The sequence below is a fragment of the Pelophylax lessonae genome, assembly GCF_965119305.1.
Source record: "Pelophylax lessonae genome assembly, chromosome: 2".
Taxonomy (NCBI): Eukaryota; Metazoa; Chordata; class Amphibia; order Anura; family Ranidae; genus Pelophylax; species Pelophylax lessonae.
This window is the reverse complement of record NC_138769.1, coordinates 581,302,376-581,446,554: the sequence shown is the minus strand read 5'-3', so window position 1 is coordinate 581,446,554 and position 144,179 is coordinate 581,302,376. Positions and strand designations below refer to the sequence as shown.

At 42.1% G+C, this 144,179-nt stretch overlaps 1 protein-coding gene across 2 annotated transcripts; it reads left to right on the top strand.

Annotated features, from left to right (window-relative positions):
* The first annotated feature begins 44,766 nt into the window (after positions 1-44,766).
* Positions 44,767-135,271, top strand: AVIL (advillin). Of its 2 annotated transcripts, none has more exons than XM_082246594.1 (20): positions 44,767-44,853; positions 85,675-85,774; positions 88,778-88,852; positions 89,214-89,410; positions 93,543-93,651; positions 96,824-96,934; positions 97,020-97,225; positions 99,464-99,542; positions 99,666-99,764; positions 101,273-101,426; positions 102,774-102,874; positions 103,376-103,513; positions 104,908-105,066; positions 106,275-106,454; positions 109,753-109,898; positions 119,440-119,584; positions 119,903-120,091; positions 123,685-123,753; positions 124,496-124,627; positions 134,621-135,271. In XM_082246594.1, exons 2-20 carry the CDS (start codon positions 85,709-85,711, stop codon positions 134,732-134,734), a joined length of 2,469 nt encoding a protein of 822 aa, XP_082102720.1. In that variant the 5' UTR covers positions 44,767-44,853; positions 85,675-85,708; the 3' UTR covers positions 134,735-135,271. The 2 variants fall into 2 exon arrangements, with proteins under 2 accessions (XP_082102720.1, XP_082102719.1); XM_082246593.1 differs by lacking the exon at positions 44,767-44,853 and adding an exon at positions 69,514-69,620.
* Positions 135,272-144,179: the final 8,908 nt, after the last annotated feature.

Here is a 144,179-nt window from a genome sequence, read left to right as displayed (position 1 = left end):
TTTAATGGTACCCTAGGCATAAACAAGTGTTTAACTCTTGTAGTGTGGGGGGAGCCCTACTGCCAGGGTAGTTTTTTTCTTATCTCCTCTGGAGTTTACCTTTAAAGTAGTTGTAAAGGCTAAATGCATTCAACATTTTAGGCTTGGTTCACATATATGCACTTTTGTGGGCCGCTTTTGCTCGGGCACAGTAGCCCATTCATTTGAATAGGGTGCTGGGCCTGCTTTTCTACAGAAAAATGTGCATGCGCCTTTTTCAAATTGCAGCCTGCAGGGAAATCGCATGGTCATTTTGACCATGTGATTTCCCTGCAGTTCCGACATCCGCAAGTGTGCTGCATTTTTAAATTAGTGGGGGGGACATTTAGATTTGAATGGCAGCCCTGCACTTCTCACAGCAGCCTGTTTTCATTGCAGGTGGTTGCGGGTGCAGGAATCACTGCAATAGTAATCAGTGTTTAACATGTGGTCTCATCCCCTACTGCATAGTGCAGGCCACTGATCAGTCTGTAGCTCCCCTCCAGCTGTGTCTGCTTGTCCCATATTTGCACTATAGCTTCATTAAAGTATGCTACAAGGAAGTACGTTTTGCATTTTGCACAGCAGAGAAGGGACTGGCCAGAGAGAGATCACTTCAGAGGTGTAGCTTGAAGCTTGTGGGCCCCGATGCAAAAGTTGACCTGGCCCACCCCACTACCACCCGCTACTTTCACTCCATGCCAAGATAATCCCACTGTGTGCCAAGATACTCTAAGCTAAAGAGTTAAGCAGCTGACAGATGATATAATTTTCTTTCCTTCTGGTAGAAGGAAAGAAAATTGCTCAATTTCTCCATCAACGCAGTTAGTGTTGATGGGGGAATCCCTCCTGCAGTGCTATTGTATTCTTCCTCCTGATGGGGAGCCTTCCCAGCTGGCAGAACACAAGGCTCACTGCTGGTGGCTATGGTCACTGGCAGTGATTGCATGTAAGAAAAACATCCAACAGGCTGGTTATACCAAAGTCAATCGATAGATCGATTACATAAAACTCTTCCTGTATGCCCTGCTCCCTCCTGTGCACATTACCCTCCCACCTACCCATCCTGTATGCACTGCCCTCTCCTGCGAACATCACCCCCCTCTCTGTACACAATGCTCCCTCCTGTACATAATATCCCCTCCCTGTACACTCTGCCTCCTGTACACATCACCCCCCTTCCTGTACACAATACCCCCTCTTGTACTGTCTGCCCTCTCTTTAACACATTACCCCCTCCCTGTACACAGTGCACCCTCCTGTACATATTACCCCCTCCCTGTACACAGTGCACCCTCCTGTACATATTACCCCCTCCCTGTACACAGTGCCCCCTCCTGTACATATTACCTCCTCCCTGTAAATATTACCCCCTGCCTGTTCATATTTCCCCCCTTCCCTATACACAATGTCTCCTCCTGTACATATTATCCCCTCCCTGTACATAGTGCCCCCTCCTGCACATATTATTCTCTCCTGTACATATTTCCCCCCTACCCTATACACAGTGTGCTTTCCTGTACCTATTACCCCCCTCCCTGTACACAATGCACCCTCCTGCACATATTATCCCCCCTTCCCTAAACACAATGTCTCCTCCTGTACATATTACCTCCTCCCTGTACATATTACCCCCTGCCTGTACATATTTCCCCCTTCCCTATACACAATGTCTCCTCCTGTAGATATTACCCCCTGCCTGTATGTATTACCCCCTGCTTGAATATAATACTCCCTCCTGTACATATGTCCCCCCTTCCCTATACACAATGTCCCCTCCTGTACATATTACCCCGTTCCTGTACATATTAATCCCTACCTGTATATATTACCGCCTGCCTGTACATATATCCTCCCTTCCCTATACACAGTGTCCCCTCCTGTACATATTACCCCCTGCCTGTACATATTTCCTCCGTTCCCTATACACAGTGTCCCCTCCTATACATATTACCCCCTGCCTGTACATATTACCCCCCCTCCCTGTACATATTACCCCCTGCCTATACATAATACCCCCTGCCTGTACATTTTACCCCCTGCCTGTACATAATACCCCCTTCTGTACATATTACCCCCCTTCCCTATACACAGTGTCCCCTCCTGTAAATATTACCCCCTGCCTGTACATATTACCCCCCCTCCCTGTACATATTACCCCCTGCCTATACATAATACCCCCTCCTGTACATTTTACCCCCTGCCTGTACATAATACCCCCTTCTGTACATATCACCCCCCTTCCCTATACACAGTGTCCCCTCCTGTAAATATTACCCCCTGCCTGTACATAATACACCCTCCTGTACAAATTCCAACCCCTTCCCTATACACAGTGTCGCCTACTGTACATATTACCCCCTCCCTGTACACAATTCCCCCTCCTGTACATATTACCCCATACCTGTATATACAATAATACCCCTTCCTGTACATATTACCCCTCCCTGTACAGGGAGGGGTAATATGTATTACCCCCTCCCTCTACATATTACCCCTCTCCCTGTTACCCCTCTCCATGATTCCCCCTTTTGCCCACATTTACCCTCACTGTACACATTACCCCCCCCCCCCCCATGCATTGGCCACTCCATATACACATTGGCCCCCATCCCCTACACATTGCCTTCTTGCACTTGCCCCCTGTCCTCAAAAATATGGCTGAGCTGTTGCACTACTTACTGCTCAGCCTGGCAAGGGTAAAGCTGGTGCTGTCTCACTGAGCTGCAGTCAGGCTCTCTGATCACATTCCTGAGATCCTGGACTAAGCTGTCGACCTGTCAGCTCCCTGGAGTACACAGCAGAGACGGCAGAGCAGTAGCAATGTTACCTAGTCCTATAAAAAGCCCTGACAGAGTAGTAGAAAGTGTCAATTGTAGGCTTCCCAGAAAGACATCTGCTGCTAACCAGGGGGGAGTCACAGCGCAAGGAATCCAAGTTTATATTACACAAAGCAACTGCAAAGTTCAGTGTAGAATCACTGTACTAGACCTGCAGCCGCCAACCGGGCCACTGGGAGCAAGGACGGGTTCGCAGGTGTGACCCCTGATGCTACGCCTGTGGACTTTTTGATGTAGTTGGCCAGCTTGAACATTGCAACATATGGAAACCAAGATAACTTCCCTATTTCTATGAAAAAGTTTGCTAGAGATATGTTAGTGTGTATAACAGTGTGCAGAGGGTTAATTCAGAAGTTTAAGTGGCATCGGGTTCTGAAGAGTCCAGTGCCCATCAGCATCAAGAACCAGTGCTGTTGGAGGTGTAAAAAAAGGGAAATTACAGTGCTCTGTGCTACAGTGTTGATTTTTGGCATATTTAATTTAACCACTTCAGCTCTTGCACCTGTATACCTCATATGGACCTGAGCAATTTTTACTTTTATGTTTTGGGTGTGTTTTTAGTGGTTTCTTTGCCTTTGATAAAGCAATATACTGTATACTGTATTTTTTTTTTTTTACAAACTTCTTTTTATTTTCTACACAATCTACGTAAACTAAAAAAAAAATTAACTTTTTATTTCTTTGATCAATGTTACTGTAGATAAAAAGTTAAAATGTTATGCTATAGTCTGTGTGGGGGACACTGTTTTTTCAATGTTGCCCATTTTTATGCAACACAACAAAATGAACAAACAAAACAAAAAAAAAAAAATGAAATTTTTAAGCATTAAAAGGTTAAAAATGTTTTCTTTTCCATCTTCAGATAAATGATAAGTGATACATATAAATACTTTATATTTAACAACTACTTCCTTTTCAGCATACGTATATATACGTCCTAGTTCCCCAGTTATACCAGATCAGAGCTGCAGCTGCGCTCGCAATCCTGGTATCAATAGATGAATGGCGATACTATCAGTTGAAACATTTTGTGACATTATTACCAAAACCGTTAAGAGCAGAGGATGAGATGCTCCCATTTGAGCAAATGTGTGCCTCTGAAAAATATAAGAACAATATCTCAAATATATATATAAAATACTGGGCATCGGTAGTACCGCCCTTCATAGAAAAATGGGAAAGGGAATTGGGAACACAAAATATAGATTATCAAATAGGGAAAAGTTTAAGATTAATACGCAGCTCTACAGTAGATGTAAACACAACGGAAATGAACTACAAATGCATTGCCAGATGGTACAATACACCAGATAAAGCCCATAACTATCAGAAGGAAAAATCAAAATACTGTTGGAGGGGATGTCTAGAAGTTGGTACAATGGCTCATCTATGGTGGGTTTGCCCAAAAATAAAAGCATATTGGAAGGAGGTCCTAGCCCAGATTAAAAAAAATCACAAAAATTGAGATACCAGAAGATCCCTGGTATTAGGGATGCACCGATCCGATATTCGGATCGGAAATCGGCCCCGATCCAGACAAAATAGCTGGATCGTAGATCGGTAAAGTTCAGCCGTCCCACGGGCCGATACGGTTTTTGCAGAGTAACGGCTCAGCCATCCCTTACTAGGTGCAGTAGTAGTATGGGATGGGATCCGCTACTTCCTGTATAGGTTCGGCTCACAGGCGGAGTGATATCAGATGCACTCCGCCTGTGAATGGAGGAGCCACACACACACATGAAGCAGCGGCTTTGCAGCCACTTGCTTTGTGTGTAGCTCCGGATCGGTTCCGTATTGGTATCGGCGATTTCACCTCGCCAGATATCAGTATCGGTATCAGCTCCAAAAAAGCCGGATCGGTGCATCCCTACCTGGTATTGCCTATTCCATGGTACAAAGAGTTCAATAAAACAATATAGAGCATCACTGATCCCCCATTTAATGAAAGCTGCAAAAGGTTCGATCCCGTTATTTTGGCAGAAAGAGGAAGCACCGACAATAGGAGATTGGGTTAATAGAGTTGAGAAAATAAGAACTTTAGAATACTTAAGAGAATGGGAGGAAGACGAAACATTTATTAACTGGGACTCTGGGAGGATTGGAAGGAGTTTAAGAAAACAAGGGAATATACTAAATGGAGTGGGGAAAAAGGAAAAGGTGAAAGTTAATCAGTTAGAGGGGATGGGGGGGGGGGGGGTAGGGGTAGATAAAGGGTAATGGGGAGAAAATTACAAATGTAAGGAAAAATGTTATGATGAAAGTAGTTTCTTGTCTTTTTTGTATTAACGATTTTTTTGATTACAATAAATAAATATATATATATTAAAAAAAAAAAAAAAAAGGTTAAAAATGTTTTCTTTTTCATCTTCAGAAAAACAATAGATAGGTGTTAAAAAAAGGGGGGGGGGGTAATTATGGCTGATAAGTGATAAGTGATACATATAAATACTTTATATTTAACAACTACTTCCCATCCAGCATACGTATATATATATATACGTCCTAGTTCCCCAGTTATACCAGATCAGAGCTGCAGCTGCGCTCGCAATCCTGGTATAAATTTTTACAGCCGCCGATTGACTTTAAGGTAACTTCACAACAGTCCGATCAGTTTTACAGGGCTCGTCATCCTCCTGCCGCCATCCTCCATTCTACCGAGAAGCCTGGGACTGCTGGAAGCAGTCAAGTCGGCTGCCTATAGAGGAGATGGAGGAACATCCAATCCTCCATCTCCTCTGGGATGAATGAAGCAGAAAGCAACGAGGATGGTGATTTATGGCATATTTTCCAAATGGTCTAGCAGTTGCGAGCGAATCTGTTCCAAGGCTCTGTCTGTGGACCAATTCTGTTTAGCTTGTTCATAAGCCATATAGAGGATGGCATAAATAGTAGTTCAATCTCAGTATTTGCTGATAATACAAAGACAAGTAGGGAAATAACAACTCTACAAGACATACTGTATATACATTAGGAGTGGGCAGCTATATGGCGAATAAGGTTTATTATTGAAAAAATGTAAAGTAAAATGTAAAGTAAATTTACAATTGGTATGCAAGTTACTCATTAGGGTAGAGCCTCTGGGGGAAAAGGATCTGGGGGTCCTAGTAGATGATAGACTCAGCAATAGCATGCAATGACAAGCTGCAGCAAGTAAGACAAAACTATAATCCTACCACTTTACAAAACTCTAGTTTGGCCACATCTTGAGCCACCAGTCCCCAAAAAGGATGTACTTGAACGGGAGAGAGTCCAGAGAAGGGTAACAAAGCTAATAAGGGGGCTGGAGGACCTCGGTTATGAGGAATGACTACAAACATTAAACTTATTCTTCCTGCAGAAGAGGGGTTTAGGTGGGGATATAATTATAATATGCCCATCTTTAAATGGAGACTACCATTCGGAGGAAACTTTTTTAATTTTAGGTCTCTAAAGAAGCCGCCATACAATGAAGTTGAATGAGAAGTGGTTCAATCTTAAACTCCATAAGGATGTGGAACTTCCTTTAGTTGGTGGTGTCAGCGGGGAGTGTAGATAAATTCAAAACACTTCTAGATGTGTTTCACAATGTACAGGAAGATTGAAAATGGTAGTGACATACAGTAAACACACACAAACACAGGTTGAACTGGATGGACTGGTGTCTTTATTGAACCTTACTGACTATGTAACTATACAGTATGTGTAACTTAGAGCAGGCTCTCGGTCCCTTCCTGTCTTGCATTGTAATAGTAGAAAGGGGAGGATTGGGGACCCACCTATGAGATGCTTTCTCTAGGCCCGCTAAAATAATTTATATAGAGAATAGAGGGCTTATGTGAAATAAATGCTGGAATTCAAGTGGTAGGTGTTTGTTTCTGCCAGGTTGTCTTCTGTGTTAAGAATCCAGGGAAAGTCAGTTTGGCTTTGCAAGGGAGTTTTTTGCCTTTTAAGGTGAGAATTTCCAGACCTGACCATAGATTTAGGTGGCCTGGTTAGGCTTAATGAGATTTCCGTTGTAGCTGGTCTTTAGTGTCCTCACAATAAGTCTCTCAATCCTTGGGAGGAGAACTAGGTTGTGTAAGCCTGCAGAGAGATTGTGATACAATCTCCAAATTACAAGCTCCAAATCAAGCTCCAAATCACTTTCAGAGAGAAACACCATAAATGCACTAAAGCTGGTTTCAGCCAGCTTTAAACCTGAGATGCTGTGTGGACTTTCACTACCTCCACTACTCCCCCTGTCCTGTTATACCTGTCTACTCTGTAAGACAGCAAAATCAGGGATGCTACCTTTAGGCCCCTATCACACGGGCACCTCCATGTAACGCAATCCGCTTGCTCAGCGGGTTGTTGCTCCACTGATCCCTGCTAAGCAGGCAAATAACAGGTTCATCTCCACTCACTGTGCAGAGTGGAGACAGACACAGTCCCACTTAGATGGCTGCATTGGGTTTGGGCTCCCGCGGGACCCAATGCAAATCTTGTGGGAGCGGGCCGTTTTACCTCTGCTGCGGGAGGGAGTGGGCGGTCCAAAAATTTTTTGTGGAGACCGGCGGGTACCCCGCGGGGAATGGTGCAATTTGGTGTAACGTATTTTCGAGCGTATAAGACGACTTTTTTATAATAAAAAAGATACCCCAAAAATCGGGGGTCGTCTTATATGTCAGGTACTGTAGCTTCAGCTAGCTACAGAACATCCCTATAAAAAATGTTAGCCCGCTGGATGTGTATACAGTACCTTTGGCAACTTACAGAACGTCCCTGTGCTGTAATACTCTATGTACCGTGCTGAGTCAACCACGGCAAGCGGTGTATTCTATTAATGCATACAAAGCCTGCTCGGAATGGCTGAGTTAAGAGAGACGGGCTTATAAAACCTTTGCAAATCCGAGCAGGCTCTGTCAAACCCCCTCTCTGTCTCTCTGTAACCCCCCTCTTTCTTGTTGTTCACACCTGACACAATGTTTGCCCACTAGAGAGCTCTACACTGGGCCAACAAGGGACACCTCAGAAACTTTCAATTCCCTTTTATACATTTTTTTATGGGACAGGGAGGATTAGGAAACAAAATATAATGCTACATATGTTTCTTTAGCTTCCCTTTACATGGTGGAGAACTTAGATGAAAACATCACCTTCAAAAATGTAGAAAATTATTGAAATTGATCTAAACAAGAAAAAAAAAAACACTTTTCATGGGGGGGGGGGTGTGCGATACAGACCCTCGCCAAGGGCGCTGGAGACCCTAGGTACGCCTCTGGCTAAAACCTAATAAGTATATAATTAGGTAATAGCCAGGCCAGGCTATTCTGCTAAACACCTTTTCAGCATCTAGGCCAAAATGGACATTTTGGCTGTTGAGTACAGACTGTTCTACTGTTGATTTGATTCTAATTGTGATTTGTGTATAGACAAATTCTAAGTAGCCGTGTTTTAGGAATGAAGAATTACTTTTTTGTCTTCTTTCTGCAATTGTTTTAGCAAATCGTGTAATCCAGATAAAGTAACAGGGTCATATAAGGCCAGATCATCATATTTTTTTTTTTTTAAAGTAGTGATATTCACAAATATGCATAGAGAGACTTCCCCAAAACCATGTCTCCTGGGAGTAGCGGAAGATTAAAGCGTTTGCTACCCCAACATTTCATATTCCTGATATGTGCCTTCTATACCATGTACTTGTATGAAGACGTATCCTGTTCTCTTTGTATTGCATCCTTTATGTGAAATCCCTGGTGTTCCTACCAGTCCCTTTGCTTCTCTATTAAAAACTGACCATACTAAGCAGGATAGCACACCATGCTCAGTTCTCTAGCTATGCTGGAAACTCAGTGTACTCTCCAATGATCAGATTTGTCTTGACACGTCCCCCACTTCACAGCCATTTACTGGGAAGCTCAGTGTACTGCTGCTTCTCCTCCCTCCAGCTCTTATGCAGCTTAGAACAGAGGGAATGGGATCGCTTTTAAAAAAGGGAAAAAGAGGTATTTATAATGTTTTTTTATATCCATACAAAAATGTTTTGCCTTTCACTTCTATTTGAAACTGAATGGGTTGCTTTACAAGGTTATTGTTTAAAATCACTTTAAGCTCTTCTTTTACCTTAAAAGAACACCCAACTGCCTATTCCTTTACTACACAAGGCCATAAGCCATTAGATGGAAACAGCAGACATCAGAGACATGTCCGCTGACATCTGATCCGATCCTGTCCATCAAATCTGGCGGATCGGATGAGAACGGACAGGCGGGGATCTGACACCTCTGTCTCCGCACATAGTGCGGACAGGGCAGATCCTGGGCGGGTGCACTGTACTCAGGCACCTCCAAACTGATGGAAAGGGTGGGCGCCGGCCGAAGCTGCCTCCATAGTGATTGGCAGCAGCCAGTGTGGCTCCTTCATTCAGCCTGTGGCTGTGTGTGTGTGTTTCATTCTACAGTGAGCAGCTCCCCCCCTCCAGGAATGGGAGAGGCTGCATCTGCTCTGCCTTCTCCCGCCCCTCTCTCTCTCCCTGTGCCCGCCCACACTCTCAGTGCAGCCTGTGCCCCTGTCACCCCTCTCTCTCCCTCTCACCCCCTTTGCCTCTCTCCGTGTCAGCCCCCTCTCTCTCTGTGTCACCCCCCTCTCTCTCCCTGTCACCCCCTTCCCTCTCTCCCTGTCACCACCTCTCTCTGTCAACCCCCCCTTGTCTCTCTCTGTCAAAACCCTTCTCTCTCTTTCGAACCCCCTCTCTCTCTCTCGGGGTGGGGGCGCCGATACAGCTTCTCGCCAAGGGCGCTTGAGACCCTAGGTACGCCTCTTCACCCCCACCCCCTCCAGCACCGCGCCGTTTAAAGCTTGAAGAGAGAAAGTGGCGCCTCAAGTTCAAGCTCAGCCTCGGCCTCAGCCACCCTCAGTGACACGACACCACAGAGCTGCCTGCCTGCCACCACAGCGCCTTGCCTGCCTGCCTGCCTACCTGTCACCACAGCAGCCTGCCTGCCTGCCACCACAGTGCCCTGCCTGCCACCACAGCGCCCTGCCTGCCTGCCTGCCACCAAAACGCCCAGCCTGCCTGCCACCAAAACGCCCTGCCTGCCTGCCACCACAGCGCCCTGCCTGCCACCACAGCTGCACAGCACATTATAGGTGAGTCTAAGTTAGCCATATATGATATGTATTTGGTCATAGGTAGCTAGGCATCCATACATTTTTTTTTTATGTGGTACTGGTAAAATGGTGCCTGCTAGAGATGGATGAACATCGGCTGGGGCGGTTTGCGAACGACTTTTCTCAAAAGTCATCGAACCGCAAGTTTGCGGCAGGCCCCATTGACTTTAATGGGAGGCGAACTTTAAAAACCTTTAGGTCATATTTGCAGCCACAAAAGACGTACTAGCTGTGCACAAATAGTCCCAGCACATGGACAATGTCATAACAGAAGTATTGCAATTGGAAAAGTTGCCCTAATCTTTTTTTTTTTTACAGCAAAAAAAAATTTTTTTTTTTTCAGAAATCAGCCAGAACTGACAGCAGCCGGTAAATACATGTCTAATACATATAGGGTCCATTCACACATCTGTAAAATGGGGCCGCATCCATTCCACAATTTGGTGGAACCTTTACAGACCCATTGATTTTCAATTCCAGTCTGAAAAATTAGGCATTCACAGGATAAAGAAGTAATTGTCGGCCATTCCAGGCCCCAAAAATTAGCCAACATGCATTTACCTGACAGCTAAGAATGTAGTATTCTGTGGCTGAAGGTACATTAGGCATTCACAGGATACCGAAGTAAGTGTCGGCCAGTATTAGCCCCAAAAATTAGCCCACAGGGGTTTACCTGACAGCTAAGAACGTAGAATTCTGTGGCTGAAGGTACATTAGGCATTCACAGGATACAGAAGTAAGTGTCGGCCATAAAAGGCCCCAAAAATTAGCTCACATGGGTTTAACTTACCGTAATGAACGTAGTATTTGATGGCTAGAGGTACATTAGGCTTTTACACAGGATACAGAAGTAAGTGTCGGCCTGTATAGGCTCCAAAAATTGGCTCACATGGGTTTAACTGACAGCAAAGAACGTAGTATTTGATGGCCAGAGGTACATTAGGCATTCACAGGATACAGAAGTAAGTGTTGGCCTGTAAAGGGTGCAAAAATTAGCTAACATGGGTTTAACTGACAAGTAAAAAAGGTAGTATTCTATGGCTGAAGGTACATTAGGCATTCACAGTATACAGAAGTAAGTGTCGGCCTGTATAGGCCCCAAAAATTAGCCCACATGGGTTTAACTGACAGCAAATAACGTAGTATTTGATGGCTAGAGGTACATTAGGCATTCACACAGGATACAGAAGTAAGTGTTGGCCTGTATAGGCTCCAAAAATTAGCTCACATGGGTTTAACTGACAGCAAAGAACGTAGTGTATTTGATGGCTAGATGTACATTAGGCATTCAAAGGATACAGAAGTAAGTGTCGGCCTGTATAGGCCCCAAAAATTAGCTCACATGGGTTTAACTGACAGCAAAGAACGTAGTATTTGATGGCTAGAGGAACATTAGGCATTCACACAGGATACAGAAGTAAGTGTCGGCCTGTATAGGCTCCAAAAATTGGCTCACATGGGTTTAACTGACAGCAAATAACGTAGTATTTGATGGCTAGAGGTACATTAGGCATTCACACAGGATACAGAAGTAAGTGTCGGCCTTTATAGGCTCCAAAAATTAGCTCACATGGGTTTAACTGACAGCAAAGAACGTAGTATTTGATGGCTAGAGGTACATTAGGCATTCACAGTATACAAAAGTAAGTGTCGGCCTGTATAGGCTCCAAAAATTAGCTCACATGGGTTTAACTGACAGCAAAGAACGTAGTGTATTTGATGGCTAGAGGTACATTAGGCAATCACACAGTATACAGAAGTAAGTGTCGGCCTGTATAGGCTCCAAAAATTAGCTCACATGGGTTTAACTGACAGCAAAGAACATAGTATTTGATGTCTAGAGGTACATTAGGCATTCACAGTATACAGAAGTAAGTGTCGGCCTGTATAGGCTCCAAAAATTGGCTCACATGGGTTTAACTGACAGCAAAGAACGTAGTATTCGATGGCTAGAGGTACATTAGGCATTCACAGTATACAGAAGTAAGTGTCGGCATGTATAGGCTCCAAAAATTAGCTCTCATAGGTTTAACTGACAGCAAAGAACGTAGTGTATTTGATGGCTAGAGGTACATTAGGCATTCACACAGGATACAGAAGTAAGTGTCGACATGTCTAGGCTGCAAAAATTAGCCATTCAATGGACATGAAATGCCTTTTATGCCACTGTATTTTGCGAAAACAAGGACCAGGAATTGTTGTGGGTGGATGGCGGTCTGGCAGATATTTGTGGCCTGTCATGAGGAATTTCAATGAAACATGGTCTACTGGTCACATTTGTTGAATTCCTCAGAGATCCATGCCTCATTCATTTTTATAAATGTGAGGTTGTCTACACTGTCATGAGCTAGGTGAGTGCGCTTATCGTTCATGATCCCCCCTGCTGCGCTGAACGTCCTTTCGGACAGGACACTGGACGGGGGGCAAGCCAACAGTTGCATTGCAAATTGTGCAAGCTCTGGCCAGAGGTCAAGCCTGCCCACCCAGTAGTCCAGGAGTTCATCACTCCTCAGAGCGTCCACATCGGCCGTTAACCCAATGTAGTTGGACACCTTTTTTTATGCTCCAACATTTGAGCCACAGAAGCCTGCCTTTTTCCAGAACAATGTGACGACGGCATCATGGAAGGTGGAGTGTTGGACAACTGTGAGGAGACAGGAGAAGGAGAAGAGGCTGGACGGTGAGAGCCTGGAATCTGGCTTTGTGGGTTCTGATGGTGTTGCTCCCACTGGACTCGGTGATGGGATTTCAGGTGCCTTCTTAAGGCGGTGTCCCTAGGTGAGTGTTGGGCTTATGGCGACGTATGCGTTGACTGCAAAGGCTGCAGATTGCAACACTGTTGTCTGCAACGGACACATTAAAAAAAGCCCACACTGCGGAGCCATGTGACGGCGTCCTGGGAGCGCCAGATGTGACTGTACATGGTTGATGGCTCGCTCCTGATACATTTGCAGTCTGCTTTGTACCTCTTGTGCAATACAAGTTCTACCTGCCTCTCCTCCCTATCTGCCGGTCCGTCAGTTCGCCAGATCTACAAATAATTGGCCAGTAACTGTTGTCACTGTGTATAGCACAGTTAACACAGCAAAAGAGGCCAAATTTTTGCGGGACTAAAATACAATCTAAGAAAAGTATACTGTTAAATATCACCTCACTTCAATCTGTGGTATTGAGGGGCCACAGGTTTATCACACCAGTTCTACAAATAATTGTCCAGTAACTGTTGTCACTGTGTGTAGCACAGTTAACACAGCAAAAGAGGCCACATTTTTTCAGGACTAAAATACAATCTTAGAAAATTATACTGTTAACTAACACCCCACTTCAATATGTGGTATTGGGGGGCCACTGGTCTATCACACCAGTTGTTCAAAAAATTGGCCAGTGAGTTTGGCACTGTGTGTACCAGACTTAACTCAGCAAATGAGGCAATATTGTTGCAGGACACAAATACACTTGTAAAAGTTTACTCAGATAACACCCCACTTAAATATGTGGTATTGGGGGGCCATTGGTGTATCACACCAGTTCAAAAAATTGGCCAGTGAGTTTGGCACTGTGTGTATCAGACTTAACTGAGCAAAAGAGGCAATATTGTTGCAGGACACAAATACACTTGTAACAGTTTACTCAGATAACACCCCACTTCAATATATGGTATTGGGGGGCCATTGGTGTATCACACCAGTGCAAAAAATTGGCCAGTGAGTTTGCCACTGTGTGTACCAGACTTAACTCAGCAAAAGAGTCAATATTATTGCAGGACACAAATATACTTGTAAAAGTTTACTCAGATAACACCCCACTTCAATATGTGGTATTGGGGACCACAGGTTTATTACAACAGTTCTACAAATAATTGGCCAGTAACTGTTGGCACTGTTTGTAGCACAGTTTACACAGCAAGAGGCCAAATTTTTGCAGGACTAAAATACACTCTTAGAAAATTATACTGTTAAATAACACCCCACTTCAATATGTGGTATTGGGGGGCCATTGGTGTATCACACCAGTTCAAAAAATTGGCCAGTGAGTTTGGCACTATGGTACCAGACTTAACTCAGCAAATGAGACAATATTGTTGCAGGACACAAATACACTTGTAAAGGTTTACTCATATAACACCCCACTTCAATATGTGGTATTGGGGGGCCATTGGTGTATCACACCAGTTCAAAAAATTGGCCAGGGAGTTTGGCACTGTGTGTACCAGACTTAAATCAGCAAATGAGGCAATATTGTTGCAGGACACAAATACACTTGTAACAGTTTACTCAGATAACACCCCACTTCAACATGTGGTATTGGGGGGCCATTGGTGTATCACACCAGTTCAAAAAATTGGCCAGTGAGTTTGGCACTGTGTGTACCAGACTTAACTCAGCAAATGAGGCAATATTGTTGCAGGACACAAATACACTTGCAAAAGTTTACTCAGATAACACCCCACTTCAATATGTGGTATTGGGGGGCCACAGGTTTATTACAACAGTTCTACAAATAATTGGCCAGTAACTGTTGTCACTGTTTGTAGCACAGTTTACACAGCAAGAGGCCAAATTTTTTCAGGACTAAAATACACTCTTAGAAAATTATACTGTTAAATAACACCTCACTTCAATATGTGGTATTGGGGGGCCATTGGTGTATCACACCGGTTCAAAAAAAATGGCCAGTGAGTTTGGCACTGTGTGTACCAGACTTAACTCAGCAAATGAGGCAATATTGTTGCAGGACACAAATACACTTGTAAAAGTTTACTCAGATAACACCCCACTTCAATATGTGGTATTGGGGGGGGCCACATGTTTATTACAACAGTTCTACAAATAATTGGCCAGTAAATGTTGTCACTGTTTGTAGTACAGTTTACACAGCAAGAGGCCAAATTTTTGCAGGACTAAAATACACTCTTAGAAAATTATACTGTTAAATAACACCCCACTTAAATATGTGGTATTGGGAGGCAACTGGTCTATCACAGCAGTTCCAAAAAATTGGCCAGTGAGTTTGGCGCTGTGTGTATCAGACTTAACTCAGCAAATGAGACAATATTGTTGCAGGACACAAATACACTTGTAAAGGTTTACTCATATAACACCCCACTTCAATGTGTGGTATTGGGGGGCCATTGGTGTATCACACCAGTTCAAAAATTGGCCAGGGAGTTTGGCACTGTGTGTATCAGACTTAACTCAGCAAAAGAGGCAATATTGTTGCAGGACACAAATAAACATGTAAAAGTATACTCAGATAACACCCCACTTCAATAGGTGGATCGATCCCCGCTGAGAAAAACGGAGTCCGTCGGCGGAGCGGACACGTGTGAAAGGGGCCTAAGCCTTCTGGGACACTTCACAGGTCCCAGAAGACTGTGGCCCATTCACAAAGTATAGTGTACTTTACACATGTGCAGTAGGGATCCGGCTGTGAAGCGGCAAGGCTTCACTGCCGGTTTACCTTAGTCAAGATGGCAGCGCCAGCACCCACTAGCCAATTATAGAATCCGCTCAGGTGAGGATACCGCTGGATGCCTGGACAGGTAAGTGCCCTAATATTAAAGCAGTAGTAAAGCCCACTTTGTTATTTTTACCTACAGGTGAGCCTATAAAAAGCTTACCTGTAGGTAAAATTAATATCTCCTAAATGTGCACCATTTAGGAGATATTCACCCTGCATGCATCCGCTGAGGTCACCAGTGCATGCGTTCTGAAGGTCCCGCATACCCTGCCGGACCTTCAGAGCCTCTTTCCTGGAGAAGAGCACCAGAGCCCACAAACTCAGAAGAAAGGCGGGGGGGGGGGGGAATGTCAGCCCTCTCAGCGGTGACAGGGTGCCACTGGAAAGGCTTAGTTCTAAGGTAAGTATTTCATAATGTGCTAGTATGCAATGCGTACTAGCACATGGCATTGTCTTACAGGTGTTTTTTTTTTCCTGCAGAGGTTTACTATCAATTTAAAAGTCAGCAGCTACAGTCTTTGTAGCTGCTGACATTTTGTTTTTTCTGAAGGATCCTAGGGCTTCTCTTTAAATGATTTGCATAGAGATATTGTTTGCATTTCATAATGTACTTTTGTTGTAATGGGAACACATTTTCCCTGTTTAGGGTGATGTCATGCAAAGTCATAGCATGTCTACCTCCTATTAAACTGCATCAACTTCTGCATTAAACCTTGGGTTTAAATGGGATTCTGATATAAATTAGATATGTGATCCACTCCCAGAATTCCAACACTCCAAAAACTCCCTACATTTTTTTTTTCCTCGTTCTTTTGAATTTTACCCATTTTTCCCAGGTGGTATTAAACCTCTCTAATTGACCTTCTTCACAGTTACTTAAAAATACCATTTCGTAAATATACTAAATTCTTTTAAACTATTCCTATATCATATTCCTCTCTGGGTCTCCCCATTTTTTTGGTATTGCCCCCGTTGCTGCATTCATTAAATGGGGCAATACCGTACTCCTATATTACTTTATTGGACTGTTTGTTTTATGAAATAGGCATACCCATGGGTCATCTTTATTCTCTATAGCCATGATCTCGTTTAAATACTGCCGCACTCTTTGCCAATGATCCCATATCTTTGGGCACTCCCACCATATATGCGCCATTGTGCCCCTCTGATCACACCCTCTCCAGCACAGTGGGGATTTTTCTAATTGGTATTTGTTTGCTTCCACAGGCATAATATACCACCTACCCAAAGATTTATAGTTCATCTCTATCGAGTTTATATCTATCGCCGTATTATGAACAGCTCTAACGAATTTACTTAATTGGTGCTCCTCCAAATGTGATCCCAATTCTTTTTCCCACTTTTCAATAAATGGCGGTATTTCCGGCTCCGCTATCTCTATACGTTTTACAGCCACATCACCCTGAACACGCCCGATCTCGTCTGAACCTGTGTACAATTTTAGGCTGGGAGCTGGGTTGAATATTGAAAGTGGTCCCAGAATACAAGGGGAATATACCTTTTCTCATCTGCAATATATACTGTAGTAGTCTTGTGGCTTCTATCCTGGTGAAACTTGTAGGAGGAGTTTTCATACTACACTGAGCTATGCTATCAAGATTCAGGACCCCAGACCCTCTGTCTGGACAGTGCTGATTGGCACTGTGCTGATCACATGCACAAAACAACTCTCTAGCAATACACATCAAACTGAGCATGTTCAACCTGACTGCAAAGGCTTTGTCTTATCAGGACGTGTTATGGGGACAATGCAAGAAAAGGAGGATCTGTGTATACAGGATCAAACAGCCTTTTTACATAAGGATTAACCCCTTAGGGTCCACAGTGAGTATTACAAGCATGCTTTACTGTATATACAAACTGATTTTACTGTTGTGGGTTTAGTAACACTTTAAAAGAGATGTATGGGTTGCTTTGTTTTTTTTTATAGATTTATACTTACCTAGGTGGATGCAGCTTTGGACCGATGCAGCATCTGTCCCCCGGTGCCTCTACACTGAGATCTGTGTGATCGAAAACCGCTGATCGCTCGGTTCTGACAGCACCGTGAGCAGAGAGCTGCTGACTATCAGTCACCAGCTCTGTGCTTTGTCCTCTCCTCGATCATTAGAGCACTGGACTGTGGAGGGGGGCGGAGTGGTCAGATTAGGCTCTCAGCGGCTTGCTGAGAGGCTGAGCCGGGTATCAGTCCAGGCACCTGGCAGATTCTGACTTCCTTTGTCGCAATGACCCTGTTCCTGGACTGACTTCTGTGATGTCAGCAGAGAGTGGACTTCAGCTTGCTCTCTGCTGAAAATGGGTCAGTTTGTTCTGCACTCCTGTGATCCATAGGAGATGTACTGCCAAAGGAGCTTTGGCTGTACATCTCCTTTAATGTACAACGTATTATCAGCATAAAGCAAAATATATTCTTCCTATGAATTAAAATTTTAAATATTGGAGAAGTTCCTTAAAGTAGATTTAAATTTCTCAAAAAAAATGAAAGGGTAAGCTAACATCCCACACCCTCCCCACCACCCCCCACCTGCTGCCCTTACCTCCATGGGTGATACAGTTTTCACCATCCATGCAGCCTGAAGCAGCGGTCCTGAACATGTGAGGACGTGTGCCTGCAGAGCTCCGTGAGACCTGTTCTCTTTCCAGCATCCACAGCAGCTGTCCTGGGGGACCTTGCTCCACAGTTATGCCTCCTCAAGCAGCGGATGTTCCCGCAGCCATGACGGACCCCACAGAGCCACTCTGAATCCCTGGATGTGTACTTTACAGAAACCTGCCAATGCCCTCCAGGATCATCTAAGAACATCCTTGTGTTGCACGTGCGGCATCTCCGATTCCCTCTCCACAAATCCCTCTGCCATCGCTTGCTCCCCCCCACCTCACCCTCTTGCTCAGACAGCCAGGACAGACAATCTGATGTGGGAGAATTCCTGGAAGATACGGACCTGCAATCTCACATACCATCCCTCCCCACTAAGGCTGATCTGGAGCTGTTTGCCCACACAGTGGAGAAGGCCCTGAGACAGGATATAGAAGCCCTTCAAGCAGACACAGTGCATATTGGTGGTAGAGTTGAGGCCCCGGAAACATAGTGGGAGGATGCCTCACCCACCCTGCAAGCCCTCACTGAAAGATGTAAAATGCAAGACCACCTTCTTAACTCCTTATTAGACCAGATAGATGATTTGGAGAACAGGAGCCGCAGAGTTAATATCCGCATTAGAAGCCTAACATTGGCCACAGCACCCCGGGACATTGTCCCCACCTTGTAAGAAGTCTTTAAACAGATTCTGGGTTGTGAGGCTCCTAACCATATTGAAATTCACAGAGCACTTTGCCCTCAGAGGACCCTGAGAAACTGAGAGATATAATTTGCAAACTCCACAAATACTCTGTGAAGGAGCGGATCATATTCCATGTCAGTGGTGTTTGTCATGTGGACTTTGATGGTGAAAAACTGTCCTTCTTCCCAGAACTCTCCAGACACACTCTGATGAAACGCTGAGCCCTCAAACCGCTGCTTGAAGCCTTACTTCCAAACTGGTATACAAGTGGGGGTTCCCTTTTCACCTGTCAGTGACCAAAGAGGGCCAGCAATGCATCTTATGGAATAAGGATGATCTGCCCCAGGTTCTGAAACCTCCTAACCTGCCTGCAATGGACATTCCAGATTGGAGGTCCTCCTCTGAGATTGTGCTTCCATCTCGTGCTCAGCCATGTCAACCCACTCGATGCAGGAGCCGAAACAGAAACAGAAGGGACTCCTCTTGTACGGCATCACAACCTACGCATTCCTCACCTATCAAGTGAGGGCCCAGAGAAACTATCCAGAACTCCCATAATTGATCTTTGAAGACTTATACCTCTTGTGTACTGCTGTGGTAATATGTTCTACACACTGAGGTTGTAGACTTACACCTGCTCAACAGCGGGTCTTCTGCTGAGCCTGCACCTGGTGTCGCATCACCTACCCCCAATAGGCCAACTCCTTGGAGTTATGTCCCCTAATTGGGACCTCACCCTGATCACTGACCCCCATTCTTCTTTTGACCAGAGGGCTGGATGGAGGCCACCAATTAGAGGAGATTGGATACTTTCTCAGAGCTTTGTCTTTCCTTTATGTTCTCGAGGGTTTTTTTTTTGTTTTCCTGGTTTTTATATATGTTTTCTGTTTTCTCAGCACTTAAAGCCCTATGGATCGGTCTGTTGCAGGTCTCTCTCAGCTCATGCTGGTGGTCAACATGGTCTTCCACACTCTCCCCCGCCATGGCTTCCCTGAAGGTTGTATCATACAACGTCCACAGTTTGAGAAAAGGTAAATGCAGTAAGTTGTGGCTTGAGACAAGGCATCTGGGGACACTTTCACACTGACTCGGTCCCTCGACTACCCCATCACCTCTATAATCAATGGTTTCTTAGTAACTCCCCATGCCTTAAATCTGGAGATGTGCCTATAGCCATACATAAGCAATGCCCTTTTGTTATGAAAAAAGAAAAAAACGGCAGTTTTCTTTTTTTTAAAAGGCACCATTTTAGAACGTAAATTTACATTTTCAGCCATGTACGTGCCAAATAGTCAGCAGCTCGCCTTTTTGCATTTCGTCTTAGAGATACTCTCTACTTTTCGAGAAGGCCAGCTGATTTTGGGGAGCGACTTCAACGTAAGTCCTGATCCTCAACTAGACACTTCTTTGGGATTTTCCGCACATTCCTTTGCTTTCCTCAAACATTTCAGGAAGTCCCTACACTCCTATCAACTGCTTGACTGCTGGAGAGTACTCCATCCTACTAACAAGGATTTTAGCTACTACTCGGCCACTCATGCTGTTTACACCTGAATAGACCTACTGCTGATGAATCAATATTTCTTGCCGCCTCTCTCCGATGTGTCAAATATCTCAGTCAACTTATCTGACCATGCACCGGTCTCCATTTCCTTACACCCATTGTCTTCTCACAGAGGGCGTGGACTTGGCGACTGAACGAGAACATTTTAGATGATGCAGTGGCACTAAAGACGGTATTGGATTCGATATCTTTGTATTTTAAGGAAAATTCCACAGATGATGTCGGATTGGCTGACATCTGGGAAGGTCATAAGGCGGTGGTTAGGGCTGAACTCATTTCCCAGGGCTCCAGACTTAAAAAGGCACGCCAATGGGAACTGCAAACTTTACTGACAAAAATCAGATCTGCTGAGCTTAGACGCAACACTACCCCAGAATTGGCTGCAGAACTCCAGTCCTTTCGGTCTGGAACTAGCCAATTTGTTGGACGCTCAGATTTTTTTTTTTTTTAATTCAAACCTTTTATTGTTTTTTCAATACATTACATATTAGTTACATAAAATAAACAAGACATTCAATACTCTCCCGGCCTCCCCTCCCATACCCCCCTCAGGTGCAAAACAAAACAAAAATAACCCAAAAGGAAAAAAAAAAAAAAAAACAACCCACCCCCCATCCCCATCTTCAGTGACATACTTAAAATTCCACAGCATAACATTCCCCTACACAACCCTCATTTCAAAAAAACTCGTCTATAGTTACAAAACCTTCTCCCCACTTCATGCCTCTTTCCAAAATTGCAGTGCAAACAACACAAAAAAAAAAAAAAAAAACCCCCGAGAGTGAATTTGACTTTGTGAACCATTCCTCTACGATCCTCAATATACAAGGAAAATTAAACATGCACCGTGCTCACTTATACATACTATAGCAATCTAGCCCCCCCATCCTCCCCCACCCCACAATGTAGAAATCTTATTAAAATACTACCCACAATCCCTCGACCTATCTCGAGTCCTCCACCATCTTGGTGCAAAAAAAAAAAGAGGGAGGGAAGAACCCCACCTCCCCCGCACCCAAGCAGGTGGGAAGAGAAGCCGTTCTTCACTCACAACACAAATCACATCATTCCCCAAACATTCCATGGATATTACCCAGCCTGACTTAAACGTCAGGCCTCCTATAGATCCTTCCACTGGCACTCCGCGCGGGGGGGGGGGGGGGGGGGTCGTGAGCCGGGGGGAAAAAGAAAAAAAAAAAAAGGGGGGGGCATGGGGAACCCCCCCAAAAAAAAAATACTTCAGCTCTCTCGCACCCCCACATTGTCCCCTTCCTGCTCCCCTGTCCGGCCTCCACCGTTCCACGTCCTCTAGGCTTCATATTTTCATATTTAGCTTAGCAATCGTAAATATTCCTCTGAGCACGTGAATTGTGACCATGCTTGCCATCTTAGCCTACAACGCTCTTCCGTACACGTACGCGCCGCTGTTAACGTTTCCATCCTATGAATTTCCCTAATTTTGGCCAACCATAACCGCAGTGTAGGCGGCTGTGGTTGTCTCCATAGTGCTGGTATGCAGGCTTTTGCCGCATTCAATAAATGCAGCAATAAAGAGTTCCTGTATTTTTTGACCGAACTCCTCGTGCCATGTAGTAAACATAGCACGGGGTCTTCCCGCACCTTAGTCGAGGTTAGGTTCTCTGTTATACGGGCCATCTCTTCCCAGAAACCCCTTATATAATATGCGCCATAGTTCCACCCTCCTCTCCACACCTCCAGCACCTATCTTGATGTTTACTATCTATTCTATGTAATGTCGCTGGGACGCGATACCACCTGGATAGAACCTTATAGCTGATCTCTTGGTACCTACTTGCTATCGATGCCTTATGCGTCAATCTTAAGATTTTGTTTATTTGTTGCTGGTTAAAGGAGATTCCTAATTCTCTTTCCCATTTTTTTAGGAATTTGAGAGGTTCCAGATCTTGCGCTGACCCCATGAGTGCATATATATGTGATAGTGCATGTGGTATTCTATCCTCTCCTCTACACAGAGTCTCAAAATGGAGTTAAGGGGCGTGGAATATAACCCATCTTCTGCATTTGTTTTAAATAGTGTCTAATCTGGTACACGCTGAACGTGTCTAGCTTCCCTTCGGGCCATGCTAGCATTTCCGTCATCGTTGGTGGTTCCCCATGGGTCCATATGTCACATAATCGTGCTCTACCCCCATTAATTAACCCTATGATTTTAGCATTGGTACTCCCTGGGGGAAAGTTTATGTTACCTGCCAAGGGGGTCATTGGTGATATTGTTGGTGCCACCGAGCTATTTTTTTGTGCTTTAGTTGCTTCACTTAATGTTGCCCCAATTGTCAGATGTAGATGTATTTCATCATCTTTTGATATAGGGGTCCATGGGGCTAGGGTAACTGATGTATTCATGGTCTCCCTTTCCAATTGTACCCACTGTTTGTAAGTCCCACTACAATGCCATTCCATCACTCGCGTCAAATGTGCTGCTCTAAAATACCGCAACAGATCTGGCAACCCTACTCCTCCTCTCAGCTTCGGGCGGGTTAAGATCTGCATCCCTATTCGTGGAGATTTTCTAGCCCACACAAAAGTTCTGAACACTGCCCTAACTTGTGTAAAAAATGTCGCTGGTATTGCTATCGGGACAGCCTGAATAGCATACAACAATCATGGTAATGCGTTAATTTTCAATGCACTGCATCTCCCGAACCATGTCAAAATGAGTGTCTGCCATTTTTGTAAATCTGCTTTGATTGATTTTAGAAGTGGAACAAAATTTGCCTCAAACAGGTCCTTCGGGTCTGCTGTAATGTTAATCCCGAGATATACCAACGATTTATTGCTCCACTGAAAAGGAAAGGAAGATCTCATATGATTCCATCTAGTCCCTGAAATAGACACATTCAATGCCTCCGACTTCGACACGTTTATTTTAAAATACGAAACCTCTCCATACTCTCTGAGGGCCTCTAATATTAATGGAATTGATCGGTCAGGATTTGTTACATAGAATAGCAGATCATCTGCGTAGGCTGAAACTTTATGTTGTCCCCTACCAATTTGTGCACCATCTATTTCTGAATTTTGACGAATTTTACACAATAGAGGTTCCAGAGCCAAGACAAAGATCAGCGGCGATAGAGGGCAACCTTGTCTGGTTCTGTTTTTTATTTGAAAAAAACTCGAACACCAGCCATTTACCCTGACTGCCGCCGTGGGGCCAGAGTACAATGACAGAATACACGTCGTCATCCATTCGCCTAGGCCTATGTGTGACAGGGTGGCCCGGATAAAATTCCAGGCCACCCTGTCAAACGCCTTTTCCGCATCGACTGAGAGAAGCATCATCGGGACTCTCCGTGCTCGCATATCATTTATTAGGTCAATTGTTCGGATAGAATTATCCCTTGCTTCTCTTGTGGGGACAAAGCCGACCTGATCGAAGTGGATTAATTGTAAAATATATGGAAGGAGTCGATTTGCCAATATTTTAGAGAATAACTTGGTGTCTACGTTCAATAAAGAGATTGGGCGGTAGCTCCCAGCCGCAGGATCCTTCCCCTCTTTATGAATCAATGTAATATAGGCTCTCAAAGAGTCTATCGGCATATTCCCACCCTCCCCAATGTAATTTAGATGATCTAAAAAGGGGGTCTTTGGACGCTCAGATTTGAGCTTGTCATTTGAGTCATTTTTCCCACAAATTCTATGAATATGGGAATAAATGTGGGAAGTTGCAAGCTAGAGCTCTTAGGCAACAGCGAACATCAGGACACGTTCATAAAGTCCACACGGCGACAGTCTCCCCAGTCGTTCACTCTTCTAAGATAGTGCCAGCTTTTCAAGACTACTATGCCCAACTTTACCATCTCCCCAGTACACTCTAACACTTAACAACTGGCTGAACATATACAACAGTACTTGGAAGAGGCTCACTTCCCTCAGCTCTCAGACCAGGTTAGCACTCAACTAGACACACCAATTACCTTGACAGAATTAGCGGTGGTTATTAAGGACCTACAAAAAGGGAAAAGCCTGGGGCCCGATGGCTTCACAAATGTTTACTACTGTACATTCCATTCACTTCTGGCTAACCCGATGTGTGCCAATTTAATGCTTTAGAGTCAGGAGCCAACTAACTACTACTGTCTCACAGTGATCACCCATTGAGTTGCTCATAACCAGAGACACCCCCATTAGATTACACACTAAGCAGGCCTTGGGACATTCCCTGGTCACTCCCTGATAGGAAAAACTGTTTTGCTGTTCCCTATTATTCTTGACGCTTTTCTTTGGTGATGTGATTTCTGCTCGATTTAATCTTGTGGTATTATGGTTAATGGTAAACCACTATAACTCAATACTAATTCATTTAGATAATAAAACCTTTTCTTTCAATAGCCCACATTTTTGCACAGTTATGTATTCCTAACTTGTGACAATATACTTTACTTGCAGCCAGTTTAGTGTCAATTCCCTGTACCTTTTTTATAGTTATGTGCCTGATATTTATATTTGTGCATAAATAGGTGTTTGCACCAATTTTCTACCCATCCTGGTTTGTCAGAAGGCACAAAGCTGTATTTGTGGTGCCAGAACAGAGAACCAGATACACTATATTACCAAAAGTATTGGGACGCCTGCCTTTAAACGCACATGACTTTAATGGCATCCCAGTTAGTCTGTAGGGTTCAATATTGAGTTGGCCCACCCTTTGCAGCTATAACAGCTTCAACGCTTCTGGAAAGGCTTTCCACAAGGTTTAGGAGTGTGTCTATGGGAATCTTTGACCATTCTTCCAGACGTGCATTTGTGAGGTCAGGCACTGATGTGGACGAGCAGGCATGTCTCGCAGTCTCCGCTCAAATTCATCCCAAAGGTGTTCTATCAGGTTGACGTCAGGACTCTCAAGTTTCTTCACCCCAAAGTTGCTCATGCATGTCTTTATTGACCTTGCTTAATTTATGCTTGTTGCTTACCTGTAAAAAAACTCCCCTGTGCAGACATCCAAAAGCCCTAAGATGGCTGCTGGGTGCTGCCATTTTGTATACAATATCAGCAGCCCCAGCAGACACAGAGCTGTCACTCAAATGACACTCTATAGCAGCCTTTCTCAAAGTTTTTACCTTGGAGGAAACTGAAATCATTCTTAGATCTTGGGGAAACTCTGCTATAGACAATTTCTTGGAGGTAATTGGAAAACATGCCCATTGTTTTGGTGTACTGTAGGAAGAATGCACCCCTTACAGTTGTGATCAGAATGCCACCCTTACAAGCAGTTAAAAGGATAATTGATGTAATGCTGCTAGCTATGCCAAGTGGCTGTTCTTTAGTATTCCCCTTTGCTTCTCCCCTGTCAGATGCATAAAAAATTAATGTAGGGAGGTGAGAGAAGGGCAGGAGGAGCTAGAACAGCACAGACATTAATAAGGCACACCCAGAAGATGAGGGGGTTGTGATAGGGAATTGATATGTCTGAAGAAGTTATATTTGCTAGCAAGGTCAAAGGCAGAATTCAATTGAATACAAAATAATTTATGGACAGGAAAAATGCTGCATGTAACCATTGAAAATGCTTGATTTTCTGTGCTTTTACCTGAAACTTTTAAAGTTGGTGACAGGGTCTTTTTTAATTCTAGAATGAGCATGAGCATCTTGCTGGTAAATGAAGCATTGCAACTTCCATCTGAGGCCTTTTACACAGGTATTTTTCTTTGTTCATGTCCTCTAAAATGTTGAGTGTTAGACTTGTACTGCTGCAAAGTCTCACTTTCTTTTACCAACATGACAAATGCAGAAAGCTATTCCAAAAAAAATGTCCCCCAAAACTTGTATCAATGGGATCAGCATGTGAAAAGGCTGGTGCAAGACAGACAGAACTGGCTTGCCAGGCTCCAGTAGACTTCAACAAAATGGTGGACGACTGCACACAGACATGCAGTTGGTCAGCTTAAACATGTATTGCAATATATGTGAACTAAATATCCCTGTTTTTCATTGCATAGTTTGCTGGAAAGGGTGTAGCAGTGTGCAGAGGGTCCATTCAGAATTTGTAGTGCACACAGACACTGACTCCCTGTTGCACAAATATAAATGAGATGGGTAAAGGTAAAGGAGGCCTTCACAATTAAGCCCCAAAAAGGGCGAAACGCATCTTAGGAGTTCTCTACAGGTGGAGAACAGGAGCTGATGCCATCTTTTACCCATCTCATTCATATTTATACAACAGGGAGTTTGTGTCTGGGTTTTTTTTTTCCAAACTGTAAAGGTTTCTCTACAAATATGCCTGTAAACACCCAAATGTGCATGGACACATAGGCTAACACAGAGTTGCTTCTACAGGCTGAAAGCAAAAACACCAAATGCTTGTACAAGAAGCGTTTTTATGCCATAAGGCCAAAAATAAAAGTGAATACCATGACTTTTTTTTATTATCAAAGCATTGGATTAACAATTCCTATATCTGCCATGTAATGCAAAAAAACACAGAACTTGAGAACGGATCAATAATTCATGTACGTCAACCTTCATGACAGCTACACACTATACACTTTAGTCAGAATTATAAAAGCAATAGTCAGTCCCACAACATTTCATCTTTCGATGGACTTCTAATATCTGTAGGTTCTAGGACACCAGCTAATTTACAAATTCATTACAAAGAAACAGCACGCTGCTGAGAGATTTGAATGATGCAAATATATGCAAAGCATAAAATATCGATCAAAGCTTTCTTTCACATCTTTACGAGGGTTAGTCTTTCATGTGAAAACAGCTGAAACTTGAATTAGTATACATGTGTATATTCCAGCAAGCACATTCATATGAGTCACAGGTTTACAGTCTAATGTCCCTACAGAAAATATCCCTCCTGACTTTCAGAGATGAGAAGGACACACCTTTCAACACAAAGCATATACAAACCTCCACCATGGCTTCCAGTTATCCATAAATAAAGAATTCATTCTGATAGATTGATCTGCATGCTACAAGTGCTTTTTTAACCACAACTTTGGGCTAACTCTACTGCTTTGTTTTTTTTTTTTTTAATTTGTGAAAATTGTGTTTGAAAAACCGCTGCGCAAATACCGTGTAATATAAAAAATTGCAACACTCATCATTTTATTCTATAGGGTCTGGGCTAAAAAAATAAATATATAATGTTTAGGGGTTGTAAGTAATTTTCTAGCAAAAAAAAATAGGGATATATATATCGGAATCGGCCCCTGAGGTTACCGATATTGCCGATATTTCGGGAAAGTGCTGTACGAAAGTGATACCTGCACCTAGAGGCATCACCCCGGTACCGGCGTCCATAGCCGACGGTCAGCTGTCTTGAAATGACAACCGATGCGGCTGAGAAGCCGCTCGGCTTTCATCACAAGGAGCGGGAGGGGACGCCCCCCCCCCCTCCCACCGCCTTCCGCGGCTCTCCCGGGTCTCCCGTCCCACCGGGAGACCCAGGCAACCAGCCTGCATGGCCATCGAAGAGAAGACCTGATCAAAGCCACATTCGGCTCTGATCGGGTCTCCAAGTAAAAACCCGGAAGTGATGTCATGACATCACTTCCGGGTACTCTGCGCCAAATTCAAAAAAAGGACAGCATTCAAAACAGCCAAACTTGGCTTTTTGAATGCTTTTAGTGCAGAGGAGGGGTTTGGGATCTGTTAGACCCCCAGATCTCTCCACAAGAGTACCTGTAAAAAAAAAAAAATAATAATATATTTTTTTTTAATGTACGAAAATACCGATATGCGATGACCATAATATCGGTATCGGCAATAAAAAAACAATATCGGTCGATCACTAAAAAAAAGTAGATTTTTACATGTAGGAGCGAAGTGCCAGAATAGGCTTGGTTCATTTAAAAAAATATTTTTTACAACATATTTGCTTTTCTATGCCCACCCGGGTCCCATAGCAGCTGCTTGGGCAGTTATACTTTTTATTTAGTACTAAGCAATGCAGGAAATGTTTATTTAATTTTACTCACTTAGAAGAGATTACCTTCTGACTGACAGATACCTGAATTAGTCAGGCCCCTTTCACGCGAGCAGACCAATCAGGTTCGCCTGTCAGTTTTTCAGGCGGACCCAATCATACCCTCCATTCTCCTTTGAGGGGGCAGGGGTGTGGATAAACAGACATGTGTCTGCCTACATCCAATCTGATCTGCTAAAAACAGACGGATGAGGATCCATTCCCCGTCTGTCGGATTTGATGGAAGTTGGGTGTAAACGGGCAGACAGGCAGTCAGTTTACATCCGGCCACCCATAGAGGAGAGCGGGCTGTGTCTGTGTCCATTCTTCATAGGTAGAGCGGACACGGACCAGCCATCCGCCTGCTCAGAGAGGATCAGCTGAGCGAGTGAACTCCTGGAAGAGTCCGTCCCATATGGAAGGGGACTAAGGCAGTCAAACATGCCAAGCACAATAATCTGTAAGAAAGAATAAGGTTTTTGTTTATTGTTGTAAGATCAATAGTTTATTGCTAATGACGTGTTGTAAGTAGCTGCCCTATGCAAAACTAGTTTGTGCTATTTTCCTAAACACGATAAGGTTACCAGATTTTTTAAATAAAATTCAGAGACACCCTACCGACCATAGACACTTTTAAACCACACCCACAAAATCACAACCCCATTTGTAACCACGCCCACAAAATCATGATCTCATTTTAACACGCTCTGAAAGAATTGGTCACACATTTTTGGAATAAGAGGCAGACACCATAATGAGGAGTGCAGGAATCAGGAGTAAGTAACATGCGGAGTGCAGAGTTCAGGCTTTGTAAAGGATCACCTTGTAAAACAACCCATTCAGTTTAACCACCTCTGGACCGGAAGATTTCACCCCTTAATGACCAGGCCATTTTTTGCGATTCGGCACTGCGTTACTTTCACAGACAATTGCGCGGTCGTGCGACGCTGTACCCAAATAAAATTGATGTCTTTTTTCACTACAAATAGAGCTTTCTTTTGGTGGTATTTGATCACCTGTGCAATTTTTTTTTTTTTGCGCTATAAACAAAAAAAGAGCGACAAATTTCACTTTCTGCTATATAACATTCCTAATAAAAAAGATGTAAAAATCTAATTTGCCAATTTGTATTCTGCTACATATTTTTGGTAAAAAAATCCCAATAAGCATATTTTCATTGGTTTGCGCTAAAGTTATCGCATATAAACTAGGGGAAAGATTTATGTTATTTCTATTTATAATTTTTTTTTTCACTAGTAATGACGGTACTTTTTATTGTTTTTTTTTTTTTTTTACTAGTAGGCGGCGATCTGTGATTTTTAGCGGGACTGCGACATTGCGGTGGACAGATCGGACCCTAAACTGACATTTTTTACACTTTTGGGGGGAACCAGTGACATTACTACAGTGCTAAAAATATGCACTGTTACTGTAATAATGACACTGGCAGGGAAGGGGCTAACCCAGGGGCGATCAAAGGGTTAAATGTATGCCTAGGTAGTGTTTTCTAACTGTGGGGGAGATGAGCTTGTGGAATCAACACAGAGACCTGTGATCCTAAATAGGAGGAACACAGGCGGTCTGTATTGATTCCAGGGAGAACAACGGTCTGCTGTGTTTACAACAGCAGACCGCCGTTCTCTCTTTGCAGGGAGCGATCGCAGGTAATCGGCAGCAATCGCGGCCGCCAGCCCCGTGAACCAGCTTCCCTGGTGGATAATGGGGGCGCGGCGCACGCTCACCCCAAGGATCGCGCCCGCCGAGCCAGCCTGCTGCAGTATATATGTTGCGGGCCGTCAGCAAGTGGTTAAAATAGAAATAAAAGGCAAATCATCTGTGTACAGATTTAAAAAAATATATATAAGCACCTTTTTTTCCCTTTTGTATAAGTGATCACACTTCCTCTGTTCTCAGCTACATAAGAGCTGCAGGAGATGCAATTGTACCCTGAGCTTCCTAGTGAAAGGCTGTGGAGGTGGGGGGTGGGGGGTGTCAAGGTGTCAGGACAATGCTGATTATTGGAGTAGAGCAGGCTAGAGAAGGGAATAGCTAGAGAACTGACTACGCTCTTCTCTCATGCTTAGTGTGGTCAGTTTTTAACAGGAAAGCAGAGGGACTGGCAGGATCACTAGGGATTTCACACAAAGGAAGCAATACAAAGAGAACAGGATACTTTCTTATATAAGTACATTGTACAATAGCCACCTATCAGGAATATGAAATGCTGGGGTAACAAACACTTTAAGTACTGCACGGGGTGCAGAGGTCAGGTCAGGAGCCAGTAACACACAGGTTGCAGTGCGGCTGAAGTGTATTTACAATATGTTATATCTTGTCCTTTGTCTTGGGGGCACACTGCTTGCTCCTGAAGGGATTGTGAAGAATAGTTTAGTTATATGCTACAAAACAATCACCTTTTGTTTCCTGAATTTCATTAACAAAAAAACACGGTAATACAGTATTATATATCTGCAGATTCCTCGATTAGGAAACCCATCACCTTTGCAGTACATTTGTCACGTACTGCCATATAATCTGATTTGCATACTTGCAAACTATATGTAAAAAGTTTATGTCGCTATAATAATGTATTTACTTTCTGTTTACAATATTACTGTGAACAAACTAAGACAAATCATATTTTAGGAAAATAGAGTTTTATATCCTGCTAGCACATGATGCCCAAAATAAGTATGTGGCTACATTCACTCCAAATATATAATCTAAGCACACTAAGCCATTTATGGGAATAACACTAGACGTAATATGAAGCTGTGACTAGATGCAAATTGTATGTGTGATGTGCTTTTCCAGTAATGTATTGCTTAATGTACTATGCTTGTCCATATATGGCCACAGTTTAAAGTAAACCTATGCGTTGCCCATGTAGGGGCAGACATCAGGTTCAGTTTAACCTCTTAAGCCCCGGAGGATTTGGCTGCTCAAAGACCAAGCCCTATTTTGCGATTCGGCACTGCGTGACTTTAACGGACAATTGCACAGTCGTGCAACGCTGTACCCAAATGAAATTGACATCCTTTTTTTCCCACAAACAGAGCTTTCTTTTGGTGGTATTTTATAACCTGTGCAATTTTTATTTTTTATAAACAAAAAAAGAGCGACAATTTTGAAAAAATAACAATATTTTTCACATTTTTTTATATGAAATTCTCAAAAAAAAAAATGTAAAAATCAAAATTTTTTAACATTTTAGGGCAATTTGTTTTCTGCTACATATTTTTGGTAAAAAAAATTGCAATAAGCGTATTTTAATTGGTTTGCACAAAAGTTACTGCATTTACTAACCACGGGAAAGATTTATGTCATTTTTATTATGTTTTTTTTTAACTAGTAATGGCGGCGATCTTCGATTTTTTTTGCGGGACTGCGACATTGTGGCGGACAGATCGGACCCCTGACTGACATTTTGGACACTTTTGGGGGGACCACCCACATGGAAGAAAAATATATTTAAAATATATTTTTTAAAAAAAAATTTTTTTTTTCCCAAATATATTAGAAATATATTTTAAATGCTACAATTTTGGCCATATTCAATATATTTCTAATTTTTTTTCCCTAAATATATTAGAAATATATTTGAAATGCTAAAATTTTGGCCATATTCAATATATTTCTAAAAAATTTTCCCTAAATATATTGGAAATATATTTTTCTCCCATATGGGCAGTGACATTACTACAGTAATCAGTGCTGTAAATATGCATTGTTACTGTAAAAATGATACTGGCAGGGAAGGGGTTAACTTCATTGGTGATCAAGGGGTTAAGTGTGTCCCTAGGGGCGTGATTCTAACTGTTAGGGGGTCTTGCTAGTGATGTAATCATACAGACATGCGATCCTACATAGCAGGATCGCATTGCCTCTGTCATTACGTCAGGGAGAATGACAGACGGCTGTGTTTACATCAGCCGTCTGTCTTTCTTCTCTCCTACGGGAGATTGCGAGTGGCTGGCGGACATCAGAGCCACCGGTCACACGCGCTGGCTAGGCAGGAAACGAGCGGGGGCAGGAGCGCGCCGGCGGCGGTGCGCGCTCGCCCCCTACAGGCTCCTGGGCGAGTGACGTAGTACTACGTCACTTTGCCCAGAAGAGGCTGACTGCCGCAGTAAATAGTCGTGCGGCAGTCAGCAAGTGGTTTTAATGGTGTCAGAGGGGCGTGCCCGATGGGCTGGGATCTGAACTGAAGCCTGTTTTTCATTTACCTTATATTTGTTTCTTTAGACCTCATGCACACTGGATGTTATCAAAATGTCAGTAGAAAGCTGTAGCTGTAGAAGGGGGTTTTCAACTTTTTTGCAGTAGCGTTTTTCAGCGTTTTTTTTAGCTTCTTTCAGCTTTAGCGTTTTTTAGCTTTTTCTTTAGCAAAACTATATTCCCACAAAAGCTTATGGATCAAAAATATTTTGATAAAATAGCCGTGTTTTTCAGCGTTTTTAAACTTTTATCAGAGTTAGAGTGTTTTTTCAGCTGAAAAACGCCTCCTAAAACCCTCTAGTTCTGGGGTTTTTTTTTTTTTCAAGCCAGAAAACGCTCCGCCTGCCAAAAACTGCTGGTAAAAGCCTATGTGTGCATGGACACCTAGGATAACAAGCTGGGGAGTTTACTGGCTATAGAAAAACACGTCTGACCCCAAAAACAGCAGCTGTAAAAATGTCCGGTGTGCACGAGGCCTTTTATCATAATATATTTTGGAGTGAGACTTGCTCTATCCCTGCCAGCACCTGAATACAAAGTGTAAACCTGGAAGACTAACACTGCAGACTTGGAGTGGCGCCAGTCTGTTTACCACTTTACGACTGACCACGGCACATATACTGTAGCTGGACGGCCGCTCTGTTCCAGTTTACGTACCTAGTACGTGAACCGAGTGCCGGGGTAGTAAGCGCGCTCGCGTGCTCCTGCTGCCCCGGCTGCACAGCGATTGGCTGCGGCACGAACCAATCAGAGGGGTACCGGCCGCTGATTGGTCGCTGGCACCTGATGATCGGCTTTGGAGATTACTGAAGAGAGCCCTGTGTAGGTAAACAAACACAGGGCTCTCTTCTGACAGCAGCAATGTGCTGTTTTATTCTCCCTGCAAAGCATGAAGTAAAAAACAGCACATTGCTTAGTAAAAACAGCACACACGGTACACACAGTTACTCATGTTGGGCACACGTTTAACCCTTTGAGCACCCTAGATGTTAACCCCTTCCTAGCTAGTGTCATTAGTGCATATTTTTTAACACTGGTCACTGTATTTGTGTCACTGGTTCCCAAAAAAGTGTAAAAAAGTGTAAGGTAGTGTCTGATTTTCCGCTGCAATATCGCAATCCCCCTATAAGTCGCTGATCGCCAGCATTACTAGTATAAAAAATAAATAAATAAATAAAAATATCCCCTAGTTTGTAGGCGCTGTAACGTTTAGGCAAACCAATCAGTATACGCTTATTGGGATTTTTTTACCAAAAATATGTAGCAGAATACAAATTGGCCTAAAATGATGAAGAAATTAGAATTACATTTTTTTATTTGAAAATGTTTTATAGCAGAAAGTAAAAAATATTTTTTGTTTTTATTCTGAATTGTCACTCTTTTTTCGTTTATTTCGCAAAAAATAAAAAACTCAGTGGTGATCAGATACCACCAAAAGGAAGCTCTATTTGTGGGGAAAAAAGAACATAAGCTTTTTTTGAGTACAGTGTCGCACGACTGCGCAATTGTCAAAGTAACGCAGTGCCGTATCGCAAAAGATGGCCTGGTTATGAAGGGGGGGTAAATCTTCAGAAGCTGAAGTGGTTAATGGTGGCCACACTCCTGCTGTTCTGTTCAGCCTCAATCAATGAAGTCAGGAAGCTATATTTAAAGGAAATTTAATCCAAGAACAAAAATTCATGATATTACACCTTACAGTCCTTAGATGTGGTGGCTGCCCCTGTTTTCTTTTTTCAAAGTAAGACAATTTTTTAGCAAATACAGAAAATTTATGCTGTCTCTGCTACAAAAGCAGTGTCCTTGGTGCTTCCTGTGAGCTGCATCAAAGAATATTTTTCTTCATAGCTAACTTCAGTAAACTACCAAATGTCCTGCCCCCATGTAATGGAGATGAAGTGATAAGCACATGTTTGTAGTTCATATCAGCAGAGCAGCCTAGGGTGACAATCATTGCTCCCTCCATACATACCAAGAGTTGCCACCCAGCGACATGTGTGTGTTATCTTCAGGACTACCAGGTGAATATAATGCAAACGAAGCTTGAAAAAATAGAACTAATACATGCTACCACACCAAGGATTAGCAAACTGCAATATATTAAGCTTTTGGTTTTGGGTTTGGATACACTTTAAGCTCAATGTGATAGTGCTGGTTGATTGAGCAGCCAATCAAAAGAGCACCAGCAGCATTATTGAAAGGAAGAAAGGCGAGTCACATGCTTCCCATAACCAGAAGTATTGGATAATTTACTATTCTCAAAAAGGAAAGTGAGTGCAATGGTAGCAAATGTAAGATGAAAATTTGCTACTGTTGGGGCCACCATTAAAGCAAGTGTTCACTATGTCCTGTAAGTGCTGTGTCACACATTTCACAGATCCTGTCTTCTGAACTACAGAGGTGCTGAGAGGAGGAGTTTCAGGAGGCTAGGCCAGTACAGGAATCACTGTTTGCAGGCAGCAAGGTACCATGGGATATGTAGTCCTTAGATATTGAATGTAAACAACAGAGGAGATGCTGCAAACCAGGCAGGGATTTCGGGAATTGTGCAAAGAGATGGCCAGCAGACAGGCAGAACTCACAACATGAAATAGGTATGCTTATATTGAATCATCAAATATAATTATAGTTTGTATTATTTTTATTATTACAATGGCGGTGTTGTCAAATTAAAATATATGCTTTGACTTTAGAAACACGTTTGGAAATCTTTGTATTGTTCTGTTGACCAAGAGTTCCAGTCCCCCTCGCTGTCAAACAGCCGCAAATTGTTTGTCAACTCTATGATGTGAAGACAGTCTGTGATGGATTGCCTGGCACCCTACCTGGGTGCCTACACCAGGATACAGCTTTCTCCACTCTGGAACCAGGAACCAGGTATTATAGCTGAGCATTGCACCCAAGAACTAGACAACACTAGCTTAGGTGCAAACTGGAACTGATTTTATTGTAAATCCACACAGAATATATATATATAGCACACAAAATCGGGTAAGAGCTTGATCACCTTATCCTAAACAATGCAAACTGTAAACAGTATTATCATCAGTACATCTAACAGTACATCTAATGAACAGCTAACAAACATAAACAGTAATCTAACTAAACTGTAAGCTAATTAACAATTAGTCACCTAGACAAGCCTAGGTGACTCAGGTCAGTGCCATAAGACAAAACTCATAAAATGTTCCAGCAGTCTGAAAAAGTAGAATGAATGTATCTTCATAGATTTCTTGAGGGAGATTGTTGATAAATATTTCTGTCCCAAGTGGAGGAGCTTCTCCAACTCAGTCTGCAGGAGGGCCACCATATTTTCTCTGACCATTAACCTGTACAAGATTATTATTACACCTTTCCATCCACTCCAGAAGGTAAGCTTTATTGTACTTATTTAGAGAAATAATCCAAATCCCCACACTTTTTTTTTTTTTGGTTGAACCAGATGGACATGTGTCTTTTTTAAACCTGACTAGCTATGTAACTATACATGTATCTCTCCTCCATGGGCCATAGTCAGTGGATAGACAGCTAGCCCCTAGACCCCTCCAAAAGCCTTTGTCCTGGTTGGGTTTGTCACACAGTCCAATTAAGATGTGTTATGCTTTGAGATAATTGTCAAAGGTTAAAGTGTATGTATAGCCAAACCTTATTTTTGTTTAGTTTTGTATAGAACGGTCAAAACCCTTAGAAGGGTATTTTTGCTGTCTTTGTCCTGGTAGAGTGATTTCCAGTAACTTCCTGTCCTGAAGATGCAACAGGAAGTAATCGAAAATTTTCCCAAAGTGAGGGGAATTCCCATCTCAGACACTTGCCTCCAGATTGTTTGTCCCTGTTGGAAGAATTCCCCTCACCTCCTGCTCTCAAGTCAACTCTAAAATTTAGGAACATCCCTTGCTTTCTGTCTGTGTGACTATGGTCACTAAGACAAATAGAGTAAGTAACCTCCCCAATGGGAACACAGACAGCAAAAAAATCTTTAGAGAGGGTCAAATTTCCCACTGGGTTCTGAAAAAAACAAAAAAATACCTTTCTGTAATTTCACACAATTTTATTGTAGATAGGAATTTTCAGGAAACACTTGTGCAATCAAAGGTAACAAAATTCTCTAAAGTTGCGGATCTCTGCTTTGACATTCATCTTGTTTTCAGAGCTGAAGTCCATCGTGCTGAAGTCAAACCTATTCTCTCTATTGCTTCTACTGAAACCTTTCTCTGATTCAGGCTCAGAATGTGGTTGCCACAATCTAAGTCACTAATTGTCTTTAGAATGATGGATTAGTTTACATTTAGAACAGAGACTTATGGCGCTTTTCCACTGCATGGAACCGAACGGTTCGGCTCGCTTTTGTGCCTTTCCATTGCATGGTACCGCATGGTACGGTGTTGGAACAGTTCGGTACGGTATGGTACGGCGGCGCTTTTCCACTGCATGGAACCGAACGGTTCGGCTCGCTTTTGTGCTTTTCCACTGCATGGTACCGCATGGTACAGTGTTGGAACAGTTCGGTACGGTATGGTACGGCGGCGCTTTTCCACTGCATGGAACCGAACGGTACGGCTCGCTTAAACAGTACCACCTCGGTTGTGATTCCAAGAGGGCCGTACCGGTACCATATCCCACAATCCTTTGCATACAGCCTTGACTGTTTGTCACTACTAGCCACTGATTGGTCAGAGAATCGTTGTTATCCCACCCACTTTACTTTAGTGGAAAAGCAAACCGTACCAAACCGTACCGAACCGTTCCAACACCGTACCGTGCGGTACCATGCAGTGGAAAACCAAACAGAGCCAAGCAGGGCCGAGTGGAGCCGAGCCGGTACTTGCAGTGGAAAAGTGCCATTAGTAACATGTGTGATAAGGATAGAATAGGCCAGTTAAAGCTTCTCCTACCTCTCCTAGCTACCATCAATATGATTGACACTTCTAAATTTTGTTTCCCTTTAGAATATTTCATGTTGGCTGGAATTATTTACAAAAAATACTATTACACAATACAGTCCAAGTTACATGAGCTCAAGTGTGAAGTTTCCACAGTCGGTGATGATTTGGGGAGCCATGTCATCTGCTGGTGTTGGTCCACTGTGTTTTATCAAGTCCAAAGTCAGTGCAGCCCTCTGCCAGGAAATTCTAGAGCACTTTATGCTTCCCTCTGCTGACCAGCTTTATGGAGATGCTGATTTAATTTTCCAGCAGGACTTGGCACCTTCCCACACTGCCAAAAGTACCAATACCTGGTTTAATAACCATGATTCCACTATGGTTGATTGGCCAGCAAACTCGCCTGACCTAAACCCCTTAGAGAATCTGATGGGTATTGTCAAGAGGAAGATGAGAGACACCAGACCCAACAATGCAGACGAGCTGAAGGCTGCTATCAAAGCAACCTGGGCTTCCATAACACCTCAGCAGTGCCACAAGCTGATCACCTCCATGCCACACCGCATTGATACAGTAATGCATGCAAAAGGAGCCCCGACCAAGCATTAAAAGCATACTATACTGTACATGGACATACTTTTCAGTAAGACAACATTTCTGTATTAAAAATCCTTTTTTTTTTTTGATCCTATGTAATATTCTAATTTCCTGAGATATTGAATTTTGGGTTTTCGCTACCTGTAAGCCATAATCATCAAAATGAAAAGAAAGAAATGCTTGAAATATATCACTCCGTGTGTAACACATCTATATAAAATATGTGAATTTCGCTTTTTGAATTGAATTACTGAAATAAATTAACTTTTTGATGATATTCTAATTTTATGAGATGCACCTGTGTAATACTATTGATATTCCAGATGATTGTAAAATGGTTTATATTCCACCCAACTTTTATTTCTATTCTCTTGTGTACTTAATGTTGACAACTCTTTATGTACATATTGTGATGTAAAAATACATTTGCTATTGTATTTAGATACATTTTAATAAACATATTGAAAAAGAAAATCAAACAAGCATTCTCATATTGAGCATTTCAAACAAGATTTTATATGTGTATGGCAAGCTTTAAAGTGGTTGTTAAGCCACTACTATAAAATCATCCCATCCCTACTGTAATATAACAATAAGTGTCCCTGTGCCTGTGTTATAGAAAAAATATGCCGATCTGTACCTATATCAGAGTGGCTCCTGGCGCTCAGCTGACTCCTCAGCTCTCTACTCTTCCCGGATGACAGCTCCAGCGGGCGGGGCCGAGCATTGCAACTGACGTCAGCCAGGGATGAGGGGAAGAGAGAAGAGAGAGAGCCAAGCGGTCACATGATCGCCGGGAGCCGCTCTGAGTTAGGTACAGATTGGAATATTTTTTCTATAACACAGGCACAGGGACACTTATTGTTATATTACAGAGGGGATGTGATGATTTTATAGTAGTGGCTTAACAACCACTTTAAAGCTGGCCATACACATATAACATCTTGTTTGAAATGTTCAATAGGAGAATGCTTGTTTGATTTTCTTTTCCAATATTTTATTTTATTATATAACAGTGGGGATGGGATGATTTTATAATAAATATAGGAGCAGCAGGGGTGGAGGGGCAGGTACTGATGAGCAGACAGGTGGGGAGGGGAGGACAGTGAGGACAGTGCAGGGCTGCGGATGATGGAGACACGTAAACTGACCACGGTGTCAGGGCTCAGCAGCCATAATACACCGTGGTCAGTTTACAGGGGGGGAGGGTAGAAACTGTCAGGATCAGCCAGGTTTTTTAGGTGATACGGGGGAGGGGCAATGTGACACAGCACAAGCACTATGCTGTATATATATGTATATGTATATATATATATATATATATATATATATATATATACACATATACATGTTTTAAGGGAACATGATCTCTTTTTTTTTTTTTTTTTTTTTTTTTTTTTAGGGTAACAAACGCTTTAATGTATATATTTATTACACTAGCAGCTTTGTTAAATGGTATGCTTTGATGGAAGAGGGCTGAGGAGATTGCCACCATTTTTTTTTCAGTTGACTAATATATCACAGTTTTGGTATGTTTTGGGTAAGTTTTGTTAAGACTTGCCTGCTGTAGCATTAAGCCCCCATATTCATATGTGATTTTCTACCATGGCTTTAGAATAGTGACTGAACACACACATTAAAAATGATTGTATAATCACTGTTCTTTAAACAGAACAGAACTTACTAAAACAATCCATTCAATTTACATCCAATTTCAAAGGCATTTATACCACATACAAAATATACATGTTGGTAAATTGAAAGAATATTGTACATTTGGATTGTAACATGTATAGCCAATGTATGAACCAATATTCATATAAAACAACATCTGGGTAGCAGTGACCATAATATGATTTAATTTATTGTTAGCTGTAAGCAACAAATGCATATGGGAAATATAAAAACACTTAACCTTAAGAGAGCAAATTTTCCAAGGATGAGGGCTACTCTCTAAGACGTAGACTGGGAGGGAATATTGGCATCAATGAACACGGAACAGAAATGGGAATTCTTCAAAAAAACTGTATGCAAACTCACTGCATATTCCCATGGGCAATAAGTTTAAAAAGCTAAAAATAAAACCTATGTGGCTCACAGCCAAAGTTAATAAAGCTATAAATAATAAGAAAAGAGCTTTTATAAAATATACAAATGAAGGAACACTATCATTGTTTAATTGTTACAAAGAATATAACAGAATGTGTAAAAAGGAAATCAAGGACGCAAAAATTCAAAATAAACGACAGATTGCAAAAGATAGTAGGACAAACCCCAAAAAACCCGTCACATATATTAATAGTAAAAGGTTAGGTCTGAGCATGTAGGCCCTTTACAAAATAATCTGGAATGGGTGACTGGGGACAAAGAGAAGGCAAATGTATTAAAAACTTTCTTCAGCTCTGTGTATACATAGGAGCATGGGGGAGTTCATGATCATTATGAGGATGGTATTGACACAGTCCCAAATAATCCACAATGGCTCAAAAGTGATATGGTCCAGAAATATTTAGACAGAATAAAGGTGGATAAAGTGCCTGGACCAGATCGCCTCCACCCACGGATCCTAAAAGAGTTGAGCTCGTTTAAAAGCCATTGTTTCTCATTTTTAGGGACTCATTAACCACTTGCCGACCGCTCACATTGATACTACTGCGGCAAAGTGGTTCGTTATCGTCCAGCGACGTAGACCTACGTCGCTGGACTCCTCCCCTTCTGGGCGCGCGTGCGCGCCGCCGGAGGCTCACTCCCACTGTATTCAGTCACAGCGGGAGTCGGGCCATGGGAGGAGCGGCGGTGATTACCGCCGCTCTTCTCCGATCATCGGGGATCGAGTGTGGAGATCCGCCGCTTGTGTAAACAAAGCGGGCGGATCTCCTAAGTGACAAACAGTGACAGATTGCAGGATTCAGCATAGCTGAACCTGCGATCTGTGCCTGTGTCACACAGTCCCCTCCCCCCACACACGTTAGTAAGCACCAGGCATACATTAACCCGTTGATCACCAATAAAGGTTAACCCCTTCCCTGCCAGTGTAATTTTTACAGTAACAGTGCATATTTATAGCACTGATTACTGTAGTAATGTCACTGGTACCCCCAAAAGTGTCAAAAATGTCAGGCAAGGGTCCGATCAGTCTTTCGCAATGTCGTAGTCCCGCAAAGAAATCGCAGATCGCCGCCAGATCGCCGCCATTACTAGTTAAAAAAAAAACAATAAAAAATGACATAAATTTCCCGTAGTTAGTAGCTGCGATAACTTTTGCGCAAACCAATCAAAATACGCTTATTGCAATTTTTTTTACCAAAAATATGTAGCAGAAAAGAAATTGGCCTAAAATGTTAAAAAAATTAGATTTTTACATTTCTTTTTGGGGGAATTTCATATAAAAAAATTTGAAAAATATTGTTATTTTTTCAAAATTGTCACTCTTTTTTTGTATATAGCACGAAAAGTAAAAATCGCACAGGTGATCAAATACCACCAAAAGAAAGCTCTATTTATGGGGGAAAAAAGGACATAAATTTAATTTGGGTACAGCAGCACACGACTGCGCAATTGTCCGTTAAAGTAACGCAGTGCCGAATCGCAAAATATGGCCTGGTCAGGAATGGGGTAAAATCTTCCGGTCTTAAAGCGGTTAAAAATCCGCTCATTGAGAATTTTTTTGGTCAAAGACATGTAGCTAAATACATTTTGGCCTAAATATATGACAAAAATTGAATATATTGGATATTTTTTAACTGTCAAAGTAGAAAAATATTGTTATTTTTTAAAAATTGTCGCATTTTTTTATTAATATCGCAAAAAATAAAAAGCGCAGAGGTGATGAAATACCACCAAAAGAAAGCTCTGTTTGTGGGAAAAAAAGGACGTAAATTTTGTTTGGGTACAACGTTGCATGACCGTGCAATTGTCAGTTAGATTTGCACAGTGCCGAATCGCAAAAAGTGGCCTGGACGTAGGACAGCAAAATCCTCCGGTGGTAAAGTGGTTAAGGAATGTATAACGTAGGGACAATGTGGTGCCTATATTTAAAAAGGGATCAAAGTCTTTACCAAGTAACTATAGGCCTGTTAGTTTAACTTCTATAGTCAGGAAGATACTGGAGAGTTTAATAAAAGACCACATAGATGAGTTCTTGTTGGAAAAAAAAAATTTTAAGTAACAGACCATGGATCCATGAAAGACAGAAGTTGCCAAACAAACCTGATTTCTTTTCATGTGAAGGTAAGTAAAACCTTGGACAGAGGGGTGGCGGTGGACGTAGTATACTTGGATTTTGCAAAAGCGTTTGACACAGTTCCCCACAGACGGCTAATTTGTAAGATAAAGTCTACAGGCTTGGAAAGATCATTGTGTAAATGGATAGAAAACTGGCTAAAATATTGAATTAAGACAGTAGTGGTTAATAATTCTTACTCTGAATGGTCTAAGGTTATCAGTGGTGTACCCCAAGGTTCAGTGTTGGGACCCTTACTTTTTAATACCTTTATAAATGATATAGGGTCTGGGATTAAAAGTACCATTTCAGTCTTTGCAGATGACACCAAGCTATGCAGTGGAATAACTTCCTTACAGGATGTCTCCAACTTACAAGCTGACCTCAATGCACTGTTTCATTGGGCAACTATGTGGCAAATTAGGTTTAATGTTGATAAATGTAAAGTTATGCACTTGGGGGCTAAGAATATGCATGCAGCATACTGTACATACTAGGTGGAGTAGAACTGGGGGAATTCATAGCGGGGAAGGATCTGGGTGTTCTGGTAGATCATAAGCTTAATAATAGCCTGCAATGCCAAGCTGCTGTTTCCAAAGCAAGCAAAGTCCTTTCTTGTATTAACAGAGGCATGGACTCCAGAAAGAGATATAATTTTGCCCCTGTACAAATCATTAGTAAGACCCCATCTGGAATATGCAGTTCAGTTTTGGGCACCAATTCTCAAAAAGGATATCGGGGAACTGGAGAAAGTGTAGAGAAGGGCAACCAAACTGATAAGAAGCATGGAGGAGCTCAGCTATGAGAAAAGATTAGAGGAACTGAATTTATTCTCTCTTGAGAAAAGAAGATTAAGGGGGATATGATCAACATGTATAAATACATAAGGGGTCCATATAGTGAACTTTATGTTGAGTTATTCACTTTAAGGTCATCACAGAGGAGGAGGACATGGTGCCTGAGGAGCAGGGGGGTGGAGGAGGTAGAGGAGGACATGGAGGGGGTTGGAGAAAGAGGACATGGGGCCGAAGTAGGGGGGGCGGAGGAAGTAGAGGAGGACACGGAGGGGGGCCAGAGAAGGAGGACACTGGGAACAGCCGGGGATCGGTGCAGTGGGAGGGACAGCTGTGAGCACTGATCTCCCGACATGGCTTGTCAGCTGACAGCCATGAGAGGGAGAGGAGGAGAAGTGGCTGTCCGCTGAAAAGCCATGCCGGGAGATCGGTGCTTACAGCTGTCCCTCCCGCTGCTCTGGCAGTGAACCAGGGGGTTCATCCATGTGTGCAGGGTGGGTCACAGTGCCCCCCCTTGGGGGCCCGTGTGCAGTGAACACCCTGCGCACATGGATGATACGTGACTGGTAGGGAGTCATGATTGGACTTTAAACGTGTCAGCCTTTTTTCATCTCCATTACATGAGGGATATTAGATCTAGAGGTTTACAGAAAGAAGGTAACATTGTTTTTTTCTTTCTGTTCAGCTCACAGGAAATTACAAGGGCACTGCATTACTGTCAAGATCAATGGGTATTTTCTGTACTTACTGAAAATATTGTTAGCCTGAAAAAAGAGAACTAATACAGCCACCACATCTAAGGACAAATATACTACAATATTTTACATTTTTGTTCTTGGGTTAAGTTATCTTATTCTTTCTTCAACCTGCAAGAGCAAAGTCCTTGGCTTTCCCATTAGACAACCCAGTAACCCAACCCATGCATGCACTACTAATTTTGAAGCATGGGAGCACTCTGCATTAATTAAATTTGTATAATTGGCAATATACAAATATAACAGAACTAAAGATAGAACATTGCCCCTAAACAATTAAAATAAAATTGGTTAAAATGTATATAGATTTTCTTCAATTATTTACCCCAGACAAATACCTCACAAGATAACAAAATTGATGGCATGACGTGTTTGTAGCTATTAAATGCATCATGGTGATGCTTTTATAAAACCAATGAGAGAAAACATTCTTGACAAACATACTTGAATTATATTCAGAGCTGGAGTCCCAGGGGTTACAATCCCTATGGTAACCATTACCCCCACAGTCTACACTTATATGGCCCTGTACATTGACCTTCCCTACCCTCTTCCACTCAATGATATTTACTGCTAGATTTCTGGTTCTCTTTACTTTACCCATCTTCCAGAAAAGATCAAGATAAAACTCTGTATTCTTGTGATCCGAATCTGTTTACTCCTAAAATATCATAGAAATAAATATGCTTCATCCCTTCTCTAGACAGCCTTGCAGTGACTTCCGCAATGTATTTATCATTATGAATTATTGATGGTTTAAAATGGGCACTTTCTGAAAAATCAATCTCGGTGGGATGTTGGGCTACTTATTGGCAGCAAAGAAATGTGAGAAGACACTGCAACTCTGTGTGCTGCTGGTTTGAATATGGACAAATAGATGATTTTCATCCAATTTGAGTATATTGAGCGAGATGACCTGCTGAACTATGATTGGCTAGAGATTTTGAAAGAGATATGACAATGCAAACACAGGCAAATCTCCTGTACTAGCAGAACTAAACATTTTCTTGTTGACAGAGAGACACCCGGCACTTCCCTCTTTAACTCTCTGATAAAGAGAGTCAGCTTTGTGCGGTGAACAGAGGAATCACTCTTTGCAGTCTAGGCGTTCAGCTTCAAAGGTGAGAAATGCTATTTGTTTCATTTAATAGGATGCTGCAAAGAGCTGTTATAATATATAGTAATCATGCAATATCTGATCAAACCTAACCTTAAAGGATAACTAAAGCCAAGAACAAAACTGCATTTTTATTGCAGCTTACAGTCCTTAGATGTGGTGGCTGCATTTGTTTTTTTTTTTTTGTTTTTTTCCAAGCTAAGAACATTTTATAGCAAAGTACAAATACCTATAGATCTTGCCAGAAAAGCTTCATGTTCTTCCTGTGAGCAGCAATGAAGAATATTCATCTTCTGTAAATTACTAATTTCCCAGCCCCCATGTAATGGCGATGAAGAGATAGGGACATGTTTGTAACCCATATCAGGAGAGAAGCTAAGGGCGACAACCATGGCTCCCTCCAAAGACACAGTGGAGGAACAATGTAGTCAAGACAACCATGGCTTCCTCTAAAGATGCAGTGGAGAAGCAATGTAGCCAGGACAATGGTGGCTCCCTTCAAAGATAGTGGAAAAGCAATGTACCCAGGACAACCATTGCTCCCTCCAAAAGATAATGGAGGAGTAATGTAGCCAGGACAACCATGGCTTCCGCCAAAGATACAGTGGAGAAGTAATGTAGCCAGGACCAGTGGTTCCCAACTCCGGTCCTCGGGACCCACCAACAGGCCAGGTTTGCAAGATAACTAAATTACATCACAGGTGATCTAATTTGCTGCTCAGTGATTGCAGTATTCTAGTCTGCATCCCCCAAGGTAATACTTAAAATCTGGCCTGTTAGTGGGTCCCGAGGACCGGAATTGAGAACCACTGGCCAGGACAACCATGGCTCCCTTCAAAGACACAGTGGAGGAACAATGTAGCCAGGACAACCATGGCTCCCTCTAAAGATGCAGTGGAGGAGCAATGTAGCCAGGACAACCATGGCTCCCTCTAAAGATGCAGTGGAGGAGCAATGTAGCTAGGACAACCATGGTTTCCTCCAAAGATTCAGTAGAGGAGCAATGTAGCCAGGGCAACCATGGCACCCTCCAAAGATACAGTAGAGGAGCAATGTAGCCAGGACAACCGTGGCTCCCTTTAAGATGCAATGGGGAGCAATGTTGCCAGGACAACCGTGGCTCCCTCCAAAGATGCAATGGAGAAGCAAAGTAGCCAGGACAACCATGGCTAACTCCAAAGATGCAATGGAGGAGCAATGTTGCCAGGACAACCATGGCTACCTCCAAAGATGCAATGGAGGAGCAATGTTGCCAGGACAACCATGGCTACCTCCAAAGATGCAATGGAGGAGCAATGTTGCCAGGACAACCGTGGCTCCCTCCAAAGATGCAATGGAGAAGCAATGTAGCCAGGACAACCATGGCTACCTCCAAAGATGCAACGAAGGAGCAATGTTGCCAGGACAACCGTGGCTCCCTCCAAAGATGCAATGGAGAAGCAATGTAGCCAGGACAACCATGGCTACCTCCAAAGATGCAATGAAGGAGCAATGTTGCCAGGACAACCGTGGCTCCCTCCAAAGATGCAATGGAAGAACAATGTTGCCAGGACAACCGTGGCTCTCTCCAAAGATGCAATGGAGGCGCAATGTAGCAGGACGTAGTTTATTTGCAGGATTACCAGATGAAGAGCAAAAGCCAAATGAAAGCAAAAGTAAATTAAAAAAGAAAAATGCAGCCACCACATCAAGGACTAGTAATCTGCACTATTTTACATATTTGGTTTTTGGGTTTACAATTTAATTCCTAATATTTTACTTAATGTTGCACAATTTTATTGAGATCATCAGAGCCGTTATCACTTCATTTTTCATTCTGAATTAAATGAATGTATGGTAATTAAAAAATTGGCTGGTATAAAACGGCTAATGTTGTTTATAGACAAGTAATCATTTCCAGTATATTTATAGTGCCAACATATTATGCAGTTTTTTTACAGTGTTATCAAACCAGTCTCTGTCCCCCAAAGACAATTACAATGTAATTTCCCTACCACATACATAGATGCTATATATAGGGCCACTTTACCAACCAATATATTACGGGATTGTGGGAGAAAACAGGGTAACCCAGAGAGAAGGAAGCGCAAACTCTATGCAGCTGGCATCACTGTTAGGATTGTGACCCATGACCCAGCGCTGTAAGCAAGAGGATTAACAATTTGCACAACTGTACTTATACAGTGCTGTCTAATATTTAATTGTTTTTTAATTTAGTGTAGTTTGCTATCTACTATTACTACTGAAGGAATGTAAATATGTGAGTTGCTGCATGCCAATGGTAACGAACCTTCCTTTCCTTTTTATGAGACTCGCTAAATGTTATTTCACTGTAAATTGTACACTAGGTACAGAATGTTTTACAAAACTGAATTTAACATCTTCCTTAGCAAGCCAAGATCACAAACATGTCCTGATGATACGGGAAATGTTTTACATTTTGTTTTTTTGTAAGTGAAATATTTATTGAGGATCATTGCCTGACAATCAAGAGTTATACAGCAGAATACATAAGTTAAGATACAGCAGAATAAAATCAGTAAGACTGAGTATAAAATACATGGGTATTCATTTAGTATGAAATTAAAATTACCTTTTGTTTTAAGCTCACCATACACTTTATAATCTGAATGAACAATCTCCTTTAGATCTACCATCAACTATGTAGTGTTTGGGCCTGGCTGAATGAATACAGATTGGCTGGCTAGATTAGATGTGTCCTCCTATTACATAGTTTTGGTAAATCTAAAGGAAATTGTACAGGAAGGAAAACTTTTCTCGATCAACAAATTTTCGGGCAGTATATGTGGTTATCGCTCAAAAATGACATTCAGTTTGAAATTGAATGTTAAAAGCAAAAGAGAATTTTCGAACGACATTTGCCCATTCATCGAATGTTCAAAGAATTTTCGTACAAATGTTCTACCAACATTGTCATCCAAAAATCTAACCGTGTATGGCAAGCATAAGGCTTGGTTCACAGTGGTACAGTGCGGGAACCCTGCAAATCCACTGCGGGTTCTCGCATGGCATCCGACTCACAGGCAGTTCACACTGCCATATGCGAACCGCTGGGAGAGTCAATACAAAGTTAATGACACCCCCAGATCAGTTGGCATATCACAGTGTGAAGTGTCAATTCGGACAGGCATTGGATCACATAGGTGTGAACACCCATGCAATCTGATTCTGATGCAGACCATACAATCTGTATGGCTGAATTTGCATCGCACAGACATCGCATGGGATTTGCACAGCAGTGGGGGCGCAAATCACATGCGATGTCTGACATTGCTACAGTGTGAACTGGCACTTGTAGTGAAAGAAAACCCCAAAATTTGGCTTGTCACGATAATAGGAATAGAGGGGCAATCTTCCAATGGGGACATTAGTTCTGATGATCCTGGTGACTACCAGGGATTCTCTCACTTCGGAGGGGTTTTTTCGCCACTCCCGGCATAGAAAGTAAAGTGAAATTTCCCCAATGGGGCATAGGTGGCAAAAAAATTGACGGGTTAAAACCCCCTTACTTAATCCAAAATGAAAATAAAAAGTTTTACAGTTAGTTCTACTTTAAGTCCATCAGTAGAGCCAGTGGCGTAGCGTGGGTTGTCAGCACCCGGGGCAAGGCAAGTAATTTGCGCCCCCTAACCCGCGGGATTTTAGCACTCAAGTCTCTTCCACTAGATTAGTTAAAGAAACCCTTACCCCCTAAGCACATGTATTGTTTGTTAATAAAACAAACATTGCCCCCTTTCAATGTAGAGAGACCAGCGTGCCCCCTTTCAATGCAGAATGACCAGCATGACCCCTGCCCCCTTCCAATGCAGAATGATCAGCGTGCCCCCTTTCAATGCAGAATGACCAGCGTGCCCCTTTTCAATGCAGAATGACCAGTGTGCCCCCTTTCAATGCAGAGAGACCAGCATGCCCCCTTTCAATGCAGAATGACCAGCGTGCCCCCTTTCAATGCAGAGAGACCAGCGTGCCCCCTTTCAATGCAGAATTACCAGCGTGCCCCCCTTCAATTTATAGAGAGATCATCGTGCCCCCTTTCAATGCAGACGGACCAGCGTGCCCCCTTCAATGCAGAGAGACTTACCTGCAGTGGCGGCTTTTCCTCAGTTCCCCCCGCGTCTCCTTGTCCTCCCGCCTCCTCCTCGGCCAATGGCATGCGATCGCCTTTCGGCCAATCAGGAAGCGGGTCTCGGACCCGCTTCCTGATTGGCCAGGAGGAGGATCCGTGTGACAATAGCGAATTTTCATTCGCTATTGTCACACAATGGGTGGGCTCGGGGCGCACTGCTGACTCACTCGCTGCTTAACTGACTGAGCAGTGAAGAGAGGCGGCATAGGCGGGGCTTGGCTTGCAACGCCACCCCACCCTACACCAATGGACAGGTGAGGCACAGTCCAGCCCCGACCCGCCATTTTCAGCCATAGGGCGGCTGCGCTGGACATCTCCCAGCCTAAAGATGGAGGCAGCCGCAGACAGTGTGTGAACTGTGTATGTCAGAGTCAGACAGACAGAGTGACACTGCGGATGCGCCCCCCCAGATGTTGCGCCCGGTGCGGCTGGCCCCCCCTACACCCCCCACGCTACGCCACTGAGTAGAGCATAAAATGGTGTTGTGCAGGGACTGGTTTGGAGCCTTAAAAACGTCATATTCTGCCGGTCATGGCCAGGGCCGTCTTACCACATGGGCACGCTGGGCAGTTGCCCGGGGCCCCACTTGCCCAAGAAGCCCCACCTGTCCAGTGACCTGGCCCCGGTCAAGCATTAGTCCCGACGGCTGTGTCCCGCCTGAGGGGTGACACCCTGGGCTGGCCGCTGGACTACCTCCGCCACTCACTAACACAGGAGATTCGAGCAGGAGGCATTGAGGCAGAATGAAAGAGAGAGAAACAGCAGCGCTGAATAGACAGAGGGAGCTGCCGGAGTAAACTTTCTAACTTAGCAAGCAGGTGATTGGTTGCTAGAACCCCTGTGTAAAGTACAGGGGTCCATGGGGGGTGTAATGTAAAGAGGTCCATTGGGGGATGTGTAATGTAAAGGGGTTCATGGGGGGCTGTGTAATGTAAAGGGGTCCATGGGGGCTGTGTAATGTAAAGGTGTCCATGGGGGGGGCTGTGTAATGTAAAGGGGTCCATGGCGGTTGTGTAATGTACAGGGGTCCATAGGGGGCTGTGTAATGTAAAGTGGTCCATGGGGGGGCTGTTTAATGTACAGGGGTCCATGGGGGGCTGTGTAATGTAAAGGGGTGCATGGGGGGGCTGTGTAATGTAAAGGGGTCCATGGTAGAGGCTGTATAATGTAAAGGGGCCAGAGGTGTGTGGTGGGGAGTTGTGTAATGTAAAGGGGTCCATGGAGGGGGCTGTGTAATGTAAAGGGGGCCATGGAGGGGTCTGTGTATTGTAAAGAGGTCCATTGGGGGCTGTGTAATGTAAAGGGGTCCATGGGGGGCTGTGTAATGTAAAAGGGGTCCATGGGGGACTGTGTAATGTAAAGGGGTTCATGGGGGGCTGTGTACTGTAAAAGGATCCATGGGGGGCTGTGTAATGTACAGGGGTCCATGGGGGGCTGTGTAATGTAAAGGGGTCCATGGAGGGGGCTGTGTAATGTAAAGAGGGCCATGGAGGGGGCTGTGTATTGTAAAGGGGTTCATTGGGGGCTGTGTAATGTAAAGGGGTCCATGGGGGGCTGTGTAATGTAAAAGGGGTCCATGGGGGGCCGTGTAATGTAAAGGGGTTCATGGGGGGGCTGTGTATTGTAAAAGGATCCATAGGGGGCTGTGTAATGTAAAAGGGTCCATGGAGGGGCTGTGTAATGTACAAGGGTCCATGGGGGGCTGTGTAATGTAAAGGGGTCCATGGGGGGGCTGTGTAATGTAAAGGGGTCCATGGGGGCTGTCTAATGTACAGGGGTCCATAGGTGGCTGTGTAATGTACAGGGGTCCATGGGGGGCTGTGTAATGTAAAGGGGTCCATGGTTGAGGCTGTATAATGTAAAGGGGGCCAGAAGTGTGTGGTGGGTAGGGAAGAACGAACTTTTGAAAAGTTTGGTTCGACCAGAACACCCGAACTTCCCTAAAGTTCGGTTCGGATTCCAGAACCCCATTGAAATCAATGGGACCCGAATTTCTGGAATCAAAAAATACCATTTTGAAGCCCTAAAACCCAATAAATGCCCCTAAGAAGTGCCTAGGGTTCTGGGTCATGCCCCAGGGACTATTAATCACACAAAAAAAAAGTTCTTAAAAATTGTCGTTTTTGATAGAAAGCCAATTATTGAAAAAATTATTGAAAAAAAAAGAGATTGCTTTGGATTTAGTGTCTGGGTCTAAAAAGTGTACCTGTGAAGTTTCAGCTCTGTAGCATGTCCAGAACCAGAAAAAAAAGATCATTTTTCTTAGAATTTTTAGTAGCGCAGGGATGGGGTTCCGCTCCTTTCACACCTGGCGTTTTTGTTTCAGGCGTTTATTGGTCATTTTTTGGGCGTCTTTGGAGGCAGGCATGACATCTGAACTTCTGTATAGGGGAATATATACATACACACACATATATATATATACACATCACATACACACATATAGGTGTGCAAGGAGCGGAACCCCATCCCTGCGCTACTGAAATTATTTCAATAGCGCAGGGATGGGGTTCCGCTCCTTTCACACCTATATGTGTGTATGTGTATATGTGTATATATACCCCTATACAGAAGTTCAGATGTCATGCCTGCCTCCAAAGACGCCCAAAAAATGCCCAATAAACGCCTGCAACAAAAACGCCCAGGTGTGAAAGGAGCGGAGCCCCATCATTGCGCTACTGAAATTGTAAGAAAAATTATCTTTTCTTTCTGGCGGTCACCCTGACATGGAAGAGTTCGGTCACCCTGGCATAGCAGAGTCAGTTCACCCTACACTACGGTCACCCTGACACTTAACACTTTCCCTACAGAAACTAGATTATTGAATCTAACTATAGTGGTATATAGTACCCTAACTACACTGCATATCCCTTTCCTCACACTAATAATTGCAAAATGACACTGGAGCAGCAGAAATGCTTCCACTCTATTCCACAGCCTCTGTAATACAGTGCTAGAGATTTGGCGGGGCTATGTTATATACGGGGGGGGGGGGCGTATGGGGAGCGTATTCACTCCTGATTGGCCTCTGGACCCCCTAGTCACTCCAATCTGCTTTTACTGATGTTTCTGGGTCAATCAAGGGCTTTTAAAGCCCAGTTCCTGTCCCATTGCATTTTGGGCGGTTCTGGTGGCCGAATTCCGAACTTTTACCGCAAAAAGTTCGAAATTCGGCCGAATTTCGAACAGCCAATGTTCGGGTCCAACCGATGGTCGACCCGAACCGTTCGATCATCCCTAGTGGTGGGGAGCTGTGTAATATAAAGGGGTCCATGGAGGGGGCTGTGTAATGTAAAGGGGTCCATGGAGGGGGCTGTGTAATGTAAAGAGGTCCATTGGGGGCTGTGTAATGTAAAGGGGTCCATGGGGGGCTGTGTAATGTAAAGGGGTTCATGGGGGGCTGTGTATTGTAAAAAGGTCCATAGGGGGCTGTGTAATGTACGGGGGTCCATGGGGGGCTGTGTAATGTAAAAGGGTCCATGGAGGGGCTGTGTAATGTACAGGGGTCCATGGGGGGCTGTGTAATGTAAAGGGGTCCATTGGGGGGGGGCTGTGTAATGTAAAGGGGTACATGGTAGAGGCTGTATAATGTAAAGGGGGCCAGAGGTGTGCGGTGGGGAGCTGTATAATGTAAAGGGGTCCATGGAGGGGGCTGTGTAATGTAAAGGGGTCCATTGGGGGAGCTGTGTAATGTAAAGGGGTCAATGGAGGGCTGTGTAAGGTAAAGGGGTCCATGAGGGTGCTGTGTAATGTAAAAGGGTCCATTTGGGGGGCTGTGCAGTGTAAAGGGGTCCATGGGGGGGGGGGCTGTGTAATATAAAGGGGTCCATGGAGGGCTGTGTAAGGTAAAGGGGTCCATAGGGGGCTGTGTAATGTAAAGGGGTCCATGAGGGGGGCAAGTAATGTAAAGGGGTCCAGAGAGGTGGGGTGGGGAGCTGTGTAATGTAAAAGGGGCCATGGGGGGGGGCTGTGTAATGTAAAGGGATCCATAGGGGGCTAATAAAAAATGAGCTACGCAGTACAATGGGGCAGTAGCGTTTGAACTGGTTCTCACTCTTGTGTATAGAAAATGACATCCTGAAGACCATTGACTTCAAGCCAATTATAAAATAATTCTCTACAAAGTATCGCAAATGTAATAAATAATTCATAGTGTTTTCGTACTGTGCCATTTCAGTCTGTAATTTCTTGTTTTTCAAGCTCGTATTATATTGTCCAAACATTGTGTTAATGTTTAAACACTGATTTTGTTGGAGGTACCAATAAATATTGCCTTATCGATAATTTTTATTCTCGTGGGTGATTGTGTAGGTGCACTGCATTGCCCGGGGGCCTATAATGCTCTTAAGATGGCACTGGTCATGGCTTTACACAATAATTAACATTCAATAAACACACAAATTGCACATCTCTATACTACAATTTTCCCGGGTGACCAAAAATGGGTTTGTGTTTTTATGTGGCAGTGTCAGTACTATATAACTGTTCTTGCAGTTATTCCTCATTTTATTTTATGGCCACGTGCATAAGCTCTGTTATATGGAGAAATAACATTTTAAGAGGTATCTTTTCCGCAGGTGAGCATTGGCTTTATTTTGGTACTCCAAAAAAAGTTGAATGTTGACCTGATGATGGGCCCAAAGCCTTTACCTGACAAGATGCCTAAATGAATGTAACTTGACTGGTTATTTAATATTATTTACAATGCTGGTTGTTTAATATTTTTTTTATTGTATTATGCTTTTATTTGAAGAATCCATCTGCCCATGCTTGTGAGCCCCAATCGCCACTGCAGGGTTTGCTTTTACTACTGCTATTCTTGTGGTAATCTTTTTGTTTTGTTTCTACATTACTTGGTGTGGAGACTGTTTAATTGTAATGGTGATGGGTTCATGTACTAGAACACATATTTGGTTGGTGATTGGGGTGGATTTCTTATCCTTAGCATCAGGTAGTAAGGAAACCTGAAAGAGGAGTTTGGCCCACAGAATGCTGCAAACAGGGCTTTTTTCTTAGACTTTTTTTTCGAGCACGGTCCCTTGGTTCCACCCCCTACCCACCCCCTACCCATCTCCCAGTACCACCCTTTTTAGAGAAAACTGAACCAAATATCATTTTGTGGTAATTAATCAAGTCATTTGTATAGAGTTTGTTAAGGATCATTTAAAAAGCCGTAAAAGAGAAAAAATTGTGCAATAATAGCCCTCCCCCCAAGCAACAATATACACCCTAACAACAACAGACCCACCCCAAAAACAATAGACCCGCACCAGCAACAATAGATTTCCCAACAGCCAACATTAATAGGCCCTCCATCAGCATGGAACAATAGACCCCACCTACAACAGTAGATCCCCCTAGCAACAATTGACGCCCAAGCAACATAAGACCCCCCAGCAACAATAGACCCATCCCTCAAGAATAGATCCCCAAACAACAATAGATCCTCTAGCAGTCAACATCAATGGAACCTCCAGCACACCACAGCACCTCTTACCATTAAATACATTCAGTGCTGGAGGTGCTGAAACTGCATTCCCCTGTGTACCCACTGAAAAAAAATCCCTGGCTGCAAGTATATGCCAGGATTTGGCTGGTGACTGTAAATGTCATAAGGTGGTCCTCTGTCGTTTTCAGTATACTGCTTTTGTATAGTGTGGTGATATATATATCAGCGCTGCTCCTCTATAATAAATCCAAAATTAATAAGTGCAAACACTAATATGAATTTCTTCAAATTATGAATTCATAAATAACATATAGTAGAATAGTAGAATAAATACATAAAATGGCATCAAATGCATAAAAATGTGCAAATTTGCAAAAAGTGTCCTTATATTCAAAATAAAAAGTCCATATAGATATACTCAGTCCAAAAGTAAAGTGCTGCTGTTAATCGTAAATCACTCTGTGCTCCCCGTTGTGTCCCCACTCATCAGAACCAGTAGAATAATATGCCTCTATTGTCAACCAGGTGTAAACAAAGCTGGTAAGTATTATTATCCTCCGGTATGAGTAAAGCCTCGTACACACGCAACGATTGTTGGCCGTGAATTTTCGGCCAACGTCCGATCGGCCGATTGTCGGCTTGTTAGTATGATGATTCCGACAACCGACTGCGACTTTTCGGCCGAACAAAATCTGGTGTGCATGCTATAAAATTTTCGTTGGCCGTCAACACAACGGCCGATTTTTCGTCAGTCAGTACAGATTTCGGCAGACAAACATCAGATGAGCAAGACTGGGCATGCTCAGAGAAGAAAAAACACACGGAAAGTAGACCAGAACATGACATCACTTCTGAAGTTGGTTGTTGTTGGCCGAGAAAATTTGTGTGCAGTCTAGAGCACATTTCAACCAACACAACAACACTGGACAAAAGACGGCCGATCGGTCGGCCAACAATCGTTGCGTGTGTACGAGGCTTAACTCTTAACGGGATAAATATCTTGCCAGATTCTTATCCTTATGGCTTTTCAATTGGGGATATGCCTTTCAGCTCTAATGGACATAACTATGCTTTTGCCTAGTGCCCATTGTTGCAGAGTGCGATCACTGGGTGCAGCGGAGTCCATTCAGATCAGACATTGTGGAGTAAACAGGAACTGGCTTCTTTATTGGAACATAGCACAGGAATCAAACATGTCACCTCATCATTTGTAAGAAGGACACAGACAGGAAAAAAAAACCAACAAGTTCAGTACATTGTACAGGAAATACACATCATAGAAAATGCATAGCATATCACTTAGCATTAGCGACACCTACTGTCCTATTTATGAACTGCAATAGACTAAGCTTAAAGTTGTTGTATCTCCAACACCCATAACACAATTAGTGCAAAAAAACAGAAGAGCTACCCCTTGTGAAGGCTGAACCTAAGATCCTTTGCTAGAACATAGCAGTAGAGAAGGCATACCACTACTATTAATGTATAGTCTACGGCATAGGCCAGATGGATTAGAGAGACCCTATCTTATCCTAAGCATAACAGGTGAGTTTCCCAGTCACTTCCAATGTGTCAGAAATTCTTTCCAATGGTGCAATGTATAGAGCCCATTTAATATGGTTTAATATTAGCAATATGGTTCAACGATACAGTATGATCTACTGCTAACACACATCGTTCGAACACCCCGGGACGACAGTACCGTTCCCTGTCACCTGTGGCCATGATCATCCCGATGTGAAGTGTCAATACTACTGGCATATTATTGTGACTGTATTAATGTGCATTATTACCACCAATGTAAATTATTTCCCTACCAATCCTGTATCTCATATTCCCCTCATATGACTGTTGTATGCTTTTTTTTCCTCGTTTTTTGATGTTTTTAAATGCATTGTAAAATAAAGTATGTGATTTTATGATACCCAGTGCCTGCAAAGTCCATGTTTCCTTTTTTCGCAATTTTAGAGCCCATTTAAGACTTGTCTTCCAACAAGAGAGGATTCCCAAGTTGTATGCCCATTAGTATTCTTCCCCTTGTTACATCATGCTTCTGGTGTGCACTATCCTCCCTTCAGAGTTGCCATTTGCTAGGCAAATGGCCTACAGGTATGACAATAAAATAAAGAAGATTTTACAAAGCTGCACCATTTATTACCTACATAGACTAATTTCTGGAAAAGGTGAACTTGGTATTTAAAGTTCTGTGCTCCATGTGTTCAGAACCACCTGTCACCAGGAATGCTCTCCTCTGCTTTACAGAACAATAGAAAAAAGGAATAGGTTTTCAAAAGTCATCCATCACGCTTTTCTTAAACTGAGGAGTGTATCTGCATATTATTTTAATACAACCCTGACAAATATCTCCCAGCCTTCTGATTCAGCAATAATCCAAATGCAGGCTGCCGTCCAGACCAATTACGCTCAGCCAGGGAAAAGCAAAGCACTTAGAGTTCTCAGCTTCTTGACTGAAAGCGTATGCAACTCCGAACAATGAACTTCTATTTTTTGCTCCATTTTGGTTCGTTAAATATACCATTAAAAGCATTTTATTATATCTCTTTGTTAAGTGCAAAAAAAAGAAACCTGTTGATCTTGTCAGAAGTTCAGAGCTGTCATGTGACCTCTGTAAACTTCATCCTTTGTGTCAGAGGGCATTCCTAGGATAATTAGCCTTTATCTAGTGGTGGTCTAAAGGTAGGAGTGGCTAAGTAGTTTAGAAAACAAAGACTAGGCAGGGCTGATACAACAAGGTCCACAAAATTGCTGTGTGTTGTCAGCATGCAATAGGGCTTAGGAGCTGAGTGCATTTCTGGCAGATCAACAGGCATTTGTCTGTATTTGTAGGGTAATAACAGGGGGAAATGTGCATTTATTGGAGAAAAGTACTGTTTTTTTGTCTTCGTATACGCTTTTTAAGTTTATAAAATACTTTCATTGATCTATAAACTGTTTATATATATATATATATATATATATATATATATATGACTTTTAGGTTTTGCACAGTATATTTTGGTCTATTAAAGAATAGGGCACTCTGTTAACATTTTATAAGGTTGAACACAAGGTGCTGCAGGCCATGTAGTTGGGCACATGGGGTGTAGGCGCTTTCTGTGTACTTGAAGCTGGCCTTACTGACGCCTAGCCGGGTTGACAAACTTCAATTGAGAAATCGAAGATGCTTGTCAAAAAAAAAGTTGGCTGAACAGTGACTGCAGACAAATCAACTGCAGTCACTGTCCGAATAGTCTGACAGCCACGGGAGCCAGCTGTCAAATTCATAGGTGTGCGCAGCCTATTGCATTGGCAGGGTTGTCAAACTCAACTTCACCAAGGGCCGCATCAGCAAGCATTATGATTGCCCTCAAAGGGCTGGCTGTATCTGTAATACTAGATGTCCAGTGTATCCCAACCCCCTTACATTAGATGTCAAGAGCCCACCCCAACCCTCCCTTACATCAAAGTGCACCCCCCTACCTTGTGTTGCTGCTGGGAAGAAGCTGCGTGCAGAGCTAGGAAGCAGAAAGTGCAGGGTCTGGAGGAGGCTCAAAGGAGGGTGCGAGGGCCACATAAATTGGTCTGGAGGGTCGGATTCGTCCCGCGGGCCTTGTGTTTGACACATGTGCATTAGGGTGTGCACACCAAAGCTCAAACCAGTGTTGCCAACCCCCGAGAGGGAAATTTACTGGCAGAACGTCCAAAATTTACGGACGGCACCAATTTTTTACTGGCAGTGCAAAAATGTACATAAACAGGCTGTTTTCAGTGCTAAACCGTGCAAATATCAATACTTAAACTATAAACATGTAGATAGAGCTATTAGCAACGTGTTTAGGTTAAACAAAAGTCAAAAACCATATTTCTCCATTAACATGAAGATCAGGTTAATATAACCCAGCCAGCACAGCGTTCCCCCATATATCAGAGTCCACTGCATTCTCCTTTACATCAGAGTTCCCTTTTAAATCAGGGTCCGCAGAGTTCCCTCTTCGCACTGTAAGGGGAGAATCCTGCAGACTCTGATGTAAAGGGGAACGCCAGGAACTCTGATGTGGGGGGCAATCTTGTGACCAGAGACCACCTTACACAGTGGAGTGAATACATTAAGATATGGGGGGGTTACTAATATAGAGGGATCTTTATATCAGTGCCCCCTTACATCAGTGACCCCCCCCCATCAGACTGGTCTGGCGGCTCTGTCACTGACCTCCTCTCAGGTGCACTGTGCAGGGCTCAGTCAGATGGCCCCTGTCTCCACTCCGCAGGCCCCGCACATCTGACTTCTCCTGTGACCCCCCATCCTGGCAGCGCTCTCACTCTTGACTCCTCTCCAGAGTCCAGACTCCCCTGCAGACATGATAAAAGACAAGAGATGGTCAAAGACTGCGGACATGGTACAGGAGGTGGTCAGAGACTGCGGACATGGTACAGGAGGTGGTCAGAGACTGCGGACATGGTACAGGAGGTGGTCAGAGACTGCGGACATGGTACAGGAGGTGGTCAGAGACTGCGGACATGGTACAGGAGGTGGTCAGAGACTGCGGACATGGTACAGGAGGTGGTCAGAGACTGCGGACATGGTACAGGAGGTGGTCAGAGACTGCGGACATGGTACAGGAGGTGGTCAGAGACTGCGGACATGGTACAGGAGGTGGTCAGAGACTGCGGACATGGTACAGGAGGTGGTCAGAGACTGCGGACATGGTACAGGAGGTGGACAGAGACTGCGGACATGGTACAGGAGGTGGACAGAGACTGCGGACATGGTACAGGAGGTGGTCAGAGACTGCGGACATGGTACAGGAGGTGGTCAGAGACTGCGGACATGGTACAGGAGGTGGTCAGAGACTGCGGACATGGTACAGGAGGTGGTCAGAGACTGCGGACATGGTACAGGAGGTGGTCAGAGACTGCGGACATGGTACAGGGGGTGGTCAGAGACTGCGGACATGGTAAAGGGGGTGGTCAGAGACTGCAGACATGGTAAAGGGGGTGGTCAGAGACTGCGGACATGGTAAAGGGGGTGGTCAGAGACTGCGGACATGCTAAAGGGGGTGGTCAGAGACTGAGGACATGGTAAAGGGGGTGGTCAGGGACTGCGGACATGGTACAGAGGGGTGGTCAGGGACTGCGGACATGGTACAGAGGGGTGGTCAGGGACTGCGGACATGGTACAGAGGGGGGGTCAGGGACAGCGGACATGGTACAGAGGGGGGGTCAGGGACAGCGGACATGGTACAGAGGGGGGGTCAGGGACAGCGGACATGGTACAGAGGGGGGGTCAGGGACAGCGGACATGGTACAGAGGGGGGGTCAGGGACTGCGGACATGGTACAGAGGGGGGTCAGGGACTGCGGACATGGTACAGAGGGGGGGTCAAGGACTGCGGACATGGTACAGAGGGGGGGTCAGGGACTGCGGACATGGTACAGAGGGGGGGTCAGGGACTGCGGACATGGTACAGAGGGGGGGTCAGGGACTGCGGACATGGTACAGAGGGGGGGTCAGGGACTGCGGACATGGTACAGAGGGGGGGTCAGGGACTGCAGACATGGTACAGAGGGGGGGTCAGGGACTGCGGACATGGTAAAGGGGGTGGTCAGAGACTGCGGACATGGTAAAGGGGGTGGTCAGAGACTGAGGACATGGTAAAGGGGGTGGTCAGAGACTGAGGACATGGTAAAGGGGGTGGTCAGGGACTGAGGACATGGTAAAGGGGGTGGTCAGGGACTGAGGACATGGTACAGAGGGGTGGTCAGGGACTGCGGACATGGTACAGAGGGGTGGTCAGGGACAGCGGACATGGTACAGAGGGGGGGTCAGGGACAGCGGACATGGTACAGAGGGGGGGTCAGGGACTGCGGACATGGTACAGAGGGGGGGTCAGGGACTGCGGACATGGTACAGAGGGGGGGTCAGGGACAGCGGACATGGTACAGTGGGTGGTCAGGGACTGCGGACATGGTACAGAGGGGGGTCAGGGACTGCGGACATGGTACAGAGGGGGGGTCAGGGACTGCGGACATGGTACAGAGGGGGGGTCAGGGACTGCGGACATGGTACAGAGGGGGGGTCAGGGACTGCGGACATGGTACAGAGGGGTGGTCAGGGACTGTGTACATGGTACAGGAGATGGTCAGAGCTCTCCACATGAGTGTCCTCCTCCTAAGTCCCCTTCACCTCTCCACAGCCACAAACATCAGTGACATTACTAGTGCAGAGTGAAGCTGTGACACTGCCTGTGGAGAGGTGAAGGGGGCACAGGAGCAGGACACTGATGTCCTCTGCCCCCTGACTCATCTCTCTACTCCAGTCTGCTCCTGCTAGCTGTCGGAGGCTCGGAGCCCCAGCACTTACCAGTCCTCTGCCTCGGCTGTCAGTCTGTGACTGCTCTGTCCACTCCACCAGGCATCCATTTAGCGGCAGCATCTCCTAGTCCACTCCAGATAGAGTGACTCTGCATGGCCGGTGCGGCGGCGGCGGCGGGAAAACTTAAATTATGGCAGGGGCGGGGGCGGACTTAGGGGCGGGCGCAGGCGGGCAGTGCAGTGACACTCGTCCAACGAACAGTGCGAGTCTGGCAGTCTGCATCGCTGCGAGTGCGAGAGTCGAGAGAAGAACTCGGGCATCTCCGGAACTGCGCGCCGCGCATGCGCAGTTCTGACAGTGCCGCCACCGCAGTAGATTTACGGGCACTTTTCTCCTGCTACGGGCATTTACGGGCAGGAGAAAAGTGCCCTTTTTTTACGGGCTGTCCGTAAATCTACGGGCGGTTGGCAACACTGGCTCAAACACACATATGTATGTATGTAGGTATACACACAGTCTTCCTTGCAGGACCCTGACCTGCCAGCACATGAACTCCCTGCCTGCAGATTCAGAGAGAGATGTATGCTTCCACACTTCTCCTTTAAACACTTCTGGACCAGTCCTTTTTCTGACACTTGTTGTTTACAAGTTAAAATCGTTTTTTTTATTTTTGCTGGAAAATGACTTAGAACCCCCAAACATTATATATATTTTTTAGCAGAGACCCTAGAGAATAAAATGGAGATTGTTGAAATATTTTTTCTCACACTGTGTTTGCGCAGTGGTCTTTCAAACTTAATTCTTTGGGAAAAATTAACTTTTTTGAATTAATAAATAAGAAAACAGTAAAGTGAGTCCAATTTTTTTCTATAATGTGAAAGAGAATGTTATGCCGAGTAAACAGATACCAAACATGTCATGCTTCAAAATTGTGCACGCTCGTGGAATGGCGACAAACATTGGTACTTAAAAATCCCCATAGGCGACACTTTAAAAATTTCTACAGGCTACCAGTTTAGAGTTAGAGGAGGTCCAGTACTCAAATTATTGCTCTCGCTCTAATGATCGTGGGGATATCACATGTGTGGTTTAAACACTGTTTACATATGTGGGCGTGACTTGTGCATGCATTCGCTTTTCGCGCGCAAGCTAGCGGAGATGGGGCACTTTAATTTTTTTTTCCTATTTATTTTTTATTCTATTTTTTTATTTTTACACAGTTTTTTTAAAACAAAAATGTTATAATCACTTTTATTCCTATTACAATGAATGTAAACATCCCTTGTAATAGAAATAAGCATGACAGGACCTCTTTAATGTAAGATTTGGAGTCAAAAAGACCTCAGATCTCACATCTACACTAAAAAAAAAAAAAAAGTAATTTTTTTATGGTGAAAAAATATCCCTTCGGTCCTCCAAGGCCATAGAGTCGAGTGAGGGCCATCTTGCTCTCACTCAACTTTCTGCCTGATGGGACAGCAGACCGGATCGTTTTCCTGCTACCGACGACGGGTCCGGTAAGCGGGGAAAACAACCGGTAATAGGTGGGAGGAGGGAGGTCTCCTCTCCCGCCGCCCATAAGGGTGATCCTGCGGCGAATACGCCACTGGGTCCACCCTTATGTTAAAGCTGACCGCCCGCAGTTTAATAAAATACCGGGGTTATGGCAGCTATCTGGTGTCATAACCCCGGTATTTAACATCAAAGTACCGACGTAAAACTGCGGCAGGCGGTCCGTGAGTGGTTAAGCAGAGTTGCTCAATGGGAGATCTCTACCATCTCCCCACTGGCACACAGAGCAATAATGCTAATGATTAGGGTGTGCTCAGGCACAGCCGGCACACCCTGTACACACGTCTATGGTCAAATTACAATAGCTGGCAGAGAAGATTTGTCCATCCACATTGTTTCACCACTTCCCAACCAGCGACATACCAGTATGTCACTGGACTTTTGGTGGTTATACAGGGATGATGCCTGGCATCAACCCAGTACTGTTGTTTAGAGCCGGACGGTTCTCTTATAAAAGCAATTCTAGCAGCTAACTAGCCACTGGACTGCTGCTTTTTTTTTAGCAGAGAAAATGGACGTCCCCCCTCCTGCCACCTTCCACGGCTTGCTCGGGCTCTCCTGGTCCACCAAGAGAACCAAGCAACCAGGGGGCACGTACGCCAGCTGGCCGGAAAGCCAAACAAAGCAGGAATCAGCTTTGATTGGCTGTTCGCTATAGTAACATGGAAGCGATGACATCACTTCCGGTTTAGCTGGATGTCAACAGAGCCATTATTAAAGAAACAAAAGCATTCAAAAACACAGATCTAGGTATTTTGAATGTTTTAAAGGGTAGAGGAGGGATTTGGGGGTCTTATAAGACCCCAGATCTCTCCATCAAGAGTACCTGTCAAATACCTATTGATGTTTACATTCCGTGACAGCAATAAAAGTCATAAAAATAAATAAATAAATAAATAAAAAATTAAAGCAACACTGTAAAAAAAAAAATTAAAAGAAAAAAATGTAAAGTGCCCCTCCCCCTGTGCTCTCATGCAAACAGCGATCGTCCCACATATGTTAGGTATCACTTCAAACGTCAGATCGTGGACTGTAATTCTAGCACCAGACCTCCTGTGTAAATCTAAAGTGGTATCCTGTAAAGCAGGGGTGTCCAAGCTTTTGACTTTCCTGGGCCACATTGGAAGAAGAGGAATGGTCTTGGGCCACATATAAGATACACTAACATAAAGGATAGCTGATGAGCAGAAAAAGATGGGCAGATCACAAATTAACAACCACTGATATAGATAATGTACCTATCCGAGTGATAAAACTTAATTTTGTGTAATATTTATTATAAAGTAAAAGAGGGCAACATGAAACTAGTGCGATATTGGTTTTTGGTAAACTAGCTCATCAATGTCTGGTTCGATGGATGTAGTAGCAATTCTCAATGAATTCTCAAGGTGCTCATCAGATATTTTGGTTCTCATTTTGCACTACATCCTTGAAAATAGTTGCTCATAAATATAGGTTTTGCTGAAAAACAGATGACATGAATAAGGCGTGATTGTGAAGAGTGAGGTTTTTGTTTGGGAAGATAAAACGTAAAAAATTTCAGTAAAAAGACCTGGTTACATTTTTTTTCGGCCGCATGTGTTTGCATCTTTACAATAAATACCCTACCAAAAATCAACATTTTAAAGCACGTTTACAATTTTGTGTTGGGCTGCATTCATAGCGGTCTTGGGCAACATGTGGCTTGTGGGTTACAGGTTGGCCACCCCTGCTGTAAAAGGCTTTTAAAGTATCACCTATGGAAATTAGAATTTATGTCATTTGTCACTGTTGCAAAGGTGTACAATTTTAAAGTGGGACATGTTTGGTATCAATTTATTAAGCATAACATCGTCTTTTATAGTTTACAACAAATTGGGTTATGTAAAAAATATTTTTTTATTTTTTCCCAAAAAATCGTGTTAGAAAAACAGCTGCGCAAATACCGCGTGACATAAAAATTTTCTAGCAAAAAATACTGATTGTTACATATAAACAAAAAATGCCACTCCGGAAGTGGTTTAACGTGTAGTGCTAACCCCCAAAGGGGATGACGGAAATAGACAGGTCTCTTTTACCTGGTTGGATGCTGCCAAGCCCAGCTACCAGTTCTAGAGCACACTGCCAAAATTCAGACTCAGTCTAGGGGTGTCTTTTTGAAGATTTATTGCATTACTTGAACACAGGTGGGTAGAGGAATGAGAGTACAGGATACTCCAAAACAAACTCAGGCATTAGAGGTTGGATTCCCAGGCAAAGGCCTTCAGTAGCTGCCTTAAGTATTGCTGGAGATAGAGGGGACAGCCATCTAGTCTGAGACTCTCTAAGAGCAGTCACAGTTCTTGTAGCAACCCCTGGCACAGTGACGGCACGTCCTTACGGAGCACAGGGGCACCGCCCCTCTAATTTATGCGCCTGGCTCCTAATCTACATGCAGGGCATCGGATGCATGGATTTCAATAGGGGGTTTTTTTTGTAGCACATGATTAGAGCCTGAGGCTCTAATTGCTTCAAAAATGGGTGGGCCAACCAATTGTGTGACATTAGCGAAAAAATATTCTCTATTGTCTTCCTGATTCTCCTCCTGGCCAATCAGGAAGCAGTTTCCGAGACCTGATTGGCCAGGGAGTCTTAGGAGTCCTGGCCAATCGGGTCTCAGGGCTCACTTCCTGTTCGGCTGGGAGGAGAAGCAACGGCCCTGGAGCAAGGAGTACCTGAAGTGCGGGGCAGCAGCCTTACCCCAGGTCCTTGTCATCTGCCTCCTAAGGTAAAGATGCCTCTGATCGCTGCCGTCCTGTCTGTCTCCCATGGGAGGGGGCTGACAAATATTGAGCACCAGCCGCTACTGCCCTGGCATCAAACCCTCAAAGCAGAAGCCCACCTAAAGCTCTAGGCAAAAGTTCCAACCCACAATGTCTAGAAAAAGCTCCCCAAACAGCTTCCCTGCGAGACTCTTCAGTGAAAGGGCTCCTTCTCCAACCCAACTTCCTAAGGTAGTGTCCTCCAGCAAATTCTCCTTGATCTCAGCCAAGAACATGCTGTGCCCTGATAACAATAGCTCTTCAGTAACACAGGCTGCCTCCCAGGGGCAGAGGCCCTAGAAGATATAGAGCGATTTGTACAGGCTCTCCCAAACATTTTTCTTCTCCCCAGTCAAACCTTCTGGGCCCCCTCCCTGGGATTGACAGAGGTAAAAATAACTATTTATAGGCCTGGGATTGATCCTTCTAAATTTCTAGAAGTGTCTTCCAAAGGCAGGTAGGAACAATCAACCACCAGGTTTAGGAATAGACCTGACCTGGCCTAAAAACAAAATTGCTGCTCAGCTGGGTACAGCGGAGCCAAAAACCATATCTATCTATCCTAGGGCAGGACGCTACATTCATACAGTACATGAGGGAATCTGTGGATTTCTCTTGCTCAGCCCAGCTTTTTAGCTTTGATTGTAGAGTTCCTTAATAAAGGTAGGGAGATAACTAACAGGTTAGGAAAAGATAGCACACCAGAATAAGGATCCTTATTTTCTTGAAGGTGGCAGCTACTGTATATATAGCTGAGTCCAAGTATATGTTGAAATTATTGTCACATGACTAAAACAAATATAACCTTATCCTTGTGTAAAGTGTTCTGAATTGAAAAGGAAGAAGAGAACACTTCAATGCAAGCACATTGTTTAGTCTTACTATTATATAGGAATCCTATATTGAAAAGGTAGGCTTTAGGTGTAGAGAACGCTGGGTGGAGGAGGTACCGGACTTAGATGGTGATGATTGGGACGATATGTTGGTGTTCTCCCTTTGCTTACTTGGTCTCTGCAAGGGATCGCCTGATCCATTTTAAGTTCCTGCATAGGATCTATTATATGCCGGCACGCCTGGCCCGTATTTATCCAACATCCTCTGCGGATTGCTGGCGTTGCTCCCACTCTCCGGCGGATTTTGGCCATATTTTCTGGCATTGCCCGGTGGTCTGGGATTACTGGACTACTGTGCTGGCCTGCATCACAGCGGTGGTTAAAATTCCGGTTCCTAATTCTGTGGAGGTCTGTCTTCTGGGACTGGTTGATGGATTGGCCCCTGCGAGGGCCCTTCGTACGCTGGTCAGCTTGCTCCTCTTTTATGCCCGTAAGGCCCTGCTCCTACACTGGAAGAGCCCGTTGGCCCCCACCGTCCACTTTTGGAAGGGTCTGGTAAATAAGGTGACTCGGCTCTATAAAGCTACGTTGCTCAACAGGGGGTGCCCTCGCAAGTTTGACAAAGTGTGGAAGCTGTGGATAGATTCTCCGGCCTCGACCTCTGCTGAACAGTCTTAGGGGTCCTAATGTTTTTATGGCCTGGGGTGGCTGGGGGGTGTGTTACTTAATGCCTGTGTCACCTGACTGATGCACTCCTATCGTCCATTTCTCATTGTCTACCTTTTCAATTGATTCACATTTTTATAATTGGGGACCGCTACTGATATTTGTTGCTCGCTTGCCTTTTGATGTCTATCCGCACTATGGGCCTGCTAATGCTGTGTTGAACCGACCTTGAGGGGTTGTTCTGCCTCCTTGGGGGGCTTTGTGTCTGCATGATGGTACCACTGGGTGGAGCCTGGGGTGGTGGTTGGTTGGGGGGGGGGGGTTGGGTGGCCTGTTGTCACTTGTTTTCTTTTTATGTGTTTGCCCTGTGTGGCATTGTGTTGTGCCGTAATAAAAAGACAAGAGTTATGCCACATTTCTGCATTAGCGCTGTATATCGTTTTTTTTTGTTGTGTGTTTTTGCCGTGTCTGCATTTTTTAGCAAATCTACACTCCCACAAAAGCTTGAGGTTCAAAAATGCTCATACACGCCAGATAATCGCATTTTGCTGCATTTTTCAGCATTAAAACGTTTTTACAGCTGAAAAGCTTCTCTTCAAACGCAGTATTTCTGGGTTTTTCCAGCCTGAAAACGCCCCTGGCAAAAGACACTGATAACAACCTATGTGTGCATGGGCACATAGGATAACATGCTGGGGAGCTTACTGGCTGCAGAAAAAAAACATCTGCCCAAAACAGCAGCTGTAAAAGCACCCAGCCATGATTTTTAGTTTTCCATACACTTTTTTTTAACACGATTACAATAAATGATATACTGTTTCACTGTTGTACTTTGAGTGTAATTCTTCAGGCACAGGTGATCGAAGAAATAAAAAGGCAAAATCCCTAGAACAATATCAGTGGCGTAATACAAATGAATACATGAAAAAAAAAGAGAGTTTGCTACTGGTTAATCAGTAAGCAGCATCACAACAGAGCTTTTACTCCTTTACACTACCCCCCCCCCCCACCAACACCACCACCAATGCACTGTAGTTTGCCCCTCTTTACATGTAGCAATTTGCAGAATGCACCCTAAATACAATCAGCATACAATACCCTCTACCACTGCTCCTCATCACTCATCGCTCCCTGCCAGCCACCCTGAATACACTCAGTGCCTCACACTTTGCACCCCTTTACATTCAGGACACTTCAGTATACACCCCATAACACTCAGTACATCACATTTTGCACCTCTTTACATTCAGGATACTGCAGTATCCACCCCTTTACACTCGGCACATCACACCTTACACCCCTTTACATTCAGGACACTGTATTATGCACCCCTTTACACTTAGTAGATCACACTTTGCACCCCTTTACACTTGGCACATCACACCTTGCACTCCTTTACAATCAGGACACGGTATTATGCATCCCTTTACACTTAGTAGATCACACTTTGCACCCCTTTACACTCGGCACATCATACCTTGCACCCCTTTACATTCAGGACACTGTATTATGCACCCCTTTACACTTAGTAGATCACACTTTGCACCCCTTTACACTTGGCACATCGCACCTTGCACCCCTTTGCAATCAGGACACTGTATTATGCACCCCTTTACACTTAGTAGATCACACTTTGCACCCCTTTACACTTGGCACATCACACCTTGCACCCCTTTACAATCAGGACAGTGTATTATGCACCCCTTTACACTTAGTAGATCACACTTTGCACCCCTTTACACTCGGCACATCACACCTTGCACCCCTTTAGATTCAGGACACTGCATTATGCCCCCCTTTACACTTAGTAAATCATACTTTGCACCCCTTTATACTCAGCACATCACACCTTGCACCCCTTTACATTCGGGGCACTACAACACGCACTTTGCACTCCTAAGGCTGACCCTGGGCAGGGGGCACTGGAAGAAGCAAGTGTCAAGCTCCAATAGCCCTGAATGTCCATGCTGCATTACTTGTTACATTTTTGTTTTCTTCAGTTTTTGTTTAAACTCCACCTTAAGCGGGTAATGCTTCCCTGTGCTATATAGTGGATATGCATGGTAGTTAGAGCTCTATAGAGCTCCATGGTAGAGCTCTGTAGAGCTCTATGATCATAAGCTCTATAGAGCTTATGATCATATGGAAACAATTCTATAAGTTTATGTACAGTATGTCAGTTAAAGCACATGGGTTGGAAATATTTAGCAAATTCTATCCTGCTAGTGCAGAAATATACCAGTACCTTTATATAATCTCCATGAGACTGACAAACCCTGAACATGTGTAGCATCACAGAAAAATCCAAAGGATCTTCCAATAATCTGATTGTTGAGAGACAAACTATTTCTCACGTATAGCCAGTCATGAAATAGAAGTCATGAGAAGAAAAGTATAGGGAATTGACCTATTTTTCAAGGTTTGGGCTCTGATGAGGTCATCCTGGTCCTGACTTTCCTACCTAGTGCATCCCTGACCTGGAATAAGTTATGGTTACCAGACAACACTGGTTGCATGCTTGTTTCAATTCAGTGACTCACTAGTTAAACAAAGCTAGGATCAGAATGACAGCTCCAGGGTCTCAACTTTAAAAATAAGTCAGCAATGGCAGCATCCATATTTCTTCTATCTTCACAGATTCACTTAAAAAATAAATAGGTATCCTTGTTGATGGGTTTTAAAATGTATATTTATCTACACAATATTCTCTGAGGATTGGTTGGTGGACACAGAGATAGCAGTCATATGGCTTGTGTTTGATTTCATACAAAAGATGCAAGACGGAGATACTAAACACTGTAGTACGGTATATGGTACATCACTATATTCCATCACTGGAGTCTTTCTGCTTAACGTTTTCCACGTGGCTCAGGGTGTGACCCATAATGGGCAGAGCATGGTGCCAGCTCCACGCCTCTGCTGGCATTGTTAAGATTTTGATGTACAATAGATATCAGACTGGATTTTAACAGGGAAAGCAGCTGCTTATTTGTCTCTGCTCAGCCTCTTCCAGTAAGTATGAACCTCCTTTCTACATGTTCAATAACTATTGTATCAATTGCATTTTTATAAATGTATGTGTCTATTTTATAGTATTTTATAGTATTTCAAGCATATTACATCCAGAGCTAGATTTTTATCATTAGCTTTATTCTGGGGTGTAAAGGTTGAAGTGGTGGTATTGTAATGCATTGTCAATGGCATTTCAGTGGAATCATTCTTATGTTAGCTATTGATTGGATGATTACCAATCAACCCCAATGATTATGATAGAATTGGATAACGATTTTGATGTCTATGAACACCTTGGGACCTGTCTTTTCAGTCTCTAGGGAAAATGTGTTTTTTTCTGGTTGGTAGTTACTGTCCTAACAGGGTAGGACTGGCACTTTGTGCATGCATGCATGCATGTACAACTCAAGTTTGTGCACAAATAAACTCAAACGGGATTACCTATTGATTAATTGTGGTGGTATGTCTGACCCCTATTCAGATAGCCATGAACAGAGTGATCTTACTCTCAGTCCGGCTCTCAGGTGAGGATCAGGCTGTTAAGGACTATCCTAAAGCAATTAATAAAGATAATCACTGCGCTAATATCTATACAGCAGGGAACACTGGTAAATTCAAATATCCAAGTGGATGGGTGCGCACTGCTATGTATTCCCACACCTAAACAGGAAGAAAAACTAAAAAAGTGTGGCGCTACCTCTCAAAATAATGTTTTACAAATTGTGGTGGAACTCCTTAGCGTGTAATTAGGTAAAAGTTACAATGTTTGAAAAAGAAATGATGATGGTTCATATAATCAGCATCACAATAAATATTAAACCAATACAATGTGCAAAATAATACCTAAAACCTGATAAGCGATAATTCAGTAATTTAGTGATACAGTGACAATAGTGGCGGGGACCTCTCAAAAGTAAAACTCACACCATAAAGAAATTATAAAAAAAAAAATACTAATATTGGTGGAAACTCCTTGGCTCAAAAACTTTCCCAACGTGATGCTGTAAATAAGACAAATGTAATGAATAGATAGCCCAACATAAATGTTCGATTTTGCATATATCCGCAGTGAATCCCAACTCCAAGAACACGTGATTTGGCTTAGTATTTTGCAGATCCTCCAGCACTCTACCCCAGAAGGTAATATACCTCTGAGATCACCACTCTTTAATATGCACATTAAGCTCGAAAATATTATAGAAAGACCATCATAGTGCTTTACCATTTAAAAGCAACAAATTATATTTAAAATACCATAAAACTAACTTCGGACGATTCCGATGTGTCAATGGTACTGGAAGCAGCTTCTCTTGGTTCCTACGAAACCCTGCTGCATCTTCTTTTTAGAGGAATTGTATCTCCTCACTCTCTCACCTACTCCATGAAGGCGGTGGTTAGAGCATGGCATCTGGCTAATCCCAAACAGATGGAAGGTCTTGCACAACGGCCCTCCATTACTCCCCATGTTGCCAAAATGTTTGACCATCCAGGATACCTCTATCTGGGCTGTTAAAGGGATTGAAACTTTAGGGCACATCTGTGAAGGGTCCACTCTGAAATCCTTTGAGCACCTTAAATTACAGTTTAACCTTTCCAACTCTTATCTGTTCAGGTGCTTTGAGCTCTGCCATGTCTATTTCTTACAGCTTGGGGATTCTTCACTGACGCTTCTCTGAAATGGAGACAGAGCTGAGAGGCCCTAACCTCCCCAAACCACTTTCAAACATCTAACAAGGCCCTCCAACCTTCTGTACATAAGGGTCTGGAGCTCCTACATATCCAAATGGCAGGAGGAGGTGTCGGACCTGGACAATGAGGACTGGGAGGAGGGTTGAGAAATACCCCTTCCTATAATTAGTGTCAGCAAGGGACAGACTAATACAGTTGAAGGTTTTACATAGAATCTATTTTACACCTTTAAGGCTTCATAGGGTATTAGTGTTTCCCCCTACCTGCTGGAGATTCGGGAGGGAGTCAGCTGATTATATACATACAGGTATGCTTTGGGCATGTCCTCAGTTAAGCTAATACTAAAATGTAGTAGTCCAAATTATTGTTCACCTTACCACCAACCCTGTTCCTTTGCAACATAAAGTCTGCCTATTGGGTATTGTAGATTCTCTGGCCAATGGAAGAGCAAGCAGAACCCTTTGGGGCCTTCTTTTGTTCTATGCAAGGAAGGCCATTATTCTGAAGTGGAAATTACCTGTGGTGCCATCTATAGATTTTTGGTTGATTTGATGATCCTTTTATTCCTATCTTGAGGCTGCCTGAAAGAATTTGTGGGACCTCTTGGTTAATTCTTCTGACACCACAGACTCTTCTGCGGGGGCAATATTTTCTGTAGGGTTGTTTTTTGTTTTGGTGTATTTCCCTGTTGCCCGGTGCATTCTTACCTTGGCTCTGTCTAGTCCTTCACTATAGTCTGATCTGGATGAGCCATGCATTATACTGGGTATTCACCGTCTCTGCCGGGGACCTCTGTGAAATTGTAATACCACACTTCTCCTTTGCCATGATTACCATGAGTAAGAAGTTGTTTTACTGTTGTATTAGAACCAGATACCTGTCTTAGTGTCTTTGTTTGTTTGCTATTGTATTTCTCAGACTTGGGGATGCCCAAGATCTGTAACTTACTATTTTATACTTTAGTAAAGAGAAGTTAAAAAAAAAAAATAAAACATAAAAACACTCAATTTTATAGTGCACTAATATCTGTGCACAAAGATATACAACTTGCCAGGGTTAAATCATATTGCCCTTATAAAAATCAAAGATATAAGCTTTACACTATGCAGAGCTGTAGGGCATCTCTTCCTGTCCAGCCTGAGGATTTCACAGACTCCGCCCCCAGAGCACATTCTATCTCTTATTTTATCAGCATGCTCCTTACACTGCAACACATCTGAATGGCTGCTTGTGCTGTATATTTAACAGAGTAAGGGAAGCAAATAAGTTAATTGTTAGGGTTTACATAAACCACAACAACCGATAAAGCAGCAACACAGGAAGAAAGCCCGAGTATGCAATTAGAAACGTATGCTGCCATTAGTCTAGTAGTCATGCAGGCATGACCTAAGTATCATGATGCTAGTGCAGTGGTATTATGGCCTAATTTTGCTGCATGTGTAGCCATCAGGAAAGTGAGAGCTGAGTTTAATAGCACAGCTGGTCAGAAAGTTGATGGGTCCAGCAGGCCCACATGTCATGGTGAGCAACTGTCTTCATACTGAGCCACTTGTTTACTCTGGACCACTTTGTCAGCTAGGCAAGTGACTAAAAGTGTAAGACCAGAGGAGGAGATATAGGTGGTAATTTTGTAATGACTGGATTAATCATGGGGACCACAGTCTTAGCCTTCAAATGGAAGTAAACCCATAGATTTAACAGTTTAAAAAAACAGTTACATTCCCGGCATGCCTGTCTCATTGGTTGTGCTCTAAACGAAACTGTCAAACCATTCAATGGCTGGTATCATAACTAATAACATGTGCAGCATCATGGCAGTTGAAGAGAAAACAAAGGCCAAGATGGCAGCTTCCTTGGCTGAAAACGATAGGAGGGTTTACCTCCGCCTCCCACCCACTGTATAGACAAACGACGCCGGAGCAGGGCGGATCTTGTTCTGGGACGACATCCTATGACGGCACTCAGTTTAGCTGCGATCGTGCTCCTGCATGGCCGTGGCAATTTACATATGTGATCGGCTGTGTCCAATCACAGTAAACATGTAAACAAGGAGATGCGGTTTATTGGCTCTCCTCACCTCACACTAACAGAATGTGAGGAGAGGAGAGCATCTCCTCACAGGGGTGACGTGTAAAAGTATATATAGTATGATTATCAGTGCCCTAATTTCAATGCAGCCCTAACAGTGCCCATCAGTGAGGCTAATCTGTACTGCCTATCAGTGCCCATCAGTACCGTCTATCAGTGCTCATTAGTGCAACACAGCAGACCATTTTTCTCTTAATAATCAACACAGGACTCCTGTGTTTCTGCTATTTAGAAACACAGGTCCCTGTGTTGGTTCTATAAGCCCATCCCCCTCACAGTTAGAAAACCCCCCCTAGGCTCACATTTAACCCTTTGATCACCCCTGGTGTTAACCCCTTCCCTGCAAGTGCCATTACTACAGTAACAGTGCATATTTTTAGCACTGACTACTGTATTAATATCACTGGTCTCCCCCACAGTGTCAAAAATGTCAGTTAGGTGTCTGATTTGTCCGCTGCAATGTCACAGTCCCACTAAAAATCACAGATTGCCGCCATTACTTGTAAAAAAAAAAAATAAATAAATAAATAAAAATGACATAAATCTTTTCCATAAATTGGCAGAATACAAATTGGCCTAAAATGATGAAAAAAAATTTTTTATTGGGAATGTTATATAGCAGAAAGTAAAAAATATTGTTTTTTTTTTTTTCAAAATTGTCACTTTTTTTATTTATAGCGCAAAAAATAAAAACCGCATAGGTGATCAAATACCACCAAAAAAACGAGCTCTATTTGTAGGAAAAAAAGAACATCAATTTTATTAGGGTGCAGCGTCGCACGACCCCGCAATTGTCAGTTAAAGTGATGCAGTGCCGAATTGCAAAAAATGGCCTGGTCATTAAGGGGGAAAATCCTCCAGTCCAGAAGTGATTAGGAGACCCTATAAGTAACTTGTTTACATTGCTTACATGGGTGTTGCCTATAAGAACAAAACTTCTGCTAAAAATGTACCTTGACCGTGTCTTGAACCATAAAATATTCTGCCTGGATTGTAATACTGATTAAAATATTGGTTATTCAGTTTGCTGCAATCTACATTGTATATGTCTATAGCTGTCAATGTACAATCCAAAAACGCTGCCTACTGGCAATAGGGTGTCTGTTTTAGCTACAGTAGGCTAGGGTGGCATGAGCGGTTTAGAAGGAAACTAGCCTAGATTTAGGTACAGAGGCTGCCACTGCTGAACTCTCCTATTTGCCCTACTTTGATCCAGATTTAAAAGTTGTAATACTTTCTAAGTCATAGACCATGAACAAGTATGCTTGCTACAATTTTTGTTCCCCTTATTTTTAAGGTTCAGACTCTGATGTGGTCATTCTGGTCCCGCTTCCCTACCTAGTGTATCACTGACCTGAAATAAGTTATGGTTAACAGACAATACTGGTTGCATGCGTGTTTCAGTTCAGCGACTCACTAGGTAAACAAAGCTAGGATCAGAATGACAGCCCCAGGGTCTCAAAAAAGCCAGTAATGGCAGCATCCATATTTCTTCTATCTTCACAGATTCACTTAAAAAATAAATAGGTATCCCTGTTTGTGGGTTTTAAAATGTATATTTATCTACACAATATTTTCTGGGGATATTTTTTTCCAGGTGAGTTGCTCAAAAAGTAATAAAGTGGTTGTTAAGCCACTTATATAAAATTATATAATCCCCTCTGTAACAGAACACTAAGTGCTCCTCTGCCTGTGTTATAGAAAAAATATGCAGATTGATACCTAAATCTGAGCGTCTCCCGGTGCTCAGCTGACTCCTCGACTCTCTCCTCTGCCCGACTGACAGCTACAGTGGGCGGGGCTGAGCACTACCGCTGACGTCAGCCAGGGAGGAGGGGAAGAGAGGCGAGAGAGAGCTAAGCGGTCATGTGATCGCCAGGAGTTGCTCAGATTTATGTACAGATCGCATATTTTTTCTATAACACAGGCACAGGGACAGTCATTGTTCTATTATTACAGAGGGGATTAGATCATTTTAAAATAATTATGAGAGCAGCAAGAGGGGAGGGGTGAGCACTGACAAGCAGAGGGGGGGAGGACAGTGCAGGGCTGCGGATGATGGAGATACGTACACTGACCACGGTGTCAGGGCTCAGCAGCCATGATACACTGTGGTCAGTGTAGTGGGAGGGGAGAAACTGGCAGGATCAGCCAGGTTTTTTAGGTGTGACAGGGGGCAAAATGACACAACACAAGCACTGTGCTGTATAACATGCTTTAAGGGAACAGGATCATTTTTTTTTTTTTAATTTTTTTTTTAGGGTAACAAACATCAGGGCATGACAGCCATTAAACTAGCAATTTTGGAAAGGGTGCAGCAATAGCAGACATGTATTTATCTCAGCACAGTTCTCTTCTTGTAAATTAGAATAATATCACTTGTATAGCCCTCACCATTAATTCTGAGCAACACGGAGCTGTGCTTTTGTCCACTGACTAATCGCTAGTTTGAGGCCAGAAGCTGACACTGCACAATATAATACAGTGTACAATTTTACTACTATTAATGCTATACAGCAGTGGTCCTCAACCCTGGCCTACAGGGCCCACTACCAGGCCAGATTTTCAAGATAACTGAAATACAGCCCAGGTGATATCATTTGCTGCTCAGTGATTGCAGTATTCTAGTCTGCATCTCCCCAAGGTAATACCTAAAATCTGGCCTGTTAGTGGGCCCTGTAGGCCAGGGTTGAGGACCACTGGTATACAGGTTTTATATAGTGCCAACAGTTTACTCAGCACTACAAAATAAGGTGAGACAGTGCAATTACATTGCAATTCAATATAAAAAATTAAAGAGAGCCCTTCACATGAAAGCCTACAATCTAAAATTTAAATAATGGCCCTTTTTGTACTCTGGTACTGGTAGTATTTCTGTGGGAGGAGGTCACTGAAATGCAGTTGTTCCCAATTCCCTTGCACAGATATGTGGGGTGCTTCGCCTTGCACCCATGTAGCCCTGTTAGATGCATTCCCTGTACCTGTGATAGTTAACACCAGCATTGTAGGACCAGAAAATCCAGTATTTTGTGTATTTTTGTTCTACATGCTGAGCCCCTTAGAGTTCCGGGCCTAGAAGCATTTACGAAGATTATACCGAATTCTATTAACATTAATCTGAACAGCTGCATTATTAAAACCCTATGCTCCCAGCATCCATTGCAACATTTAGGCCAAGGAATGCGAGGAAAGTGTTTAAAAGCTTTCTGCAGTTTGTGGGCTGAAATTTCTGGTAACAATAATGTTCTTCAGACAGGCTGGAAATATTTATTCCCATGATTATTGCTGCGTGGTGAGAGGGTGGGCCTTGCGAATTTCAGAGCTTGGATTCAGATGTAACTCTTTAATGTCATTACAATCTTCTTGGCAGGTTGATGGATAAAACCATACCATTGTGTCATTGGGCTTTGAACCGTCTAGGCTGGTAATGCAAATGGGAAGTGGCATAAGCACAAATCTAATGACATAACTGTTACACTACCCCAATCTTGACATTCAGTTGGAAAAAAAAAACACACAAAACCACTCTCGTTAAGAAATGAAGATGTAAAGTGATAACATAAAGATTATAATATTAACTGTTCAAATTGTTGAAAATGTATAAATGCAAGAAAATACAGCTATCATCACAGAAAAAAAAAAAATAGAAAAATAAACCCTTCAAACGGAGATCATTATGAACAGAATTTCTAATACAACTCGACAGCTGATAATCATGTAATTGCATACAAACAGTATAGCTACATTTTATTTCATTTAAAACTTCATCTAAAACTACAAGATATAACGCATCAACATCAAAAATACACACATTTAAATCATCTAAAATTGTTCATCAGCAGAGCATGCATGTTAGCTCCTAAGCTTATTTCTTGTTAACACAGCTCATGATATTTTTTAGTGTCGATGACACTTGTTATTAAAGTTTGCTCTTTACAATGTTATCATGTTGTGGACCCGCCTGTATATATTAGATATTTCTTATGCTATACTATGTGCCAATTGTCCTCACGCACCTCATCTAAAGTCCCAACCTCTCCTTTTTCTTCTTTAACCAGTTCTGGACCGGAAGGATCTGCCCCCTTAATGACCAGGCCATTTTTTGCGATTCGGCACTGCGTTATTTTAACGAACAATTGCGCAGTCGTGCAACATTGTACCGAAATAAAATTGATGTCCTTTTTTTCCCACAAAAAGAGATTTATTTTGGTTGTATTTGATCACCTGTGCAACTTTTATTTTTTGCACTATAATCAAGAGCAACAAATCTAAAAAAAAAAAAAAAACTATATTTTTCATATTTTGCTATATAATATTCCCCAAAAAAATGTTAAATATCAAAATGTTTCATCCTTTTAGGCCAATTTGTTTTCTGCTACATATTTTTGGTCAAAAAAATCGCAATAAGCGTATTTTGATTGGTTTGCGCAAATGTTATCGCGTCTACAAGCTAGGGGAAAGATTTATGTTGTTTTTATTTATTTTTATTTTTTTAACTAGTAATGGCGGCGATCTGCGATTTTTAGCGGGATTGCGTCATTGTGGGGGACAGATCGGACCCTTAACTGACATTTTTTACACTCTTGGGGGGACCAGTGACATTACTACAGTAATCAGTGCTAAAAATATGTTACTGTGATAATGACATTGGCAGGGAAGGGGTTAACTTAGTTGGTGATCAAAGGGTAAATGTGAGCCTAGGGGCGTGTTTACTAACTGTGGGGGGTTGGGCTTTTGAAATGATCACAGAGACCTGTAATCCTACATAGAAGAATATGTGAAAAATAAAAATCCCATGTAAATAAGTATTCACAGCCTTTGCTCAATTATTTGTTTAAGCACCTTTGGCACCAATTACAGCCTCAAATCTTTTTCAAGTATGATGCTACAAGTTTGGCACACCTATTTTTGGGCAGTTTCTCCCATTCTTCTTTGCAAGACCTCTCAAACTCCATCAGGTTGAATGGGGAGCATCGGTGCACAGCCATTTTCAGATCTCTCCAGAGATGTTAAAGCGGGTCCAAGTTTGTTTCTAATGGTCTGATAGTTTTCAGGTGCCTTTTGGCAAACTCCAGGCTGACTGTCATGTGCCTTTTACTAAGGAGTGGCTTCCACCTGCCCACTCTACCATATATGCTTGATTGGTAGAGTGCTACAGAGAAGGCTTTTCTTCTGGAAGGTACTTCTCTCCCCACAGAGAAATGCTGGAGCTCTGTCAAAGTGACCATCGGGTTCTTGGTCACCTCCCTGGCTATGGCCCTTCTCCATCGACCGCTCAGTTTGGCCAGGCAGCCCGCTCTAAGAAGAGTCCTGGTGGTTCCAAACTTTTTCCATTTACGGATAAAGGAGGCCACTGTGCCCATTGGGACCTTCAATACTGCAGATTTTTTTCTGTATCCTTTCTCAGATCTGTGCCTTAATGCAATCTTGTCTCAGAAGTCTAAATATATTTCCTTGGACTTCATGGCTTGGTTTGTGCTCTGACATGCACTGTTAACTGTGGGACCTTATATAGACAGGTGTGTGCCTTTCTAAGTCATGTCCAATCAACTGAATTTACCACAGGTGGACTCCAATCAAGTTGTAGAAACATCTCAAGGAACATTAGTGGAAACAGAATGCACCTGAGCTCAATTTTGAGGGTCATGGTAAAGGCTGTGAATATTTAGGTACATATGATTTTTTGCGTTTTTTTATTTTTAATAAATTTGCAAAGATTTCAAACAAACTTTTTTCACGTTGTCATTATGGGGCATTGTTTGTAGAATTTTGAGTAAAATAATGAATTCATTCCATTTCGGAATAAGGCTGTAACATAACATAATGTGGAAAAAGTGAAGTGCTGTGAATACTTTCTGGATGCACTGGATAGCATTGTTTCCCAGGTAGTATTGATGCTTGGCAAGACTGAGCTGGAACAGTTCCAGTTTGTTTAACATGAAAAGCATTGTTAAACATGTTGAGTTTAACATCAGATCAGATAATGCTATGGTAAATCCTGCCACTGTGTAAGCCATTACAACTTGATTCACATTAGTAAAACATATTTACTTGCCTTCTTATATCTTTAAATCTAGTGTGCAACCATATATGGGAGTTCACCACAACAATCACTCTATAGTAACGACTTTACAGTCCCCACAATAAAGTCAGTTACATTACTGAGAACCATGCCATTCTAAAATACTAACTTACCACTTGCCAACCACCCGCCACCTTTTTCCTGCGGCAGGGCGGCTCGGCTGTGTCCAGTCACATAGTACTACGTGAGTGGAGTGCATGTGGTTTAGACACAGCGGGAGGTGGGCTGCGGGAGGAGCAGTGGTGATTGCCGCTGCCCTCCCGCGATCGTCTGGGAAACCAAGAGAAGACCTGCCTGCCTTTGTAAACTAAACAGGCGGATCTTCTCTCAGACAGGCAGGGACAGATCAGCAGTTTCAGCCAAGCTGAAACTGCGATCTGTCTGTGCCTGTCACAGAACCCCCCCCCCCCCCACACACACACACACACACACACAGTCAGTAAGCATACAGGCATACATTTAACCCCTTTGATCACCCCCAGTATTAACCCCTTCCCTGCCAGTGTCATTTATACAGTAACAGTGCATGTTATTTAGCACTGATTACTGTATTAGTGTCACTGGTCCCCAAAAAGTGTCAAAAATGTCAGTAAGGGGTCTGATCTGTCCGCCGCAATGTCTCTGTCCCAATAAAAATCCCAGATCACCGCCATTACTAATAAAAAAAAAAATAAATAAAAAGTCCAAAAATCTATCCCGTAGTTTGTAAAAGCTATAACTATTGTGCAAACCAATTAAAATACACTTTTTGGGATTTTTTTTTTTTACCAAAAACATGTAGCAGAATACAAATTGGCCTAAACTGATAAAAAAAGTTAAATTTTTAAAAAAAAAATTTTGGGAATGTTTTATAGCAGAAAGTAAAAGATATGGCGTTTTTTTCAAAATTGTCGCAAACCAATCAAAATACACTTATTTTTTTTACCAAACATATGTTGCAGAATACAAATTGGCCTAAACTGATGAAAAAAATAGATTTTTAGATTTTGTTTTATCGCAAATGTTTTGTTTATAGTACAAAATCTAAAAACCGGAGAGGTGATCAAATACCACCAAAAGAAAGCTCTATTTGTGGAGAAAAAAGGACATCAATTGTATTTGGGTACAGCGTCGCACAACCGCGCAAATTTCCATTAAAGTAACGCAGTGCCGAATCGCAAAAAATGGCCTGGTCATTAAGGGGGCAAATCCTTCCGGTCCAGAATTGGTTAAAATAATTGGCAGACAGTAGTTGTTTTATCTCCTGGGGAAAACATTTAAACCTATCAACGCCCCTCTAAAATAATACCCCTGTGTGCTGCATGTTCTGCTGTGCCTTTATACCACATACTAGCTAAAAGTCATGGGACCACGACATCTATACTATAAATTGTGGTGTATTTGTGTTGCTAACTTTCTGCAGTGCAGCTATACATCTTTTTATCTTGTCCAGAGTTCATTTAACAACATTACCCGATATAATATGATACAGGAAATATCCATCTGATTTATTGCTTCATGCACATAAGTGTATTCTAGGCATTGGGATAATCGAATTATACTAGTTTTAGCCTACAATTTTATTTTAACATACTTAAGTGCAGAAAAAGTATAAAATACATGCTTATTATACATGAAATGAGACCATGCATCTCTCCATGATAAAATGCCATTTAAATCACATATAGAGACATTAACAAGACTGTAATAGACTAATTCAGGTGATTATGAAAAAGCAATACCAGATTATCAGTGCAAGACGATCTTTACAGAAGCAGGCAAGCGCAGGAAATGCATCTGTTATTGTATTGTAAGTTTATTAGCGGAGGAAGGAAGTGGAAAACGGTTTAATTCTGGCTTAGCAGCATTTATTTTAAGTGCTAACCTAAAAGACTAAGGCAGACCATACCGGGTGCGAATTTCTTTCTCCATGGGTTACTGGAAAGAAATTTGCACAGACACAACACAGGCAGTGCAGATAGGGGAATCAGCAATTGTCTTTTCCCAGGCGGGGGGGGGGGGCGGACGAAGGAAGCTGTCCCCACTGGGAGAAGACAGTGAATACCGCAAGAGAATCCAGCAGGCTGGTTGCACCCAAGTTGTTTAAGATAAAAAGACAAGGAGCCTCTAAGTGCAGTAGGCTCTGAGTATTTATTAGGTTAAAAGTATAGAAGCACTCACATTTGGTAAATATGACATGGGCATAGCAATGATCTGTCTGGAGTCTTCCTATCCGCTGTGCTGAGTGGTTGCAGTGAGGACATCCGGTGATCCGCTTCCTGTAGATGCGTCCTTTCGTCGGTCTCTCAGCTTAGTCGGCATGAGATTTCCTAGGGAGGTCTGACGAAGGAGCTGAGCTCCGAAACTTGTAACCGCCCACCACCCTCTATTGGACACCGGCCGCTGCGTCCACACCCTGCCTTCAGGAAATTTCATGCCGACTAAGCTGAGACACAGACGAAGGGATGCATCTACAGGAAGAGCAGACAGAGCTGTCATCCGCCTGCTCAGCGGGGATGGGCGGGCTGAACATAGACACTGATGGGTTGCTATGCACACTTGCTCCAGACATAATTATTGCTATAAAAGCTGAAATGGCAATACATTATCAGGCCCATTTGATTTAAGATGTTCAGCACATGGCTACCATTTTCAAAATACTACAACAAGGGAATAGTCTTACAAAAATAAAGTCCCTCTACCTTTGTGTGCCTAAGAAAAACTACACCATTGACAATTCGTGGTATTGCCAGTGAAGTCACGTAGCTGACCATTAAAACTGCCGATGGACTTTTTTTTAGATGCTATGTTTTGACATTATATTTTCTCTGTTGTAGTATTAACCCTGGAAGGGGCTCCACAATAAACATATGGCTTAACTAGGCAGATAAAATAATAAGTTGGCAATGCTAATATGTAGAGCTATCAAATGTGTACTGGCTGAATAATGTAAATCTACCCCTTTTGTGTGATCAGCTTTTACTAATAAGATTTGGTGATTGAACAATATGAAATAATATGTCTATACCCATAACTTCGAATTACATATTTTTAATAATATATAGAAAATCGTGGCAGGTGGCTTTTTATCATAGGAAAGCCCATCAATACGTATACTCTACAACAAAGGTCTCCAAACTTTCTAAAGAAAGGGCCAGTTTACTGTCCATTAGACTTTAGGAGGGCCAGTCTGTGGCCTTTGGAAGTAGAAAAGGTCCCAACATCAGTGTGAAAAAGTAATGCCCCATCTTTCGTGTCAGTGGGAGAAATTGTGTCCCATCATTGGTGTCATTGGGCCCCATTGTGGGTGTCATTGGGTGAAGTTGTGCCCCATCATTGTTATCATTGATGGAAGATGTGACCCATCATTGCCGTCATTGGGAGGAATTGTGCCCCATCATTGGTGTCATTGGGCCCCATTGTTGGTGTCATTGGGAGGAATTGTGTCTGTTCATTAGTGTCAGTGGGGGGATGTGTTCCCCTTCATTGTTTTCAGCGGGGGGGGGGGAATTATGCCCCATTATTGATATCAGTGGATGAAATATTATTATTATTATACAGGATTTATATAGAGCCAACAGTTTGCACATCGCTTTACAACATGAGGGAAGACAATACAGTTACAATACAGTTCAATACAGGAGGAATTAGAGGGCCCTGCTCATTAGAGCTTACAATCTAGAAGGGAGGGTTAAGTGAAACAAAATACAATAACTGTGGGGGATGAGCTGATGGAGAAAATGGAAGTACAGTTGTTAGGTGCGGGTAGGATAGGCTTCTCTGAAGAGGAGGGTTTTCAGGGATCAGGGCCAGATAAAAGCAAGCAAAGGGCTGCATATGGCAGTTTGGAGACCGCTGCTCTACAATATTACTTACTCAGATTTGTGCAAAAGGGCATTTTATGATAAGTTAGCATCTTAATACTCAACTATCTGCTACAGACAACAAGAGAAAACTCAATTTGGCAGCATCAAGGACTTTTACCCAGTGATGCTCCTCCAGTCTTAAGATTCCTTCCAAAGACTTTTTGCTATATCTCTGGAGTGGACAAGAATGAAAGGAAAAGGGGCATTTTATATGCCCCCTTTTCCTCATGGGATAAGTGGCAGGGCATAAAAGATTTGTTTTTAGTCAGAATTTAGGCGGGTAAATGGCACATAGAAATTTACCTCAGGGAACCTGCCTGGAGATAGCTTAGAGTAGGTGGAGTTTCACATCCTGACAGGTGATAGGTTTACTGACTGGAAAAGTGGGAAGGTGTTTTAGAAAATTCTAGAAGATTTCAGGAGGCTATATAAGGAGGTTACATTACCAGAGGGGCTCATTCACCTCAGAACATTTCAAGCTTTGAGTTCCCCACCCCCCCTCGCTTTATGTCGCGGCTGTATATTATGTGGTAGGTCACCTTTGCACCTATGCAAAGGGGGACTAGTGGTTTTTGAAATGTGTGGGAGTTGTCTTTTGAAAGAAAAAGTTTTTTATTTATTGATGTAGCCTGAGCTGTAATGGCTAGGTTGTCTGGAACGTTTTTAATAAAATACTTGAATTTATTATTTATTTATAATTTTAACCAGTAATAAACGGCCGCGGCCAATTTAAGCCAAGTTTTTCTGGGTCATTGTCTTTTTTATATAGGTAGTTTTTAAATAAGTTTTAAGGGTTAAAATTAAAGATCCTGACTACTATCCCATAGACACTAGAACTATGATTTGAAAAAATCCTATATTGCATATTTCTTTGCTTAAAAGTTAAAGTGTTAGAACAAATTAGTAAAGACCACATTGGCATTCTATTGTCGCAATGTAATAATGTAATGTAGGGAACATTTTGCAAATTGGTCTTTCACTTATTTAAGCTTTTGACTGTTAATAGATCTTTCATTGGTATCAACAAAAACATATGCCCGTATTTGGACTGTTAGTTCAGTTCAGTTAATAAATTGTAGAAAGGTGGTCAGGAACAAATTCAGCTCTTAAGCAGCAGGTTTCCACAAATAAGGGAACAACCGAAGAATACCTGGAACGTGGTACAGTAAACCCCCCTCCATTGCGGGGGTTACGTTCCGGACCCAGCCGCGAAAAGTGAAAATCCGCGAAATAGAAAAACCCTATTAAAATGCATTGTAGGCATGTTTTTTTTACTGTCACTGTACGTGTAAAAGCATTTTAAGGTCTTTAACACACTTTTAAAACCATAGAAACTCATTTAAACACATAAAAGATACTGAGAGACATAGCAAGAGCTATGGAAAACACAAAAATATTTCATTTTTAATGATTTATATAGTAAAATAACATTACAAAAAAAAAGCAATATACGGGGACCGCAAAAACTGAACCGCGATGGAGCGGGGGTTTACTGTAAGCCTTTTGAGACATGTGGAGGACATTTTGAGACTTTTGACAAGTTGGAACATGTATTGAAATTAGAATTTTATATAATACAGTATACTGTATACATTGTTATGCTTTAACCAAATTTGTAATCACAGATTAGTAGTAAAGTAGGCAAATTCTGCAACTCACATTTGTTTCATTTAATAATGCTTGTATTACACATTCTGCTGCAGTTTGAATTAAAGTGATATTAAACCCTCAGTTTTTTAAGCATTTTCATCAGCTGATTTAATCACTTACTGAGTATATAGCTTCTTTATCCTTTAATCCTTGTCTATGTTCAACCTTAAGCTGGTGCCAGGATCATTGCCCCAGGTTTCTTGTTTCTGGGTGACTCCTTTTACTTGAAACATCCTATGGAGCCACATTTGCATGCAGGGAATTTAGTTATCTCTCCTTACATCAATAGAAACACACAGCCCTGTCTAGGTTGGTAAAGCATTCCTTTGCTCCACCCTTCTAAACTAACAAACTTTTTTTGGGACTGCACTGCCCACTGACAACTCTTTTATGTGAAGACCAGACATTTGGGAAGGCAGAGTAGAGAGCAAGTGCTAGTAGCCAAGTTCTAAACTGCAAATTCTTGGGTAAAAATTTTAACAAATGCTTTATCAAGGAATTTTTATTTTGCTGTGCCTAATGTGTTAAATTACATTAAAAAAAAAAAAAACACTGAGGATTTAATACTGCTCTATTTACACACCAACAAACATGAACAATGTATATTAATTTGCAAAGTCAAACTTAGATTTCTTGTTTATTTGAATATTTTTTTTCCTGATTGCAAATAAGTTATTCCTGTTGTGTTTTACATTTTTAGGTCTAATCATTGCATGTGAACATTGCTTCCAATCATGGCACTCAGTGGTGCATTTAAGGCGGTCACTAAAACCCCGGGGCTAATTATTTGGAGAATTGAGGTAAGAAGAAGAGATGAGGTAGAAGTGTTTACATTATGATAATCCAATGAAATTGTTCTTTTAGACTTATTTTTGAAAACTTCCTAATTGAACATAGTTGCATTACTTTTCAATACCTATTTTGGACATGAATATGAAAATTTTGCTACAGTAATTTGGTAACTTTGCTGCTGGATACAGAAGAACTCAGGGAAAAGGGTTGTCTGTATTAAGACACCAGAGAAACCAGCACAAACATACTCCATAGTATATACTGAATACAGCACCAGTGCTGGAATTGCTTCTTAGCCTTTCAAAGCAACATCCATATAAAATAAAGTACTATGTACACATTTATAAATCTACTGGTAAATATAGGTACTATTGCTGGAATCCCCTCATACCTGCTGACATTTATCTGATGCTTTTTCAGTGCAGGTAATAATGTACTACTGGTGAATGTTTTAGCCCACGAAATGTGCCCATGGAGCTCTCCATAGTGCTGAAACTGTGCTTTTAAACAGGTTTGATGCTTGAACGATAAATGCTTCTATTTAATTTTTCAGTTTAACCACTTAAGCCCCGGAAGATTTTACCCCGTTCCTGACCAGGGCCTATTTTGCGATTCGGCACTGCCTGACTTTAATGGACAATTGCGCAGTCATGCGACGCTGTACCTAAACGAATTTGGCGTCCTTTTTTTCCCACAAACAGAGCTTTCTTTTGGTGGTATTTGATCACCTGTGCGATTTTTTGATCATGCGCTATAAACAAAAAAAGAGCGTAAATTTTGCAAAAATAACAATATTTTTCACATTTTTTTATATGAAATTCCCCAAAAAAATTTAAAAATCTAAATTTTTTAACATTTTAGGCCAATTTTTTTTTACCATATGTTTGGTAAAAAAAAAAATCGCAAAAAGCGTATTTTGATTGGTTTGCGAAAAATTTATTGCGTTTACTAACAAAGAGAAAGATTTTTGTCATTTTTGTTGTTTTTTTTTAGCGCCTAATGGCGGCGATCTGCGATATTTTTGCGGGACTGCGACATTGGGGCGGACAGATCGGACCCTTGACTGACATTTTTGACACTTTTGGGGTTACCAGTGACATTACTACAGTAATCAGTGCTATATATATGCACTGTTACTGTAAAAATGACACTGGCAGTGAAGGAGTTAACTGTATTGGAGAGGGAGGGGCTAAGTGTGTCCTAGGGGCGTGCTTCTAACTGTGATTGGCTGTGGCTTGATTTGTAAGAACAGTGATCAACGGTTCTACATAGTAGAACCGTTTGATCATCATTCTTACACAGGGAGAACTGACAGGCGGCTTTGTTTACACTAGCCGCCTGCCTTTCTCCCGCTGTCACGGACGATCGCGAGTGCCCGGCGGACATCGTGTCCGCCGAGCACACACGTGGGGGGGTCCGTGACCGCGCGGGAGTGGGAGCGCACTTCCGGCGGCGTGCGCTCCCTCTTAAAACCCTCACAGGAAAGCGACGTAGCCCTACGTTACTCTGCCTGTGAGGGGCTGACTGCCGACGTAAATAGTCGTGCGGCAGTCGGAAAGTGGTTAAAAAGAAGTGAAAAAAATGCACATGCTCCAACCCCTTTATTCATTCCAGTACAGAATACCAGGTAGCATGAAGGCTGTGATACCATAGATTATATTGGCTATGTACTATACCAGTCCCCATGTCCCTCAGGACCACCTTCTAGGCACCTGAGATGCAGAGGAGCCTGGTGACCATCACAATATTGTTGCTTTCAGGGTCATACACCATTTTTAGGAATCCCTTGTAAATTCCCCTGCAATGATACAAGGTATGCACACTGATATTAGAGTGATATCATAAGTAAGCCCTTTTAACCCGTTAAAATGAACAACCCTCAAAAAGCCGAAGCCTCTCTCCAGTATTCTACATGCTGCATGACTACTTTCCTCTACTTGTAATGACCACATTTTTTCCCTTATGTCCCTGTGCCAAAACTTTGAACTCTTGTGTGCTTCCTTAGATCCTCTCTCAGTTCGGCCCGATCAGTCAAACATCTACGTGTTTATAAAGTCAACTTGCTTTTTATTTTTTTTGTAGAGTAGGAAAGAGTTGGACCCTTTGTCACCTTTCTATTGCCATTTGTATTTCTACTGGAGATATTCACTCTTTCTATTTGTCATGGTTGCCATAGTCACCTAGAAAGTGAAATCCAAATATTTTGAATTGCCAGAAGAGGTGAAGAAAACCCCCAATGGAGACACTATTTCCAGGGAAAAGTCTCTAGGACTTGACTTTTGTTTATTTTGGAGAGATTGCCTTGCATTTCCTGTTGGGTTTCATAGACAGGAAGTGTAGGAGAAGCTCTCCATTGGGAAACAGACAGCAAAAAATAGCCTTCTGGGGGGTTTTAAGGGTGAAGTATGACCAAATCTTTTTTTGCTCTACTTCTCCTATGGATCACAGGAGTGCAGTTCATTCTGCACTTCCGTGACACGCGTATATCTGACAGCGAGCTAAAGCCGGCTGTTGGCTGACATCACTCAGCCAGTCAAGGCTGGGGAAAGATTCAGACTTTACAGTCAATCCACCCAGATTCCTGGACCAGCAGCTTGCTCAGCCTCTCAGCTGTGCTGCTGAGAGACTGGTCCAGACACTCCCTAACCTCCCCAGCCCAGCACTCCACTGATCGCTGGAGAGACAGAGCAGATAATCGGTGACTTACAGTCACGGCTCTCTGCTCAGAGTGGAGGGGAGAACTGAGTGATCAGTGATGTTTAATTGCTCAGTTCTCAGTGCAGAGGTGGCTGGGGACAGATGCAGCATCAGATCAATGCTGCATTCACCTAGGTGACTATAAGGGGTTTTTTTTGTAAACCCACACTTCTATTTTAACCCTTTCTTATTCTATTTAATACTAAAAAAATGTTTTGGCTTAGCACACACTTTAAATCATGGCATCGCTAAAGACTGAGACGTGTAGAGATTCTGCCAAAGTAAACAATTTTCTTTGTATTTATTTGTTTTAGAAAATGGACCTTGTACTGGTGCCACCGAAAGCCCATGGGAACTTCTTTGAGGGAGACTGCTACCTCTTACTGTATGTAAGTGTTTGTAGGCTAAGCACAAACTATATACAGAACTGTCCTTGGCTTATTGTAAAATGGAGTGTGCTGGGAAGGATGAAAAGTAAAAGCATGATAACCTTTATATACACAAATGAACAGGAAGTCAATATGAACAGCAGGCGAGGCTCAAGGTAAGCAAATACTATATAGTGCCAACAAAGCTCTTATGCAGCAATCGCAACCCTGGGAAAAAGCAAGGCTAAAACTGAATGTTGTCCTAAAGCAACCGTATGCCATTTGTTTTCTGCCAATATTTCCCAATTCAATTTTAATAATGAATAATTCAACAAAAAAAAAAGGGAAACGTTCATTGATTTTGGTTTTCTTGCATTTATAGACAAAAAAATCTGGCAACAACCTGCTTTATGATATCCACTACTGGATTGGTAATGACTCTTCTCAAGATGAGCAGGGGTCAGCAGCAATATACACCATCCAGCTGGATGACTACCTGGGCGGAGGTCCTGTGCAGCATCGGGAAGTCCAGGGATATGAATCAGAGTCCTTTAAAGGGTACTTCAAGCAGGGCATCATGTAAGTACAATCAGCACCCAGCCTTGGTGGACTGAATAAATATTTTTAAGCGCAGTATAAAGAATTTAGCATTCCCTGCTCAAATTTTCTTCTCCACTTCTGGGTAAAAAAAGAAGTATCAGAAGGGGTGTGGATTCCCTTCCCTGAGGGAAGTCTCTCATAATCAGGGAGTGAACAGAGTCTGAAAATTATTGGATCTTTAGATGAGTATAAAGCAAACGATAAATAAATAGTGACCGCTGCGTTACCTTCTTACAAAATGTCTGGTGAATAAAATGTGATATCCCACGAAAATAAAACAGTGATATTAAACGGTTGCTGCAACACTTAATGTGTTCCCACAGTGTAATAGGTGTAAATAGAGTTGCGCAGCCTATGAATGAATTAACATGAAATTACCATATTCAAAATCCACCGTTCAAATGTATACCATAATAGATAATATAAATATAAAATAGATTAGAGAACAGTGTTCATTAAACTGAATAAATCAGTGGTGAGTGTATAATAAGTCAATAGTATCCAATTGTGATAAAAAGCTCCACTTCTCTAAAAAAAACTTCAATCCACGCTTGATGGTACAAGACTGTGTTTGTGCACTCCCACCTCCACTTATCACCTCAGTGCTCACAGAACTCTCAGCTTAATACATACTCAAATACACCATATAGTAAATCCTAGTAGATAATCTGATCACCCGCGGTTGTAAGTGTTTTCCTTATCCTCCTAAGTGAACTGCTCAAACTGGAGTACTGGTCCCTTTAAGGCGCCGTTAATTGCGCTCATCAACATGTTCGTATAAAACATATATAGTGCCTCCCATAGTGTAGTCGTTTTAAATCACAAGTTTATTTAGTTAAAATGCCATTTACATCAACAAACTGTTAAAAAACGCATCAAAAGTAGTAAAATACTCGGCAGTATCTGTCTCTCACATCACTTCCGATCCTCTGTCCACTCCAAGACACCCTACGCATTACGTCACACCACGTGACTTCTTCCGGGGTTGGAGCTGGCATAACGTGTGCACATTCACCTCAGAGCTGCGAGCTGGCAGCCCATAGAAATGAATACACATGCAGTGCCAGCACAGGCACAATTGCATGTCAAAGTTTGAAGAAGAGGGTGCACAGATCCAAATGCAGAGCCTCTGTGTTTGGATCCGTGCACACACTCCTGCCCACATATCAAACTTTGACATGAAATTTTGTCCGTGCTTGAGCTCCATGTGCATCAACACCCTGCATGCAGCACTGGAGTGGATGAACACGCATCTTCCAGCGGCTCTGAGCAGAGGAGGGGGCCTAATCGCTCATCTGGATGAGCCCTAAATGTGCATGCAATGTATTTTAGGCTGCATTCACGCTTGAGCTGAGCATCTTTGCTATTTTTAGCCAATGGGATGCTAGTTACAAGGGTGCAAAAAGTTTGCATTTTTGCATACTTTTCAAAAGTTTCTATTGAAGTCTTTTGGGGCTCAAAACACTTGTAGTTAAAAAGAGATTTACGTTTTTCAAGCTTAAAGCCACGCTATGCTCAGGTGTTAACGGGCACAATTGAAAACCATGGGATTTTGGATGCTGAGCATTTTGGAACTTTGAGCTACACAATTCTCTGGTGTGAATAGGCCCTTAGACTTTTGCACTTTCCTATTTATGACCTCAGTAAAGAATTACTTTTTTTTTCTATTTGGAGTGCGGGTTATTTTTCTACAGGTTTACCTACTGTGTATACCCCATTCACTTTCTCAGTTTTTCCTGGTGTCCATTGTCATTGAGGCAGCAATATGAATTGCAACATTTTCCTTTTATCGTCAGAATAGGAGGGTAAATCTTTCAATGGGGACACCTGTTTTGGGGTAGTTGATTTCCTCTCACTTTGGAGAACATTTCTCTCATTTACTGTTGTGTCTCACAAACAGGGCGTGAGGAAAGATCTCTCATAATGGGACACAAACAGCATAATAAAAGCATGAAACAAAAACCAAAGCTGACATTTTATATTCAGTCTAAAACTAAAAAAAAAAAAAGCTTTGATTTTTGGAATGCATTACCACAGAGGCTTTGATCTATCAAAATACTATTAGTATTTGGCTAGGGTGAACTCTAAGGTTGTATCTTTAAAAAAAAAAAGCATAAAGAAAGCATTTAAGGTACAGATAAAAATATTTTTCATTAAATAATGCACATAATAATAATAAGCAATAAAGGCTTTCAATAGAGATGTTTCTGCTGGCCCAAATGCATTAGCTTGTATGGTGTCAGAGCTGCTGATAGATGCTATGTAATACGAAATTTGCAGTGTACATATGGTGTGGGTAAGATCGCAACATGTACAGGAATGCATAGGTATGTCTTTTTTGCATTTTGGGATGCGTTGTTCGAATTTACATGCCATGTGTTTACACGCAAGTTAATGCAGATAGCATATAAATGTAAGCATATCAACAGCTGTAGCTGTGGCACAGATTAAGATGCTGCCTCTGCAAAGACAAATTTACAATAGGTGACGTAAGACCTCATACTCTCAGCTATATACAAGACTCATCCATAGAACGATACATCATTTCATATGGCGACTGCCAGTGTACATAAAAATAAAAACAGGATAGAATAGGAAAATATCACAATTTACACAAATATGGGTTTGACTTAAAGTAACACTAAAAGGTTTAAAGAATATTTATATTCAAGTATACAGTATATATATATATATATATTGTTACTGAAAACAGTTCCTACTATTGCTCTCAGGCCTCTTTCAAATTCCTTTTTTTTTGCTGCTGTGATCCAGTTTCCTGTTAGAGGGTGGCTAAGTTTGTTCTCCATTGTCCCATTGTATCCTCTCTTGTTCTCCCCTGAGATGGTCAATGACCATAGAGCAGTGCACAAGACCGCAACTTACGTGCCCTGCTCATTCCAAACAAAAGGAAGTGATGGGGAAAAGGAGAGTTTCAGAAGCTCACAGAGGCTGTTAAAAGCCCCCATCACCCCCCTTAACCTGATGTATTACCTGTAGTTCCCCATATGGTGAGGCATCAGTTGGCCTCTCTGTAAAATAATGTATTGCTGTTAAATTTCATCTTTCAACAAAGGCTGCTGACCTCTTCTCTTCCATTATAATGCCACACTGACAACTTACAAAAAGTGTATGTGCAAAGTGAGAGCCCTCACCCAATCTAATGACCAAGAGCTTGTGGAGGAGGGAATGTAGCATATATAGTTATGTACTGTATATGGTTCCTTAAAAGTTTTTATACCAATATACAGTATGTAATGTTCTATTCTACTAAGCTATTACAGTAGAAAGAACATATACAGAACTCTTTAAATTTCACTGAGAATATTGCACGGGAAACAATTTCCCATATTCTGAATTCTGAACAGGAAGGGGTTGTACGAGCGAATGCCAAATTAATACCATCTGTAAAGACCTGTGTACTGAAGAGAGAGAACGCTGCTCCAGGTGTGTGGTGATAGCTAGGAGATGGAGTATCCCATAGATTGCTGGCCCCGGCCCGCCTCCGTAGAAAACTTGTAGAAAAAGAAATAGCTGCACATCCAGGAATTCCAGTTGCCTTTAGATTTCTTTTAATTCCAAAATGTTACAAATGATGACACCAAAGACACCAACATGAAGTCACGTAGACGCGTTTCACACATACATCTTGTGCTTAATCATTACCAATGATTAAGCACAAGACGTATGTGTGAAACACGTCTACGTGACTTCATGTTGGTGTCTTTGGTGTCATCATTTGTAACATTTTGGAATTAAAAGAAATCTAAAGGCAACTGGAATTCTTGGATGTGCGGCTATTTCTTTTGCTATCTGTAAAGACCTGGTATAGTTCTTAGAACACCTAAAATATATGTATTTTCACATAGACGTCTCTAAAGTCTGCTTGTTTTTCTTTTCCCAATTTTGAACAAATAAAAATATAACAATTCAGTTGATCCTAAGGCCCACACAGCCATACATATTAGTATTGTTAATAATACGATATTAGATTAAAGGGCTTCTAACATATTGTGCAGATTTTTATTAAAAAATGTTCAGTACACTGTGATTCTTTGTGATCTGATAATTCTTAGACAATTTCTGGATCTAGAGTTGTTCTTTACTATTTCAGTTACAAGAAAGGTGGTGTGGCCTCTGGTATGAAACATGTGGACACGAACACATATGATGTGAAGAGGCTTCTTCATGTTAAGGGCAAACGAAATGTCACAGCTACCGAGGTAATTCTTTGCACCTACAGCTGCATTCAGCCATCCATTAGCTGTCCACATTGGCTTTGTCTGTGGCATGATTTTCTTGCACTTGTGTGATTTAAAATTGTGAAAACTGGATATAGACCCTGAAAGTCAAGAAGACTGTTGTGGAAAGTAATAGAAACATATCAACTAGTCCAATTTGAGTTAACTCAAAGTGGACCTTCACCGTAAAATGTGTCCTTTCCTCTGTTCAACCCTCCCCACTCCACAAGTTTAAAATACCATTTTTTTCAACTGGCCTTGCCCCCCCCCCCCCGATATCCTTGTCTAGGTGAGAATTATGTGTCCTTGCTCACACAGCCTCCTTAACCTTCCTAGCGGTATTCCCGAGTGTGACTCGGGGTAAGATTTTAGTGCCAAAAGCGGTAACCCCGAGTCACACTCGGGGTAGCGCTAAGAAGATCGCTGGATGCTGGAGGAGGTTTTACTTACCTTTTCTCCGGGATCCAGCGAAGACTGCGAGCGGTGTGCGGCGGCGGAGCTCTCTCCCGATCGTCTGCGAGCCCCGGCTTCCGTCTCCGGCGACGTGACGTCCGCCGGGGGGTGGAACCGGCGGCAAATTCGAATGTAAAATGCACCAAACACACTGATATCGTTCAAAATAAAATAAAATCCCATTACATTGCCCCCCAGTGCCCTTTCCTGCAGTTTTACTGTACTTTTTATGTAAATATATGTATATATATATATATATACATATATATATACACATATACATATATATATATATATATATATATATATATATATATACACACACATATTATATATATATATATATATATATACACATAATTCTTGTGAATGAGCAGCCCAAACCAACTGTATACATTATATATATATATATATATATATATACGTATATATATATATATATATATATATATATATATATATATATAATATGTATACATAATATATGTATACATATACATATTATATATATATATATATAATAAATGTATACAGTTGGTTTGGGCTGCTCATTCACAAGAATTACATGCTTTCAGCACCTAAAATAATGGTACCGCTTTCAGCACCTAAAATCCAAAAGAATCATACCGCCAGGGAGGTTAAAGTGGTTGTAAAGGCACAATTTTTTTTTTTTTTTTTTAACTTACTGTATTCCGTGCAGTAAGGTAAAAAACCTTCTGCATGCAGATCATCGCACAGCCCCCCCTAAATACATACCTGAGCCTGATCACGATCAAATGACATGCACGACAGCCAAGACTCTCTTGGTTCTCTCGCTCTTCCTTGGCTCAAATACAGCAGCAGGAGCCATTGGTTCTCCATGCTGTCATTCAGAGCTAGTGACGAGGGAGCGGGGGGGGGGGGGCGCTCTGCTTGTCTTATGATGAACACACAGAGCATGATCACACACAAGTGCCTCCATAGTAAGCGGCTTGCTAAGGGGGCACCTGGCGGTGAGGTGAAGCCCAGAGTGCTGGCAGGGAACCCATGAAGAGGAGGATCAGGGCTGCTCTGTGCAAGTATTCCTTGTTTGTTATTTAATAAAAGAAAACAAGATAGCCATTACAATCACTTTAAATATCCCTGTCACATATCCCAGGAAGCTGCAGGAGCAGAGATACAGAGTGGCTGTAGGGTGGAGCTGCATGCATCATTGGGGACTGGCTGCCTGAATCCAGAAGAGACAGCTGGGCTCCCGATGGCAGAAGAAGATGGCAGCGTGGAACCTGGCCTGTGGCAGAGGTGCCGTGAATTGCAGCAGTACATGCTGGATTCACTGGGCAGGAGAGTACAGTATGTGAATTAAAGACAACACTGTGGTATTGTACATGTATTCATATTATTTAAAATATGACTGCAACAGCCCTCAGTACCCACAAATGTTGCTGTGCTGTATATTTCCCATATCATGCACAGTATAGTGGCAAAAAAAGGAACCATTTACGTTTGTGTGGCACATTAAAGTGGTTGTAAAGGATACATTTTTTTACCTTAATGCATTCTCTGGTTTTCTCTTAATGCATTCTAAAGGTTTCAGTTTGTCCTCCTCTGCATTCTAAAGGTCTCTCTCCTCACTGGATATGGAGGCTGCAGCAGGAGCCTGTCAATCAAATCCTGTGAGGAGTAAGCGAGGATGGGGCCAAGACTAGCTATGTGTGTCAATAGACATACTCAACCTGATTTAGAATCGAGCCTGCATGAGTGACCCCATAGCAGCTTTCTATGGGGGCACTCGGAAGGAAGGGGGAGCCTAAGTACCAGTGGGGGACCCTAGAAGAGGAGGTTCAGACCGCTCTGTGCAAAACCATTGCACAGAGCAGGTTAGTATAACATGTTTTTTTTATTTTTAAACAAATGAACCTTTACAAACACTTTAAGGTACGTATGTTAACACACTTGTATTAAGGCAGCCCATTCAAAACACTTGGCTGCCAACACACGAAAATATCCTAAAAAAAGGACATGCCACATTATTTTTAATGTTTCGCACAATAGTATGTTGTCTTGATTTGGGGTGCTATTCAAATGTTATTGCAACAGGTCAAATAATGTAACGTGCATTGCGGAAACTTGATTGTTTCCACAATTCATTGATTTAAATGGGCCCTCAGTGACTTTCTGTGCTATCATTTTTTTTTCACTTTCCCCACTGCCTCACTGTCACATGAAAACCTTTTCTGACCAATTTGGTAAAGAACCATTGGCACCACATTTACTCAAGGAGTTATTAGCCTTTTTCAACCTTATTCCTAAATAAGTGCAGTTACATAAAGAAATCAATCAGAATTCCCTCTTGCAAAGTCGGACCAGCACAGGATGGATTCTGATAGTTGATGTGGATTTCTGCACCTTTGTAGTACCAGCAGGAGGATCCATAGTTACATGGAATTCCATATGCTTATCTACAAGGTACAAAGAGTCTCCTGTGCAGATGCCTGAAAATTAATAATAATATTTAAAAAAAAAAAAAATTACTGATTTGCTCCTATGTAGAGTTTGTCCTGAGCACACGAATGCGTATTTTTCTAAAATGTATTGTATGGAAGACAAATGGCATAGAACACACACAGAATTATTTTATAGCATTTTAAATGGTATTATCTAATTTATGTATTTCTAAGTTGTTGTTTTTTTACTGCATGACATTCTATATTATTTACAGGTGGAGCTGAGCTGGAACAGTTTTAACCTTGGTGATGTGTTTTTACTGGATCTGGGGAGAGTGCTTGTACAGTGGAATGGACCTGACAGCAACAAGGCAGAGAGAATGAAGGTATCTACTGCTTCCAGGAACATTGTTAAAGAAAAGTTCAGTGAGCCCCAATATGGTTAGTCTTATGTTTTTTTTTGTTTGCTAGGGTATGCTGTTGGCTAAGGACATACGTGATCGGGAAAGAGGAGGCCGGATGGAGGTTGGGGTGATTGAAGGAGATAACGAGCAAGCATCCTCTGAGTTACTGAAACTTCTATGCAACACACTTGGAGAGAGGACCCAAACTATCGGACCAGGGACTACTGATGAAATTGCCGATCAGACACAAAAAGCTAATATCATGCTATATCAGTAAGTAGCGAGTATGTGCATCGGATCTATAGTTGTATTCCTAGTTAAAGGCTAGCAAAGGATATAGCTATATTTTAGTGTAATAATTGTATATACTGTACCAAAAACAAACAAAAGTTTTTCCTAGCACACTTGGGACTTCAGGCAGCCAGCATGCAAAAAAAAAAATCAAAATGTGCATATTTGCACATATTGTATTTGCAAATATACGTGTAAGCTGCACTGTCTTGTCAAGGCTCCACTGTAAAGTGTGGTCCACACTTATATTTGAGAGTCTCCATATTGAGCCTACAGTATATTACAATGGATAAATAAAGGGCGGGTATGCCTGGAGGCAGCCCATTTCTCCCTAAAGGCACAACAGCACATTAGAAGCCCAACAAGAGCACAATAGCAGCTAATAAATATATAAAATTATATTACTATATAAAATTTGCATATTATGGAAATAGTGTACTTTGGAGCCCTGTGAACAAATGGGCAGTACATTATATAATGCTAGTAGCACTGAACAACTTGCCAAATGATATGGTCTTCCTAAAAAAACAATAATGAAGAGCCATTCACCATGATATAGCCTGCCGATCTGGGTATGTAAGAATGGTGATTAGAAGGTGAGGGTCTTGGCTAGAGCTGCTTATAGGCCTTTAGGTCAGCTTCTGTATCTATAAAAGACTAACCCTACCAACAGACAATAACAGGCTGTACAGGCACAATCTAAATACTTAACAATTTTGCATAGAAAAATCTTGTTTTTTACCCATACATGTTTGTACGGGTGGAGAACTTAGGCTCCATCTTAATCTTGGAGGAAAAATAATAAAAATCAGCCAGAAAAAAAAAAAATAGCTTGCTTGGGCAATAATATCTACTATGCCATATAGAAATCAGGGTAACTGCCCAAGCCAACCTAAATCAGCCAAAGCAGGCAAGCGTGCACTTACATTTGTAAGCACCTGCACAATTCTATGGAAAATCTGTACCACAAGGAGAGTCAGATGGCACCCAGCCTTATTAAGGATAGGATGGGGTATCAGCAAAATGCTTTAGAATACACTTTACATGTCACTTTCCTCCATTCAATCTTTAAAGTATTTGCTACCCCAAGATTTTATATTCCTGATATGTGCCTGCTTTACCATGTACTTGTATGAAAACGTATCCTGTTTTCTTTGTATTGCCTCCTTTGTGTGAAATCCCTGGTGTTCCTGCCAGTCCCTCTGCTTTCCTATTAAAAACTGACCACACTAAGCAGGAGAACACATCGTGGTCATCTCTCTTGCTAAGCCTGGAAACTCTGCTTGCTCTCCTCCAATGATCAGACTTGTCCTGGCACGCCCCCTCTACACAGCCTTTTACTGGGAAGATCAGTGTATTGCTGTTTCTCCTCCCCCCAGCTCTTATGCAGCTGAGGACAAAGGGAACAGGTGAATGTGATCACTTATAAAAAAAAGGGGGAAAAAGGTATTTATAATTTTTTTTTTTTATATCTATACTCAAATGTTTTGCCTTTTATTTCAAAACTGAAAGGGTTGTTTAAGAGCCGGTTCACACTACCCCGACCAGAAAGTCGCCCCATGAAGGAGCGACTTTTTAGCGCGACTTTGAAGAGACTTTTGAAGAGACTATGAAGAGACTTTGAAGAGACTTAATGATAGGCGACTTTGTCTGTGGGGAATGCCTGGGTAATCTTTTTCTTCTTCCTGGAAAGTCTGATCACAGTCGCTTAAAAATTGATAAGGATCCGACTTAGAGGCGACTCCCATTGAAGTCTATGTGCACAAGTCGGATACAGGTCGCCTTGAAGTAGTACAGGAACCTTTTCTGAAGTCGGAGTGACTTCAGTAGTGCATATTAAGACGGTTCTCATTCATTTACATTGAATTTGTGATGACAAGAGACTTGGGGCGACTTGGGGGCACACAATTCGCGTCCCAAGTCGGAGTAGTGTGAACCGGGTCTTACAAGGTGATCGTTTACAAACACTTTGAGTCCTCTCTTTAGGACTGACTGGGGGTAGCTCCAATCAACACATCCAGAACTGATAATTAATCTGGAATTTCTGTAGTTTTGTTATTTTAATTAACTGCCATGTTAATAAATTTGTATTTTCTGTACAGAATTGTTTTTTTTTTTAACACAAAATTCATTTTTTCCATAGGATATAAGCTTCACCACTTGAAACATAGCCATATAATTTTCTGGAAGTCTATAAGTAAATTAAAACTTTTGTATCAGTGTTTCAGATGCTAGTGGGAAAATGGAGGTGACAGAGATAGCAAAACGACCATTAGTTCAAGACATGTTAAATCACCAGGTAAGTGCAGACCTAGGGAAGACCTACAGGATCAATTAGCCTGAGTACATGAATAATAGCTGTGTGATAAACTCAAGCCGTATCTGTTACTTCTCCACATTGAAATCTTATTTGTCCCTCTAGGACTGTTACATCTTAGATCAAGGAGGAATTAAAATATATGTTTGGAAGGGGAAAGGTGCGACAAAGGCTGAAAAGCAGACTGCAATGTCCAAAGCTTTGGTAAATATATAAAATGTATCCATATTTTGCATTATATTAAGAAATACTAGGATTTTTATTTAGGTAGGTGGTCATATGTAGTAATTATTCACCATAAATTGTGGGCAAGTGTTCCTAGAGAGCCCTTGACATTAAATACTTAAAGATGAGAAGCTTGTTTTAACTTCATAAAACATCCACCTATTTTAATGTAATTAAAGTTTCCCATATCATGGCAAGACATATATGTCCATTTGTAGACATATTGTAATATTTGGCGTGGATGATGTGTTGATACTAAGCCATCTAACTTGTAATCACACTTTGATCAAGGTAATAAACCTTTGGCATGGTAAGCTAGAAAGCTCACCAGCTCTACTGACCCTGTTGAGGTCAGTGTGTCAGTTCGGTGAGGGGGGAGCAAACCTTTCTTCTTCCTGGTAGAGGTCATTATCACGGACAGCAGGGCAGCCATCAGGGGGGGACAGGCCATACACATGTAGGGGGCCCAGGCATTCCGAGGGGCCCAGGCCCCAACCAACGAGATTGAGTTGGTGCTGTTGTAGTAACTAGCAATTGCTAAAGCAGGGCGGCTGCAGAGTAAGCCGATGCAGCTGAAGGGACGTCTCTTTGCTGGATTGCGCTGTCTCTGCTGAAAATATGAGGCTGTCCCTTTACTGGATTGAGATGTCTCTTTGCTGGCTTGGATTCATTTTCATATATTAAGTTGTAAGAGTGTTAAAATAGAAGTGGGTGCACTGAAGGACTCGGTGGGACAGCCAAAGGTCAGGTCCTTCAAAATGTTGGTGGTCAGGCCCGGAGGGGCCCAGGCCTAAAGCTGTGTAAGGGGCCCCAAAATTTCTGATGGCTGCCCTGACGGACAGTACTCAATTGTCTCTTCTTCCTGGTAGTATTTTCATACGTGCCTTCAAGAGACTGTGTTCGCCCTTCTTTTCTTCTCTAGATTCTGCCCGTCTTGATTCCAGAAAATAAGTAATGAATCTGATCAGGGGCGTAACTACAGGGGTTGCAGGGGTTGCAATCGCTACCGGGCCCCATGCTCCAGGGGGCCCGGTAGCAAACCAGTGGGTGAGCTTCTAGGATCTCAAAGGTCACACTTGCGACCGGGCCCTGTCATTTCACCACTGTGGGGAGGCCCCAAGATTGCAGGAAGGGGGCCCACTGCAGAACTTGTGAAAGGATCCTGATGCGGGACCATAATAAATGGCCATGCAATGAGAGTAAAGAGCCCCAGGATTAGTGGGAAGAGCCCCGGGCTTGAAGGGAAGGGCCCCGGCCAGGGGTCTGGGGGGCCCTTCATGGTTTCTTGCATCGGGGCCCTGAAGGTTCTAGTTACGCCTCTGAATCTGATGCATCTTAATGTTCTATCAACATGACTTCTGAAACATAACATGTTTCTAAATGCTACCGTAGACACGCTCAGCCATGTATTACTGGAAATAGAACATTAGTAACTGCATATCTGAGTTCACCACAGTGGTATTTTTTTCCTTTATTGATCTGAACAGGAATTCATTAAAATGAAATCATATCCGCGCAGCACCAACGTAGAGATGGTTAATGATGGAGCTGAATCTGCCATGTTTAAACAGCTTTTCCAGAAGTGGACAGTGAAAGACCAATCAGTGGGATTGGGGAAGACTTTTAGTAGCAGTAAGATTGGTGAGTAGAATCCACCGCAAACTTACCATTATAAAAACTTGAGCAAAGGAAAGAAATGTAATGTTGCCTATAGCAAAGAGGTAGCTGACATTTTGATGCTTAATAATTCACCATCATAATTATGCATGAAGCTGAAGGAATTTGAATGATTGGAATACAATACAATTTCAAGTGGTATACATTTATACATAAAGCACCAAATATTAGTATATCATTTCTTTCAGGGACTTCAATTATTCATTTACTGTACAGCTGAAAATAAAGTGTTTTCCAGTGGAATAAATGTCATATTTAATTTTAAGGCCAACTACTAGCATCTGCAAAATGAAACATCAGCTTTAAGCATCCATGTTACTTTTAGGAAAGGATTACTTTTTAAATATGGCTATCTGTGGCCCTCAAAACTTTCTAGAGACTCGTTTATAATCAGGGCTTTTTTTCTCAGAGAAAAGGTCCCCCCTTCTGAGTCACTGCTTTTCTCAGCCCCCTACCTACCTCTGAGCACTGTACTTTAGTTCCACCCACCTCGGAGGACTGTCTTTTAGTTCCACCCCCTACCTACCTCCTAGTATTACACCTTTTGGAAAATACAGAACAAAGTATTTTTTAGTGCTATGTATCTTGTACAGAATTTGTTACCAAGCAAAGCAGTAAAATAGATTCCCTGTAGCCAGCAGCAATAGACCTCCCCTACAAACAATAGATCCCCCAGCAGCAATATACCCCTCGCCAAAAACAATATCCTCCCAACAATATAGATCCACCCCAGTAACAATAGATCTCCCCAGCAGCCAGCATCAATAGACTCCTCCCTCAATAGTAGGTCCCTCCCAGCAACAATATATCCTCCACTAGCAATAATAGCCCCCCTGCAGCAATAGACCCCCCAGAGATAACAGATTCCCCAGCAGCCAGCAATAGACCCTCAGTACTGGAGGTGCCGGAACTGCGTTCCTGCTGAAAAAAAGCCCTGTTCATAACACTTTACAATGTACATCATGGATTCATTCAATAATGCTGCTTCTTAGAACACCACTATTGTAGTAATAACATACATTTTAGTGGGTTAATGGCATTTTGTTCAAGAATAATAATATAAAATAATTATGTGAGCAAGAAGTAGAAAACAAATTTGAATTACTAAACAGAAGGAAACAGGAAGAAACTAAACTCCTAGATATAATGTTAACTCATTAGTAACTCCTGGATAAGATAATGTTGCTTGATTCCCCAAGATTTAAAAAAAAAAATTTGAGATGAGATTTGGCTTATCCTCCTCTATTAAAACACCAACATAACATTTTTATCTGGACTCACCATTATATCATACATTAACGTGTATTTCAGCCAAAGTCAGCCAAGAGAAATTTGATGCTTCCCTACTTCATGCAAAGCCAGCAATGGCCGCTCAGGAGCGCATGGTAGATGATGGAAGTGGAAGTGTTGAGGTAAGAGGGTTGATTTTATCATGGAAATTGCCATATCATTAGTATCTACTTCCTATATACAGATTCTATACGTGTTTAATATAACTATATGAGTACAACGTATATCTGTAACATGTTGTATGCTACAGAAAAGAGCCAGGTTTGGTTTTGTAGAACGGACAACAGCTCAACATCTGTGGCAGAAGGCCACTCTGTTCGCAAATTACTGTTCTATAGTTCTTCATGGGTCACAGTAGAGAGAATAATCCACACACCTGAGCTCAATATGTTGGAATACTTTGCTTGAAGCAAGGTGATTAATACTTCCTAAATTCAACAGTGCTCAGCAACAGATAATATTGCAATTTAGAAAGATCGCACATATAAGAATGTAATTCACTCACATCATCAATAGGTTTACAATAAAAGTCTTGAGTCATAGAGATAGTACATATAATATGGAAGCTGATCACCATTGTGGCATGAAGTTTTCACATTACTCTAACAAAGATGTTTTCCTAGGTGTGGAGAATAGAGAAATTGGAGATGGTTCCAGTGGATCCCCAGTGGTATGGCTTTTTCTTTGGAGGTGATTGTTACCTGGTGCTCTACACTTACCAGTTGAACAAGAAACCACACTATATTCTTTACATATGGCAGGTAAGTTAAAGCTGAAATCTGAGTGTGATCTGAGGTAGCACATGTAGTACAGTAAGTCAGTCAACAAACCCTTTCCCACAAGCATGTGTATTGGGTTTTAGCCAACAGCAAAGCCAAGAGGAATATGGTATAGTACTCCAATAGTAGCATGTCATTAGTTACACTACTGTTGGAAAAATTAGATTGAATCACAAGATTTCTGTAATCTAAACCTCTTGGCCATAAGAGCCCGTTCACACCAATACGACTTGTCAGGCGACTTGTCAGCCTGACAAGTTGCGGACCGTCGCGGTCCATTGTGTAATACAGGAACGGTTCTAAGTCGGAGCGACACAAGTCGCTCCGACTTAGAAAAAGGTTCCTGTACTACTTCGGGGCGACCTGGAGCGACTTGCATAGACATTCATTTTATGAAGTCCGTGTAAGCCGTGCCGAAGTCGCGCTGCACGCGACTTCACAGGTCGCCCCCCTAAGTCGGATCGCCATAGTGTGAGCCGGCTCTTAATGGACATATATCACCCATTTGTAGTCAAAGGCATATAGACAGTTGCCCAGCCTTGAATAGTTTTCATAGTGATAGCAATACCTATGAGGTCTTTGAGTCTCTTTGATCTTTTCCATATAGCAGAGAAAACCCCTGGCCTTACTTTCTATGTATGATAATGAGTATCTTGTGACTGCCTGAGATGTTTGTTGTTGACCTCTGGCAGAAACATCCTGAGCTAAGGATGGCCACCTTGGTCTGGCTTGGCAAATTCTTTCTAACCTGATTCCCCAAAAATTTTAATTTCTTATTTGTTGATTAAGCTACCTTTCAATTGTCAGGATGAGTCAAGTATATGTTTAGTCAGAGTGACTTTATGGGTTGTGTGGACATGTATGTATAATCAGCTATCAAACCAATGCCAAGCAACAACTGACTCAGTCATTCTTTTTTATGTGTTCACATTTTCCAAAGATTAACATTACAAATGGTAGCCCTGCTAGCATACTCCTCTTCTTACCAACTGCATGCTTTATTGGCCTCTATCACTAAAAACAGAACCCGAGTTATTAGTAACATTGACATGCATACAGTAGTTGATTCTTGAATTAGTTAGCCAATGTACCTAAAATATACTGTCTTCTTCTGAGCATTTTCTGTTGCCATCAGTGGAAGGACATGTTCCTGGCTATCTGTATGTACCTCCTGGCATCTAGACTGGACATCTATCACATGAGTTATACTGTATATACATTTGTTAACTTTTATTAATAGTTGTTTAAAAACTACATAACAGTTTTCTAGCAATCCAGATAATATTTGAGTTATTTTATTTAGTTGAAATGACTGTGTTTGGTAAGGGTCACAAAGTTTTTCTCTCCTATTTCTTATGTTGCTCTATTAATGGTAGGGTCGCCATGCATCACAAGACGAGATAGCGGCTTCTGCCTACTTGGCTGTACAACTCGATCAAGATTTTAATGGAGAGCCGGTACAGGTGCGAGTGTGCATGGGAAAGGAGCCTCGACACTTCATGGCCATCTTTAAAGGAAAGATGGTTATATTTGAGGTAGGATTTAGACTAAGATAAGTGTATTTTTTAGTTTTAAAGTGTACTGATTTTTTAACAAGGAGAAAAATCAGCCATAACCTAGAAAAAAGAAATGTTCCCGATCATGTATCTTCCCACCATTGACTTATAGTAGATCTAAACCTAACGTGGATGACATTTAGTGTGCTGAAGCACTGTTAGGAGCATTTATCAAGCAAATTAGCAAAACATTTAGGCCTGGTTCCCACCTATGCAGGTTGCAGTTGATGCATATTCCAGGTGCATTTTGCATTTTTCAATGCACATTTTTTTTGTTTCAATAATGTTTATTGATTTTGAAAACAAAATACCAATTGCAAACCAATGTAGCGTACAGTGGTAAGAAAGGAACAAACAGGGAAGGTACAGCGTTATAAACACAAAATTTAGCAAGCGTGTGGTTTAACAATGCCAAGTGGAAGGGAATACATATGGAAGTGACAGGAAACCGACCATTAGGGAAAGTGTCTATGATCCAGCGGAAAAGGGTAGGTAGTGTTCCCCCGGGTGCCCATCGCCCCCCCCCACACCAGACATGGGCACATACTGTGCAGGGGGGTACGAGCGGCAGGCTCCCCTGAGGCCCACCAAGCCATTCTGATCTCCATGAAGAAAGGAATATTTCAATGCACATTTTTGATCCATTGAAGTCTATGGAACCAAAAACACAACCTGCTGGTCCCTTGCCTTGCCATAAAATGCACAGATGTGAACGCGACCCATAGGAAACCATATTAAAAGGACTGTAGTGTTGACATGGCTACAACAACGAGATAAAAGACAAAAAAAAATCCAGGGACATACGCTAGAGGGGCTTACACTTTAGGCCCCTTTCACACTTATGCAACACGATTTTACCGCGATTTTGCAACGCGATTTTGACGCGACTTTGATGTGATTTTGAGCAATGGCTCAGGCCTATATACCTCAAAACGCATTAAAATCGCGCCAAAGTAGTGCAGGTACTACTTTAAAGTCGGTGCAACTTCAAAACGCACTGATATGAATAGGGCTCATTGAAAATAATGGAAAACGACTTGTCATGCGATTTTGCGGTCCAAAATCGTGGGACAAGTCGCACTAGTGTGAAAGGGGCCTTAATAAATACATTTGGACAGTGGCCAAAGGAAACATGGAGCTTTTATCTATTGCTTTTCCTAACCCTTGTATTATCTTTTGCTGTGTAGGGGGGCACATCCCGCAAGGGAAATGAAGACCCTGAGCCACCTGTCAGACTGTTTCAGATTCATGGCACAGAACCTTCCAATACCAAAGCTATAGAAGTTCCTGCATATTCATCTTCTCTTAACTCCAATGATGTTTTCCTGCTGAAAACCCAGACTGATCACTACTTGTGGTATGGAAAGGTGAGCTTGAGATTAATGGGATAAAGAACAACTCCAATAACACTATTTACAAAGCTTTTTTTTTTTTTTTTCATGTTTAATAGTAGCAAAATAAATCATTTAAAGATGACCCCAAGACATCCACAGCAGAAATATGTATTTGGGAGACTTCTTGCCTACCAAATGATTTCCATTTCTGTCCATCCAGCCCTAAGATTTACAATGCCTTGAAATTTTTCACATTTTGTCATGTTACCACCGAAAACGTAAATGTATTTTATTTCGGATTTTATGTGATAGTCCAACACAAAGTGGTATATAATTGTAAAGTGGAAGGAAAATAATAAATGGTGTTCAACATTTTTTACAAATAAATATCTGAAAAGTGTTGAGTGCATTTGTATTCAGCCCCTTTTACTCTGATACTCCTAACTAAAATCTAGTGGAACCAATTGCCTTCAGAAGTCCCCTAATTAGTAAATAGAGTCCACCTGTGTGTAATTTAATCTCAGTATTACTACAGCTGTCCTGTGAAGCCCTCAGAGGTTTTTTAGAGAACCTTACTGAACAAACAGCATTATGAAGGCACAGGAACACACTAGATAGGTCAGGGATAAAGTTGTGGAGAAGTTTCAAGCAGGGTTAGGTTATAAAAAATACCCCAAACTTTGAACATCTCAGGGAGCACTGTTCAATCCATCATCCAGAAATGGAAAGAGTATGGCACAACTCCAAACCTACCAAGACATGGCCCTCCACCTAAACTGACAGGCCAGGCAAGGAGAGCATTAATCAGAGAAGCAGCCAAGAGGTCCATGGAAACTCTGGAGGAGGTGCAGAGATCCACAGCTTGGTGGGAGAATCTATCCACAGAACAACTATTATTCGTGCACTTCACAAATCTGGCCCTTTTGGAAGAGTGGCAAGAAGAAAGACCTTGTTGAAACAAAGCCATAAGAAGTCCCATTTGCAGTTTGCGAGAAGCCATGTGGGGGACACAACAAACATGTGGAAGAAGGTGCTCAGGTCAGATGACACTAAAATGTAACTTTTTGGCCTAAAAGCAAAAAGCTATGTGTGGCGGAAAACTAACACTGCACATCACCCAGAACACATCAACCCCACTGTTAAACATGGTGGTGGCAGCATCATGTTGTGGGGATGCTTTTCTTCAGCAGAAACAGGGAAGCTGGTCAGAGTTGATGGGAAGATGGATGGAGCCAAATACAGGGCAATCTTAGGGAAAAAAAAACAGAGTCTGCAAAGAACTTGAGATTGGGGCCAAGGTTCACCTTCCAGCAGGACAATGACCCTAAACATTCAGCCAGAGCTACAATGGAATGGATTAGATAAAAGCATATTCATGTGTTAGAATAGCCCAGTCAAAGTCCAGACCTAAATCCAATTGGGAATCTGTGGCAAGACTTGAAAATTGCTGTTCACTGACGCTTTCCATCCAATCTAACAGAGCTTGAGCTATTTTTTAAAGAAGAATGGGCAAAAATTTCACACTCTAGATGTGCAAAGCTGGTAGAGACATCCCCAAAAAGACTTGCAAATGTAATTGCAGTGAAAGGTGGTCCTTCAAGGTATTGACTCAGGGGGGATGAATACAAATGCACGCCACACTTTTCAGATATTTATTTGTAAAAAGAATTTAAAACCATTTATCATTTTCCTTACACTTCACAATTATGTGCCACTTTGTGTTGGTCTATCACATAAAATACCAATAAAATATATTTACGTTTTTGGTTGTAACATGACAAAATGTGGAAAATTTCAAGGGGTTTGAATACTTTTTCAAGGTACTGTACTCGGTAGATTTCTTGCCTACCAAGGGATTTGCATTTCTGTCCATAGTGCCCTCAGATTTACACAGTCCTTCCAGACTATATAGAAAAGCTGTAGAGTTAGGTCACTTCTCTGCACCAAGCTTGTGGTTACACAGTAACAGAGCAGCAACATTTCACCCCTCTGTTCACACTCTTCTCTCCTCCTGTCAGCATGTTCATTGACAGTGCATATGTTGACCGCATATCTGATTGGCCACTAGAGCTGCTATAGAAGTTAACACAAGGGCCTCATATCAAGTCAAATGAGGTACTTACATTGGTTACATTTAACCACTTCTGGACCGGAAGATTTCCCCCCTTAATGACCAGGCCATATTTTGAGATTCGGCACTGTGTTACTTTAACGGACAATTGTGCGGTCTTGCGATGCTGTACCCAAATAAAATTGATGTCCTTTTTTCCCACAAATAGAGCTTTCTTTTGGTCACCTGTGCGATTTTTTTTTTTTTGCGCTATAAACAAAAAAAGAGCGACAATTCTGAAAAAAAAACCCAATATTTTTCACTTTCTGCTATATAACATTCTCAAAAAAAAAAATTTAAAGATCAACATTTTTTAACATTTTAGCCCAATTTGTTTTCTGCTACATATTTTTGGTAAAAAAAAAAAAAAAACGCAATAAGCGTATTTTGATTGGTTTGAGAAAAAGTTATCACGTCTACTAACTACGGCAAAGATTTATGTCATTTTTTATTGTTTCGTTTTTTTTTTTTTTTACTAGTCATGGCGGCGATCTGCAATTTTTAGCATGACTTCAACATTGCGGCAGACAGATCGGACCCCTAACTGACATTTTTGACACTTTTGGGGAAACCAGTGACATTACTACAGTAATCAGTGCTATACATATGCACTGTTACTGTAATAATGACACTGGCAGGGAAGGGGTTAACATTGTGGGTGATTAAGGGGTTAAATGTGAACCTAGGAGAGTGATTCTAATTGTGGGGGGCGTGTCTTGTGAAATGATCATGGAGACCTGTGATCCTATATAGAAGGATCACAGGGGCTCTGTGATCATTCCAGGGAGAAGAACAATCAGCTGTGTTTACAACAGATGACTGTTCTTCTCTCTCAGCAGATAACGATCGCGGGTGTCAGGCGGCAATCGGAGCCACCTGCCCCGTGTATTGGCTTCCCCGCTGCCGAGTGGCGCACGCTTGCCCCCTAGCTGCCTGCGTGCGACCGACGTAGGTCTACGTCTGTTCGCGCAGGAGGGCCACACTTCCGCAGTAAAAAGGTGGGCAGTCCAGAAGCGGTTAAATATACATTTCATAATGCTTTAATTAATATAAATTTGCATTAAATTATGTTTTTATATCTGTCTGGAGTGTAGCTTTAAAACATTTAAGACCATTACAAATAAACATTTTGACTATGTCCCTATGTTGTGTTTGTGACAAAGTTGTTAGACACATCTAAATATTGTTAGACATATCTGTGCATTCTGAATGTTTTCATAGGGGTCAAGTGGAGATGAAAGAGAAATGGCAAAGCAACTGGCAACCATTTTATCTGAGGGTTCTGAAGAGACTCTGGCAGAGGGACAAGAGACTGTACAGTTTTGGGAAATTCTAGGTGGCAAAGCCCCATATGCCAGTGACAAAAGGTATACATTCTTATTCTGCTTGCTCACATTTAACAAATATAGATTTTTGCCCTCATTCTTACGGCCACAGTCAAGACCATTTTGCCCAAGCCCAACAAGTTTGTAGAAATAAAAATTAGGAGAGTAGGCAGGTGTGCTTTAGCCATTATTCTAGTGTTGTGCTTCTAATGTGGAACACACTGGGGAGATTTCAATAAAGCTGCTGCCCCACTTTTCTGACGTTAATCCCCCTTGTTAATTTTTTGCACTAAATTCATGAAGCATTTGTGAAATTTTTGGTTCTGACTGCGACTAGCACCAAATTCAGATAGTTCTAAAATGTGGATAGAGGGGGAGGAGCTGTGAATGGCGTGCGTAGGAGCCTGAGCTAGGAGCCCCACGCGACATCCTTCCATGAAGCGGTGTCTTTGACTCCCGGTGGCCAGCGTGCCCCCCCCGCTCACCCCCTTCATCTGAATGGGTAAAATCCTCTCCCCCCTGTCCCTGCACCTGACCTAAGAAGGCCTGGGACCCCTAGAGGCGATTGACGCAGTGCAGTAGGAGGGCTTGCCTCCTCGGAGGACCGTAGGAGCATGGGCGGACAAGGCGCCTGCTAAAGAGTGGAGAGAGGCCTGGGTGGTGGTGAAGCCTGGATGTGGACACTGCTGAGGAGGGTTAAGGGAGATTGGATCGAGTCAGGTGGCGGACGCCGGCGTTCTCGGAAGTAAATGAGGACCCTTACCGAGCAAAGGAGCAGCAGTAGAGCAGGGCAAGTGGCCAAGGGTTGAGATGAGAAACCCGAGCCTACCCCCCCCATAGTCACCAGAACCCCAATTGCGAAGAAAATTAAAGGAGTGAAAACGGGTTACCTCTTCATACTCCCTCACATTTTTTAAATTTACCCCTTCTATGCAAGCCAGTAGTCTTCGGCAGATGTCCCCAACAAGAGCAGTGAGTGTTTAACTCTTTTCATTTCTCTTCTTTTACATGGTGGCTGATTCTGTACATTACTGCTTAAAGTTATTTGCTTGGCGAACTGCTTGACAAATTTATTAAGTCGCACAGGGGCTATAAAAATATCTAAGGGGCTGGGAAAATAAAAAAAATTTAAAGACTTGGACAACAAAATATAAAAATATGAGAGATAAAACAGGAAGAGGCGGAGCAACAGCTAATGGCTCAAGTCCGGGAACCATTAAAAAATAGATGACCCAAGAAAATGGCCCAGATAAGCAGGCCCCGGACAAACAACAGGGCACCCGTGGTAAACAGACAGAAGGGAAAGAAAAAAGAAACAAAATAGAACATTATTGGGCATAAATATTCCTAGACAACTGAGAATGGAGCAGGATTGGGAGAGTGACTGAGTTGGCCTATATGTCAGAACAAAATATGGACACTCATTTGCCTACAAAAGCAGAAATGTTTATAGCCTTAGAAAAGTCCTTAAAAGTAGAAATGGCAACAATACATAATGATCTAGGCCATTTACTGTTACATGTTGAAGAAATGGAATAGAAAATTACACACAAACAATAAATTAGCTAAGAGGAGAGTTGAAAGAGTTAAAGATGGAACATAGGAACTTGGCATATAAATTGGAAAACCAAGAAAATGTAATTTAGAAGGAAGAACTTGAGAATATGGGGTTTACCAGAATCTACAAATGGAGCGTATCTTATTGAGAAAATGAGGAAAATCCTTAACCCACTATTAGACAGGAGAAGATGAACAGATAAATATTGAGAGAGCACATCGGATCAGAAAATGAAAGGGCACACCTCTGGAAGCCCCAAGGGACATAATTGGAAGGTTCCAGAATTACAGTGAGAAAGCTTAAATTTGGGAAAGTTTGAAAAGAAAAACACTGCTAAAGTATGAAAAGCTAATTTACAGATCTTTACAGACCTGGCAAAGGAAACATTAAAGTGGTTGTAAACCCTATGAAAAAAAAAAATAAAAAAAAAAAACCTGCAAGACAAAGGCATAATGAGCTAGTATGCATCGCATACTAGCCCATTATGTTTAACTTACCTTAAAACGAAGCCCCGACACGGACCCCCGGACATCGATGCGGGCGCTGCCATGATCCCTCGTCGTCTCTTCCGGGTTCGGCGGCTCCGGCGCGCTGATTGGCCGGAAGAGACGGCTCCAGCGCGCTGATTGGCCGGAGCCGCGATGACGTCACTCCCGCGCATGCGCGCGGGAGTGATTTTTCCGGCAAGCTCCCGGCAAGTTTGGTTGCATGCACTGTAAATATCTCCTAAACCGTGCCGTGCCGGTTTAGGAGATATTATTTGTACCTACAGGTAAGCCTTATTATAGGCTTACCTGTAGGTAAAAGTGTCAAAAAGCGGGATACAACCGCTTTAAGTAGAAGGAGAATGTTAAAACTACTTATGGAATCATTGCAAGACCATGGCGCAAGGTACAATTGGGGCTTCTCAGCATGCCTGCTGAGTCAGAGGGAAGGTTAGAAAGGTTAGAAAGGGGAAGGAACTAAGAAGAAGAAAATTGTGTGTTGAATTGTTAAATCTACTTATTGATGTTGTTTCCCCTTTTGCTCTCTGGGCCAGATCCCCTAGAAGGACCCTTAGAGGAGGTGAGAGGAGAAGGAGAAACAACATGAATACCTTAAATTTTCTGACATATAATTTAAGAGGTCTAAATACGCCAACTAAAAGACACAAAGTATTAGAAGAACTTAGACGATACTCTGCTAGCATAATATTTCTACAGGAGAGGCATATTGCACAAGATTCAAACGTGAAATTATTTCCAAAATACTACATGGTCTGGTACTATGGAGATTCATTGACCAGGAGAGCAATGGGGGGTACTGATTGGTATGGCAAAGGATGTTAGCTTTACTCTGGAAGAAAGGATGGTAGACCCAGAAAGACGATATATCTTCCTGAAGGGACAACTACAGGAAATGGATTGTACTGCCCAAATAAAAACCAGAAAGGATATTTGAACAGAATATTAGAGAAGTTGAAGCAGTTTAAAAGGGGCAAATGAATTCTGGCAGGAGATTTTAACTTCTGTATGGACCCACTCATGGATTGTACATCAGGTGCCCAGGAGACAGGAAATCACTAGCTCAGAAGGGTAAGGAAAATGTTACACGACTGTCAGCTGGTAGACGTTTGGAGAATCCAACATCCGAGGGAGAGGGATTACTCCTTCCACTCCCCTGTGCACTGGATGTACTCAAGGCTGGACTACATCATTATAGATAATAGAACACAGACTGATAAAAGTAGTGGTTAATACATCAATAGGAATAATGACACTATCGGATCATGCCCCAGTAATGATGAAAATAAAACTCTCAGGGCATTAGAGGCATATGAATATTTGGAGGATTAATGAAGAACAGATTCAGGATATAGAAGTCGGGGAAAAAGATAGGGAAAGAATTAGAACAATATTTTTTGAGTAATGAGACCCCAGATATATCTGAAGCTACGATATGGGAGGCCCACAAGGCATACATTAGAGAAGTAATGATTTCGATAGGGTAAAAAAAAAAATCTATCAATATAACTAGACTAATAGCAGAAATATACGAGTTAGAACAAAAACATAAAAAGACTAATGAGGATGAGATAAAACAATCCCTTATACTAAAAGGAAATAAACTAAAATAACTAATGGAAGAGGAAACACAAAGGGCCTTCAATAGAGTAGCTAGAGAAAGATATAAATGGGGAAATAAACCAGGGAAATACCTAGCAAGAATACTAAAAAGTAAAAAGTCGATTACCTATATAGATGAAATAAATATAAAATAAAAAATAATAGAGGTGAAATGGTGCATTCAAGAACAGAAATAGCGAAGGCATTTCAAAGTTACTACTGTGCTTTATACACAGTGAGACAAAAGGGGAAACAAAAAGTAGAACAAAATAGAATATAAGAGATACAAAAATACATATGGGAAGCAAAACAAACTAAAAATCGATAGAATGCAAGCTCTTGAGGCTCCAATTTCACAGGAGAAGATAATAGTGGCATTAAAAAATTCAGCGATAGGAAAAAGTCCAGGGCCAGACGGATCTACTACCAGCTATTACAGAAAGTTTAAAGAAATATTAGTACCAAAACTGTGTAAATACATGAATGGGATAGAAGTGGGAAAGGAGATGAGAGTAGAATCACTAAAAGCATTTATAATGGTAATACCTTTTTTACTGGTGAGGACCCTAGCATAAGGAACAAACTTTTCAGAGAAAGGGAATACAATAAGACACGTGGCCACTCACTAAAACTAGAGGAAAAACGGTTTTACCTTAAAATACGTAGGGGGTTCTTTACTGTCAGAGCAGTAAGGATGTGGAATTCTCTTCCACAAGCAGTGGTATCAGCAGGGAGCATCGATAGTTTCAAAAAACTATTACATGGGCACCTTAAAGACCACAACATAAAGGGGTATACAATGTACGGTTAACAGCAAACACACACACATCATAGGTTGAACTGGATGGACTGATATCTTTTTTCAACTTAACAAACTATGTAATTATGTACCTAAAGAAGGGAAAGATGCAACTCTGTGCTCTAACTTCAGGCCAATAGCATTATTAAATACGGATATAAAACTATATGCAAAAGTCCTGGCAACCAAACTAAAAAATGTAATGCCAGAATGGATTCATGCAGATCAGACTGGATTCATCCCTGGTAGGGAGAGGAAAGATAATGGGATAAGAACATTACTCCTACTACATAAATCCAGCAGTATTAAAGCCCCGGATCTTTTACTGTCAATAGACGCTAAGAAAGCATTTGAAGGAGTAGATTGGGACTTCATGCTAAAAACTCTAGAAGATCTGGGTATGGGCCCTAGGATGTACCAATGGATAAGAGCACTGTATAGGAATCCATCAGCTTCAGTAAAGGTTCATGGAAATCTCTCTTCCCCATTCAGTAGGAATAACGGGACACATCAGGGATGTCTGCTGTCGCCCCTGTTGTTTGTCCTGTAGTTAGAACCACTACTAGCTACTGTACGGAACAATGTAGACATAGGGGGAATGAAAGTAGGAGAACTTAATATGACATTTTGTTCTTTATTACTAACCCTAGGATAACTCTTCCAAATGTAATCAAAGAACTAAAAAAATATGGGTAAATATCAAACTTTAAGATCATTCTAATGAAGTCCAAAATTTTGAACGTTGGGCTGAGTAGGAAAGAGGAGATAGCATTACAGAGGGAATTTCCATTTACGTGGGGGAAATCCAAACTGAAGTATCTTGGGATAAATTTAACCCCATCTTTCAAAGACCTCTACTATGTTAATTATATACCCATGATAAATGAGATAAAAGTAGATATTAAAAAAATATCAAGGCGTCCACTTTCTTTGTTGGACGGAATGAATATAGCCAAAATGGTAATACTACCCAAAATCCTTTACAAATTCCAAATGCTATCCATAGAGATCCCACATACATACTTTAAAACGATAAAAACAAAGCTTTTAAAGTTCATCTGGCAGGGAAAGAAGCCTAGAATACAGTACACAATACTCAGTAAGGATAAATCGCAGGGGGGGATTAGCCGTACTTGACATAAAAAGATACTACACAGCAGTAATAATTTCACTAATGATTGAATGGACAAAAATAAACTCAAATAAAAGATGAGTTAAGCTTGAAATCACATTAAGTGGAACACAATTAAGTAAGAGTATTTGGATACCTCCTAAATACAGGGGATTATCTGCAGACACACATGAAATGACAAAGGTTGTATGTAAGATATGGGACACGATATATACAGTAGACAAGCCAAATGGGAATATAACTCACTATTGTTATCACCAGAAGGTACAAAATATTTTGCACCTGGGAACAAGATACAATTTGGTAACTGGATTAAAAATACGCAGTTAAAAGATATTACACACGGTGGAAAGATAATGCTATATCATGAACTTAAGGGGGAAAATATGTTGTTGAATGAATCAAGATATTTTCAGTTAAAACACTTTGTCGGATCTCTGCTACAACCTATCAGATCTGAGAAGGATTTGAACCCAGTGGAAAAAAATGATGTAATCCACAAACAAAAGTAAAATGTGGTATTTCCCAGATATATATATATATAATAATTATTGGGATGGCAGGACTGAAAAAAAACAGTATTCATAGAAACATGGGAAAAAGAGATAGGAACACGGTTGAAAGAACACTAAATAAATATAATATTTCTGTGGTTGATGTAAACACCACTGAGATGAACTTTAAATGCTTATCGAGATGGTATATGAGGCCGGTAAAGGTACAAAAATGTCAACCATAAAAATCTTCGCTATTTTGGAGAGGCTGTGGTAGGTCTGGTGGGACTGCCCAAAGATCCATACTGTATATATTGGCAGGGGGTCCAACAGTGTATCAGGGAAATTACAGCAGAGGATATTGTTGACGATCCATGGTTTTTTTTTATTCCAGGGGTAGGCAACCTTGGCTCTCCAGCTGTTGTAGAGCTGCAAGTCCCATAAGGCACTGCAAGACTCTGACAGCCACAGGCATGCCTCCCCAAGGCAGAGGCATGATGGGATTTGTAGTTTCAGCACAGCTGGAGAGCCAAGGTTGCCTACCCTTGGTTTATTCCATAAACCTGACAAATAAACATTTTAACATTTTTTTTTTTATAAAAGTACAATAGTGCCAAACCTATTAAACGCAGCAAAAGGGACAATTCCAAAAAGATGGTTAGATCCAGAGAGCCCCACACTTAGAGACTGGTTCAAAATAATTGAAAAAAAATAAATATATATATATATATATATATATATATATATATATATATATATATATATAACATAGAGTATTTAAGTAGTAGAGAAGAAGATCAGGCAGAGAGTTTCTCAGATAAGTGGGGAAAATGGGCGGATTTAAAAAAGACAAGCAGATATTTAAAAGTCTGGGTGAATTAGAGGAGGACGAGGGAAAGTAGGAAAGCGAAGGGGAGCAACCAAAATAGTTGAACGGATGAGTACCAGAGGAAGGGGAGGGGGGTGGAGGTCGGGAATGTAGGGGATGGGGAAAAATATCACTGTATTTTTAAAATCTGTTTTTTTTTATGTATTTTATATGTGAATATCACACTGAAAATCAATAAAATTTAAGAAAAAAAAGAAAAAAGTTCTAAAATGTGCCACTTTTAGGTTGAATATGTTTTTTTTTTTTCAAATTCAATGTTTATTGAGGAGATAAAGGCAGTGAATGGAAATACAGCCGAGTAACAAGAGAACAGCGTAACATGAGGCGTAAATCATATAAACATAGCCGTATGTGAGAAATGATAATATACAATGCATCAAAGTATTTCTCAGGACGGCAGATCCCCAGATAGACCCACACTCCTACCGGCATCTGTCACATGGCCGGCATACCGGAGTGCGGAGGGCATCTGACGGGGTCACCAATCCAAGAAACCACAAGAGGTCGTAGTGTCATGTATACCTTACAAGAGCGGGAGAAATTTTTCAAAAAAGAGAAGAAAAAAAGAAACGAAAAAAAAAAACAGGTAGAGGAAGGATAGAGCAAAGAGCAGGAAGTGCCACATTGGAAGAGGGGGAAGGCCGGGAGGGGGGGAGGGAAGACAGGACAAACACATGAAAAGAGGACATGGGGGGGGTGGCAGGGGGGCGAACAGGGGAGAAGGCCATCCAGTGTGAGCGGGTCAGCTATGCTACAAGGTCCCGGTATTCTGTGGTCGAGCTGAACTCATGCCAGTAAAACCAACGCTTGAGGAACCCCTCCCTCGTACCCCGATCGGCCGCCAGCAAGTCCTCCATCTCATTAATAAACGCCACTTTACGCAGCCACAACGCCACAGTAGGAGGGCGGGATTGCTTCCATAGGAGAGGAATACAGCTCTTGGCCGCTGTCAGCAGTATCGGCAAGATCGACTTCTGATAAGACGCCCTTGGGAAGCTGTGGTGGTACAGGGCAGGTTGCAGGGTAAGGGTGTGGTCTGTAAATGTTTGGATAATACAGAGGACCTCCGACCAAAAAGACTGTAATTTTTTGCAAGACCAAAAGATGTGGAGAAGGGAACCCACTTCCACACCACATCGCCAGCAAAGATCCGAACAGGTTGAATATGTTTTTATTAACAAGTTTTCAAAAGATTACAAAAGTAATGAATTAGGAAAAGTAAGTTCAAGTGCACATGAAGATTGTGAATACAACTTGACATGAGTAGCACCAAGACAGTTGTCATTCAACATCAACAACCATATAAAAGGTACTTTTCGCAATGACAATCACTGTGATGAAAATTGGGATGTCTGCAATTAACCATCCAAAGCTAATAGCAAGGGAATAGGCAATGTCTATATCCTTAGGACAGTCACGGCTGTAAATATTCAACACATAAGGTGACACATAATGCTGAATAAATACCAGTATTCCTAGAAAAAATAGAGAGGAGAAAAGCAGAAAGGGAAGAAAAGAGAAGAAAGGCAGAGAAGGGAGAGAATAGTATACAGTGGATACCAGTTCTCCTGTTGATTATCACATAAAGACTAGGACTTATTATTTAAGTCTATTCCTCAGTTCCTCTAAAGTGGAGTAGTGCCAGAAGATGTACCAGAAGGAGGTGAATTTTTCCCAAGTATCCAGTTCTTTAGCTTGCTTTTCCCCCATTAACATAATGTTGTTAATTGTGTTAACACAGAGGGAATAAAATGTGCCACTTTTAAATTGTGTTGCATTGAATGCACCTAATTTAGAAGTCAAGCTAATTAGGATCAACTGTTGGCGTACAGAGAGAAAAACTGTCTCAGACAGATTTTGTGAAAGTGTCTCGAGCTCAACCTAAAAGTGATGCAGCATGAGACAAATTCAAGTACAAGTTCTAGAAAGGTAAATTAATTTGGTGCAATCGTCATCACTTTTAATATGCATGAGAGACACTTTTGCAAATTCTGCTTCCGCCAGTCTTTATAAGTTCCAGTAAGTGTTTTCTTTAAACAAGAACCAAGTAAAGGAAGAGGATGACTAAGAGCAAGGAAATGTAGAGAAGGGCTTATTCACCTGGGCATACTAATCCATACACCTGTTCAAAGGGCTATCTTCACCCATGCAGGATGCACAGGTGAAGATGTACATGACTGTATATCAGTGTGGGTATGATGTACAAATAAGAATTCAGGCAAGCTGCATTCTCATCAGTGCATCAGACCCGCAAATTCACTCTGGGATGCGCTTTTGGAGATCTGTGCAGGTCCATGCAGCTGGCCACCTATCATTGACTTTAATAGATTACAAGCAAGACTTGTGCATCCTGCATGGGTGAAGACATTCATTTGAACAGGTGTATGTACACCTTATTAAATGAGGCCAATGTTTCCCTAAACACACTATGGACTGATAAGTGTGTCATAGCACCACACCCCATCATAGATCAGAACATTATTTAGATGCTAATACAAGTTAGAAGTATGCTGGGACTGGTGCAAAAGAACAACAAATTTTACTGAGTTTACCCCGACAGTAACAGAATGTTGTATTTCTATTTAATGTCTACATTTTACCACCAGGCTTCAACAGGTAGATGAAGATGTCCAACCGCGGCTCTTTGAATGCTCCAACAAGACTGGACGCTTTACTGTTACTGAAATCACAGACTTTAACCAAGATGATCTTGACCCATCTGATGTCATGCTCCTGGACACATGGGATCAGGTTAGAGAAGACTGCCAATCATTTGTCATGGTGGGCACATGACAGACATAATGTTCATGCAAAGTCAATTTGGTTTGGCAGTATACTACAATTAGAGTTAATTTACTATATAAGTGTAATTATCTACCTTCCCTAATCAATTATGTTACATGGTTACATAGTTTGTCTGGCTGAAAAAAGACACAAGTCTGTCTAGTTCAACACTATGTTGAATATGTGGATTGATTGATCCAAGGTCTGGCCACTTTTTCACATTTAAAAGACTAAATATAGTAAAAAATGGGACTGTGATTTGACAATATACTTGTTTCCCTTCAGATATTTCTGTGGATTGGTTCAGAGGCCAATGAAGTTGAGAGGAAGGAGGCACCAGTAACAGCTCTGGAATATCTGAACACTCATCCTAGTGGTCGAGACCCAGAAACACCCATCCTAATCCTCAAACAGGGATTTGAGCCACCAAACTTCAGAGGGTGGTTTCTGGCCTGGGATCCAATCAAATGGAGTGTAAGAGCTAGTACAACCTAAAGATTTTCTCTTCATTATAGAATTTAATATACAATACAGAGACAAGCATTTTATTTCATATTTTGCATCGTTTTTGAAGCAGCAAGAAAAAAAAAAAAAGAGAAAAACTAGCTATACTAGTGTGTAGTAAGTGTATAATGCCCACAGATTTGTATGATTTGTGTTTTTTTTTTTTTTTGGGTGATTTCATTACTTTGCCTTGGGTTTTAAAACTGGTTTTAAAACCCAAGGCAAAAGTAATGGAGTCACTCCCAAAACAGAAAATGGTAAAACCTTCAATCTGCCTCCAATCTGTATATTACCATTCCCTGATATGATGCCCTGTGCTGGGGCTATGTAATACATTTTTCCTATTTCAAAGCCTGAAGCTGGCACTTCATGCGGCTGCTGGCTCTCAATCCTGGCTGTCTATACCAGCAAGGGTCTCTGCTGACAATCAGGAACCATGAAGGGTGGTTCTTGATCATGTGATTGCTATGTTAGCTCTGACATAGTAATTAAATGGAGCCTGGAGGTTCCACGGACAAACCTCAAAGGCTTTAGCCTCCAGATAAACCCTGACATCTTTTGACTCAGTGGGGTTGATTTACTAAAACTGGAGAGTGCAAAATCTGGTGCAGCTCTGCATAGCAACCAATGAGCTTCCACGTTTTTTTTGTCAAAGCTTTAAGTGATTGTAAAGTCAGAAGGTTTTTTATCTTAATGCATTCTAGGCATTAAGATGAAAAGCCTTCTATGTGCAGCAGCCACTCTTAGCCCCCCCCCCCCTTTTTACCTGAGCCCCATCTCGATCCAGCGATGTCTACAGATGCCTCGGGTCTCCCTCCTGATTGGCTGAGACATAACAGCGGTGCCAGTGGCTCCCGCCGCTGTCAATCAAACTTAGCCAATGAGGAAAAAGGGGGGGGCGGGCCAAACATCGGCTCCGTGTCTGAATGGGTACATGAAGCTGCGGCTTGGTTCGGGTGCCCCCACAGCAGGCAGTGCTTGCTGTGGGGGCACTCAACAGTAAGGAGGGGGCCAGGAGCTCCAGCGAGGAATCCGAGAAAAGGAAGATCCGGGTTGCCCTGTGCAAAACCACTGCACAGAGCAGGTAAATAGGACATGTTTTTTAATTTTAATAGAAAAAAAAAACGAGACTTTACAATCACTTTAATTACTGAACAAGCTGAAGTTAGAAGCTGATTGCCTAACTTGCAGAGCTGCACCAGATTTGTAACTAAAAACAGTATCTCCCCTGCGCTCAAGTGGTATGCGGGAAGGTAAATGTTCTAACTGGTCTTTGTAGCACAAAAATAGGTGGTCTTACTGCCCCCTCAGGACCAAGTGTGTTCCAGATTTTTTACTCTTCAGTTTTAACCACTTATGCCCCGGAGGATTTGGCTGCTCAATGACCAGGCTCTATTTTGCGATTCGGCACTGCGTGACTTTAACGGACAATTGCGCGGTCGTGCGACACTGTACCCAAATTAAATTGGCGTCCTTTTTTCCCACAAACACAGCTTTCTTTTGGTGGTATTTGATCATCTGTGCGATTTTTATTTTTTGCGCTATAAACAAAAAAAGAGCGACAATTTTGAAAAAATAACAATATTTTTCACATTTTTTATATTAAATTCTCCAAAAAAAATGTAAAAATCTAAATTTTTTAACATTTTAGGCCAATTTATTTTCTGCTACATATTTTTGGTAAAAAAAATCCCAATAAGCGTATTTTGATTGGTTTGCACAAAAGATATTGCGTTTACTAACTGCAGGAAAGATTTATGTAATTTTTATTGTTTTTTTTTTTAACTAGTAATGGCGGCGATCTGCGATTTTTTTTGTGGGACTGAAACATTGCGGCGGATAGATTGGACCCCTGACTGACATTTTGACACTTTTGGGAGTACCAGTGAAATTACTACAGTAATTAGTGCTATAAATATGCACTGTTACTGTAAAAATGACACAGGCAGGGAAGGGGTTAACTTTATTGGTGATCAGTGGGTTAAATGTATTCCTAGGGGCATGATTCTAACTGTGGGGGGGGGGGGTGGCTTGTGATGTAACCACAGAGATATACGATCCTACATAGCAGGATCGCATAGCCTCTGTGCTTACATCAGGGAGAATGACAGGCGGCTTTGTTTACATCAGCCATTCATACTTCTCCCTCTCCTGTGGAAGATCGCGAGTGGCCGGCAGGCATTGGAGCCGCCGGTCACGCAAGTGGGGAAGGTAAGTGGGGGCGGGAGCGCGCCTCCAATCAGCACGCGCTCACCCCCTACAGGCTCCTGGGCGAGCGACGTAGGTCTACGTCGCTTTGCCAAGGAGCGGCTGACTGCCACAGTAAATAGTCTTGCGGCGGTCGGCAAGTGGTTAATAAATCAACCCCAGAGGATCCACCTCATTTTGTAGCAGGGAATGATAACTGAATTAGACCAGAAGTGTCCTAGTCTAATAGCTCAGGACTCATTTTGGAATGAATAGAAAAATAAAGGCGAAACAAACTGTATTAAAGGGGAGATTGTTGAAAGGGTAATGAAGGCATGTGAGGAACCATCAGGGGTGCAGGTAAGAGTGTGACCTTATGGAAGGAGGCAATGGTCAATGGTAGGGTAAAAAGTGAAGCATTCAAACCAATACTGTAGCAGTAAAACTGCGTAGAATATATACATGCAGGAGAACAAGCAGCACTTGGATATTGTAAAGGATGTGATGGTACATGACTGGCCTGTGTTTGTAAAATGGACTTAGACTCGATTCACACTAACGCGACTTGTCAGGCGACTTGTCAGCCTGACAAGTCGCGCTCCCTCACGGTCCATTGACTGCTACAGGACCGGTTCTAATAGGAGCGACACAAGTCGCTCCGACTTAGAAAAAGGGTCCTGTACTACTTCGGGGCGACCTCGGAGCGACTTGCATAGATTTCCATTATGTGAAGTCCATGCAATTCGCTCCGAAGTCGTGGTGCATGGGAATGCACAAGTCGCCCCTGAAGTAGTACAGAGTCGTCCCGCCCCAGTGTGAACCGACTCTTACAGTAACTTATCTAAGGGTCCTTTCACACGGCCGCTCCGCTGCTTTCCGTGTGTCCGCAAATCATCCTATTTTTTTGCGGATGATTTGCGGACATCAATGTAAGTGAATGGCACTGCGGGTGTCAGCGGAATACCATCCGCTGACACCCGATTTTCCTCCTGTCAGTTCTGTTCCGTTTTTATGAACGGAACAGAACCCTATTTTTCCTTCCGTGTAAAAAACGGAAAGGAAGGAAAATCGCATGTCAGCGGTGTCATCCGCTGACATCCGCAGTGCCATAGACATACATTATGTCCGCATATCATCCGCAAACGGATGGGATGATATGCGGGCACACGGAGCGGATGACAGAAATGTCATCCGCTCCTTGGAAAAAAAAAAAAAAAAGTCCCGCAGCGGACCTTTCACACGGAGCGGCCGTGTGAAAGGAGCCTTACTCACATTAAAAAACAGCATTTTAATTGTCTGTTTACATCAACTTTTTTAAATAATAAATATCTAAAATAAAGACAACACATTTTGTCATTCCCTTTTTTTTCTTGTAGAACGGTAAATCATATGAAGAGCTGAAGAAAGAACTAGGCGATACTGGAGCCATAGAGAGGATTACAAGGGTAATGTTCTAACATGTTCCAATTCTACTACAACATAACCCAAAGAGGCATTTGCACTGGCCTTCTAGCCTTCCCATGTGGCTGGGCTTTGCATTGGCAAAAATGGCAAGCTGCTAAATCTACATCCCAGGTTAATACCTTTGTCAAGTTATCTCACACTGTCTGATTTACTAAAGTGGGAACTAAAACAACACTTGTACTGAGAGGAAAAAAAAGAAGCCACCACTACAAAGATATCCTGAAAATGCTACTTTCCTGGCTGCCATGCTACTTCAGTACTTTTCATTGAACCAGAATGAGTAGATCACAAACTATGACATTATCTGTTGCATACCAGTTTCAGGTCATTGACTCATTTAAGGCACAGGATGCCTTGAAGTAGAGTTAATTGTGATTACGTTAACATAGAACCTCCAGTTACTGTACGTGACTTTCTCTTTATTTCACAATCTGGTAATTCAGGGCAATAAAGTACATACAGTATTTGCCACAAGTGATCATGAACATTTTGCTGAAAGTTGGACCTCCTTTAAAACACGCGCAGTGACTGCTGCGTCTACAGTTCAGAAAAATATTTATAAATTATTTATTCAGATTAATCATTCAGATATTTAAACTGTTTATGCAGTGTGTAGTTTGGAATAGGATAAATGAAAAGACTGCATCCACTGCAGACAGTAAATATGAAGGCTTACAAGCATTAACAGCACTGTAAAATACTACTATGCTTTGTATCTTACAGGAAGCAAATGGAGTTGTGTTGTCCCCCAGCTCTCCAAGTCCGAACAGTGTCTATCAGTGTTTTCCCCTCGATGCTTTAAAAGGGAAACAAAAACACGAGCTGCCAGAAGGTGTGGATCCTTCAAAGAAAGAGGTGAGGTCATGGGATAAATGGAGAGAAATAATGTGATACTGTATATGTATAACAGTAAAACTCCAATCTTGTTGAGAAATAATTATTTTGAAGGATCAATTAAATTCTAATTCTGGTTGGAGCTTGAGAGTTGAAGCGGCCATAACTAAGAGGCTAAGAGAGAACTCCTTGCTAGAATAAAGGAAACATTAGCCACTTTACCACCGGAGGATTTTGCTGTCTTACGTCCAGGCCACTTTTTGCGATTCGGCACTGTGCGACTTTAACTGACAATTGCGCGGTCATGCGACTACATACCAAAACAAAATTTACATCCTTTTTTCCCACAAACAGAGCTTTCTTTTGGCGGTATTTGATCACCTGTGCGATTTACTTTTTGCGCTATAAACAAAAAAAGAGCGTCAATTTTGAAAAAATAACAATATTTTTCACATTTTTTTATATGAAATTCCCCCCCCCCCCAAAAAAATGTAAAAATCTACATTTTTTAAATTTTTGGCCAATTTGTTTTCTGCTACCTATGTTTGGTAAAAAAATCACAATAAGGGTATTTTGACTGGTTTGCGCAAAAGTTATTGCGTTTACTAACTAAGGTAATGATTTCTGTCATTTTTGGTGTTTTTTTTTTAACGAGTAATGGTGACGATCTGCGATTTTTTTTGCGGGACTGCGACATTGCGGCGGACAGATCGGACCCTTGACTGACATTTTTGACACTTTTGGGGGTACCAGTGACTATAAATATGCACTGTTACTGTAAAAATGACACTGGCAGGGAAGGGGTTAATTTTATTGGAGAGGGAGGGGTTAATGTATGCCTGGTGCTTACTAACGTGTGTGGGGGGAGGTGACTGAGTGACACAGGGAGAGATCGCAGGTTCAGCTATGCTGAACCCTGCAATCTGTCACTGTTTGTCACTTAGGAGATCCGTCCGCTTTGTTTACACAAGCGGGCGGATCTCCAAACTCGATTCCCCGACGATCGGGGAAGAGCAGCGGCGATCCTCCCCTGGCCCGACTCCCGCTGTGACTGAAAACAGCGGGAGCGAGCCTCCGGCTGCGCGCGAGCGCTGCCCACAAGGGGAGGAGTCCAGCAACGTAGGTCTACGTCGCTGGACGGAATTGAGCCACTTTGCCGCAGTACAGTCCCAGTGGCTGGTTCGGCAAGTGGTTAAGTGTCAAATAATGGAGACTACCTTTGCTGATCTCTCCCTCTAAAAATACTAGAGTCCTGGCGCTGTAATACTGATCCAACGGTTTAGTGATTGCTAGGTCACTGACTTAGAATAAGAAGGAGTTGCGATTTAACAGTCCTGCATGCTTTCTCTAGGTAGGGGGTCTCCAAACTATGGCCCTCCAGTTGTTTAAGAACTACAATTCCCAACATGCCTAGTCATGTATGTGAATGTCAGAGTTTTATAATTGCCTCATGGGACGTGTAGTTCCAAAACAGCTGGAAGGCCGCAGTTTGGAGATCCCTGCTCTAGGTCAACGTCTCAAAGTACTAAAGCCAGAGACAGGTAATTTGCATTTCCAGAATGCTGTCAGACTCTCTGTTTTTATCTTTGTACAAGTTTCCTATAATGTATGCCTGTCAGATAAATACATGTAACCTGATTACAAGTATATAATCCAGCACCTACATACCTTCAAAAGTCTGACAGGCCAATCAAATCCTTTTCCAGCTCCTTTTCCTTTTTCTGTACTATAATAGCTGCATAGTTGCCAACATTTGAAAAAAAAGTTTTTCGGTGTGGCGAGAAAGCCCATGTAGGTGGGGCATAACTATAATTAGAGATGGGGCATTGATCTTTTATGGGTGTGGCTCTATAAGAAAATAAGTAAAAATGTGGTGCTGAATACTGGGCGTGGCCTAAAGGGGGTGTGGTTAAATGGCGGCTGAGATTACATACATATTGCAGAGTATGGTAATGTTACAGTATCTCACAAAAATGAATACACCCCTCATACTCATAATTTTGTAAATATTTTATTATATCTTTTCATGTGACAACACTGAAGAAATTACACTTTACTACAATGTAAAGTAGTGAGTGTACAGCTTGTATAACAGTGTAAATTTGCTGTCCCCTCAAAATAACTCAACACACAGCAATTAATGTCTAAACCTGCTGGCAACAAAAGTGAGTAGACCCCTAAGTGAAAATGTCTAAATTGGGCCAAATTAGCCATTTTCCCTCCCCAGTGTCATGTGACTCGTTAGTGTTACAAGGTCTCAGGTGTGAATGGGGAACAGTTGTGTTAAATTTGGTGTTATCGCTCTCACTCTCTCATACTGGTCACTGGAAGTTCAACATGGCACCTCATGGCAAAGAACTCTCTGAGGATCTGGAAAAAAAATTGTTGCTCTACATAAAGATGGCCAAGGCTATAAGCTTGCCAAGACCCTGAAACTGAGCTGCAGCACAGTGGTCATGACCATACAGTGGTTTAACAGGACAGGTTCCAGTTAGAATCGGCCTGGCCATGGTCCACCAAAGAAGATGAGTGCACATGCTCAGCGTTATATCCAGAGGTTGTCTTTGGGAAATAGATGCATGAGTGCTGCCAGCATTGAAGGGGTGGAGGGTCAGCCTGTCAGTGCTCAGACCATACACTACACCAAATTTGTGTGCATGGCTGTCGTCCCAGAAGGAAGCCTCTTCTAAAGATGATGCACAAGAAAGCCCGCAAACAGTTTGCTGAAGACAAGCAGACTAAGGACATGGATTACTGGAACCATGTCCTTTGGTCTGATGAGACAGAGACAAACTTATTTGGTTCAGATGGTGTCAAGCATGTGTGCCGCAATCAGGTGAGGAGTACAAAGACAAGTGTTTCTTGCCTACAGTCAAGCATGGTGGTGGGAGTGTCATGGTCTGGAGCTGCAAGAGTGCTGCCGACACTGGGGAGCTACAGTTCATTGAGGGAACCATGAATGCCAACATGTACTGCGGTATATTGAAGAAGAGTATGATCCCCTCCTTTTGGAGACTGGGCCACGGAACAGTATTCCAACATGATACCGACCCCAAACACACCTCCAAGACAACCACTGCCTTGCTAAAGAAGCTGAGGGTAAAGGTGATGGACTGGCCAAGCAGGTCTCCAGATCTAAACCCTATTGAGCATCTGTGGGGCATCCTCAAATGGAAGGTGGAGGAGCGCAAGGTCTCTAACATCCACCAGCTCTGTGATGTCGTCATGAAGGAGTGAAAGAGGACTCCAGTGGCAACCTGTGAAGCTCTGGTGAACTCCATGCCCAAGAGGGTTAAGGCAGTGCTGGAAAATAATGGTGATCACACAAAATATTTTCACTTTGGGCCCAATTTGGATATTTTCACTTAGGTGTGTACTCACTTTTGTTGCCAGCAGTTTAGACATTAATGGCTGGGTGTTGAGTTATTTTGAGGGGACAGACAATGTACTCTGTTATACAAGCTGTACACTCACTACTTTACATTGTAGCAAAGTGTAATTTCTTCAGTGCCGTCACATGAAAAGATATAATAAAATAGTTACAAAAATATAGAGTGTACACACTTTTGTGAGATACTGTAAATAGGAAAATGTACAGTGCAGAATGAGGGAGGATGGAGAGGACTGTGTGTGCAGGATGAAGATGACTGAGTCATCCCCATGAAATAAAGACCTGTAATGGCTGCTGCTTTTGATGGTACAATTCAGAAGGCACCCCAATTCAAGCAGATCATTCGAGTTACAAACTGACCCAATAACTTTACACTGGAATTGTTATTTTTATTAGTTTAAAAAAAAATATATAGATTTCCATACATGATCTTTTCCAGCATATTTTGTAATCATGTATCAGGTCATGTATGGATTAATTAAAATATTTTCCACAAATTCTATTGGGCCCATTTCTATAAAGGGCAGCCTTACTGGTCATTGATGCAGGAGATGAGATACGGTGGGCCAACTCTCAGTACTATCAGGAAGTCCCAAACTGGCAAAATACAGCAGCCCTGGACACAGCGGAGCGGACACAGACCTGTCATCCGCCTGCTCAGCGGGGGATCTCTCTACTATTCTGCTTGGATGGATTCGCTCTATCCAAAAGGGGCCTTAGATGTAGTGGGTGCATTATTTTTCATAACAAGCTCTCCATCAGATTGCATCAGTTACAAACCATTTAACATTAACAGGGGTGCTTACAATGATCAGCTTTTATTTATTAATTTATGTAAAACCTTTATCCCAAAGGGAAAAAAATGTTTTCTGTAGTATGAGCTGGAGTTTGGCTCCAATTTGTTAGTGTATTTAAATCTGCGAGTACATCTAACACTCCCCTCCCCCCTGACAATCTTGCTGTCCAAAGGTGCACCCTGTGCTCATTCATCCAGAGTGGGGGCACTCTAACACAGGAGGTGGGCTACTGGCCCGATCACCAGGTCAAAACAGGAAAAACAAAAAAGTAAAACTGCTGTAGCCACCCGATCTAAGGTTTTGTAAGCTGCAATCTATTACACATTATATTGCACTTATTTTTGTTTAAAATGGTGAAATAAAGAGACGTATTACTATACACTATTATGTCAAAAGTATTGGGACGCCTGCCTTTACAAGCACATGAACTTTAATGGCATCCAAGTCTTAGTCCATAGGGTTGAATATGGAGTTGGCCCACCCTTTGCAGCTATAAAGGCTTCAACTCTTTTGGGAAGGCTGTCCACAAGGTTAAGAGTGTGTCTATGGGAATATTTGACCATTCTTCCAGAAAAGCAATTGTGAGGTCAGGCAATGATGTGGACAAGAAGGCCTGGATCAAAGGTGTTCTATCGGGTTGGGGTCAGGACTCTGCAGGCCAGTGAAGTTCCTCCACCCCAAACTTGCTCATCCATGTCTTTAAGGACCTTGCTTTGTGCACTGGGTGCGCAGTCATGTTGTGTTGGAACATGAAGGGGCCATCCCCAAACTGTTCCCACAAAGTTGGGAGCAAGAAATTGTCCAAAATGTCTTGGTATGCTGATGCCTTAAGAGTTCCCATCACTGGAACTAAGGGGCCAAGGCCAAGTCCAAGCCCAACCCCTGAAAAACAACCAAACACCATAACACCCCTCCCACCAAATTATTTGGACCAGTGTACAAAACAGTTTTCTTCACAGCAATATGTTATATTTCATTATCAATTTAAAATATAGCAAACGTCCCATTCAGAGGTGTATATAGTGTATATTTTAACAGATTCATCTGAGCACTAATAGATACCTACCCAGACACAAGGGGGAGGACAAAAGGCACCAAAAACAACGAGATGGAGTGGAGGGAGGGCACCCACAAGAGCCGTACTAAGAGGAACATGCCCCAAGCATTAGGCAGCCATATTATGGAAGTCTTTCCCAGGAGACACATAGACCTAATAAAAAATAGTGTAGGTATAGATAATTGTGTATATATATTCATGTCTTTCCTCTCAGCATGTGGTATGCCTCCAAGCAATATGGAGGATTCGGTCATTACCAAGTAAATAATAGGGCATTGAAGTCAAGAAAGATCTACATAGATCATTGGTGACATCCCCAGTGTTATTGTGTAACCATATAAAAATACATAAAAAAGATGTACTGCATATATAACTATAATATCAAAAGGTGACTCATTTATGATGATAGCCGCAGAGAGACGAAAGTCTTCCCACTTTCTGTGCAGAAGAGGAGTGATGATGGTAACAGGGTTATCCCTGCATCAGAAATGTCCACCATACACCAACTTCTTTAGATGTAACAAATTAAAAACTAAGTGTGAGTCCCCCATATGTGAATTGCGCCATGATAAATCCCCATAATATAATGTATAGACTGACCTTCTTGTTTAGTAGCCTCGGCTCCTCTCCGTGCTGATCCAAATGTGGAAATAGCCCTCCAGTAGAAATATATATATATATATGGGGGAGATACGGAGATGGTCCGAGTGGACATCTCCATTATCTCTTTTCTGAAGAGGCTATTCCCACGTTTGGATCAGCACGGAGAGGAGCCGAGGCTCCTAAACAAGAAGGTCAGTCTACACATTATATTATGGGGAATTATAATGGCGCTATTCACACTCACTTACACTAAGTTTTTAATTTGTTACATCTAAAAAGAAGTTGGTGTATGGTGGACATTTCTGATGCAGGGATAACCCTGTTACCCTCAACACTCCTCTTCTGCACAGAAAGTGGGACGACTTTAGTCGCTCTGCGGCTATCATCATAAATTAGTCCCCTTTTGATGTTATAGTTATATATACAGTACATCTTTTTTTATGTATTTTTATATGGTTACACAATAACACTGGGGATGTCACCAATGATCTATGTAGACCTTTCTTGACTTCAAGGCCCTATTATTTACTTGGAAATGGCCAAATCCTCCATATTGCTTGGAGGCATACCTCATGCTGGGAGGAAAGACATTATTATATATACACAATTATCTATACCATTATTTTTTTTATTAGGTCTATGTGGTACCTGGGAGAGACTCCCATAAAATGGCTACCTCATGCTTGGTGCATGTTCCTCTTAGTACAGGTCTTGTGGGTGCCCTCTGCTCCATCTCGTTGTTTTTGGTGCCTTTTGTCCTCCTTCTTGGGTCTGGGTAGGTACCCATTAGTGCTCAGATTAATCTGTTACAACATACACTATATACACCTCTAAATGGGACATTTTCTATATGTTGAATTGATAATGACATATAGCATATTGTTGTTGTGAAGAAAACTGTATGTTCCACAAATTTTATGGTAACTGTGCTGTATCTCCTAGCACCAATAGGACTCCTAAGGAAGCTGCAAAGCGAAACGCATAGCGATCCATTGGTATCCAAACATCAGAATCCAGTTTTGGCCGAAAATGGGAGGTCATTGCCGTTTCGGTGTTTTCACATACACCAGATCCTGGCACGCTATGGGCATAATTAAAGGAGTAGTGGTGCGCTTCAAGGATCAGCTCTCGTGGATCTCTATTTGGGTTGGTGGCGGTGGTGTGTGTAAATCTTGATTTGAAAGTGCTCGGCGTGATAGATATAACATTTATATTCCAAAAAAAAATTAGATAATGAAAGTGCAGGTGTGTCAATCAGATCAATGCGTGTGTCTATAAATACATAGATCAATAAATATCAAGAAAAAATGGGGGAAGAAGAAATGGGACTTTAAATGAGGCGTTTAAGTGATAAAATTGGGGAAATTTTATTGTATAATGGATAAATTAGTTATAATACATGTAAATATAAACAATTAACAATTGCAGAGTTTATGAAGAAACAACATAATATACAGTATACAATTTATATTGAAAAACATAAATACATAAAAATAGGATCATACAGGATCTCTGAGCATAATAATGTCAATATAAAAACTGTTTGTTTGTCAATTCATAGAAAAAAATAAAATAGGATAAAGTAACTGAGTTATTCGTAGGCTCGAAGCGTTTCTTGGACCTCCGTCCATACATGTACCCAATGCTCCTGATGAATGGACGGAGGTCCAAGAAACGCGTCGAGCCTACGAATAACTCAGTTACTTTATCCTATTTTATTTTTTTCTATGAATTGACAAACAAACAGTTTTTATATTGACATTATTATGCTCAGAGATCCTGTATGATCCTATTTTTATGTATTTATGTTTTTCAATATAAATTGTATACTGTATATTATGTTGTTTCTTCATAAACTCTGCAATTGTTAATTGTTTATATTTACATGTATTATAACTAATTTATCCATTATACAATAAAATTTCCCCAATTTTATCACTTAAACGCCTCATTTAAAGTCCCATTTCTTCTTCCCCCATTTTTTCGACATATTAGGGATGGAGGTTTTTTAAGAATGCAAGGTGTGGCAGACCATAATCTGTTTTTCAATAAATATCAAGGTTTTTCTTCTTTACGAATAAATAAATATATGAATACGGTGTATGTTTTCGATGTGTGTATCAATAAATGAATAGATAAATAAATAAATATCAGAATGCTTCTTCTTTGCCAGTGAACATCAATAAATAAAATATATAAATCCAGTGTTAGTCTTCAATCTGATTCATAAACAGTAAAAGATATATATGTGCTCAAAATAAAGTGCTACATGCAATTTCTATTAAAACGGTGCTGGAAGAGATATCTGTGAACAGTTCAATTGCAATCCTTCAAATACCAATATCAACTGAGATAGTCCAAAAAAAGAAAAAACATTTTTTTAAAAATATATATAGAGAAAATCCAAAAAAGCTTGTGTGAATACGTTCCTCGCTTATATCCGTGCTTCACTCATGCAATTAAGTGACTGTGATCTCCTTCACCTTGTGTGTCACCTCTAAGTGCTCTAGCCTCTCACCTTATAGGCAAGATCAATATGCCTTTGGTATCTATCCAAGCTCAACGATAGACTCAGTTTCTCTCAATCCAGATCCTTACTCTCTTAATGGAGCTGATTTCTTGGATTCCTATAAGTGTTTGTCTTGATCGTTTTTCTAGTACTATCCTCCTTGTCCGGTCTTTAGTGTGCCTCAGAGACAAAGACTATTCATGGTGCAGTATATCCAACTCATTTATTAAAATATAAAGATTTGCACTTACAATTTGGGCATGATAATGGGTTCTTTTGGTCTAGGAATATGTTTTACAGTACTTTTTGTATACACTATTGATGTGTTGGTTTTAAACACTTTTATTATGTTGAAATTAATACATTTTGTATTTTTATATAAGTTTTGAGCACTGACTTTTTCCCTATGTGATTAATGGTGGCTACCTTAAAAGTCTTATATACATACTGTATACGATTCCTTTTACATACTTACTAATTGGATGTGGTGCCACATAATACAGGGTCACTTCTGTACATTGTTTACATACAAGTCATTATAGATGCAAAGGGTGGGCTAACTCAATATTGAACCCTTTGGTCTAAGACTGGGATGCCATTAAAGGTCATGTGTGTGTAAAGGCAAGCCAAAACCTTTGACAATACAGTGTATATGCAGATTGACTAAATTACAGTAATCAGGGGCTGACTGGCAACTTTCAGCCCAAGGGGCAAGTACAAACCTGAGGCCCATTCTGCGGCGACTAGGCCCCCCCAACTCTCCCTCTTCCCTGCCTCCTCCTGACCCTCATTCCAGGCTGAAGCTGTGCTCCAGGTACTCTCTACCCACCGGCCGAATTTGGGTTCCTGAACTGGCCAGCAGGGGGCGTTTGGGGGGAGCTGGGACAGCTTGGTTGGGGTTGGCTGGAGGAGGAGAGTCTCCAGTGGGGCATGGGACCAGCCTCTGCTCAGACACAGTTTACACAATCCATGCTGGGGGGGGCCTGCGCTCTGGCCTTTTCTTGAACCCGCACTCAGTAGGTCAGCGGCAGAGACCTTTTACTTCTCTTCATCAGGAATCCTTTAGGCATGTCTGTGGCAGAAGCAGTGCAGCCTTTTATGGGGCATCAGAGCAGCCCAGGGGGCAATTGCCCCCCTGGCCCTCTGCTCAGACAGTTTACACAATCCATGCTTGGGGGGGGGGCTGCCCTCTGTCCTTTTCTTGAACCCACACTCAGTAGGTCAGCGGCAGGGACCTTTTACTTCTCTTCATCAGGAATCCTTTAGGCATGTCTGTGGCAGAAGCAGTGCAGCCTTTTTATGGGGCATCAGAGCAGCCCAGGGGGCAATTGCCCCCCTGCCCCGTCCTCCCCTGACAGTAATAGATCTTGAAGGTTCAATTGGGTGTTAAGGGAGGGGAAAAAAACAAGCCCTTAAGAGACATAGAAATGCTGATTAGCATATTGAAACGTCTGTGTGCAAGTAGGTCCTTTCCATGGCCTTTTCAATGGAGAAAAGCTGTCAGTGTGTCTATCCTTATATCACCATAGAGAGATTACTGCTGAAAATGAAGATTATCTGAATGCTGTCTGTGGCTAGCTGGAAAACAAACAAAATCTAAATAAAGTACTGTCACTTTAACTTCTATCAATTGTAATTTTCTGTCTTTACATTCCAGAACTACCTCTCAGACCACGACTTTGCCAATGTGTTTGGGATGAGCAGGGGAGAATTTTCGGCTTTACCTGCATGGAAACAACTAAACATGAAAAAAGGAATTGGACTTTTCTAAGAATGCCATGCACATCATGCAACCTTGAAGCCATGGGCGTTATTGACAAGCAGCACTTTATTATTTCACACAAAAATTGCTGTCAGGCAGCACTCACCTAAGCTGCGTGAACCTAAACACCAATATAAGGTTATATATGACAGGATGCTATCCCTACTACATACCTCTTATGAGCTGCTGCACTACTGCTTGTCATATACAAAGCGCCATGTACAATTTGCACCTTTACTGCAGTATCTCAGTTCTGATCTGATGCTTGACCATAATCTGGAACCTCCTGTCCCCCTAGGTTCTTGCAATGCTCTGAAATTACTACATGTGAGTTAGGCACACACTAAGGGCATTCCCTCCTGCCTTATTATGTGTAATATACAATAATTATTTGTTTTAGTTTTATAGCCTGTTATATTTAAGGTGCCATGATAAATAAAGTTTACTTGCTATGCCTTTTCATTGGAGCCAAAAAAATTGAATATTATTTTGTAAATATTGCCATAGCCAAGAGTACTTTCTGCCTAGCAACAGTTTTAGATATTAAAATAAGAACATTCTATATCCACTCATAAGTTAAAGTAATTGCAAACGATCAAATTATAAAACAATCCATTTAGTTTAATATAGAAATGAAAGGTAAAACATTTGTGCATAGATATAATATCCTCGGCTCTCAGCTGCATTAGAACTAGGGGAGGAGAGGCAGCAGCACACTGATCTTCTCTGTGAATGGCTGTGGGGGGGGGGGGTGTCAGGACACATCTGACCATTGGAGGAGAGTACACAGCGTTCTCAGCTTAGCTAGAGAACTGACCACACTGTTCTCCTGCTTAGTGTGGTCAGTTTTTAATAGGAAAGCAGAGAGACTGGCAGGAACAAGGATTTCACACGAAGAGAACAGGATAGTTTTTCATACAAGTACATGCATGATACAGCAGGCACTTATCAAAAATATGAAACGTTGGGTTGCCATACACTTTATTAAAACCTTAGATCACATGTAAGATGAAATTTACATTTATTTAAAGATCAGATTTTTACTTTAGGATAGAGTAGGGAATGGTTAAAAGGATTTCCCTTTTTGAAATTTGCGTCTTCACTTTCTGTCCTGTAGACACACCCATGTGTAGACTCTTTGAATGTGAGGGAAATCCTTAAGACAGTTGTCACGTGATCAAGAGTCCCCATTTCAAAATTTCCCCTGCATTCCTGTTCTTGTAGTACCTCGAACTTGAGGACTTCTAAAAAACCTGACAGTGTTTCTAACCTTTCATCACTCTATGCAAATCTAAAAAAAATGTCTTGTTATAACTTATCCACCATCATAAGTTTTAAAATGGCGGGTTGGTGAATGTGCCCGGTTTATTACTTGTGACTGTGTCGCACTGTCACTAGATGGCACAGCTCACAGGCAAAATTCACAAACAATAGTGGCTCTGTGCCTTGTAAATGCCAATCACAGCGATCACAAAGGTAAATACTACAATTGTTAACATTTGAGCCCCCCTCCTTTCAAAATGCAGGAAGGAGAAGATAATCAGTGAACGAATCAAAGGATCATAGGCAGCAGCAAATTTAAGGTTTGGAAATAACTATTTTGAGTATGGGAACTTTTCTTTTTATTATTATACAGGATTTATATTGTGCCAACAGTTTATGCAGTGCTTTACAATGTAAAGGGGGACAGTATGATTACAATACAGAAGGAATGGGAGGGCCCTGCTCATGGAGCTTACAATCTAAAAGGGAGGGGGGAGGCGGTACAAAAGGTAATAGCTGCAGTGGATGATCTGATGGAGGTGACTTGGGTACAGTTCTTAGGTGGAGGTGGGGTAGGCTTTCCAGAATACATGAATTTTCAGGGATCGCCTAAAGGCAGACAGGGTAGGGAGTAAGCAGACATACTGGGGCATGGAGTTTCAGAGGATGGGAGAGGTTCTTGAGAAGTCCTGGAGGCAAGAATGGGAGGAGGTAATAAGGGAGCTAGAGAGCAGGAGCTCTTGGGGAGGGAGCAGAGAGGACAATTTGGGCGAGATCTGCAGATGAGGTTAGTGATGTAGCTGGGGGCAATGTTGTACTCAGTATTTAGAATTTTGGGCGAGATCTGCAGATGAGGTTAGTGATGAAGCTGGGGGCGATGTTGTACTCAGTATTTAGAATTTTATACATTGGCATAGGGGAATAAAGTGATTGGCAGAGAGGGGTGGCAGTCACAGATCGGTTAGAAAGGCGTATTAGTCTAGCAGCGGCATTCATAATAGACTGAAGGGGGGATAGCCCGTGTAAAGGCCTCTCAACCCCCACCCTTCTCTAAATGTAAGTTGTAGATCAGTGGTTCTCAACTCCTGTCCTCCGGTCCCACCAACAGGCCATGTTTGCAAGATAACAAATACATCACAGGTGATATAAATTTGCTGTTTAGTGATTGCAGTACTCTAGTCTGCATCTCCCCAAAGGTAATATCTAAAATCTGGCCTGTTAGCGGGTCCTGAGGACCGGAGTAGAGAACCATTGCTGTGCCCCTTATTTTCATCCAGTATATTAATGCTTTCACTCCCTTATCCTGCACAATAACCTCTCATCTCCTTCTTCTCAGTGGTAATAGCACCAAAAGAGCTCTGTCTTCCAGCGCTGAACACGGAAATAGCCTGGTAATAAAGGGGTATTACAGACTAGTACACAAGTGGTAAAGAATTCATAAATACAGCCAATAAAACCTACAGTCCAGTACCTGAGCCCTCACCATATACTGGCTGTGCCTGACCCTACTGATGTATCATGCTGACAAAGTAAACTATTCAGGGAAAAGAATATACAAATATTTTATATACTGCATCTTGGACGCAGAGCTAGCTTACTACTAAGCTACGGCAAACTGCTAAGACAATCATGCACATTAGCCAAAATATAATAACTTACTGGAGTATAACCGAATCATAGCTCCTTAAAAAAAAAAAAAAAAAAAAAATTATAAAAAGACTGAATTCAGTCACATTTGGCCTAATTGTGGGATTTTAAATGTTTACTGGTAATAAGTGCACAAAATAAATGTAGACAAGCTACAATCCATATTTTCTGGAAGCGGAGTGTGTGTAGTAATAAGCGAGTGGGAGATAGCACAGCAGGTTGACTATGGAAATCAGCAGTGAATCATTGATAAAATCAATGATTCACTATCTTCAAAAGATGCAACATTTTCTATATTATAAATATATGAAATTCATCCCACTGAAGAAAGGGAAATCCAGACGTCAGACAAATTTAAGTACCTTCAGTAAGCACAATGCAAACTTTGGGGACCAATAATCAGTGAACCAGTCATTTTCCAGGTTTTCTGTTTTTTCATTTTACAGGAAGATTTGTGGTTTTCCTAATATTGCAATGCAATTTGATTATATGGCCAATTTAGAAACAATTACCAAATGAAGCTCTTTCTTTGAGACAGCACAAATTAAATACAGCATTGACAGAAATCAGAATTGATCAATTTGACAAAGTCAAAATAACGAAAGATGCTTACATAGGTGTCGCTTTAGTTATGCCGACCTATCCTGTAGGTGCATTGATCTTCAATATGAATGCCCACTCTTATAAAAACTATCCATGATACCCCAGCTCTCTCTCACAGCTATAATATGGCCATAAGTAGAAGTAAAGGGTTAGCAAAGACCGTTGGGTGAAAGCAAACGTGTAGCATAATCTTAAAAGTTCTTTGTTATGTACCAACTTGCCATTTATTTTCCTAGTCACGATAACTCCTAAAAGGTATCTGCTCAAAGCTAGCAATTTTTTTTTCCAGCTCTGGGTCACAGGGCAAGAAAACTGAAATGTCACTTAGTGGTAATTGACTTTTCACATAACTTATGAGACAGCACAAAAATCTGCCCACATGTAAAGGGTTTAAATTGTTCTCCCTGTGTAATTCTGATTGAACCCAGAACACAGAGGTCATACAAAATACAACAATAATCCTAATAATTAATGGTGGTGTATTGTGCGTGTACAAGGAAGCTACGCAGAAAGACAACTATCCTACACCTCCATGACAGCATGTTTAAACAGATTAATATTTTAAAAAGGAACATATCATGTAAGCAAAAGGGCATAAAGTAACATTAAAGTGCAAGCACTTTAATGATGTCCCCTAGTACTTGCACTTGCCTTCAGATTATTTCCTCTGTGCCTTTGGAAGATGCTGGATCCTAACTCTAAACTCAGCAAGTTTAACGGAAAAAAAATGACCCGAATGTGTGGATGGGGGAAATCCTCCCCACTGTGTCTGTATTCTGACAGCAGGGAGACTTCCCCGCCATTTGAATACACTGATCAACACTGCGGGCTATTGCCTGTGGTGCTGATCGACCAAAAGAATAATATATGTAATTGGTAGATCTTCTGTTCAACCAAAGTGGCCATACAAGGATTGAAGTTTGGCTGGTCCCATTGACCCATGTATGACCAGCTTAAGTAGAGGTTTGGGAAATCTATCCTCCTGTGGTTGCACTGGCCTCAATGTAGTCTTCCCTAGAGAGAAGGTCTGAAGAAATGCAAAAATAACTTATTATTGTCTGATAAACCTTAATACATTGGAAATAACCAGTCTAGCAAAAATTAATTTGATTGAATTGATGGCACTATGCCAAGAGTTACATAAACTTCAACTTACACCTAAACCTTAACTCTGGTCTCCGTTCTGCCCCTGTGAATTGACCCCTTGCATCCTTTCTACTTGTGGCCCCCATTGGTTGTCTGCTATGTGGTTTATGTTCCAATACTTACCTTTATTCTGGAATCTTCAGGTCACATGACACTGCATGACTTTGCTCCTTAGGACCCAGCTGTCCTCACTGATGCAGATACGTTAGCGCTGCTCTCTGCACCAGTATACTATGAATGAAGGGTGGGATCATGATGAACCCTGCATTAACAGTAGGGTTCTCAGTATTCCAGGCTGAGCAACACTGGGTATCAATCAAACCAGAATAATTTAATGTATTCATAAATTAACAACTCAATTGCAGTGTTTGCTGACGATACAAAGCGAAGTAGGGCAATAGATTCATAACAGGTTAGAGAAACTTTACAATACAACCTCAATAAAATAAAGGGATGGGCCACTACATGGCAAATGAGGTAATGTTGAAAAATGGAAAGTCAAGCACCTGGGGACTAAAAATATAAATGCAAGTTACTCGCTAGGGGGAGAACCTTTGGTGGAATCCAGAATGGAAAAGATATTGGAATCCTAGTAGATCACAGGCTCAGCAATGCAAGCAAAGCTAGCAGACTATTAGCATGCATTAAAAAGGATATTTACTCATGAGATCCAACTAGAATTCTACCACTTTACAAAACTTTGGTTCTGCCGCATTTTAAATACACCATCCATTTCTGGTCACCAGTCCTCAGGAAGGGTACTGAACTGGAGAGAGTCCAGAGAAGGGCAAAAAAAAACTAATAAGGGGACTGGAGGACCTCAGTTATGAGGAAAGACTACAAGCATTAAACTTATTCTACCTGCAGAGGAGATATGATCGTGAAATACACACACACACACACACAGAAGCGGTTTAACCTTAAACTGTGTAAAGGGTTCTTTACTATCAGAGTGGTAACAATGTGCAACTCCCTTCAACAACCGGTGGCGTCAGTGGGAAGAGTTGATAGTTTCAAAAAACGCTTAGATGGGCATCTTAGCCAACTCAATATACAGGGGTATTGACATAAACACACACATCCACACTCACACAGCGTGAACTGGATGGACTGCTGTCTTTATTGAACCTTACCAACTATGTAATATTGAGGTCAGCTTGTGGCCAAGAAGCAGTTTCACTGACCAGGGGACTATATTATGAAATAGTTAGAGTTGGGCTTTAAACTTCGATAAATGGTTGAGAATATAAGATTTGTGAAAAACATACATGTGGATGTGTGGACTGGCAATAAAAGAAATATGTTTATGTGCAAAGTTGTTAAATAATAAAACTCACCTCAGGACAGGGGCTTTTGGAGGGGACTGCAGGCTAGCCTCCTGCCTACTGACTATGGGCCCTGGCTTGGGAGGGAACACAGCGCATTGTGGGGTCGCGGTTCTGTTACATTGGTGGCAAGCGATGGGATGCTTCCTGCAGTCTGGGACATCCAAACCTCCACTGGGATACAAGGTCCGGATAGCAGAAGAGGAGAAGTACAGATACCAGTCGCCATGGAAGAGGAATTCGGAAGGAGATTGCAAGAGATACAGCACAGGGGACCAGTGTCCGAGTAGGTCCTGCTAGGATGGTATGATTCAATCCGCTTGGAATTCTGGAAGGAAACCCTAGCCCATGAGCAGCAAAACCAGGGAAAAATCCTCCCCTCCATCCAGGAAAGGTACTGGTAGCAGTATGGATTGCGGGTGCTGTTTTTGGGAGATAAACCACACAAGGAGCAGACAGCTGAGTTAAGCAGGCTGGCCTGGGCAGAGATGCAGTCGGAAGAGAGCTATAGAGCCCTCCGGTGGCATGTACAGTAAACCCCCGCTCCATCGCAGTTCAGTTTTTGCGGTCCCGGTATATTGCGTTTTTTTTTTGTAATGTTATTTTACTATATAAATCATTAAAAATGAAATATTTTTGTGTTTTCCATAGCTCTTGCTATGTCTCTCAGTATCTTTTGTGTTTAAATGAGTTTCTATTGTTTTAAGTGTGTTTAAAGACCTTAAAATGCTTTTACACGTAGAGTGACAGTAAAAAAAACATGCCTACAATGCATTTTAATAGGGTTTTTCTATTTCGCGGATTTTCACTTTTCGCAGCTGGGTCCGGAACGTAACCCCCGCAATGGAGGGGGGTTTACTGTATCCCAAGCATGCCCTTGGATAGCGGATGACAGCCCAACAGAAGGCTTTGGCTACAGCGGCCTGGGACTGTTGTACAGAAAGGTGTCAGGGGACCCTAACTTTGGGAGCGATCTGGAGTGGCGGTTAGAGGAAATTATGGATTACAGAGAAGAGATCCTGAATATCTTGGAAGAGTTCTGGGCACTGGAAGATATAGAGTTTCTCACCGGTCAGGAATGGGAGCTGGAGATTGCCTACAAAAACGGCTGCTAGACTCTGCTCAGCGCCAGGGCTGGGCTCCCTGTGCCTGGGAATAGTGCCAGAAGTACCAGCTGACAGTCCGGAAATACTGGCTGAAGAGTCAGTAATGTGGCACAGTAACAGTGTGCTTTGCTCACCTGCACCCACACCTGCAGCAGTTATGGAGGCCCAGGGCGAGAAGGTGGCGGTCACTCCACAGCAGAAAATCAGGATCCCGAGGGAGAAGGGAGAGGAGGTTGTCGCCCTCCCTCCCAAACAGTCAGCCAGGAGGGGAGGAAACATCTTCCATCCCCAGCCAGGATCTGTGCACCTGGGAGACGGTACCAGAGAAAGGTTGTCCCAACAGCCAGATGAGGGTAAGGAAGATGAAGCAGCCAACTCACCTTCCCAGCAGCAGATGGCGCCCCAGAATGATGACACCAACCTGCAGAAGAGCTGGCAACAGAGCAGAGTGCTACTGGCCTCTGCCCTCAACTAACAAAGAATGGCTTTATGAGGAAGTGGATGGGACTAGAGTCTCCACCTGTATACCCCAAAGATGCTGGGTAGGCGGCCCAGATTCCCCAAAAGCATGACGAAGTGAGCCCAGCCACTCTGTCTTCTCTCCAGCGGCTGAAAGGACTCCAGGGAGAAAGGCCAGGCCACGCTTCTCCCCAGCAGCGGGTATGTTCTACGAGAGACACTACTATATGTTCTACGAGAGAGGCAGAGGTTGGCTGGGTGAGTAATGCCCTGTTTGGGGTACTGTATGGATATGGGCTTTGAGGGACTGGAACTACAGACTAACTTTGAAGTCAACCTGTGGCGGTACTCACCGTCACTGGGAGTGAAAGACAGGTACTTAATGGACACTGAGAATATGGTTTGGATTACTTCAAATGGGACAGTAATATTTATCAACCATATATCTCAAGAAATATATGAAGACTGCTTCACACAGTCAGACTCATAGCAGATGCTAATATCAGCTAAACCACCTGTCTTCCACACATTGTTGAATATGCTCATCTACTCACCCATTATCTACAACGGGTTCTGTGTTTACACTTATGATAATGTGCATTGTATTTCATGAGCTCGAGGCTGGCAGTCTGCTAGTTAATTGGCTCAGGTTGATTGAATCACTGTCATTTGTTAGTTGCGGAGTGGAAATAGTATACTGTTTCTGTTGGTCGTTCCTTATATATGTTAATTATATTTCTGTATACAATTTCATCTGCATAGGATAATGTAATCAGGCACTTGACCTGGTGGGCTAATTTGATCAGGAGGATGTCTTCATGTGTGTATAAATTGTGTGAGACTGTTCAATAAAGGAGAAGGTTCCAGAACTTGTACAAGCCAAGTTGTTGGCTAGTTTTGTATGGGGGTGGCTAGAATATTTGATATCTATGTTCAAGACAGGAGGAAGCGGTATACTGATGAAAGTCCACAAACACAGTGTGGGTCACGGTTCTGTTACACAACCCGTCTGGAGTCTGCTCCTGTGTTTGTCTCCTTCTAAAGGGGGAGAAATGTGACAAACTCACTCAGGGTAGGGGCTTTTGGAGGGGACTGTAGGCTAGCCTCTTACCTACTGACTTTGGCCCTGGCTTGGGAGGGAACACTGCTCTTTGTGGGGTGTATGTTAGGGGGACCCTTGGAGTAATGTTACTTTGGATTAAAGTCCACATATCCCCAAGACACACAGACTCTGGGACTCTAGGCCTAATCTCCATGTTAAAGGCCTAGCTGCCTATTGGCAATAGGGGACTGCTCTACATAGTCAGACTCATGACAGATGCTCATCAGCTCAACCACCTGTCTTCCACATTTTGTTGATTGTGCTGAATAACTCACCTATTGTCTACTGTGGGGATGTGTTTACACTTATAATTAGGTGTATGAATTTGATGACGGCAAGTCTGCTAGTTAATTAGCTTAAGTTAATTAAATCACTGTCATCTATTAGTTGCTAGTGGGAAAGTAGAATACTGTTTGTGTTGGGTGTTCCTTAGATATGTTAATTATATTTCTGTACACAATTTCATCTGCATATGATAATGTAATCAGGCACCTGACCTGGTGGAGTATATACTCGGTGTGAGTTTGTTCAAAAAAGGATCCAGATCTTATACAAGCTATTCTCAGCTAGTTTTGTATGGGGGCGGCTCATATCCATGTTCAAGACTGAAGGAAGTGGTATTCTGACGGAAGCACACAAGCACCGTGTGTGTAGATTCCGTTACAGTTTGTTTGCAAAGTTGTTAAACTGGCAGACAGAGGAGCATTCCAATGAATTTTGGTCAAGGAATTTGATAAATTAGTAAAACAGAAGTGCAATTCACCCACAGAGTAGCCAAGTGTTTAAGATGCTCAGATGCAGGC

What these genes read in the sequence shown, in the direction of transcription:
- AVIL (XM_082246594.1), top strand. Translation starts at nt 85,709, where the DNA reads ATGGCACTCAGTGGTGCATTTAAGGCGGTCACTAAAACCCCGGGGCTA. An exon ending in GAAATGTCACAGCTACCGAG is followed by an intron (nt 93,652 to 96,823) that starts GTAATTCTTTGC and finishes TATTATTTACAG; the next exon opens with GTGGAGCTGAGCTGGAACAG. An exon ending in ACTACTTGTGGTATGGAAAG is followed by an intron (nt 106,455 to 109,752) that starts GTGAGCTTGAGA and finishes ATGTTTTCATAG; the next exon opens with GGGTCAAGTGGAGATGAAAG.